Genomic DNA, 144179 nt, shown 5'->3' with positions numbered 1-144179 from the left:
ATTTTCTGGATATCAGTCCTTGGTACAGAGTGAGAGTATGGGATTCCTCAGGTGTCAATCTCTGGTTAAATGTGAATGTATAAATTTTCTTCAATGCATACCAGTCTTTGCACAGCGTGAAAATGAGGGTTTCATTCTGTATCTGTCAGTCTCCGTTACAGTGTGAGAGTGTGGGTTTCATTCTGTATTCGTCAGTCTCTGCTACAGTGTGAGAGTGTGGGTTTCATTGTGTATATGTCAGTCTCTGCTACAGTGTGAGAGTGTTTATTTCATTCTGTATATGTCTGTCAGTCTCTGTGAGAGTGTGGGTTTCATTCTGTATCTGTCAGTCTCTGCTACAGTGTGAGAGTGTGGGTTTCATTCTGTATCCATCAGTCTCCGCTACAGTGTGAGAGTGTGGGTTTCATTGTGTATGTGTCTGTCAGTCTCTGCTACAGTGTGAGAGTGTGGGTTTCATTCTGTACCTGTCAGTTACTGTTACAGTGCGACAGTGTGGGTATCTTTCCTTATCTGTCAGTTTCAGGTACGATGAGAGAGTGTAGGGTTAATTGTGTATCTTTCAGTCTCTGCTACAGTGTGAGAGTGTGGGTTTCATTCTGTATCCATCAGTCTCCGCTACAGTGTGAGAGTGTGGGTTTCATTCTGTATGTGTCTGTCAGTCTCTGTTACAGTGTGAGAGTGAGGGTTTCATTATGTATCCGTCCGTCACTGTTACAGTGTGAGAATGTGGGTTTCATTGTGTATGTGTCAGTCTCTGTTACAGTGTGAGAGTGTTGTTTTCATTCCGTATCTGTCAGTCTCTATTACAGTGTGAGAGTGTGGGTTTCGTTCTGTATGTGTCAGTCTCTGTTACAGTGTGAGAGTGTGGGTTTCATTCTGTATGTGTTTGTCAGTCTCTGTTACAGTGTGAGAGTGTGGGTTTCATTCTGTATCTGCCCGTCTCTGCTACAGTGTGAGAGTGTGGGTTTCATTCTATATGTGTCTGTCAGTCTCTGTTACAGTGTGAGAGTGTGGGTTTCATTCTGTATCCGTCCGTCACTGTTACAGTGTGAGAATGTGCGTTTCATTGTGTATCTGTCAGTCTCTGTTACAGTGTGAGAGTGTTGGTTTCATTCTGTATCTGTCAGTCTGTGCTGCAGTGTGAGAGTGTGAAGAAAGGAATCAATCAGGGTAAACACATCAGGAAGCGATTTCTTCAAGCAAGTAATCCAGTTTTCAGTAAGTGACAATATCAGAACAGTAGGGACCTGACAGAATAATAGAATCGTAGCGACTACCATTCAATTAAAATTAAACAGTTTTGCAAATCTGTGTGCCCTCAATGCCGTCTGTTGGACCGAATATAAGTAAAGAAACAGAGAGCAGAGATTTCAGATAAATCTCTGTGCCCTCAATGCCGTCTGTTGGGCCGACTATCAGTAAATAAACAGAGAGCGGAGATTTCAGGTAACCATGTCTGACGATTGGTGGATTTCGTACTTCTTGAGGCAAAAGCACTGAATGGCGCAATAAATCTGCGGCATCTCAACTGTCGTGAACTAAGTGTCCCATTAGATAAAAAGCAGGTTCCCGTCGCTGCGCGTCACCCAGGTCACCGGCATTGGCAAATGGAGTAGCAACCCAATACCCAATGATTGCACCTAACTTCCAGTGTCCTGACCTTTTGGAACTGAACATTTCCTTCAAATTATTCCGCGAGTTACAGTCTCAGTTACGCTTTCCTTTCTCCGCAACAATGGAGTTGATTTGTCACCATAACAATACGTCATCATCAATATTTCAAGAAATTCCAGTGGTCTATCATCTGTTACTTGGGCTTTAAAAACCGTCAAATGCAACTGGTGTGAAAGTATACAGTAATGATCTTCGCATTTTATAATTTTTAGGATCCCAAATAGAAAATGTAGTTTTAAGAACACAGTGGGGAGGAAGATGGTCAGATGTAGAAGAGGGAACTCCTGATTACATTCGCGGAGAGAATGCTTCCTTTGCTTCAGTGGAAACGCAGGCTGACTTGAAAGCTGGAAAGTTATAAACGATTTTATTCAGTTAGTATTCCGACCGATGTTGGTTCAAACGACCAGGGAGAAATGGAGGAGGAGTGTTCACGATGAGGTTTCTTTCCTACGAGGAGACAGATAATAAGATATACTGTTGTGGTAAACCTGCTCTGGATCATCGCAACTGTCAGCACGTATTTCCTGAGACAGGAGTCCTGGATTCAGTAAGTTATCAAAGCGCAGGCATCAAAGATTTGCTTAATTATCAATTGGGATGCGTGCCAGCAGCATTAATTATTATTATGAGAGATACACGTCAGAAGGAAAATGTGTGGTTAACTGTTGTTTTATAAATTATCTTTAGAAGGGACTCACCGGGAAGAGCAATGATAGCGAGGACTGGGTAGAAAATCACCTGAATGGCGATTAAAGCATTCGTGACTCGAACATCTGCCGTTATCCGTTCATCATCTGCAAAAACATATGGAACCATCCAGAAGATATTTTTCCCATTTCCTGTTATATTCCAAGCTGTCCTTCCAGAATTCTGATCCATGACAGAACGAGCTAGTCTGTCGTTACTTTCCCTCGTTGTGCAGCTCCGGATCTCTGTCCCAGGCAGGAGAGGCTGCTCCCACTGAAAGTGGGGAACTGAGAGAAAGGGACTCTTATTAATAAGAGAGAGAAACCCTCCGGTGACGTCAACCGTATAACTTGAAAAGATGTTATTTATTTTCCATGAAATGACAGAAAGAGTTAACCCTTGGTTTACCGAGTAGCTGCTATACGTCTATTACATATATCGGAATTACCAAATTAATTAAAAAATAACTAAAAAGATTTCGGTCGACTTAACTGAATACAAAGTGGAAAAATGGTCCTTAAATAATAAACAAATGTATGCATTTACTTTTAAAATCCCGTGAAAGGAATGAGGTAAATTAGTCAAAAATCACATTTGATTCTTTCGTGATGTGTGTAAAATGAGAAATGCAAACAGCGGTTCTGAAACAGCGGCATTAGCTCAGGATATGTCAATTTTATAAGAGAGAAAGACTATCAGCCTTTCTCGAAAAAGGAGTTATCTTGGTAGCCGGGAGTAGAGACGAGGCAAGAACGTCAGACATGCGGAGGAGAGGAAGGCAGGAGGTGAGAGAGGGAAAGGCAGAATGAGAGACAAAGAATGATGGAATTAACTGTCGGCAACAGGGTTCCGTCCGGCACAATGTAGATCGTATCTCCGAGTGGTCGATAAGTACTCTTCGCACGCAGTCTTTGCACTTGTGCCTTCACAAGTGGCTGATTAGTATTTCTCATGTCATCCTGATATAGTAGTAGCTTAATAATATTCGACATGTGCACTCTGCCTCATGCTGTTAAATCAGAAAGAAACAAGGAAAAATGGTCCTCTTACTGTCCATACCCGTACCCGTGTCCCACACAAGAGGCCAGGCCGCAGTCATATAGACTTTACCACTGTACGGCAGCTGTTGCTTTCCCGCTGGATGTAAAAAGTCGATATGATAGAAAACGCTTTAATCCAGGGGCATCATCACCTTTTTGTGAAGTGACTTCGTATTTATTGGTGATACTCTACGTTTGTACAATTTGCCCTCGATTGAAGCTCTCACAAAAACCAGCAGCCACCAGTGCTCCTAATCGGTTATTCAGATTATTTTACTATGCCTTTTTCCCCCTTTGTGTGCCGTCTTGGAATGTTTCGTGTTTTTGAACAGTATCCACCTTCATATATTATTTGCAAATCTTTGGAAACGGATGTTATTTTCCTTTCCCCCTGAATAATAACATGGCATATTTGTAAGACTTCAAAGGGCGAACGAGAACTAAGAAGCACGTCTCTTCTTGAATGTTATTAATCTCTGCTGTGGTTTCCAATGAGCTTCTCTTAAAGCTTAGAAATGTAGAAACAGCAGAGAGGACTTGTTGATTCACATTGAACATTTGACAGAAATGTGTTCAAACCTGGAGACGGTTTCATTAACAGGTTACAATAAAACAGATTTCTTCGTCAGACAAAACATCAGGCAAGCACAGTTTTTCTACAGTAGGTGTCGAAGTAAAGATAGTATTAGATTATTCGGTTGTCACCATTACGACCAGCCACTGAATACAGGCTGCACATGTGATTTTCTTTTTCATCTGCTGATCAACTGGACAGTGATCAGATTTAGATTTGAGCGTATAAATCATGAATTTCTTCGGTGTAATTTCAACAAATTAATTTTACGGATGTGTAGCTCCGTGCAATAAACACTCCCTTTCCCCGTTCTGCTCGGAGTGCAACCACAGTCTGATGTAATGACAATGATAAAACACAGCGAGCGTTCTTCCCCAACAGCTAGTGTTTACTGATATCCTTGTGTAAGATCAATACATCATTTGATCTTAACTTTTTGTGTGCTAGGAATCCCATTAATGATAGGAGATGAATTATTAACTACAAACGTTGTGCATAATCACTCAAAGAGTTGACCTGCACGTAACGAGAGCTGTACAATTCATCTGCTTCTAACTCAGGCCACGAACATATCAATCAGCCCTCGTATAAATGAGACAATCTTGAGTTTCGTCACGTACCCAAATGCACGGACAGTCTGCAAGATCGTGCGCAGTCACCTATTCGACGATACACCCTAAATCAGCATGCTTCCCTGCTCAAACCCTCATATGCACATATGATTATACCAGCGAAAATATATTTAAACAGCTCATCAAGTAATCGCCTCCACCTGAAAAAGTTGCAAGAACAAAATGAAAAAAAAATTGAAATCAGTCACACGCCCAAATCTGCCGACATCAACAAATCCATGTGCATCCATACACCCCTAAATCTGTGCCCAATCCCGCACACACTCACACATCTGTGTGCCCAGAAATCTTTACACAGCATCAAACTCACCACATGCATAATTGATTATACCATTTCAAATCTTTCAAACAGATCAGAAAATAGCTGGATCCACATGAAAATGTACAGTGAAAATAGAGTTTATCATTCAAATGCATTTATTATGAAGGTATCTACAAATGAAACATGCTTGAGATTGTCACAGCTCCAAAATAGCCGTTATATTCTTTACGTTTGAACCCATTTTCACCACAACACCCTGAAATCTGCGTACATTGCCAAATCCACACGCAGCCAGATATCATGTCCTCTGCCCCAAATCCATGTACTCCACACAGTACACATGCAATGCAGAAAGTAGTGTGCGCCTCCTAATACACGGACACCAGTCGGCATATTCGCCGGCAGACGCAAATCTGAGCACATCCCCAAGTTCACGAGCAACCCCATATTCGCCGAGGCACCGCCTAATCTCTGCACATCCCGATATCTGTGCACAAGCCGAAATCTGCTGGCCCGCCACTTGCACATTAGATTATCCCAGAGCAAGAACAGTTAGAAAAATTGGTGTCTCCATTTTAAAGAATAGCAAGAGCAAAGCTCAAACTTCAATGAGTTTTGGGATTTATCATACCCGCAGATCGACAGACTCGCTGAAATCCGTGCGCTGCCTTAAACCCGGCGATACGCCCGAATCTGTGCGCACACCTAATTCCAGTCCACCAAAATATACTACGAGAGAAACGTAAATCTGTGCACACCCCAAATCTCGGGCGTACCCTGTTTGGCATACAGACCCTTAAATCGTTTAGCATCTCGAAATTATGATGCATATTTGACGACAAATGCTTTAAAAAAACGCTTCCTGGTGTGTTTACCCTTATTGCGTTTTGGAACGCTGGCCTTTATAAATCAAAGCATTGAGTACAGAAGTTGGGATGTAATGCTAAAGTTGTACAAGGCATTGGTAAGGCCAAATTTGGAATATTGTGTGCAGTTCTGGTCACCGAATTATAGGAATGATATCAATAAATTAGAGAGAGTGCAGAGACGATTTACTAGGATGTTACCTGGGTTTCAGCAATTAAGTTACAGAGAAATGTTGAACAAGTTAGGTCTCTATTCATTGGAGCGTAGAAGGTTGAGGGGGGATTTGATCGAGGTATTTAAAATTTTGAGAGGGATAGATAGAGTTGACGTGAACAGGCTGTTTCCATTGAGAGTAGGGGAGATTCAAACTAGAGGACATGAGTTGAGAGTTAGGGGGCAGAAGTGTAAGGAATACACGAGGGGGTATTTCTTTACTCAGAGTGATAGCTGTGTGGAATGAGTTTCCTGTAGAAGTAGTAGACGACAGTTCAGTTGTGTCATTTAAGGTAAAATAGGTATATGGACAGGAAAGGAGTGGAGGGTTATGGGCTGAGTGCGGGTAGGTGGGACTAGGTGAGATTAAGGGTTCGGCACGGACTAGGAGGGCCAAGATGGCCTGTTTCCGTGCTGTGATTGTTATATGGTTATATGGTAATATATTGATTCCTTTCTCGGGGAAAGTGCGGACTCTGCAGAGTTGCAAAACACAATAACAGGGATCAAAATTCAAGTTAAAGTTATTATTGGCGTATCTATAAATGATGCAACTTTCACCTCCAAATGGTTAGACACACCAGATCAACGATAACCCCGAAATATGTTCGCACTCACAGATCCATATCATGACACCAGGCTTTGACCCAAGCCCCGAAGGGTCAGTGCTAATTCTGTGATGGATGTGTCTCATAGAAACATTGAAAACCCACAGCACAATATAGCTCTGTCGCCCACAAGGTTTTGGCTAACATGTCCCTACTCTAAGCTCCATGTACCTATCTAAAAGTTTTTTATTTTAAAGACTCTAGAATATCCGCCTCCACCACCGTTGCCGGCAACTCATTCCTCACACTCTCCACCCTCTGTGTAAAAAACTTACAGCTGACAACTCCACTGTACCTATTCCCCAGCACTTAAAACCTGTGTCCTCTTGTGGCAACCATTTCAGACCTGGGTTGGGAGTGGGGAACCTCTGACTATACACACGATCAATGCCTCTCATCATCTTATACTCCTATCAGGTCACCTCTCATCCTCCGTCACTCCAAAGGGAACTGGCCGAATTCACGCAATCTGATTTCATAAGGCATGTCCCAAATCGAGGGAAAATGCTTGTAAATCTCCTCTGCACCCTTTCAATGGTTTCCACATCCTTCCTGTAGTCTCAAACGTCGACTCTATTCCTCCTCATATATGCTGAATACTCCGAGAGCTTGACAGAAAGCCGTGAATAGCATGCTAAAGTATATTGGTAACGGCTTTCTATATTGAAGGCTGATGACCAGTTGTAGAGCGTAGAGTAGAATTTAAAACATATTGTGGCAAGTAGAAGGGGAGCGATCCAAGTTACAGCAGATATCCGGTGACAAGACTGCGATGGCGTGGTAGACTGAGAAAGGGCACTCACCCCCAGTCAGAATATTCAGTGAATACAAATCAGCTGGGCCCTTTCTGCGTTTGGGTCAACGATCGACTGGACAGTTCGGAACGGTGTACGGAAGGGAGGTTTTCGCAGTCATTCTTATTGAGACCACCCCCAGCCCTGTACTGTACATCCACTTAGCTTACTGCTGACCATGGAGGAGTTTAGAACCAGAGTGCAAAGCATCAGAAATGAGGGCGTCCTTTTAGAACGAAGATAAGGAGCAATATCTTTAACAAGAGGATGGTCAATCTGTGGAATTCATTGCCTCAATAAGCTGTGGAGGTCAATTCGCTCTGCGTACTTAAGGCAGAGATTTACGGGGAGAAGGCAGAAGATCGAGGCTGAGAGGGAAAATAGATCATGCATGATCTAAACACGGAACAGAATCGGTGAGCCAAATGACCTAATTTTGCTCCGTTAGAATTTTTCGCATGGTCGAAGTTGATTAAGTTAATGAAACAGGAACAAGTACAAAAAAAAGATGCTGTTTTGTTAGGAATATGAAGGCATGCGCTAAGTACTAGAATGGCTGCTGTTGATGGTCTAATCACGGGAAAAAAATCCAAAGCCAATTACTTTAAAATACACTTAATCTACTGTGTAAATGAGAAATAAAGTATAATAAAACTACATATTTACAATACACTCTAATAATGAAATATTATAGACTCAACAGAACATATTGGCGAAGAAATGATAGATAACATTTAAGCTGCTCAAATACGAAACCTTAACCTTTGAGAGATGAAGTACAAACACAACAATGAGAAAGGCTGGGAGAGTATTGATATGCAGAAGGATCTTGGGACGGGGTTCGATCGAGGACAATAAGATTATAGCGATAATAGTCAGCGTAGATGACTATTCCCCGCAGTGGATCTGCCGAATACCAGAAGGTTACTTTATTTGTGATAGGGCGAAAGAACCGCAAGGTTAAAAACAAAACACTGCTGGGAATTGTGTACAGACCCCGAAACAGCAGTAATGATGTGGCCTGCAAATTACAACGGGAAGTGGAAGATGCATTCTGGAAAGGCCATGTTTCAATTGTCATGGAGAACTTCAATATGCATGTAGTTTGGTGGATATCTGGTGGGTGCTTCATTACGGGATACATAGTTTCTAGAATATCTACTAGATGGCTTATCAGAGCCCCTCGTGTTTGAGCTCAATGGATCGGCTCTTCTGTACTGGGTGATGCACAATGAACCAAAATTGTTCAGAGAGCTCCAGCTATCAGAATCCTTAGGAGAAAGTGATCATAACATGATCGAATTCCCCCTGAAATTTGAGAAGAAGCTAGAGCCAAACGTATCAGTACATCAGTGGAGTAGTCGGAATTACAGAGGGTGAGTGAGGAGTTGGCCAGAACTGATTGAGAAAGAAAAGAAAAAAAAACTGGCAGGGATGACAGCTGAACTGTAATGTCTGGAATACGCGGAAACAATCTGGAAGGCACAAGAAATATACATCTCAAACAGAAAGAAAATCATTTTAAAGAAATGATGACACAACCATGGCTAACGCCACGGTAGAGGATCTGAATGCGCATTTTGCAACAGTCTTCACAATGGAAGACGTCTGCAGTAAACTGGACATTCAAGAGTGTCCTGGAAGTAAAATTTGTGCAGGGAAAATTACGACTGAGAAGGTGCTCAGGAGGCTTCCTCGTCTGTGGGTGGATAAATCTCCTGACCTGATGGAAAGCACCCTCTGGATCTGAAGGGAGTAGCTGGAGAGATTGCAGAAGCATTAACGATGATCTTTCAAGAATTGATGAATTCTGGCATTGTACCGGAAGTCTGGAAAATTTCAACTTGCAAATGTTACTCCCCTATTTAAGAATGGTGGGAGGCAGCAGAACGGAAACTAGAAACCAGTTAGTCTGATATCGGTGTTTGGAAAGTTGTTGGAATCGATTGAAAGGGATGAGATTACCGAGTATCTAGAGGCACATAGCAAGGTAGGCTAAAGCCTGAAAGGAAAATCCTGCCTGACAAACCAGTTGCAATTTTATTGGGAAATTAGAAGCAGGGTAGTCAAAGGAGATGCAGTAGAAGTGGTGTACTTGGATTTTCAGAAAGCCTTTGACAAGGTGCTATACGTGAGGCTGCTTAACAAGATAAGAGCCCATGGAATTACAGGGAAGTTGGTGAAGCCAGGGAAGCATAGGTTGGCCAAGAGGGCACGACTTCAGGATTGATGAATGTCCATCTAGATTTGAGATGAGGACAAATTAGCTTAGTCAGAGGGTGGTAAATCAGTGGAAATTGTTGCCACGAGCGTCTGCGGAGGCCAGGACATTCGATGTATTTAATTCAAGAATAGATAGGTTCTTGATTAACTAGGTCATCAAAGAGTATGTGGTGAAGAGACAGGGAAGTGAGGATGACTGGAAGATTTGGATCAACACATGATTGACTGGTGTAGCAGACTCAACAGGCCGAATGGAATACTTTCACTTATATCTTATGGCTATCTGGTCTTAATACGGGATTTCAAAATGAAAATAAAAAGCAAAAGAGAGGGTGAACTATTGAGCAAGATTAGTTGGAGGTTGGAGCACTGGAAAGTGATTATGAAGGGAAAGATCGAGTACGAAAGTATGATAGCGAATAATATTAGTAAGGACATCAATCTCTTCTTCATATATAAAAAGTAAGAAAAATAGCAAGACTGGACATCAGATCGCTGAACAACGATGCTGGAGATGTAGCAATGTGGGACCATCAAATACCGGAAGAACTAAAAAAATATTTTGCATCAGTCTTCGTTGTGGAAGACACTAGCAGTGTGTTGGAAATTTGAGGTGTCATGGGTATGAGGTGTGTGAAGTAGGTTAGTGAGTAACTCAAATATCTGAAGGTAGATCAGATGGACCATACGGTGTACACGCCATAGTTGTGAAAGAGTTGGCTGAAGACATGGTTGAAGTATTATAAATGATCTTGCAACAACCACTCGGTCTGCAATGTTTCCGGAAGACTTGAATATTGTAAATCTCACTTCACTCTTCAAGCAGGGAGAGACAGAAGAAAGGAAAATCTAAGCCATTTTGTTTGACCACAGGGGTTGGGAAGATGTCCGAGTTAATTATTACTGATGATGTCTCAGTGTACTTGGAGACACATGATAAACTAGGCCGGAGTCAACATGGCTTCATCCAGGGAAAATCTTGCCTGAGAAATCTAATGGAATTCTTTCAAGGGGGAACAAGCCAGACAAATGAGATCTACCGAATGCTTTTGAGAAGGTGCCACACAATGAGGCTGCTTGACAAGCTACATGGTAATACAGTGAAGGTTCTAGCATGGACAAAGCAGTGGCTGATGACTGGGGGGGGGGGGGGGTAACTAGAGCGTTGTACATGTACAGATATTTGGCTCATTTCTGAACGCGTCCCACTTACCAGAAAACGTCCGTCTCCAATCGACACTTGTTAAGTGTTTTTGATAGCGTCAAAATTGACCTTTCTCCAATGAAAATTCTCAACGCACGAACATCAACGAGCAAAAAGCTCGTTTACATATTTACATTGAAACCAATGTCATTGTGATCACCAGTTACGAGTTCGTTAGATCAAGCTTTTATCTCTTGCCCCGACTCATTAATTTCATAATAGTATATAAAGTATCGCAAACGCTCTCTGCAGCTAGTAAAAATCCTGAACACATTGGACGATCTCCTAACGCGGGACCGAATGGTCTACGTCTGCACCTATTGTCTATTGTCATATAGTCCTTTAAAAGTGTGGAATTAACAATCAACGTGCGGAAAGTTAAAAACACCTACTCTAACAACCGTAATGGTTTGCAATAAACAGCGATATCTCCTCAGCATTGGCCGTCAAGGTACTATTGACTATTGGGTGGGTAGTAAACTATCACCATTAACGTGATCATACCTTTCCTCTTTTTCAGTTTCACTCATAAAACCACAATAGTTTAATTCTGCATCTGTCCTGACTGAAGTCAGCCGTGACATTTTCGCTGACTATTAACGCTACTTTTCCTGCTTTAGTCCATCCCGCTCTATCACTCTGAAACAAAGGAACTCAGGGATACTGAAATGCCAGACCAGACTCTTCTGCAACCAAGTCTCATAAACGGCTAAGTTACCATGATACCAGGTTTTGATCCTAGCCCAAAGTTCATCGACTTATTCTCCGATACTTCTGCGACTGAAGTATACGCAGTGCAGAGCACTAGTCGTACCTTCCTGCCTTTGTGTGAGATCTTATCAAAATGTCGGTACAATCTCTCCACTAACTGTTCTGGCACGCTCGTTCCCACCTCCCTACAAATGTTGTTTAAACTTAATCATGCAGCGCCAGCTAACCTTCGGCAGGATATTATCATTTCTAGTTCACGTGCAAATCGTCTTTATCAATGGGTCTCAGGTTCCCTGGAAGAGAGATCAATGATCCAAAAAATCGTATGGCCTCCCTCCTGCACCAGACCATTAGCCACGTGTTAATCTGCATCATATTTCCTGTACTGGCCTGATAAGGACGCGGCACGAGTCGCTGTCAGAACCCCGAAGATCCTGCCCTACACCTCAGCACCTAAATCTCTGAATTTCCATTGCAGGAATTCGTCACTATTCCTACCGATGTCATTGGCACCGAGCTGGAGCCAACCCTGCCGGCTCACGCTCCTACTGGAGAATGTTCAAGACTTAATCCAAGTTGTCCCTGACCCTGGCACACGGGGGGCAACATACCATCCAGGAATCTGTTCTTCCCTTACCAGTCTGAGTCACAGACCATACTCAGAGCCAAAGATCAGACCTCTATGTCTTTCCCCGTCCAGGTCATCCAACCAGAAACGGCATCCAGGTGTTGCTGACGGTGATGGCCTTAGAGATAGTCTGCACTGGGTCTTTAAAACCTTTTTCCTCCTGATTGTCACCCAGTTTTCTGTGTCCTATCACTCTATATGTTCCGGTCCATCACGTCCGTGGCTCTGAATGAACCGGAGTTCATCCAGCTTCAACACCAGCACCCCAGGGCGGATTGTTACACGCTGCAGGTGTGAGCACTTCCCGCAGGTGTCATCATCAGGAACTCTGGAGGCCTCCCCGTCTTCCACATCCCGCGAGGAGCCTTTTACTGAGTCGATGGCGTCCAGAGCCTGTTCCTGCCTTATTTTAATGTGTTCAGTGCCGTTAACACTGGATCAGAGAACCTGAGCGAATTACGTTCTCTAAAGCGTCTCATCTCTCAGAAAGGCCGCTGCTCTAACGTCCAAAACACCCTGCTTCTGTTTCCTCTCCGTCAGATTAAACATTGATCTACAAGCCCGAACAACATTCTGACTGTAATAACTCATCCATGACGGAATGATGAAACAAACACAGGAGACCAAACGGCCTTTCTGCACGATGTCTTATGTTCTTGCGGAACTTGTCACATCTTCGCTTTATTCCACAATCATCAGATTATTGGGCCTTGTAGTCTACTTAACAGCATCCATCTGTAAAGCAGCGCTGCTCGGTATCATTGAACAACCTGTATTCAGTTTCTTTTGACATTGTTGCGATCAACTCCCACCCAGTTTTCAGATTCAGTCCTGTCTATAAACGTTTATTTCTCTGCTTCCCTAAATGTAAAATTATTGAGTCTTCCAAGCGTTCTCATCCATCTCAGCAAACATCCTTCACAGATTCTTGCCGAGACGCGTCTCACGAGTCTTCGATTTGGAATTGTTTTACAGCTTCACTTTCCACAGAAGTTGCCTAACCTGAGAAAATTGTAACACTCTCGCTTTCATTTCCGATTGGCAGGTCGATATGCGTGATTGTGTGTATATAACTTTGCTTACAAGTCAGGCATTCTTTCCGTTCTCAAACACACATCAAAAGTTGTCAGGATGGCCGAGTGGTCTAAGGCGCCAGACTCAAGGAATGAAAGTCCTTCCACCAAACGGGAGTGTTCTGGTCTCCATCTGGGGTCGTGGGTTCGAATCCCACTCCTGACATAATTTGTCTTTAAGTATTCAATCGAGGCGACGTTATTTCTGCAAACAAACCTTGGGTTGTTTGAGGTGGATTAGAAAAACTGTTGGAGGATAAGATTATGTTCTTGACACTGTTCATCGCATTACAATAGATCACTCGACACCGAACTGTGGGTAAATGATTTATTCAGAAACAATTTCACGGTGAAGGATCTCGTCCCGAAACGCCGACTGCTTACGTCTGTCCATAGATGCAGCCTGGTCTGCTGAGCTCCTCCTGGCATACTCAGCTGATCAATATAGTTTCTAAAGTGAAATGATTGGTCGTCGGAATATTCAATGGATGGGCATGTAGTGTACACTATCACCTTTTGATCAAAAGTCCGGTGTCGGATGGGTAGTAACTGTTCTTGAACGTGGTGGTGTGAGTCCTGAGGCTCTTGTACCATCTACTCAATGGCAGCAGCGAAAAAGGAGCATGGCAGGATGGTGACGACCTCTGACATTGGATGCTGTTTTTCTATGACAGCGTTTTACGTGGATGTGCCTAATGTTTGGCAGAGCTTTTCCCGTGATAGACTGGGCAGAATTCAATAAACTTTTTAAAGATTTTCCTTCAAAGGTACGGTATTTCCGTACCACGTCTCAATGCAGACAGACAATATACTCTCTACGAAACATCTATAGAAGCTCATCAAGGTTTTTGTTCTCACGCTGAATCTCCGCAGTCTCCTAAGAAAGCAGAGGAAATCGTAATGTCAACAAATTAAAGATACAGACGCGCCCCGCCTCTGATCGTCCAAGGAGAACTGGCTCAAGAACCTCAGGTTTTCCCTCTGCTGAAGACAACAATGGTTTTGCCGACATAAAGTTATGGGGTGTTGGCAAATCGTGTTTATAACATCCCCTCTTAGTTGAAATGTATGCCCTAAGAGAGGATCGTTTAAAGACTTGTAAACCCTGGAATGGAGATAACTTTTGCATGCACTACCAATATCTATGCCTGAAAATCTAAGAAACGACTGTCGGATTGCCCCTCACCTCCGATGCTCCAGAGAAAAAGAACAAGTTTGACTAAACTCTCGTTATTGCACAAACCGTCTATTTCAGGCAGCATCTTGGTGATGCTCTTCCGCACACTCTCCGAATCCTCGTCATCCTCTCTCTGGAGGATGGCCTGAACGGGGTGCAGCACAATTCCAGTGCTGTGATGCTGTACGCTCTGATTCCGCACATGTTCGGCAACCTGAGAAAATGCATCACGTCCATGTTCATTTAAAATCCCAGGATATAGAGTGTGTTTGTATGTATACCCTCTCATCAAAGCAGTCATTCAGACTATTCCGAAATTCAGCTGTTTATCTGGCATGTGGAGAGAGTACTGCAGAGCGGTCAGGGTGGCCGAGTGGTCTAAGGCGCCATACTTAAAGCGAGTAAGTCGCATCCTAGTAAACGTGAGTGTTCTGATCTCCAACCGGAGGCGTGGGTTCGAATCCCACTCACGACAAATACTCTGTTTTCCATGTGCTGTTTTTTTATAATGTAATCACTGTAATTTTACTGCAGCGATCAAAGCGTGGTATGTTTGGGAGTATGAGAAAGACACAATTAACATAAAGATTTTGTTTTAGTCACAACAGAGAGCAGAACAGGTTACATGGGATTCGGGCTGCGGTGTTTGATGAGAAAGAGGCCTCGGTGAGGAGTGTCTGCATCACCTTCTCATTCAGACACGTTGCTGGTCTCTGTATTGAAAAGGCATTTTACATCGTCGTTCTCAAACGTACATCTGCCGCGGAGCTCAGTAACGTGTGTTTAACACCTTTCTGGATTTGGGAATATCGGATTGATCATTCCGGACTGGATTATATACACTTTGCATTGTTTAACAGGCCACTTTTCCTTGTTTTGCAATGCAGATACTTTAAGTCGTACAGCATGGAAAATAGCCTTCGGCCCAATTGGTGCAAAGTTCAAAGCCGAAAGTAAATTTTGCATCACAGCATATCTGTATGCATATATCACCATTTGCAGCAATGAGATTGACATTCCTGCGGGCATCCGAGAAACACAATAAAATCCATGAAGGACCGCACTAACAGGACGGTCAAAACACTCAACGAGTACAACACAGCAATCTGTGCAAAGTCAAGTGAGAGAATAATGGTGATAGCAATATTAATTGTTATTTTACGCAATAATCCAGGGCGACTATGAAGCTCACTGGAGTTTGTTTAGATTTAACCTCTCTCAGAGACAACCAGATGAATTACACATTGACAGAGGATCGAATATGCACGATTTGGAATTATTCATGTAAAGCTGAAACACAATAGATAGTAAATATGATTTCAAAAGCTATAAGAACACAATCTGGACAAAATAAGCGTGTTAGATTAAACATAAAGAGAGTTGCAATTGAGGTAGCGTAATATATAACGGAACTGCAGGATACAGTACAGCTGATGGATGAATACTCTTATTTTATGTGTTAATGATTTGGATGCTGGAATTGATGATCATACGGACAGGTTTGTGGTCCAGATGATGATAGGAGGAGGTGCAGGAAATCTGGAGGAAGTAGAAAGTCTACAAAAGGACAGAGGAAGATGAGGAGAATGGGCAAAGAAGTGGCAGACATAAAACACTGCCACAAAATGTATGGTGCTGCACTTGAGCAGAAGAAATAAAATGGAAGGCTATTTTCTAATCGCAGAGAAAATTGGAAAATCTGAGGTGCAAAAGGACTCAACGTTGTTCGTCCAGCATTCCCTGAGGTGAATATGCAGGTTGCGATAGTGGTGAGGAAGGCCAATGCGATGTTCGCGATCATTTCCAGAGGAATGGAGTATGGATGCAGCGATGGAATTTTCAGGTTTTAAAATGCACTGTTGAGGCCTTACCTCGAGTATTGTGAGCAGTTTGGAGCCCCTTGTCTGAGACAGGTTGTGCTGTCACTGGAGACGGTTCAGAGGTGGTTTAGAAAATTATTCCAGGGTTGAAAGCTTTGTCATGCATGTGACGGTTCTGGGTCTCTACTCAGGGGAATTCAGGAGAGTGAGTGGTTCGCGCATCAAATCACCCCTTGGAGAGTCTCTATCACTCGTGTCACCCAGCTGACTACTGGACCGTCTCTCCCGGTGTCTGTCACTTGTGTCTCCCGGCGGCTTAGGCGCTCCTGCTCCATGACAAAACTTAGCTTCCCTCTGTTTTATCAGCTGCGGATGAATGTCAGGAACCCCCGCTGGAACCAATCAGCGAGACCTCTCTCGGAAATAGATGCCCTCGGTTCCTCTAATACTGTGGCAAGTACTCTTGGAGAAATCAAACTCAGAACTGCAAGTGGAAAAGGCGTCTTCACGTTCCAACACGTTATCAGTTAATCTCCATTTCCCTTCCTCGAACATTTCAGCAAATCTAGGTTTTCCGGTCGCTCTAGCTGCTCCCAGAATGTAACATGACAGGTTTCGACGGGATGCACCTCACAGTTCCTCCTTTCCGCTCATAATCCTACTTAGCAGGAACTTGCACCGCCTTAAAAGCAGCTCTGAACACATGGTGAATGGACAAATTGCTCAAAAAGTTCTCTCTACTTCTCTCTTTGCTTGCTCCTTGGAACCTTCTCACAAGAATAAAAAAGTTCCATCCGTTTCCATAGTCTCAGTTACTCCAACATCTGCTTCCATAAATGCCAGCTTCAACGAAAAGTAGCCATTGTATGGGTACTTATCAGTACTAAGCCCCAGAATTCCAAGGGCACTAACAGGCACCAGTGGACACGGTTTGAAAATGACACTAGAAGACACTAGACAACAGGATATGATAGCACAATACAGACCCTTCGGCGCTCGATTTTGAGCCAACCCATAAATGTATTTCATCCATTTGCCTGTGCAAGAGGCTCTTAAATACCCCTAATGTTTTAGACTCCACCACAATCCCTGGCAAGTCATTCCAGGCACTCACAACCGTCTGTGTAAAAAAATGTCTCCATAAACTTCTAGCCCTTAAATTAACTGTGTATGCATGCCCTCTGGTGTTTGTTATTCGTGCCCTGGGAAACAGGTACTGGCTAGCACCTTATCTATGCCTCTCATAATCATGTAGACCTCTATAAAGACCCCTCTCATCCTTCTATGCTCCAAAGAAAAAAGTCCCAGCTCTGCTAATCATGCCTCATAACACTTGTTTTCCAATCCAGCCAATTTCCCTGTAAATCTCCTCTGCACCCTCTCCATAGCTTCCACATCCTTCCTATAATGAGGTGACCAGAATGGAATACAATACCCTAAGTGTAGTCTCACCAAAGTTTAGTAGAGTTGCAACATGACCTCTCTACTCTTGAACTTAATCCCCCTATTAAAGAAGCCTAGCATCCCACAGGCCTTCTTAACTATTCTATTAATCTGTGCAGCGACCGTGAGGGATGAATAGATTTGAACCCCAATGATCCTCTGTTCATACACACTCTTAAGTAACCATTAACCCTGTGCTCAGCCTTCTGGTTTGTCCTTCTAAAATGCATCATCGGACACTTAATCGGATTGAACTCCATCTGCCACTATTCTGGCCAACTCTGCTTCCTGTACATACCCTCTTGTAACCTTCGACAATCTACATCTCCATCCACAACTCCTCCAAACTTCGTGTCATCCGCAAACTTACACACCCATCCTCCTGCGTCTTCATCCAGGTCATTTATAAACATCACAAAGAGCAGGGGTCCCAGGACTGATCCTTGCAGCACTCCACTAGTCACCGACCTCCAGGCGGCATACTTTCCTTCCACAACTCCAGTAACCATTTTTTAATCCAAACAGCAAGGATCCACTGATCCCATGCCTCATTAATTTCTGGATGAGTCTCTCGCGGGGTCAAATGCCTTGTTAAAATCGATGTCGACGACATCTACCGCCCTACCCTCCTCAATTTATTTTGTTATCTCTTCAAAAAACTCAATTGGGCCCGTGAGGCACGATCTTCCCTTCATAAAGCCAGGTCGACTATACTTGAGGAGTCTGTACTTCTCCAAATGCTCGTAGATCCTATCCTTAAGAATCCTTACCAATGGTTTGCAGACCACCGACGTAAGACTCACTGGTCTATACCAGGTCTCACCAGGTTTCTCTGTTACCTTTTTTAACAAGGAAACTACATTAGCCGTTTTCCAATCCTCCGACACCTCCCCTGCAGCCAAAGAGGATTCAAAGATCATAGCTACTGCTCCAGCGATCTCTTCTCTCAATGCCACAGCAACCTGGGGTATATCTCGTCCGGACCTGGGGATTTGTGGTTTTTAAAAAGATCCAACACTTCTTCTTCCTTAATCTCCACATTCTCCAGCATATAGGCCTGTTCTATTTCGACCTCACCCTGATCAAGATCCTTTTCACTTATGAATACTGAAGCAAAGTATCCATTTAGTAACTGTCCAACCTCCAGGCACATGTTGACCTCTTTATCCTATTGCGGGCCCATCTTCATTCTTGTCATCGTTGCTCTTCACATATGCATAGAACACCTTGGGGTTTTCCTTAATCCTAAACGCCAAGGCCTTCGTATGCCCCCTTCAAGCTCTCCTAAATCCTTTCTTAAGCTCCTTCCTGGCTACCCAATATTTCTCATGAGCCTCTCCTGCTTCCTGCTTCTTATATCGAACATATGCTTTCTTCTTTCTCTTGACGAGTTGCCTCGTTTTGTCAGCCACGGTTCCCTTTTTCTCCCACTTTTTCCTTGCCTCAGTGGGATAAACCTATCCTGAACCCAGCCCAAGTGTTCCCTAAACTTCCTTCACATTACTTCTGTGCTTTCACCTTTGAACATCTGTTTCCAATTTACTCCCGCTAGTTCCTGCCTCATCCCTTCAGTTAGCCATTCCACAGTTAAGCACTTTCCCATTGGCTGTTTATCCTTTTCCATAGCAATACTGAAGCTAAGGGAGTTGAGGTCACTCTCACCAAAATGATCTGCCACCTGATCCGGTTCATTACCTAGAACTAGATCCAGTATGGTTTCTCCTCTCATCAGCCAGTCCACATACTGTATCAGGAATCCTTCTTGAACACACCTGACAAATTCAGCTCCATCTATCCCCCTTGCAGTCAGGTGGTGTCAGTCAATGAGGGAAGTTGAAATCACCCATAAGTACAACCCTGTATTTCCTGCACCATTCTAAAATCTGCCTGCTTATCTGCTCCTCGGTGTCCGAAGGGCTAGTTGGGGGCAGATAGTCTACTCCCAGTCACGTGATTGTTCCCTTCCTATTTCTGACTGCCACCCACACCGACTCAGTGGACACTCCCTCTGCAGCGTCCTCCCTTTTCTATAGATGTGCAACTATCCCTGACCAGTACTGCTACTCCCCCCCCCCCGCCCTTTCTACCTCCCATCTTATTCCTTTTAAAACACCTCAACCTCGGTACCTCCATCAGCCAATGCTGTCCTTCCTTCAGCCAGGTTTCAGTAACGGCCAGTGTCATAACTCCACATACTGATCCATGCTCTAAATTCATCCACTTTATTCCTAACACTCTTAGCATTGAAATAGACACATTTCAACCCCTCTGTGGCTACATTTATGTTTTATCGCCTGCCTGTCCTTCCTCACCAACTCAGAACACATAGTATCATGCCCTTGTCCTTGTACCCTAATCTCTGCACTCACATTCTGATTCCCACCCCCTGCCAAACTAGGTTAAACCCTCTCCAACAGCTCTAACAAACCTGGCCGCCAGGATATTGGTCCCTTTCCTTTTCATGTGCAGCCGGTCCACTTTGTACAGGTCAGACCTTTCCCAGAAGAGATCCCAATGTTCCAGAAGTCTGAACCCCTGTCCCCTGTACCAACTCTTCAGCCACCCATTCAACTGCCATGACTTCCAGTTCCTACTCTCTCTGCCTGAGATTACCCCCCTTGCTTTTTACCTTTTATATTAACTCTCTATATTCCTTCTTCAGGACCTCATCCTTACTCCTATCTATGTCATTGGTCCCCACTCGGACCACAGCTGACTGCTCACCCTCTTTCCTGAGAATACCGAGAACTCGATCCAAGATATCACGGACCCTGGCACCAGGGAGGCAACACACCATCCAGGATTCTCGATCTTTCCCACAGAACCTTCTATCAGTCCCCCTAAATATCGAATCCCCAATCACTACTGCTCTCCTCTTTTCCCTCCTTCCTTTCTCAGCAAAGGGGCCAGTCACTGTGCCGGAGACACGACCACTACAACTTGTCCCTGGTAGGTCATCCTCACCAACAATCTCCAAAACATAAAACTTAATGTTGATGGGAACGGCCACAGGGGTACTCTGCTCTCTCTGTCTATTCCCCCTCCCTCTCCGGATAGTCACCCAGTTAGTTACCTGTCTCCTGACTTTTAGGGGAGACTGTCTCCCCAAAACTTCGATCTATTACTGCCTCTGCCTCCCGAATGATCCGAAGTTCATCCAGCTCCAGTTCCCTAACTCAGTTTGACAAGAGCTGAAGCTGGATGCTTCTCTTGCTGGTATAGTCATCAGAGACAATTGTGCTGTCCCTGACTCCTACATCCTACAATCGGAGCACTGGACTACCCTATCTTCTGCCTCCATCACCAACTCCTAAGTTAATTAAATTAATTAAAGAACCTTACCCGGCCTTACCCACTGGGAGCAAGTTCGTCCTCCGCCTCTGCTCGCCAAAACCTCTCGAGTCAAAGCCTCAAAGCTCCACTGCTGCTCAGGCCCCACTCATTCACTGGCCGCTCCAGTTGATCTACCCCTCTTTTTATTTGTTTGTTGAGCTATTCAATTTATGATTACCCAATCAGACTGCTTGGTCACATGACCTCGATTGCCCAATCAGCTGCTTTCTGCTGAGTCTGAACTACTCAAATCTTTTCATTATTATTGTCCAAAATAACAAGAGTACATCAAAGTAAATAACACTTACAATGTGTCAAGGAAAAAAAAAACATTGTTTTAAAGATTGAAAAATATGGTGACACAAAAAAAGGAAAGAAAAAAAAAACACTAAAGCAAAGAAAAGTGAGGAAAAAAATACTAAGAACTCAACCCCGGAGCCATGCGTTATAAAAAAATGCTTCTAAAGATAACCAGCAAACAGCCAGCAAGAAAAAAAACATACAATTAGATCATGGAGAAAATTATCAATTAACTCAAATGGTAATAACGAGAAAATGAACACCTCCTTTTCTCAAATTCAAACACAGGTTCAAAGGTTCAACTTCTAATTTTCTCCAAACTAAGATATAGCATCACTTGGAAGAACCATTGTAACAGAGTGGGAGCCGACATATCTTTCCTCTTCAACAGAATGGCCCTCCTATCTATCAGTGTAACAAGCACAATAACATGTTGGTCAGACAAAAAAAATAGCTTGGATATTTTGAGGAATTATTCCAAAAAGTACAATTAATTTGCTAGGTTGTAAACTAATTTCAAGTGCTTTAGAAATTGTAGAAAAAAACTGACTTCCAGAACTGTTCCAGTGTAGAACAAGACCAAAACATGTGTGTCAGTGTAGCTGTCTCAGTTTTACATCTATCACAATAACTATCAACATCAGGAAACATTTCAGACAATCTCTCCTTCGTCAAATAGTAATGATGTACAACTTTAAATTGAATCAGTGCATTACTAGCACAAATTGAAAAAGAGTTAACCAACTTCAGAATCCGTGTCCAGTCCTCCGTCATAAAAGTCAAATTAAGTTCCAGTTTTGTTTAATCTTAAATAAAGGACACTTATCCCATTGTGATAGTAATTTATAAATTCTTCCAATGGAAACCTTCATCAAAGGGTTCATACTCGTAATAGTACCTAACAAGCCGGCATTCAATATGTAAGGAAAATTAGTTAAATGTTTTTGTAAGAAATGTCTAACTTGAAGTTATTGTAAAAAGTGTGAGTACGAAACAGAACAGTTATCAACTAATTGTTCAAAAGGCATCAGTCTATCTTCTTTAAATAGATCCAAAAAAGAATTAATACCTTTATTTTCCAAAGTAAAAAAATTGGATCACTCAAAGAATGCTTTAAAAAATTATAATAAATTAAACTATAAAGTATAATTTTTTTTAGATTAAAAAATTACAGAACTGGAGACAAATTTGTAAAGAATACTTAATCAAAGGGTCTAAATTTAAATTAGCTACTTTAGCCAATTGTAAAGCAGCTCCCAATACCGAGGTTAAATAAAACAGTTTCACAGCTTTCAATTCCAGATCAACCCAAATTGGCCGTTCATTCTTATCAACCCAGTGTGACCAAAAGGACATACAATGCACATTAACAGCCCAGTAATACATTCTTAAATTAGGCCAAGTAAGACCTCCATCCTTTTTCAATTTTTGTAAGTAACATTTACTAATTCTTGTTCTGTTATCATTTCATATAAAAGATGAGATAATAGAATCAATCCGATCAAAAACACATCATCAAAAAAACAGGGATATTCAGAAAATATAAAAATTTTGGTAAAATCAGCATTTTGACTATAAGGATGTGACCAACAAGTGGAAATGTAAGTGGGTTCCATCCACTAAATAAATACTTCATAGAATCTACTCAGGGAACAAAATTAGCTTTTAAAGATCCTTATTTTTTTTTTGAGATTATAACACATAAATATCTAAAAAAATCCATAATGTTGAAAGGAGTATTATCATATTCAGAAACAGATTCATTAAGGAAATAGTTCATTTTTATTAAAATTTATTTTATATCCTGAAAAATCTCCAAATTCATGAAATAAATTTAGCAAGGCAGGGAGATTCCTCTGGATTAGATACATAAACCAGAAAATCGTCAGCGTAAACAGAAATCTCCTTCACAAGAATCCCATGAATATCTTTAGCTTCACGAAGAGTGATACCAAGGGATTCTAATTTTAAATTAAATAACAAAGGACTTAATAGACAACCTTGTCTTGTCCTCCGTGAAAGTTGAAAAAAGAAATCTACAATTATTAGTAATAACAGAGGCAATAGGAGTTTTATATATCATTCTAATCCAATTATTTAAATTAACACCAAAACCAAATTCCTCGAAAACATTAAATAAATATTTCCATGCAACTCGATTGAATGCTTTTTCAGCATCGAAAGAGATGACACATTACTGAGTTTTAACAGAAGATGGGTATCTAATGTTAAATAATCTCCAAACATTTGAAAAGGAATAACGGCCGTTTATAAAGCCTGTTTGATCTTTAAAAATAACTTTACCCTAAAAGTTTCCAACCAATTGGCCATTATCTTTGACAGGATCTGAGCGTCAACATTCAATAATGAAATAGGTCTATATGAGGCACAATCAGAAGGACCTTTATCCTTTCTAAGAATTAAAGCAATAGAAGTGTCATAAAAAACAAAGTGTAAATCGCCTTTCACAAAAGAGTCCTTAAACATTTCCTACATATACGGAGAGAGCAATTTTCCAATTTTTTAATAAAATTCTACAGGATACGAATCAAGTCCAGGGGCCTTACCAGATGGCATTGAAAAAATAGCTTTATGAATTTTGGCTTTGGTAATTTGGGCATCAAGAGGTTTTTGATTCTTAACAGAAATTCGAGGAAAAACAATCTTTCGTAAAAAATAATTCATTTTAGAAGAATCGACTGGAAATTTAGATTTATAAAGTTCAGTATAAAAATCTTATTAATGTCTTCATATTCCCAAGCAAGGGTACCAACTTCCTTACAGATTTTCAAAATTTGCCTTTTGGCTCTGGCCGTTTTTAATTGACACGCAGTTTATTATTTTTATCTCAAACATATAATATTGACTTTTTAGCTTAAGCAAATAGCCTTCAATAGGATGAGTTAATAATAAATTATATTGTGATTTAAGTTCCATCCTTTGTTTAAATAAGTCAATATTACGGGAAATTGCATAAGTATTATCGGACTTTAACTTGTTTTGTAATCATATCTAATTCTAATTTAGTCTGTTTTTTTCAGGTTAGAATAAGAAATGATCTGACCACCTTAAAATGCTCTAAATATATCCCATATGATTAATTTAGATGTACTGCTAAAACATCAAAAAGAAAAAAAATATTTTACCTGTTTCTCAATGAAACTAACAAAGTCTGAATTCTGCAATGATGTCTGAGACAGGTGCCAAAGTGGGTGGGCAAGGATGGCATCATCGAATTCGAAAGACAAACTGAAAGCTGCATGAGCAGAAACAGCGAGAGTGTCATATTCACAATTCTTAACAGTAGGCAAGAAGTAAGGGTCAACTGTAATATAATCGATCCTTGAATATTTTCTATAAACATGTGACAAAAAAGAATATTCTCTGTCATCAGGCTGTAAATATCTGCATAATTCAATCAATCCAAAAATCGGTCAAAAAGGAATTAATAAGTAATGCGGAGTGATTTGGAAGTTGCTGGTTGGTTCAGCTCTTGTCAAAGGATTTAAACAACAGTTAAAATCCCCGCCCATTATTAACATATATTCATTTAAATGAGGCAGTAAAGCAAATACATTTTTTAAAAAAAGATCATCTAAGTTAGGACCATACAAATTGGCCAAAACAGCTTTTCTGTTACAAATTACTCCTTTAACAATTAAAAATCGACAAAAAAATCTGACTTAATGTCCTCTTGAATGAACAAAATATTGGATTTAATAAAAATAGACACTCCCTTAGTTTTACTTTGAGAAGTGGAGTGAAATTGCAAACTCTTCCACGATCCAAAAAACCTATTTTGATCTCCCGCCTTTATATGCGTCTCCTAGGCAAAAAATTGTACCAGGTTGAAATCGATTGATGATTTTAAAAGTCTTTTTTCATTTGATAGGATGATTCCAACCACATACATTCCAACATATTACATTAATGAGTTTAGATTCCAAACTATAATTTTATTCTACTTTACACATGTGCCGAGCACATACCAATAAGGGATGATCAAAAATGGTGGCGATGGACAGTACAACCACACAGAAAACACACATGCTCCGGAACCACCCAATGGGACAAACACCCTAATTCTAACCCCATCCCACTCCCCCCACAGCCCAGAAAAATGAGGCACCCTATGATAGAAAACGCAACCAAGACTGCTCTGTCTGTCTGAAAAAAAAAGATTAAAAAAGGTTCTCTATCCCTTTGAATGACAGTCTCAACAAAGGAAAATGTTTACATTCCAGCATCTACAAACTATCCCATGTTTATATTTAGTCTTTTTTTAAAACAAAGAGGAAACTAAAAAATTGTTATCTCTTAAAAAGAAAAAAAACAGCTCCTTCTTAAACTTAACATTAAATCCCCTAAAAAGGCTTTAAATTCAGTTATAAGATGCAATAATATTCATTATATAAAAAACATATTAATATGTTGAAAAGAATTTAAAAAATAAGCAGTTATTAAAATCTAAAACATATTACCTAGAGAAACCAAGCATAGTGTTTAATAACAGATCAACACAATCTTGAAAACTAATAATATTATGCAAGTAATTGAAACCTCCGCTAAGTATATATAAGAGAAGGAAATTGCCCCATTAGAAGGAAAAACTGCCAGTTAGTTAATTAAGAAAAAAACACAAAAAAAAATCAAACCAGATATTAGGTTAAAGGAACAAGTCCTTTTATGTTCTTTTCCTCCGTCGAATGTCCAAATAACCATTTAAACAGTCATACTTGAACCATCAATCCTCTTACCAAAAAAAAATGATATGCAATAATAAATGTCCCCTAATCTTCTTTTAATAGTCTCTCAATGAAATGTCCAAGTAGTCTTCATAAATCTTCTTTCCAAAATGCTATTATGCAGATAATATGCCAGACAGTTCAATCGGCAGTCGCAGCAGATATAGTTTAAACAAACGCCAGTGCAACTTTCTGATCACAAAATGTACGAGGAGGAGAATCAGGAGGAAAAACTTTAATTCGAATTGGGTGACGCAAGGAAGGAAACAATTTCTTATCATATGCCTGTTTCATTACCAAAGCAAATTTTGATCTTTGTTCCATTACCTCCTTTGAATAATCTTCATAAAAACCAAGCTCAGACGTCTCAAATCTAAAAACTCTTGTTTTCTTGCCTGTCACATTATTTGACCTTTAATCTTAAAATAATGAAAACAAACCAGAAAAGCCCTTGCTTTATCTGGATCTTGAGATCTCAAAGTAAAAGTTCTGTCTGCTCTTTCTATAGTAGGCGGCTGTGATAATATAGAAGGAAATAAGGGTATGAGAAAGCTTACCAATGTAAGCAGTTAAATCTCCATTTTCAACTCCTTCCTGCAGCCCAACAATTTGTATATTCCTTCGGCAAGACCTAGTTTCGAGGTCTATAATCTTATTTAGATATCTTTCCAAATGAGTTTTACTTCATTTTACTTTCAAGCAATTTTTGCTTAATTATCTTCAATTCCTCTTTGTGTGTAGTGACTTGAGCTTCCAGATCCTTAAGTTTTCCCAGAAATGACATCATTTCATTACTATTCTTTTCAAGTTAGTCTTTAAATGAACTGTTTCAAAGCCATATCTTCTGCCCACAATGGCATTTCATCAGATCCTTCCTGTTGCATCTTTCCTTTCCCGTTGCCTTTATCACTAGGTTCAGACAAGTATTTCCCACTCCTCAAAGACACATTGTTCCCCTTCAAGAATCAGCAACTCAAGATATTAAATTTGGTTTAAACTAGGGGGAAAGGGACAAAACTAGCAGCTCAGAAACTGATGTTACTCCATTCACAGACAGGCGTAGCCTCCAGGAGCTATTCACATCTTGATTGACTTGATTGCACAATCCATCTGCCAAAACTACTTGAGCCAAAGCCTCAAAGCTCCACTTCTTTACTGGCCACACTCCACCCCCGTCAATATTAAACTCCAGTCCCATTAAAGGTGAATATGCAGTAGAAGAAACTCCTCCTGTGCCCAGAACTGAATGCGGTGAGCAGCAGCAATAATTGCAGAGTTCAGCACTGATAGTCACTCTCAAAATAGCTTTAGCAACAGTGATGGACAAATATCCAGCATGCAACTTATTGAAACTTTTTCCGCTGTGTGAAGCCGGTAGTGTGTCACAAATGTAACAGGCTGTGAGATTTCACTGCTAATGTAATGGTCTCTGTGTTATATTTCACTGCTGAACTAATGATTTCTCTGCAGCAGCAATGTTTAGCTTATGACTAGAAATAACAGGTTTTGGGGTGCCTAGCTATCCAATGATAGAGATATTGTCCTTTCCTGTGAGTCTGGAAGGTAGATTTTCACGGTCTTTTGCCAGGGAGAGATGAGAAGACACAAATGGAGAGAAAGGGCCCTTTTACCTTTATTTGTTTCCTTTACTAATCCCATAGTCAAAGTAAGAATTAAATAGCTCAATTGTTTAATCGCATATTGTGTACCATTTGTTATTTTTGGGGTACTGATTTGTAACAGGGGACACATAATGCAGCATTCACACAAACAAGATTTCTTAGGTTTGGCCAAGCTCAGGGGCTATCACCCCCTATATTAAGTTGCTAGCTGAAGCAAGAGTTACATAAGGTTAAATGACCTGAGTGAATCGCTCCCCACATTCACAGCAGGTGAACGGCCTCTCCCCACTGTGAACTCAATGATGCACATTTGGTTGATTTTGCTGATAGAATTACTTCCCAAAGTCTCAGCAGCTGATCGGCCTCTCTCCTGTGTGAACTCGACTGTGTGTCTGTAGATGAGATGACTGAGTCAATACCTTCCCACACACTGAGCAGGTGAACGGCCTCTCCCAGTGTGAACTCGCTGATGTACCTTCAGTTGGGATGAGCAACTGAATCCCTTCCCACAGTCTGAGCAGGCCGCTCGCCAGTGTGAACTGACTGGTGGCTCAGGAGGTTAGATGATTTAGTGAATCCCTTCCCACACTCTGAGCACGTGAACGGCCTCTCCCCAGTGTGAACTCGCTGATGTACCTTCAGTTCAGATGTGCAAGTGAATCCCTTCCCTAAGTCTGAGCAGGTGAATGGCCTCTCTCCAGTGTGAACTCGCTGATGTACCTTCAGTTCAGATGTGCAAGTGAATCCCTACCCTAAGTCTGAGCAGGTGAATGGCCTCTCTCCAGTGTGAACTCGCTGATGTACCTTCAATTGGGGTGAAGAAGTGAATCCTTTCCCACAGTCTGAGCAGGTGAACGGCCAGACCCCGGTGTGAACTCTCTGATGTTCCTTCAGTTTAGATGAGCAAGTGAATCCCTTCCCACAGTCTGAGCAGGTGAACGGCCGCTCGCCACTGTGAAGTGACTGGTGTCTCAGTACGTGAGATGATTTAGTGAATCCCTTCCCACAGTCTGAGCAGGTGAACGGCCTCTCCCCGGTGTGAACAGACCTGTGCAACTGTAGGTGGGATGATTTAATGAATCCCTTCCCACATTCAGAGCAGGTGAATGGCCACTCCCCAGTGTGAACTCTCTGATGTTCCTTCAGTTTAGATGACTGAGTGAATCCCTTCCCACAGTCTGAGCAGGCGAACGGCCTCTCCCCAGTGTGAACCCGCTGGTGTGCCATTAGGGTGGATGACCGAGTGAATCCCTTCCCACAGACTGAGCAGGTGAACGGCCAGTCCCCGGTGTGAACTCGCTGATGTACCTTCAGTTGGGACGAAGAAGTGAATCCCTTCCCACAGTCCGAGCAAGTGAACGGCCTCTCCCCAGTGTGAACTCGCTGATGTACCTTCAGTTGGGACGAAGAAGTGAATCTCTTCCCACAGTCTGAGCAGGTGAACGGCCAGTCCCCGGTGTGAACTCTCTGATGTACCTTCAGTTTAGATGAGCAAGTGAATCCCTTCCCACATTCTGAGCAGGTGAACGGCCTCTCCCCAGTGTGAACTCGCTGATGTACCTTCAGTTGGGACGAAGAAGTGAATCCCTTCCCACAGTCTGAGCAAGTGAACAGCCTCTCTCCAGTGTGAACTCGCTGATGTACCTTCAGATGGGACGAAGAAGTGAATCCCTTCCCACAGTCTGAGCAGGTGAATGGCCTCTCTCCAGTGTGAACTCGCTGATGTTCCTTCAGGTTAGATGAGCAAGTGAATCCCTTCCCACAGTCTGAGCAGGTGAATGGCCTCTCTCCAGTGTGATCTCTCTGATGTTCCTTCAGGTTAGATGAGCAAGTGAATCCCTTCCCACAGACTGAGCAGGTGAACGGCCATTCGCCAGTGTGAACTGACTGGTGTCTCAGTAGGTGAGATGATATAGTGAATGCCTTCCCACAGTCTGAGCAGGTGAACGGCCTCTCTCCAGTGTGAACTTGCTGGTGTGCCATTTGGTTAGATGATCGAGTGAATCATTCCCCACAAATTCAGCAAATGACCAGCCTCAGCCCAGTGTGAACTGACTGGTGTCTCAGTAGTTGAGATGATTTTGTGAATCCCTTCCCACAGTCTGAGCAGGTGAACGTCATTTCTCCAGTGTGAACATGCTGGTGTGCCATTCGGTTAGATGATCGACTGAACCATTCCCCACAAATTCAGCAAATGACCAGCCTCTGCCCAGTGTGACCTGACTGGTGTGTCCACAAGTGGGATAACTGACTGGATCCCTTCTCACACTTACAACAGGTGAATGGCCTTGTCCAGTGTGAACTTGCTGATGTACCTTCAGTTGAAATGACCGAGTGAATCCCTTGCTCCTCTTCTTAAATATCTGGACAGAGACAGCAAAACTGGCGTGTTGTGTTCGAGATTCCCATAGACAAATTCCTTGTCATATTTAACCTGTAAAAACATATACAAAATCGATCAATGGGTGTGGAACAACATCTCAGATGAGATCACTTGAGTTGGCAAGGTGTGAGCTGACATCACACTGTTACAGTAAAGTTCAATCCAAGTTGGAGAGAGGAATCATCTTCTAACTGGGCACAGTGCTGGTATCTGGAATGACCATCAAACTCTCTGATGCTCTTCCTGAATCTATAACATAGGGGCAGTTCTGCCATTTCCAACCTGTGATCTGGCTCAGTTGTCTCTCTCCATTGGTTTTATTCCCTGTTCCCAATGAGCCGCATCGGTGCTCATTGCCTGGTCCCACAGGAACTGAAACACTGTAAAAAACCTTACCCCTGACATCCCCTCGGTATCTATTTCAAAGCACCTTAAAACTATGCCCCCTTGTGTTAGCCATTTCAGCCCTGGGAAAGAAACCTCTGACTATCCACACGATCAATGCCCCTCATCATCTTATCCACCTAAAAAAAAGACTCTAAACATAAACAAGGAAATTATACATTGCTTTGAGGATTTATTAGAAGTCTACAAAACTATGAGGAAAACGATAGGTTAAATGCCAGCAGCTCTTTCCACTGAGGTTGGGTGGGATGACAACCAGAGGTAGTGGGTCAGTGGGGAAGGTGAAAATTTAACAGGAACATGTGGAAAAGCCCTTCACTGAAATGGTCGCGAGAGTGTGGAATGAGATGCCAGCACAAGTGATGAATGTGAGCTCGGTTTCACCATTTAAAAGAAGTTTGGATGGGAGCCTGGATGGTAGGGGTATGGAGGTAGATGCAGGTAGATGCATTCGACAGTTTAAATGTTTTTTTGGCATTGACTATATGGGCCAAATAGCCTGTTTTTGTGCTGAACTTCTCCATGTTTCCATGATGTCTAACTTGCTTCAAAGGGAAAACAAGTAGGAGTGACAATGGAACAGCAATGGCTGGAGTTTTTGGCAGAAACTCGGGAGTTGAGTGATCGATACTTATGAAAGAAGTGGAAGCATTGGAAAGGCAGGAGGATACAACCATGGCTGAAATGAGAAGCCAAACAGAGGGCAAACAAAAGAGCAAAAACTATTGGGAATCTTTTAGGAACCAACAGAAGACGACAAAAAAAAAGTCAGATGAGCTCAGGAATTGGAATGATGATTAATGAGTCAGTCGTTAAGGAGTCTTGGCAGCACCCAACAGTCTGAGGCATTTAGAGGAACAAAATATCTGGGGCCTCAATATCTCTTGAGAACCAAGGTTCTCTGCACCATTTACCTTTCAACTTCTATTTTGACAGGCACATACAAACTCCACACCCTCAAAATTTCACTTCTGAAGGCCTCCCACTTACAAGTACTCCTTTGCCAGAAAACAGCCTGTCCCAAACCACACTTGTCAGATCCTTTCTGATACCATCAAAATTGACCTTTCCCCAGTTTAGAATCTCAACCCATGGTCCAGACCTCTTTTTCCATATTTACTTTCAAATTCATGGCATTATGATCACTAGTTTCTGTCAACAGCCCTGGGTCATTTCCTAACAGCTTATTGCACAATTTACGTCGGGAATTCTACGTCCTGATTAAGGGCACATTTGACATACTCTGCCCCATCTAGTCCTTTCACAGTATGGGAATCCCAGTCAATATCTGGGAAGTTAAAATCACCAACTGAATCAACCTTTGTTTCTTGGCATGGTCTGCGATCTCTCTACAAATTTGTTGCTCTAAATATCTCAGACTGTTGGGTGTAACCAAGTCCCAGTAATGGCTACAATATCATATTTCCCTGTCCTGAGCTCATCTGGTTTTCCTACGATGCTTCTTGCATTGTGATATACACAGCTCAGCACATTCATCGCACCATGCTCAACCATTTGATTGCTGACTCTGTCTGAGGTCTGAACAACATCTGACTGGTGTCAAGAAAACAACCTCTCAATCATTGTCACAAACCCAAAGGAGCTAATTGTGGATGACAAAAGGAATGGAGACAGGCTAACTCCTATTGGCATCAATGGATCTGGGGTTGAGAGGGTCACCAAGGATCTGACATGGTCTGTATTTACTAGCTGTGTTGTGATAAAAACACAACAGCACCTCTTTCACCTCAGACGGTTGAAGTTTGGGATGGGGACCCAAATCCTAAGGAGTTTCTACAGGAACACAAATGAGGGTATCCTGACTGGCTGAATGACAGCCTGGTAAACTGCACTTTCCTTAATTGCAAGAACCTACAGAGAGGGGTACGCACAGCCCAGCACATCTCTAGATGTGAACTTCCCACTATTCAGGACATTTGCAGAGGCAGGTGTGATAAAAGGATATTGAGGACCCAATTCACCACAACCACAAACTGATCCTGTTGCTACCATCCAGGAAACGGTACCACAGCAAAAGGACCAACGGGCTCTGGGAGAACATCTTCCACCAGGCCATCAGACTGATTAATTGATTTCTATGTCATATTGACTGCCCTATCTACATACTATTTTTTATAAATTACTATAAATGACACATTTTCAACAGAGACGTAATGTGAAGATTTCTACTACTCATGTAGATGCAGAATGTATGCAATAAATTCAATTCGATTAACCCCTCTCCACTATCTGTTCTGTCATTCTGGTTACCGTTCCCACTACAACTTACTTTAATCACATCAACCCTCCACCCACACTAGCATTAGAAAGCCTTACCACGAGGATATTCATTCCTTCTTGTTCTGTTCCCCTAACTAACGAATCCCCTATCACCCCATTGACTTTCCTCTGCTAATAATCCCCAACAGTTTCTGAAGTGGTCCACCTGTTGTTGTGTGGGATGGTCACAAGAATATTTTGTGAGGAATGTTTAACCTCATCCCTTTCCTCACTTTCACCCAGTTTCCTGTGTCCTGTACCTTGAGTGTAACTCATCTCACTTCACGTCATATCTATCTCCCCCTCCAACTCCTGGATGATCCGGAATTCATCCGTTTCAAGTTCCAACTCCTTAAAGTGCAGGATTACAGGCTGCAGCAGGATGCACATCTTGTAGGTGAGGGCATCAAGGACACTGGAGGACTCCCCACCTTCCCACCAATGTCCCCTCTAACTTGCAATGACCAGTGGGCACATAAATCTCATAATGTGCATTTCTTTACCCAGTGATAACATGTGCACAGTGTATTTTATATAGAGAGGTATTTATTTTAACAGCGAGCAAAGCATTGTCCATAAGAACTTTGATCTCTGAGTTAGATCAAGTTCATCTGCACTCTCACACAACCTATGTAGCAGGCTTGTAACGGGTAATGAAAACTTTTCTCACCAGAGCTTTTGCACTTTGTCTATATGCGATTTGCTTGCTAAATTACACTTTAAAATGTCAGATTTCCAAATATCACTTCGCACTTGTAAATTCTCCAGCAACTTCTGCATCGCCACAATAACCACAGGTAACATGAGTATTTCCCCTGAGCACTCCTGAGGAATTGAGGATATATAACAAAATCATTTTGAACCTTTGTAACCTCTGGCTAAAAGAATAATTGGGACTGAATAGGAATTTTGGAACTTAAGTAAACTCTGTTTTCAGCGGTTAACTAAGACAGGCACATTCCCAGTTCTCTCTGGCTTGCAGAGAGACACACTGAGAGCTGATAACATTATACATTGTACCCTTATTAGTTGATAACATTATACATTATATCCTTGTTAGTTGATAACATTATACATTGTACCCTTATTTGAGTAAAGGGAGGAGGACTCGCTGAAAAGGACAGGAATGAACATCTGTCTGTTACTAAGTCAGGGCCTTGCAAAGGGAATAACTGATAAGGACAGAACAGCACGTGCATCTGCAATTAAAACCTTCATTTTATGAACTCTCTTATCTAAGTAATTAAGTTTTGCACCAACAGACTTGGTGAGCATACCAGTTCAAATAACATCTTGCAAATAGTAACGTATGGGGCTTAGTATGTATAAATACACGACTGTAACCTGACTGCTTACGTGCCTTCCCTTTGACAACTGGGTCTCAAACTCCTACAGGAGAATGCGCAATAAACTGTGGTGACGATAGCTGGTCTCTCGTGTTTTATTCAGATTCAACTTTAACATTTGTTGTCACGAACAGGATCCCAATATAGGGAGTGCCAAGCAGACGGGCTGAGTAAGTGGCTGGACCACTCTGGGGACTGCGGAGACCGACCAGGCGCCCAATAGGTATTTTGTCATTCTCCGTTAAGTTCCTTTCGAGGTACGGTCCCTCTCCCAAGCTGATCACATACCTTGACGGGACCGGGAAAGAATCTGTTGGGAGACTCATATAAGGTGGGCAAAATTTTACTGAGGAGGCAGATGGGCCGGGTAAATTTTAGTAAGTGGGCAGGAGGTGGTCCCAGGTAAATTTATCAATTTCACAGGAGTTGCCAGCCGTGTAAATTTATCTGATTGTTAATTGAGCAGAAGGCTTTGTGCCGGGTAAAGAACAGAGGTCAATTGCGGTCGAGTGATATGAGTGGGACAAGAGCAGCCAAACACAATATGTGTGAGAGTTTTCCAGACAAGGGAAAAGATTTGTGAATGTTGAGTGCAGCGCTGAGTAAGAAATTGGGAAACAAAATCTGGCCACTGGGGGGGGAGCCTGGGATATTACCTCATGAGAACAAGCAGTAAATTTGATATGGAAAAAGAACTGTGGAAAGAAGTGGAAATTACTGAAAAGGGAATGGAAGGATAAGGCCGATGCAAAGTGGAACAGTATAGTATTAGCAAGTTGGTGGAATAATGCATGTGACAAAGCGTTAGAGGTATGCACTGCAGAAGGAACGCCAAAGGTTGGGAGAGGCTGAAAGCGGAGCATGAATGGGTGGATGGGCGCCGAAAACGAGAGTATGGAAAACAACGTAAGCAAATCAAGGCCGGCCTGGATAGGAGAGCAGGGCAAGAACATCAGTTTGAAGTTCTAAGTGATAAGTGAAACAAGGGATCCCGAACCCATGTCTGGCATACCGACCTTGTTTGAGGACAGTGACTGTGATGCTGAGTGCATAATGCGACTCCGCAAGATTTATTCGCTCTGCTGCATGATTTTCTCAGCTGATGAGGGGTGGAAACGGAAGGCAGAACTGAGATACCAAACCTATCCGGAGTTACAGACAGGAATCCATGATGAGAATGAACAGACAGACCGGATTATTCAAGCCTTGGAAAGGGCTCTCCAGCAACATGCAAACATCACTAAAGTACGTCAAAGCAAACCTAAGCCTGGAGAATCGGGACCAGTCTATTGGGAGCGATTTATGGCCTGCTGAGCACTTTCACAGGAGACCGAGTCTTTAAAGATGGGAATCCGTCCCTCCCGTTTAATGCCTAACTGCTCCAATGCTTACCAACTAAGTTAGCCAACATGATTAAAACAAATGATATGGATTGGCCTGACAAAGACTGAAATGGAACATGACAAGCTTTGACCCGACTTTCGAATCCCGATCGACCCCGAAGGGAACTAATATAACAGGTAAATAGGCTCAGCGGGACGAAGGACATGAGCGGGCTATATCTGGGGATCAGAAATGGGAACAAAAACATACCAAGGAACCGGTGGGGGCAACAGCCCGTTTAGAAATTGACAAACAAGGATGCTTCCAACCATGAGTATCACCCCTCAGGAAGAGCCCAATGTAATATTGCAAGTGGCTGGAATTCCATTTATTATTGATATGGGGGCAACCACATCCACTCTCGATCAGGAAATGGTTTCAGAAAATGGAAAACAGCTATCAGAAAAATGGACTGTCTGGGTTCAAAGGCAGGGCACGTATGTATTCATGTACCCAGCCACTGCAGGTGGAATTCCAGGGCACCCAGTGTGAGGCTTCATTTACAGTCACCACCAGTCGGGGTGTAATCTAGCAGAGAGAGACTTGTTCTGTCCGTTGGAAATCGAGATTCTCTGCATGGACGAGGATATCACCCTGGGACTAGTGAACAAGGACATCTTCCCCAGTTACTGACACCCCCCCCCCCCTCCCCCCAGTGCTGGGCACTTTATCTGCGTTTGAACCCCTTCTGCCAGCGGCCGACCCTCATGTGACTCTGTGCTTTGACCCTCCGAGGTGCTGAACTGAGGAAAGCCAATATTATGCACCCCTCGAGGGACAGAAGTTCCCAGTCATGGTGATTGGAGAGGTTAAAGGAAAAGAGGTCAGCGCATTACTGCCTGAAGTTCCGGATTTCCTTTGGTGACAGACAGAACTGGTGCTTCCCCATATCACTGTCTGGGTTTGCCCTGGGTGAAAGCCAAAGAGCCCAGAGTTCAATTCAGAAGGTTCAAAGGAACATCTAAACAAGCCTGATGCATTTTGGAAACGTCCTGTGGACTGATGAAGTTACAATAGAACTTTTTGACTGCAATGAGCAAAGATATCTTTGGAGAAAAAAGGGTGTAGAATTTCATGAGAAGATCACCTCTCCAACTGTTAAGCACGGGGGTGGATCGATCATGCTTTTGGCTTGTGTTGCAGCCAGTGGCACAGGGACTTTTACTGGTAGAGGGAATAATGAATTCAATTAAATACCAGCAAATTCTGGAAGCAAACATCACACTGTCTGTAAAAAAGCCAAAAAATGAAAAGAGGATGGCTTCTACAACAGGATAATGATCCTAAAAACACTTCAAAATCCACAATGGACGACCTCAAGAGGTGCAAGCTGAAGGTTTTACCAAGGCCCTCAGAGTTCCCCGGCCTAAGCATCATTGAGAATCGGATAGACCTCAAAAGAGCAGTGCATGCAAGATGGCTCAAGAGTCTCACAGAACTAGAAGCCTTTTGCAAGGAAGAATGGGCAAAACTCCCCCAAACAAGAATTGAAAGACCCTTAGCTGGCTACAAAAAGCATTTACAAGCTGTGATACTTGCCAAAGGGGGTGTTACTAGGTGTTGATAATGGAGGGTGCCCAAACTTTTGCTTCAGGCCCTTTGCCTTTTTTGTTATTTTGGAACTGTAAAAGATGGAAATTAAAAAAAAAAGTTTCCTTGCTTAAAATATTACAGAAATGTGTGATCTTTAACTTATGTCTTTTGGAAATCAGTTCAACTTTTACTTGTTTAACAGTAGCAGAAATTTTGAACGGGGTACGCAAGCTTTTGCATGCCATTGTAATTGAGCAGGCCTCTTTTAAATCAGCTGTCTCTACCCAGAAGGCTGAGCTGTTTGCTCTGCCTCCTGCCTGTGTCCTAGCAACAAACTAAAGTGTGGACTTTTACATGGACTCCCGTTAGGAACTGACTACGGGGCTTTAGGGATTCCTGACTTCCTCTGGCCACCCCATTAGTAATGCTAACTTTGTAAACAACTTACTCACCGCTCGACAGCTACCTCGAGTTTTCACTATTATTAAATGTGCAGCCCATACTGGGGAGTTTGATGAGATGTTCCAGGGTAACGTTAGGGCTGATGCAGCGGCCAAACAGACAGCCTTGAATCTCACACTTTTAGTCCCCTGGGGAACCCAGCAAGCTCCTATTAGTCAAAATCTAAGCACGGGTATGCCAGACATGGGGGAAATACGTAACTAACAGGGGGACCCCCCTGAAGGAGAGCGCAAACTATGGTCCCAAATGGGTTTCCACCTGGAACCTCAGACCAATTTATGGGTGACCCCTGCGGGACAGCTCTGTGTTCCCTCTGTGTTCTTACCTATTTTGATAGATTATATACATAATTGTACACACTTGTGCAAGGAGGGAATGGTTAATACATTATTACAATCTTGACTTCCAGAGAGCAGCTGAAAAACCAGCCAAAGCATGCTTAAATTGTAAAAAAAAACAGATGCTGGGAAGGGGATGCCTTGTGGTTCGGGAACTACCCCTTGCCTGGTGGACCTTTTCCTTGCTTGTAACTTCAGTTTATAGAATCACCTGAGTACATTGTTATAGGTGTTGCTCAGTGATAGTAGATGCATTTAGCAGATGGATTGAAGCTGTTCCTACAACTAATGATACCACTATGACTGTTGTGAACATATTGCTAAAAGAAATAACTCCTCGCTATTGTTATATACTTGTGCCATGACAGTGGTACCCTTGTCACGTGACTGGGGTTGAAGCTATACTGGAGGTAATGGTCTTGTGACGGTGGAGTGATGTCATTTTCCCGCCAGTAGAGATCATGTGACAGGTTTTTTTTTATTAACAGGTTATAAAAGGAAGACCCCACCCTGTGAGGAGGGGCAGTTCGTGGCTGGATTTGCCAAGTTGACTTCATGCCACTGCGTGATTTAATGTGATGACGCAGTTTAGTTGAAGGATGAAGTTTTTATCTAATGCCTAAAGTTTAAAAGGTCATTGCCAGCTGTTTCTTTACAATACTACTAGTTGAGAATCAGTGGAGAGTGAGGATCGGAGTTCGGGAGTTAAAGATCGAGGAGAATCTATTTCGACGGTGAAACAGGTTCGACCTTATTTAATCCTTATTTGGAAGGAATTCATTGACTGTTCTCGTGTTAATCTCTGCGAGATAGCAGAAGATTGTGATAAAGGAAAGGTCAGTGCCTTTAAGCCGTTTCATTTCGTAAACTCTTTGTGGGAAAAGTTTGACGTCGGGGATCGAAGCAGAACAACGTGAAAGAGAATTTAAATCGTCTTATAAAGTCTCTCCTTTTAATTGGACTGTGAGCATTTCTGAACTTTTGGCAATACTACTTTAAAGAACTGTTTTTGCAACATCGCTTTAAGAACTGTTTAAGCTGCCGCACAGCAGCTGTTTCCGGTTACGTTAGTGTTTGTTTACTTTTGGGGGGTTTGTTTACAGTGTTTAATAAAAGTGTTGTTTGTTATATAATCCGTTGCCTAACTCATATATTTATTGTTGCCTGAATACGTAACATAAATATGGGGGCTGCGTCCGAATTGGATCGTTCGAGTTTAGATGGTTGCTAACTTTTGAATCGGTGTTTTGGAAAAGGAGAATACTAGATTCTTTTGTTTGATTGGCTTGTGAGTGGTATTCGGCAACAATGAATATTGATGAGTTTCTGGTTTCGCCAGTCGCGGGGTTCTTAGTGAAGGCAAAAAAAACTGAGGTCTCTGAGATAGCTCGTAGATTGCAACTTAAAAGTATTTTGACGACTACATCTATGGCTGTCATACAGAGAAAAATCGCGTCACACTATGTGGATTCGGGTGTTTTTAATGTATCTATTTTAGAGTCGTTTCCAATAAGTGCTCTGGAGATGCAGTTACAAATCGAACAAATGATGTTAGAGCGTTGTAAATTAGAGGCTGAACAAAAGCAGAGAGCATTTGCATATGCAATGGAGGAATTAAGGTCTGGGAAACAGTCTTCTGCTTCTAGAAAACCATTTGTTGCTAGTCAAGAAATTAAATTGGTCCCTCCATTTAGTGAAACAGAAGTGGAAAGATATTTTCAACATTTTGAAACTCTTGCTCGGATGTCAGAGTGGCCGAGAGATAAACGGTCAGTGTTGTTACAGAGTGTAATTAAAGGCAAAGCACAACAAGTTTACACAGCTTTAACTGCTGCACAAGAACTTGATTATGATATTGTGAAAATGCATATTCTAAAAGCATATGAATTAGTCCCAGAAGCTTATAGGGAAAGATTCAGAACTCTGAAAAAGTCTGGGGATAAAACCTATGTGGAATTTGCCTACGATAAAGCTATGTGTTTTGAGAGATGGGTTTCTTCTATAAATGTAAATGGGGACTATGATAAATTGAGAGAGCTGTTTTTAATGGAGGAATTTAAAAGAAGCATTCCCGTTGAAGTAAGGACCTACTTAAATGAGAGGGATACTGATAAATTGCAAGACTGTACTAGATTAGCTGATGAGTATGTTTTAATCCATACGAATAAATTTCCTCAGGGCTTAATTTTTAAGAGGAAAAATAACATGGAGACTCAAGGTAAATCAGAAATTAAATCAGAAGTTAATGAGAAAGGTAAGGAGGAAGGAAAACCAGTTTGTTTCTGGAACACCAGAAAGTCAGTTTGGTTTTAATTGTAACTAGTGTAAGAAGCCTGGCCATGTCATAGCTAACTGTTTCAGCTTGAAAAAGAAAGAGAAGGAAGCAGTTCCAGATGCTTGTGTGCAACATACTGAAGCACCTGTAAAGTTACAGGGTTTGATAAACACAAATGAGGTTTTGTTACAGGCTGACCAAGTTAGGAAGGGATATGATCATTTTATAACTGAAGCTTTTGTATCTTTGAAAGAAGGATCTACTCTGGTGCCAATAAGAATCCTTAGGGATACTGGAGCTTCTCAATCACTGATGTTAGACAGTGTGTTTAAGTTTAAAGAGTCTGATACTCGTGAGGTAAATTAAATAAAGTAAATTTAAAGTCAGGGTTCGTTACAGGATTTGTTAAAGTACGATTACAGCATAGCTTACCTGTGAAGGGTATTTCTTTATTGTTAGGTAATGACTTGGCAGGTGGACAAGTTTTTCCTGAAGTGCATTTGACAATGGAGTCAGAGGAACCAGAGTTGAATTCCAACACAGATTCTTCCTGTATTGTGACTAGAGCTATGGCTAAAAAGATTGACGTGCAAAATGAGGTTGTTACTCAGGACTGTTCAACTTAGGATTCGAGTTTTGCGGATGTGTCAGAGACTTTCTTATCTTCGTTAATTGATCAAGATTCTTGGGGGAAATCTGACTATGAAGATTTATCTCTGTCTCGGAAGGAGATGATAGCAGAGCAGAATAGACACTCTGAGATTATAAAATTAAGAGAGCAAGCTTTACTAGGTAGTGAAATTGAGAAGGTGCCATTAGGATATTACTTGGAAAAAGGGGGGTTGATGAGGAAGTGGAGATCGCCTACAATTCCTGCAAGTGAGGATTGGAGTGTTGTTTACCAGGTAGTTGTACCCAAAGATTATTGAAATGAGATTTTGACTTTAGCTCATAGTGTGCCTTTCGGTGGACATCAAGGGGTAAGGAAAACTGTGGACAACATTTTAAAACATTTTTACTGGCCTGGTCTAAGAAAAGATGTGGCGATGTTTTGCAAAATGTGCCATACTTGTCAAATTGTGGGTAAACCAAATCAGGTTACACCAGTAGCTCCATTACAACCTATTCCAGCACTTGGTGAACCATTTTCTTAAGTTATTATAGATTGTGTTGGTCCATTACCAAAGACAAAAACTGGTTATCAGTATTTGTTGACTATTATGTGTACTTTGTCTAGGTTTCCAGAGGCAGTACCACTTAGCCAATATAAGCCACTTAGCCAGTACCACTTAGCCACTTAAGTTAGTACCACTTACCAATATAAAAGCTAAAACAATGACAAATTGAAAAATATAAATTATAAGAATTATAAAATTCTTCACTTATTTTGGATTACCTAAGGAGATACAAACTCATCAAGTTTGTTTACTTTTGGGGGGTTTGTTTTCAGTGTTAAATAAAAGTTTTGTTTGTTATATAATCCCTTGCTGAACTCACATATATATTGTTGCCTGAATACGTAACACTATGGACTTTCAGAAATGATAAGTTCGGACAATGGGCCAAAATAAATGAGGAAATCTGTAAAGAACTTGCTATAAAACAGCAGTTCCACTGCACCCATCATCTGTACGCAGCGACATTGGAACGAACCAATGGTACTTTGAAAGATAAGTTGGCAAAACTTACACAAGAAACTGGATTGACCTGATTGAAGGTTTTACCCTTAGTCCTATTCCAGATGAGAATCACGCCATCAAGTTAGACAGGGCTATCACTGGCAGAAATTATCTACAGGAAGCCCATGAGAACCCCATGGGGACCCCGACCTTGTCTGCCGCTCCTCCCTGAGAGCTTACCCGCAACATTGGATATTCATACCTTGGGGGAGGAGATGGGAAAATACTTATGGAAATTAACTAACACTCTCCAAAGCTTGCATTCACAGGTACGACAAGCCTATCGAGAGGATGAACCCCAAACTACAGGTGACTACTCCACCATCCAGCCTAGAGAATTGTCCTGCTCAAGAACTGGGATGATAAGAAGTTGGGACCGAGGTGGAGAGGACTGTACCAAGTGCTACTGACAACACCTCCTGCAGTGATGGTGGAAGGGCAGCTCCGGCGGATACATCGAACGGACTGTAAACAAGTTACTGGCAGAACTGATAAGACTGAATAATGTACTGGTTAATGCTGATTTTAATGACCCTAAGGGAACCTGCCCCTGTCTTGGGAGGCCCCCAGTTTAACAGTTTCCTGTCCCTCTACCACATCTATGCTAAGCAAGTTGAGCGGGGAGCATGTTGGGTATGTGCCAGAATTCTCCAACAGGGTAAGACTATGTCAGTGGTGCCCCTGAATACTAGCGCAGTCAATTCAGTTCCGGTGTTTTCTGATAGCCGTAATGGTAGCATTGTCAATGGCACCATATCCAGGTCTGGAAGGCGAGACTGGGGATGGTGTTGCTTTGAGTGTTGGAGTCGTAGACCTCCTCCACAAGACCCCTCCAAGCTATGGCCGGGGGTAGGAGTTACGTCTCCAGCAGTGGCTAGTGTTAAGTGCTTGTGACACATGACAGTGGTACACTTGTCACATGACTGGGGTTGAAGCTATACTGGACTTGAGGTATGGTCTTGTGATGGTGGAATGACATAATTTTCCCGCCAGTAGAGATCATGTGACAGGTTTTTTTTTTTTTTTACAGGTTATAAAAGGAAGACCCCACCCTGTGAGGAGGGGCAGTTCGTGGCTGGATTTGCCAAGTTGACTTCATGCCACTGCGTGTTTTAGGTGATGACGCAGTTTAGTTGAAGGATGAAGCTTTTATCTAATGCCTAAAGTTTAAAAGGTCATTGCCAACAGGTTCTTTACGATTCTGCTAGAGACAGTGGAGAGTGAAGATCGAAGTTCGAGAGTTAAAGGTCGAGGAGAATCGCTTTCTACGGTGAAACGGGTTTCAACGTTTGTTTGATCCTTATACGGAAGGATTTTGTTGACTATCTTCGTGTTAATCCCTGGGTTTTACCAGAAAGGATTGAAGGTAGTGAAGAAGGAAAGGTCAGTGCCTTTAAGCCGTTTCGTTTCGTAAATTCTTCATGGGAAGTTCGACGTCGGGGATCGAAGCCAAGCGACGTGAAAGAGAATTTAAATCGTCTTATAAAGTCTCTCCTTTTAAATGGACTGTGAGCATATCGAACTTTTGGCAATACCACTTTAAAGAACTGTTTTTGCAATATCACTTTAAGAACTGTTTGGGCTGCCGCACAGCAGCTGTTTCCGGTTACGGTAGTGTTCGTTTACTTTTGGGGGGGTTTGTTTTCTGTGCTTAATAAACGTGTTGTTTGTTATAAGATACCCTTGCCAAACTCATATATTTATTGTTGCCTGAATACGTAACACTAGTACTGCTTGCTGGTGTAACCAGAATGAGAGTTCACCCTATCAAGTGGGAAGTAGTAACTGTACCAAGAGTCAAACTAATGATACCCCTGGACCACTAAATGGAGCTTATTGGCTTTGTGGAAATAGGGCCTACCCCTGGCTGCCGGGAGAAAGAACAGGGCAGCGGCATGGAACCACACCCAAATTCGCCAAACAGTGCGACAGAATCGGGTGGTCCATGACTTTATATTAGCAGAAAAAGGAGGGACCTGTGCTATCACAGGTAATAAATGCTGTTCTTAAATCCATGATAGATCTTCCAATATTACTGACTTGTCTAAACACATAACCCAAGAGATTCAGAAAATTCAAGATGTTGGCAGTAAGCTACATAATTTTGGGACCAGTAAGGCAGGGGGGTGGCCCTGGCCCTTCAACATATTCGAGGGCTTCTGGAGGTTGTTTTTGCATTTCGGAAGTCTGATTGTATTAATTTTGATTATTGTCTGTGTCCTACAGTGCCTTTGGCCATGTTTTGTATCATGTTGTAGAAGCAGAACCCCATAACCATATGCCCTCTGCTTTGCTTTTACTTTGGCTTTGACTTCTCTTGTCAGCCACTGACGCATCCTTTTTCCATTCAAAAATGTCTTCTTCTTTGCAAAATATCTGTCTTGCACCTTCCTCACTTCTCGCATAAACTCCAGCCACTGCTACTCTGCCGTCCTTCCCGCTAGTGTCTCTTTCCAGTCAACCTTGGCCAGTTCCTGTCCAATGCCACTGTAATTTCCTTTACTCCACTGAAATACCGACACATCGGATTTTGGCTTCTCCTTCTCAAATTTCACAGTGAACTCAATCATGTTGTTATCACTACCTTCACTTCCATCTCTCAAATCACCTCTGGTTCATTACACAATACCCAATCCGGTACAGCCGATTTCCTGTTGTAATTTGCAGTCCACATCACTGCAGCTGTTTAGAGGCCTGTAGATAACTGCCATCATGGTCCTTTTACCCCTGCGATTTCTTAGCTCAACCCATAAAGATTTCAGAAATGTCACTCCACTCTTCAAGAAGGGAGAGAGGCAGAAGAAAGGAAACTATAGGCTACTTAGTCTGAGAGTGGTATGAAAGATGTTGGAGTCGATTGTTAAGGATGTGAGTTTGGGACACTTGGAGGCACAAGATAAAATAGGCTGGACTGAACATTGTTTCTGCAAGGGAAAATCTTGCCTGATGAATTTGTTGGAATGCTTTGAGAAATAATAAGCAGAGTAGACAAAGGAGAATTGGTTGATGTTGTGTACTTGGATTTTCAGACCTTTGACAAGGTGCCACACATGAGGCTCCTTAACAAGTTCTGAGCCTGGTTGGGCAGCGATGAGGAAGGATCTGATTTCAAGTTTGTATAAATCGAAAGGCGATTGCAGTGGGAAAGGGCCGGGACCCACCCAGACGGCTGGACAGTCTGGGCCAGGAATGTAGGATCAGTTAGTTCTGGTTCCCCAAGCAGTGAGAGTGGATGTCGGTAACGAGGATCTGTTTACGTGTATGGGTGTGGGGTAAATGGTGGGAAAGTTGTGGGGTAAATGGTGGGAAAGTTGTGGGGTTACTGGCAGGGTGGAGGGAGGTTGGGGATGTGGGTTATCGGACACAGTGTGACCCGGGAGGAAGAGTCCTAGGGCAGATCATGTTGTGAGCAAAGGAGGATCAGGTCCATTGCATCAGACAGCTTTCAGGAAGCAACAAATATCTCTTTATATTACTCACAGTCTAATCTTTCTACTAACATTGTGTTTGTCACAGAGCCCAGAGTCTGGGAACAGCTCGATGGTAGGAAGCAGATGGTGATGATGGGAGGCTGTTTATTGGAGTCAAGGCCCGTGCCTCCTGGAGCTCCCCAGGGTGACACCCATTGCTACTTGTCATCTATGTCAATAATCTGGTTGAGAATGTACAGGGTATGGGTAGTGAGTCTGCAGCAGGTAATTGCAAACAATTACCTCCTTTTGCAGGATAGTAAATATAAACACCCCTCTTTCCCTCCCCACACTCAGAACCGACCAAAAGCTACTTCAGAAGATACAAGTTCTTCAAATGAGCAAACACTGAGGGAATGTGAGAGACTTTAAAGAGCTGGGATACTGATAGCACATTACCAGACCTGGAATGATTGCAACTGGTCTGATAGTATTTCTGGTCACATTCAGCTCACTCCAACTATTCCCTACCTTCCTTTTATAAGTATGTAATGTCTAAAGGACCAGTGTTTGAGTAAATGAGACTCACCAGACTTGCTCCTGACTGAATCAATGGAAACCCTGAGTCAGAAGGGTTTCTCTCCAGTCGGTGCTCTCAGTCCTCGGGCTGGTTCGCTTGCTGCTGTTCCCTCGTCTTCAGTCGTGGTTTGCTTCCAGTTGTGGGTTTTTCTTCCAATAAATCTCTCACCGCAGGTCTAACTTTAACATGAAAGATAATGAAGCATGTTAACAATACAAAGGACAACAAAATATTTCTGCTCACTGAAATCTAAATATTGAAGACAAATATAATGAACTCAGTGAACAAATCTGTAATTGTCCCTGACACATCACAAAACCTGATGTGGGATAGGAAGGAGTCATCGTTCTGTCATGGTAAGATGTAAGATGCAGGAACAGAATTAGGTGATTCCATCCATCAAGTCTGCTCCACCACTCAACCATGGCTGAGATTTATTCCAACACCATATCCCTGACTTCCTGCTGTAACCCTGAACCTACTTAGCAATCATGAGTATATTAATCTCTGCCATAAATATACCCAAATGGCAGCCTCAACCAACCTCTGCAGCAACAAATTCCACAGTTCAGTCATCTTTTGGATGAAGAAATTTTTCTCAACTCAATTTTAAAGGTAAGCATCTTTATTCTGAGCCTGTGCTGTCAGGTCACAGATTCTCTGTCTAATGGAAACATCCTCTCCATGTCCACTGTATCCAGGCTTTCCAGCATTCGGTAGGTTTACTTAACCATACATCCCTCCACCAACCCCACCGTTCCTCTGAACCCCATTGAGCACAGGTCCACAACCATCAAATGCTCCTCAAACATAAAGCCGATCATCCCTGAGATTATTCAGGTGAATCTTGTTAGTAACAACTGCACTGAACACATTCCCAAGTATAACAGACCATCAGGAAATTTAAACCATTCCCGAGTGAATGGAATTAAAAGAAACCGGAATCACCAGAATCGCTCAAAAGGTAAGGAACTGCTGTGGGGAGAGCAACAAATTTAACGATTCAGGTTCACAATCTTTTGTCAGAATGGATTCAGAACTTTTCATTTTTAGTGCAGATTTCCAGCAACATGAGTTCCTGTTTGATTCCTACTGTCTGACAGACAGGTAACAGCGAGGAGGAATTCCCAAACACAGTTCGAACACTGAACCCCCCAGGTCTATTTCTACTGGTTCAAACACAGAACAGCTCATTTACTCACAGCCTGTCCTTGTGAGGGATGGAATACAAACTCATTCTCTCCTCAGATTAGCAGCATTGCTTCCAAAGGAACTCCAGAAGCAAACATTTGATCCCAGACCAGAAATACTCACTCAACACCTCATGAACCCGGGCAGCTTGATCTCTGGGTCCATTTTACTTGGATCTAAACAGGGGTGCAGAGCACTTCCGGAGCTCACCGGAGCACCACTCCAGCACCTCTGTAAAAAACACTAGATCCCAGACCAGAAATACTCGCTCAACACCTCATAAACCGGGGCAGCTTGATCCCCGGGTCCAGTTTACTTGGATCTAAACAGGGGTGCAGAGCACCTCCGGACCTCACCGGAGCACCACTCCAGCACTTCCGTTAGAAAATAAGTAAAAAAATAAACAAGCAGGGAATTTAACAGCGGCCGCATATTAAATAGAGGGAATTTTAAGGAAACTGGGGTTAGGGAGAGGGGTTGGTGGCTGGTGAGGAAAATACTACCAATAACATTAAGATAAGATATTTGATAGCTTTTGGTGAACTCCTGGAGCTGTGACTGTGGTGGTCCGTGGATTACTCACTAATACAAAAGTAAATTTTTCTCACTAACAACCTTATGGCTTCTAAGCAAACAACCTTATTTCACTTGGTTGATCATTATATTTTATGATAATTAGTGAATGCAACTGTGCAATATTTGTATTATTATTAAATTAAGTGTTATATGCTTTATTGTACCAGTTACATACTGAAATGCAGTGATTGGTTATAAGCATGTTAATGTTTTATTTATCACTGTATTTCTGTGGAGCTCTGGAAATCATATATATTTCTTTCACCTTGGTTTAGAGTTTGACATTATAAAAAGCTCAATTCATATACACACACACACACACACACACACAAGCACCCCCCCCCCCCCCCCCCAATTTGTGTAACTGCTCATCACATGAATGGGACAGGGAAGTTGCCCAGTATATGAAATGAGCAGGTACACAAATTGGGTGTGACATAGAGGGGTGACTGACAGGTTCGTGGCCTAAGGTGGAACGAGTCGATTTTAGAAAACCTTGCAATTTTCAATTATCTGAAACAGAAATATGGCAAAAGTGATTAATTTCAAACTTTCATAATCACTCAAATAGTTGAACATCACATACATGTACCGAGATCTGTATAACTAGACCTCCTAACATAGGCCATAAACTTATCAATCATCCCTCGTACAGCTCCGGCAGCTTTCCACACGCACACACACACACATATATATACACATATACACACCCCCAATTTGGGTACCTGCTCATCAAATGAATGGGACAAGGAAGTTGCCCAATACACGAAAGGAGCAGGTACACAAATTGGGTGTGACATACTAGGGGTGACTGATAAGTTCATGGCCTAAGATGAAAGGAGTCAATTTTACAAAACCTAGCAATTTTCAGTTATCTGCAACGGAAACAGCACAAAACTGATTAACTTCAAACTTTCTGCAAAATGACTCAAAGAGTGCAGGTACCAAGAGCTGTATTACATTAGGCCACGAACTTATCAATTACCCCTCGTACAGCTCTGACAGCTAAAAGACTGGCACTGCACCCCTGCTCCAGCCGTCCAGCAGAGCTCGGGCCCGGCCCTTTCCCAATGCAACCGGCCCGGATTTACACAAACCCGCCGGGATCAAACTCCACTCACCCCAACGACAGCTGCTTTCGGCAGTGCGCATGCGTTTATCAGGATGTTCTCCGCAGCACCACCAGCGGTCGGAGGTACACATGGCCACCAGTGGTCGGAGGTCCATACAGCGCCCCCAGTGCTCGGAGGCGTGTGGGACAACGGAGCGGCAAATCACAAACGTGACAAAGTCTGCACATGCAGGAAATCCAGCTCAGCACAAACAAAAGGCTGGTGGAACTCAGCAGACCCGGCAGCATCGATCGAAAAGGGTCGACAGTCGACGTTTCCAGCTGAACCCTCCTTCAAGATTGAGATGGAATGGGGGAAATATCTAAATAAAATCGGGGCGGGCGAGAAAATGCCTGCCGGGATGGTGATAGGTTGAAGCCAGGTGGATGGGAAAGCTCAAGAGCTGAAGAAAATAGAATCCAGAGGGAAGTGATAAGCACGTGAGAGGACGTGAAAAATCAGAGAGGAAGAGGGGGAGTGTTCACTGGAAGGAGAAATTGATATTCATGCCATCAGGTTAGGGGGAGGAGCTACCCAGACGGAATATAAGGTGCAGATCCTGGACCCTGAGGGTGGCCTTAACTTGGCACAAGAGGAGGCAATGGGTTGACACGTCGGAACGGGAATGGGAATGGGAATGAGAATGAAAATGTTTGGACACTGGGAAGTCCCGCCGGGAGCGGATAGTTCAAAGGTCAGTTTATTATTAAAGCAGGTATCCATAAACAACTCGCGTTTTATTTTTCTCCAGAGAACCACAAAACAACGAAAGAGCATGAAAGTCTTTCAGGGAGAAAAATCAAACTCCCACCCCACCCCCCACATCAACAAGAACGGCATCCCGATCATCAACCCCCAAAACCCACCCCTCCCGCACAAAACGGAACAATAACATCGATCCGCCCCCCAAAAAAACAACCCTACCCCGCACAACTGCGGAGGAGCTGGTGTCACCAGTGTAGAGGCGGCCGCATCGGGAGCAGCGGACACAACGGGCGTCCCCGGAAGATTCACAGGTGAAGTGTCGCCTCACCTGGAAAGATGTTTGTACAACGGAGAGAGATCGGCCGTCCGGCCCTTTCACTGTGACACCCCGAACTCCACATCAAATCCGTCCAAACGAATCTGGGCGAACTTTAATGACCAATAAATATAATTCCTCCCAGCGATCAGCTCTCTGAATGATTCCCTGACTCTGAGAGGAAGGGGTGTTTATGGTCCACAGTGTCAGGGTGTTGAGTTTACCAGGAGACAAAGACTGCAGGGACGAGAGGTTTTCTGTTGACTAATACACTGTGTGTGGACCCCGCTGGCAATTCTGGTGTTGTGACCCGAATCGAGACAAACACCACGCTGCCCACTCCACCAACAACACGGCACAGCCGGACACATATCAGGGGACTTTACATCTCACAACACTGGATTCAGTGATGAAACCCGAGATTAATGTTGTTGTCCCACTGGAATGATCAGAAACGTCCATTCAGGTGTTTTAATTACAAGCGCTCCCACACAGGTGACGTCACACACGCGAATTCACGCGCCTGACGTCACACATGGGCTGCCCACACCAGGACCTGCCCTCGCGTGCGTGGTGTCTTACATCACCCACCCGCTGGTGAGCTCGAGCTTTATCGGTTTAACGGCTGAGCCACCAATCGCGTGACCGTCCCCACCCCCACCGCTGTAAACCAAAGCTTCAGGGGCTGCGCTACTCCCGTTGATGCGAAGCAATGTCAATCACTGGTTACAACCAGTAATGGAGGCAGACAAGCCAAGTGGACATTGCCTCGCGGAAACTTTCCCACTAAAGTGTCAATCTCCCGTCAGGGCGGAACAAATCCCAAAGTAAATGTCCGCTTTCTGATTTATTTCCATTTCCGTCCAAGGGAAGTTGGGGCGTTTGTGAAGCATCTCCTGAGGCCGGAGTCTGATGTATCACTGAGAGGTAGGAGGAGACCGCTCGGCCCATCGGCGATTCCGGGAGAGAGGAGGATGATTTTACTGAAAGGATGAAGATGGTGTGAGGGGGGCGGACAGGATGTTTGTCCCGGTGGGGACAGGAGGGGCTCATCTGTGGAAATGACTGAACCCACGGTGGTGGCGAGCAGACGGATTCACCACATTGGGGGGCAAACACCGGCACACAGTTGCCCTGCAATTGGAGCCAATGGTCTGCGCAAAGTGACAGTTATTTGGGTTTTGTTGAGACTGTACCTGGAATATGGTGTAAAATCCCGCTCCCCATACTAACACGGGTTATACAGACCAAAGAAGAAACTGCCGGAGGAACTCAGTGGGTCGGGCAGCATCTGTGGAGGGAAATGGACCGTCAACATTTCCGGCCGAGACCCTCGCTCTGGACTGAGAGTGGTTGGGAAATAGTCAGAGAAAGGAGGTGAGGGATGGGGATGGGGCAAGAGCTGGGGAGTGAGAGGTGGATTCAGGTGAGGGGCGAGGTGGGAAGGTGGAAATAGTGACAGGGGTGGGAGTTGAGTGGTTGGGGCAACACGGGGCTGCAGAAGATGGAAAATAATTCCGTAGAGGATTAACAAAGAGGTTAGAGAGTATTTGTTATAGAGAGTGCAATGAAGATTCACCAGACTGATCCCTGGAGTGGTGAGGTCATCATATGGAGAAAGATCAAATGCGATAACCCTTTCATTTAGGACTGAGAGGTGAACACATTGATATGCACAACATCATTACCAGTTGAACCAGGGATCCCAGTCTATGAAAAAGGGGATGGACTGTTCCGGACTGAGATGAGGGGAAATGTCTCCACTCTGAGGGTGGGGAATATCCCTAAAAACACACCACAGTGGGCAGTGAAGACTCTGTGATCGTCCTCACATAAAACAGAGGCCGGCAGAAATGTGGAGACCGAAGGGATCGAGGAAATGTGCATCGTGCAGAAACATGTGAGATGAGAGAGCAGCCGCCATTTTATTGATGGTTAGAGGGGCTGAATGGCCTCCTCTTGTTGTCTCTCACTTGATGTTTCAGTGTTCCTGTCCAGTGAGGCCGGAGGAATATGAATAGAAATTAGTGTTTATAAACATAGACTGATTTAAATGAACACTGAACATTTCCTGTTTGCGTCTGAATTGTGTGTTGTATTGGGATGGGAATTGAGCCCAAGACTCTGTGACCTGGGGTTGGAGGGAAAGGGACAGGGAAGATATGGAGAGAAAAACTAAACATGTATCTGGTGTAAGTATGGAATAATGTGAGGAATGCAACAGATGGGTCGGGCAGCGTGTGAAGTGTGAGGAGCAGAGACACTGGTTCAGGTGTGAGACTCTCCACCCGTCACCTGATCCCGTTTCCTGTTCACGTTTCTCTGCAGATCTGCAGCATCAGCGGGTCACTGCTCTACATGTACGTGTAGCTTCACCTTTCACCCATTCAGTCAAGGCAGTGAGATCCGGATCTGTCGCTTCCTCTCATTGTGGGTGGACAATGTTCTCTTCCTGCAATATTTTCAGCATATTTCATTGAAATGTTTTTACCTGCTGAAGTGCAGCCAATGTTTCTGGATGTGTGACCCCTTTATGTGAGAATTTAGCCTTTTGATTTATCTGAGCTTCTCATAAATGTGTACAGTTCAGCTAAGCTTCACTCCAGAATTTCCAAAGCAACAACCCAGTCAGTCAAATAATTCCACACAATTAAAATAGTTTATTACATTTGTATTATTTTAAATTTTGTACTACTTATTTAATTTAACTATAGAATGTGTATATTTTCTTAACTCATAGCTGTTAAAATCTATTGTTATGAGTTAGGTTCTACCGCTGCCGCAGAGACAACAAATTTCATGACATATGCTGGTGCAATTAAACTTGATTCTGATATTGATATGGGAGACCCACCACCGGTCACCTGATCCCAGTTACCGTAATGTGAGATTGAAGCCTTTTCTATTTATTGGTATTCCTCAGAAAAGGCAACAGTTAAGTTTCCTTCTGTGGTTCCAAAGCGGAAGCTCTGTCTGTCTAATATTTCCCGACAATTAAAATGGGGATATTGTTTATTATCATCATGTACTGAGCTACAGTGAAACTCTTGCCTGACGTACCATCCACACAGATCAATACATTATGACAGTACATTCAGTTGATATACAACAAGACAATAACTGTAACAAAGCATTATGGCTGCAGAGAAAGTGCAGTGCAGATAGACATATGGTGCAGTGTCACGTCGAGTTACATTGTGAGGCCGAGTCCATTTTATCATTCATTTTGCTTATAACCGCAGACAGGAAGTCGACCTTGAGCCGGGTGGTACGCGCTTTAGCGCCTTTGTATCGCTTACTTGAAGAGAGAGCGGATTTGCAGCAAGAATGTCCAGGTTGTGAGGATCATTGAGTACATGGCCTGCTTTTCCGAGGCAGGGGAAGTGTAGGAAGAGTCCATTGAGGGGAGGCTTGTTTCTCTGATGTTCTCTGCACACCAAAGTTCTCTGCAGTTCCTTGCGGTCATGGGCAGAGCAGTAGCCATACGAAGGCGTGACGTATCGACAAGAAGCTCAGAGACCTCGGCCTTCACCCTGTCTTGTGCAGCTGGATCCTGGACTTCCTGTCAGATTGCGAGAGTGGGCTCCCTCACTCTGTCTCTCTGACCCTCAGCACATATACCCCACATGGTTGTCTCCCTGGCCCCCTCCTTTACTCTCTGTGCACTCACAACTTGTGTCGCCACTCACAGCTCCAATCTGTGAATTTAATTTGTTGACGACACTACATTGATAGGCCTAATCTCAAATAATAATTTTCAATCAATCTCCTGACAAGACTTGGTCCAAACAAACTTGTCACCCTTCTTCAGGAGATTAGTCAGCGGAAGAGCGATACCAGCAAAGCTCTTACAAAGTTCTTACGATAATATCCAACCATTCCCAGAAACCTTCCAAGAGCCTTGTTACCAGTCGGAATAGAAACTTCAGAAAATTACCTGGACTTTTGCCTGAACAGAAGCCAACTTGACTTGACCTACAACATAGCCATCATAGGTCACAGTGGCATGGCCAAGTTCACTCTTAGCTAAGTTAACTGTAAGGCTGGCCTGGGAAAGCCTGTCAAACAGCTTTTCTACTGCAGAGATATGCTCTTCCGAAGTGTCACTCCCAGTGACTACGTCAGTAGAACAGGTATCTGTGTGTTCCAACTCTCGAATTACAGAATCAATCATTCTCTGGAATGTTCCTGGGGCATTTTTCATTCCAAACAGCAAAACATTGTATTCGTACAACCCAGATGGTGTCACAAACACAGAAATTTCTCTACCTCCGTCCGTCAACGGAACACATCGATAATCTCTCAACAGATCAATCTTTGTTAGAAATATAGCTTTTCCAACCTTACGATGCAATCATTCAACTGAGGGATAGGATAGACATCTGTTATTGTTACTGCATTTACCTTTCCATAATCAGTGCAAAATCTAGCAGTGTTATGCATATATAGTTTTAAATATATATGTCCCAAACTTAGGCGGTAAATGATACAGTCTTACGCTGGTGTGGTAAGGATATTCAGTTCAGTTCACAGGATTGAAGTGAGTGAGAAATTTGGCATTCAAGTAAACAGGTGTCGATGTTCTCCGAATCTTCCAATTTAGTCAAATGCGACCAACTAAAGAGCTTCATCTTCAAGTGAAATCTACCAACCCAGGCAAAGGTTTTCAGCAGATTTCACAGGGTTGCTCTCACATGCACTAATAGTCACAGACCGATTCATCATAACCGATCCTCAACCCCACACGCGAGGGCATTTAAAACTTCAGTGACAACTCTTCCCACTAGCCTTTGTGTGTCTGCCTGTCCTATGAAACAAACAGCAACGCTCCTTTAAATACCATTGTGCTGAACACCAGCTGTCCATCATGCAGGCCCTCCGCTCTATCTGTCTCTGTAACAAGCTGCTTGTGCTCGTCTCTCTCTCTCTCTCTCTCTTTTACAGACATGGTTCTTAGAGGCACAGTCCATAATCACAGGCCTAATAATACCATTGTTCAGCATATATTCAATTTCTTGCTCAGCCAATTTACACTTTTCTACATTCATGCAATATGTGTGTGGTTTAATTGGGTTGGATTGACCAATATCTACGTCATATACTGTGACCGTAGTTTGCTTGGGAACGATAGGAAATAAATCTTTATACTTCAGAATTAATTCCTTCAGCAGTTGTTGTTGCTTTGGCTGCAGATGAGCCAATTTGTTATCAATGATTTCTTGAACAACCGAGTTCATTAGCTTAACTGGGACAGTGTTTGGCTTGTGAAAAGTCTCGGACGAGTCAACTGTTTCATTCTCAGGGTTGCCAGGTTCATATGTTTTGACAACACTCACAGATGGTGCCTGCTTGTCAACATAAGGGTTTATCTTATTGATGTGTACTACCTGTGTTAATTTACGTTGGTCTGGTCTTTTAATAACATAATTCACATAGTTAACGAGAGATTATTTCTTGCGGTCCATTGAGTTTCGCCTTAAGTGGATTCACCCACATTGGAAATAAAGCAAGCACCTTATCCCCCACCTGGTATTTTCTTTCACAAGCCCGCTAATCAAACCAAAACTTCATTGTGTTTTGAGAAATCTTTAAATTTTGTCTTGCTAGACTACAGGACTGGTGTAGTTTGATTTTGAATTTCAAAACATAGTCTGACAGGTTAACATGTACATCTCCATCAATCCACTGTTCCTGTAACAAGGTCAAAGCTCCCTCACTCTCTGACCAAATGCAAGTTCAAATTGAACAATTGGTCATCATATGAGCAGCTTTCTTACAATAGTAACAAGTAAGACCAGAATATTTCTCCTTCAGCTGCTTCCCTTCATCCTTACTCGTGTCACTAGTCCCAGCTTTAATTTCTGGTTTACCCTGGTGATCCCTGCTACTCTTTTGGAAACTCGTATTCTGGGTAACTTTAACATTATGAGTTAAAGCAAACTCATCTGCTGATCTAGCAGACTCCTGCAAAGTGGCAGCATCCTTTTCATCTAAATATGCCTTTATGTCATCAGAGACGCATCTTTCAAATTGTTCAATTAAAACCAACTCTTTCAAGCTGTTAAGATCATCACTTATATTCTTATATGTGCACCAGTGGTCAAAACACACATACTTCTCATAAGCAAATTCCATATAAGTCTGCCTCACAGATTTCAAAATGTCTAAACTTTTGCCTGTATGCTTCAGGGACCAACCCATAAGCTTAGAGCACACCCTGTTTCACTATGTCAAAATCAGCTGCTTCATCAACTGTCAAAACAGAATATGCTTGCTGAGCCTTCCCCTTAATTACACTTTGTAAGAGAATATGCCAGTCCTCTTTTGGCCACTTTAAACTCTGAGCAACCTTCTCAAACAGCTGAAAGTATTCATCAAACTCTGCCTCGTAAAAAGGAGGTTCCAATTTAACTAACACACACAAAATGCTGGAGGAACACAGCAGTCCAGGCAGCATCTATAGGGAGAACCACAGTCGAACCACTTTCCTCATGTTTGTTCTACCAATTTAACTTACTGACTGGCCTCAAACTTATCACCAGAGTCTAATGCCAGATCCCTTTGCTGCAATCTCTCTATATTTTCCAGCTCTAACACCCTCTGTCTTTCTGCTTCCTCCCTCTGTTTTTCTGCCTCTCTAGCCTCAAACTGCCTCTGCCTTTCTGCAGCCTCCATCTTTAATTTTTCTATCTTGTACTGGACCTCCAGCTCGCTAAGATTGCTTTCAGAAAACACCTCCAACTCCTCCACTTTAAACACACCCTCAGATAAATAATGTTCTGCTATTATCTTCTTCATATGTGCTCTCTTCATTGTCAATTTCACCTTTTACCAATACTCAACAACTCAATCCTACTGGCATCCTCTAATGCCTCAGAGGTTGAGGCTTCCGGAAATCTATCAACATCTATTGATGCTGATATTCCACACACAAATAAATCAAAAGGGATTTCCCCAATGAAATCAATAATTAATCAATCAATATGCTCCCAAATCTGTTCATATCCAGGACACACCCCCAATTTTGTTATGAATCGTAACGCTTTAGAAACAAACCAGCAGCAATAGACGACACCTGAAGACTGTTTTTGATGATAAAAGGATCTTTATTAGAATCTAGTTATAATACAGTAACTTAAGCAAGAAAATCAGAAGTTATGTGTATATATGTGTGTAAATATAACTTCCAAACTATTAAGCTTGGGGGAAACAAGGCTTCAAGTCTTGATGTGTTAGAGTATGAAAGTTCAGTATAACCACAGAATAGGTGATGAGAGAGATATTTGTAATCCAGGGTAAATGGCGAGAGAAGGCAATTATGTCGAATTCCACAGGCTCCACTGTGGTAAAACGAGACAACAGTCGCTGTAGATTTTATGCTTCATCGTTCCAAATCCACATACAAATTATCACTGAAAGTGACTTGTCACAAGGGGTATCATCTTCAAGTGAATTATCACATCAAACCCAGACAAGGGTTAACACATAAGTGGTCTTCACAGGATACGCCAAATCCGATCCACACCTATGGATCAAACGAGGTGATAACCACACATTCGATATATGGTGAATCGATAATTAACCCACCCTTGTGGTCACAGGAAAGTTCCAAACAGTGACCCTCAGCCACTAGTTCCCCGGTTCCGATCCTTCCACTTTTCCTCCTTCCTCTCCGTCTGAGTGTCTCTGTCCTCAGTTAAAACTAAACAAGCTGTGAGCAAATTAAACAACCTGCAAGTCAGACTGACTCACCATCCTAATTTCTGTCTCTCTCTCTTAAAATGACAGTCCACAGCAAGCAAAACCTAGGGATTCATAATAACGACCACTCCCCATTGTGAACTGACTGGTGTGCCAGTAGTTGGGATGACTGAGTGAATCCTTTCCCAAATAATGAACAGATGAACGGCTTCTCCCCGGTGTGAACTTGCTGATGTCTCTGTAGGGTGGAAGAGCGAGTGAATCTCTTCCCGCATTCTGAGCAGGTAAACGGCTTCTCCCCAGTGTGAACTCGCTGATGAGTCTGTAGGTTGGATGACTGAGTGAATCTCTTCCCACAGACTGAGCAGGTGAACGGCCTCTCTCCAGTGTGAACTCGCTGGTGACTCTGTAGTGTGGATGACTTAGTGAATCCCTTCCCACAGAATGAACAAGTGAACGGCTTCTCCCTAATGTGAACTCGTTGGTGACTCTGTAGTTCGGATGACCGAGTGAATCTCTTCCCACAGACTGAGCAGATGAACGGCCTCTCCCCAGTGTGAACTCGCTGATGACTCAGTACGGTGGATGAATGAGTGAATCTCTTCCCACAGTCTGAGCAGGCGAATGGCCTCTCTCCAGTGTGAACTCGCTGATGACTCAGTAGGTTGGATAACTGAGTGAATCCCTTCCCACATTCTGAGCAGGTGAATGGCCTCTCCCCAGTGTGAACTCGCTGATGTCTCTGTAGGCTGGATGAATCAATGAATCCCTTCCCACAGTCTGAGCAGGTGAACGGCCTCTCCCCAGTGTGAACTCGCTGGTGACTCAGTAGGGTGGATGAATGAGTGAATCTCTTCCCACAGTCTGAGCAGGTGAATGGCCTCTCTCCAGTGTGAACTCGCTGATGACTCAGTAGGGTGGATGACTGTGTGAATCTCTTCCCACAGATTGTGCAGGTGAATGGCCTCACACTAGTGTGAACTCGCTGATGATTCTGTAGGTGGAATAACTGAATGAATCCCTTCCCACATTCTGAGCAGGTGAATGGCCTCTCTCCAGTGTGAACTCTCTGATGTCTCCGTAGGCTGGATGAATCAATGAATCCCTTCCCACATTCTGAGCAGGTGAACGGCTTCTCCCCAGTGTGAATTCGCTGGTGTCTCTGTAGGCTGGATGAATCAATGAATCCCTTCCCACATTCTGAGCAGGTAAACGGCCTCTCCCCCGTGTGAACTTGCTTGTGACTCAGTAGGGTGGATGAATGAGTGAATCTCTTCCCACAGTCTAAGCAGGTGAATGGCCTCTCTCCAGTGTGAACACGCTGGTGACTCAGTAGGGTGGATGACTGGGTGAATCTCTTCCCACAGATTGTGCAGGTGAATGGCTTCTCCCCAGTGTGAACTCGCTGGTGATTCTGTAGGGTGGATGACTGAGTGAATCTCTTCCCACATTCTGAGCAGGTGAACGGCTTCTCCCCAGTGTGAACTCGCTGATGTCTCTGTAGGCTGGATGAATCAGTGAATCCCTTCCCACATTCTGAGCAGATGAACGGCTTCTCCCCAGTGTGAACTCGCTGATGTCTCTGTAGGCTGGATGAATGAATGAATCTCTTCCCACAATCTGAGCAGGTGAACGGCTTATCCCCAGTGTGAACTCGCTGATGAGCCATTAGGTTAGATGACTGAGTGGATCCTTTCCCAGAAGTTCAGCAGATGACCAGCCTCTGCCTGGTGTGTTATGAACTGACTGGTGTGTGCACAGGTGGGAAGACTGACTGAATCCCTTCCCACACACGGAACAGGTGAATGGCCTTACCCAGTGTGAACTTGCTGATGTACCTTCAATCGAGATAACCGAGTCAATCCGTTCCCACTGTCTGAGCAGGTGAACAGCCTTTCCCCTGCGTAAAATGACAGACATGCCAGTTGGCCAAAGGACCGAGTGAATTCCTCCCCACAGTCTGTGAAGGACAGATGGTCTATTGAATCTCTTGCTCCACTTCTTAAGTATCTAGTCAGAGACAGCAAAACTGGTGTGCCGTGTTTGAGAGTCTTGGAGATAAATTCCTTCTCATTCTCAACCTGTAACAAGATTTACAAAATCCATCAATGGGTGTAGGACAACATTTCAGATGAGATCACTTGAGTTGCCAAGGTTTGAACTGGTATCACACTGTTACAGTGAGGTTCAACCCAAGTTGGAGAGAGAAATTATCTCCTGACTGGGCACAGTGCTGGTATCTGGAATGACCATCAATTTCCTCATGCTCTTGTGTCTCTATAGGAATGGGCATTTCTGCCATCTCCAATTTGTACCTTGGCTCAGTTTGACTCTATGCATTGGTATTATTCCCGGTTCCTGCTGAGCAGCATTGGTGCCTGGCCCCACAGTAACTGAAACAGTTTCATGCAAATAGTCTTTCTTGATGTGCAACTGGGATTTTCCTTAACTTAACGTGCCACAGTTTTAATGCCATATATAAAAAAAAATTCCTGCTGAGATGAATGGTTGGTCTTCACAGCTGTTAAAAGGATTTAGAATGAATTTTTGTATTATTTCAGGTTCTTGTTACAGTAATAGAAAATTACAACACAGAAACAGGCCCTTTTGGCCATCTAGTTAGTGCTGAACTACTTCAACTGCACACTCCCATACCCTTACCATTTAGGTACCTATACAAAGATCTTAAAAGCTGAAATTGCACCACTTGTGCTGGCTGCTCATTCCACACCCAGATGACCGTCTGTGTGAAGAAGTTTCCCCTCATGTTTCCCTTAACGTTTCACCTTTCACCCTTAACCCATGGTCGCTGGTTGTAGTCCCACCCCATCTCAGTGGTAAAAGCCAGCTTGCATTTACCCGAGCTATGCCCCTCTATCACAATCAAATCTCCCCTCAGTCTTTTATGTTCCAAGGAATAAAATCCTGACCTGTACAATCTTCCCTTATAACCCAAGTGCTCCAGACCTGGCAACATCCTTGTGAATTTTCAATGAACTCTTTCAACCTCTTTTACATCTTTCATGTAGGTAGGTGACCAAAACTGCACACAATACTCCAAATTAGGCCTCACCAATGTCTTGTACAAAGTCAACATAACATCCATCTCCTGTACTCAGTACTTTGGTTTATTAAGGCCAATGTGACGAAATCTTTCTTTCCGTCCCTATCAAACTGTGACACCACTTGCAGTGAATTCCCAGTGAATCTGTATTCCCAGATCCCTTTCTTCAACAGTGTTCCTCAGTGCCCTCCCATTCACTGTGTAAGACCTAGGTCCTACCAAAATGCAACTTGTCTCAATTAAATTCCATTTTGCATTACATAACCCATTTTTCCAGCGGGTCCAGATCACACTGCAAGCCGTGATAGTCTTCCTTGCTGTTCACTACACCCAAATCTTGGTTTCATCCACAGAGTTGCTGATCCAGCGAACCATGTTAACATCCAGATTACTGATATAGATGACAAACACCAACAGATCCAGCAGTGATCCCTGTGGCACACCACTATGCGCAGGCCTCCGGTCAGTGAGGCAACCATCTGCTACCACACTCTGGCTTTTCCCAATCTACTCATCCAATTTACTATCTCATCCTGAATGCTGAGTGACTGAACCTTCTTGACCAACATCCCATATGAGACTTCGTCAAGTGCCTTGCTGAAGTCCACGTAGATATCCTCTGCCTTATCTTCATCCACTTTCCTGATAACTTCTTCGAGAGACTCTGTAAGATCGGTTAGACAGGACCAAGCCATGCTGCCTATCCTGAATCAGTCCACATTGATCCAAATACTTGTATATCCAGCTCCTATATGTTTTGGTCATGTTCTGTACTGAAACATTTTTGGAAGTTTATTTTCTCTACAATTTCTAAAGTTTTAAAAATTAATTTACAACCTAATAAATTGACTGTTTTATTTGGCATAATCCCTCAATATTTTCATGGTATTTCTCCATCAGACCAACATGTAATTGCATTTGTCACATTATCGGCCAGAAGGGCTATTTTGTTGAAATGGAAAGATGCTTCTGCTCCTACGTTGATACAATGGTTTTCTCAGGTGATGTTATGTCTTAGTTTGGCGAAAATCAGAAGTCAAACTTTTGATTCTCAATTTGATTTTGAGAAAAGGTGGAGTTCATTTGCCCACCTCTATCATCTGATTTGAGTTAATTAATATGGTTTCATTCTGATTTTTCTTTAAATGGATTTGAGTTAGTGGATTGATGTTTATTTTTTATGCAAGCGTGTATGATGTATAGCTCCGGGGTTCTGCTGCTAATGCTTTTTTTTGTTTTTTTCTTTCAGGGTTTTTTTTAGTTAACAGGGTATTTTTTTGCTTCTTTTTCTTTCAAAAAATATTCTTATAAATTTATTTTTTCTTATTATTACTGATATATTGCTTAGCTTTGTTAATCAGTTATTTGCTAATTTAATTTTTTATTGTACATAATGACATATCGACTTAATGTATCTTTTTTGTTAATCATCAATAATAATTTATTTAAAAAAAGATTTTAAAATGAAATATCTGCAACCTGCACACACTTTCCAATAACTTTCCCACTAGTGATATCAGGCTCACCAATGTATAATTTCCTAGTTTATTTTTAGAGTCTTTCTTGAACAGTGGAACAACACTGGCTGTCCTCCAATCCTCCAGTTCCTCACCTGTCACTAACGGGGATTTAAATATCTGTGCTTTGACCCCAACAATTTCTGCACTTGTCGTCCACAGGGTCCAAGGGAACAACTTGACAGGCCCTGGGAACTTATCCATGGTAATTTCCCTTAAGACAGCAAACACCTCCACCTCTGTAATCTGTACAGGGTCCATGGAGTTGATGCTGCTTTACCTCACTTCTATATACTGTGTCCATCTTCTGTGTAAATACGGAAGCAGAAAAATATCTCCCCCATCTATTTTGTCTCCTCATATTCTGATCTTTCAGATGATTTTTTTTTTTCGCTTGCAATCTTTTTGCTCTCAACGCATCTGCAGAATCTCTGAGGATTTCCCTTCACCTTGTCTGCTGGGACAATCTCATGCCTTCTTTTATTTCTTTCATAAGTATTCACTTGAATTTCTTGTACCCCATTTCTTCCTATTTACCTGTAGCTGGTATGCACCTCCTTTTTATAGATCTGGGAGAGGAAAGCCAAAGGGCTGATAGACCTGCATAGTGGGACGTGGGGGTAAGGGGGGGGGGTTAATCTAAAGTTGCAGGGGGAATGGGAGCCTGAATAACAGAACAGATATTGGAGGGGTGGTGGAGACAGATGTTGTTCTGTCCTCAAAGTCAGGAATGAAAAAGTTGAGCATTGTGCTGTGAATATGCTGAGCCCGGTATATTTCAATACAAGTAACAGTGTAGGACAGGTGGATGTGTTAAGGGCGTGGATCAACACCTGGAATTAAGATATCACTGTCATATTAAGAAGTTAGCATCTCGTAGGCCACTTGTGACCCTGGCTATTTTTTTTAAAGGTCATAGCATCCATGAGCTTGAGAATAAGAGTAGAAAGGCACAATTGCTTTCCCATGAGATAAGCTGAGCGGGTGAGCAGCCTTGGTGTGAGAAGCACATTGTGCCTTGTGTTTCTCATGGCTCCTGCAAGATAAGCAATTAGAGCGAGTGACTATTTACAAGGGCAGCAGACTTTGGGTGGTGGGCCTGTGTCTGTCTGCATCCAGACATAGTAGCAAATAAAACTGTTATACAAACAATTTATGACTGATAAAGTTAACAATACCCATCTGTAGAGAAACTAAGGGGGGTGAACCCACAGGTATCTGTGTACATGACTGCATGATATAAAGAGAACTGTATTTGCTTCAGGAGAGAGAGACCCTCGAAGCAGCCTCCAAGAGAGAGTGCAACCCACGTGTGGAACCAAAGCAGATGGCCGAGATCTTAAATAATTTTTCATCTCTATTTACTCAGGAGATGGACAAAGGGTCTATGGGAGTGTGGGAAAGTGGCATTAAAATCCTAGACATGTACAGTTTAAAGAAGAGAAGTTACTTTGCTGTTCAACTTCAAACATAGAAGTCTACAGCATATTCCAGATTTTTCAGCCTAAAATGTGCCAACCATGTAACTTACTCTGGTAACTGCCCAGAATTTCCCCAGCGCATAGCCCTCTATTTTCCTAAGCTCCATGTACCTATCTAAGAGGCTGTTAAAAGACCCTACTGTACCTGCCTCGACCACCGCTACCGTCACCCACAACTCTCTGTGTATAAAAAACTTATGGCTGACATCCCCATGGTAGCTATTTCCAAGCACCTTGAAACTATGCCCCCTCAAGTTAGCCATTTCAACCCTGAGAAAAAAACCTCTGGCTATCCACACGATCACTACCCCTCATCATTTTATACACCTAAAAAAGGCTCTAAATATAAACAAGGAAATTAAACCTTGCTTTGAGGATTTGTGAGAAGTATAGAAAATTATGAGGGTATGGATCAGGTAAATGCAGACAGCTTTTTCCACTGAGGTTGGGTGGGATGATAACCAGAGGTCATGGGTAAGTGGAAGGTGACCATTTAACGGGATAGTGTGGAAAAGCTCTTTACTGAAATGGTTGGGAGAGTGTGGAATGAGATGCCAGCGCAAGTGGTGAATATGACCTCAAATTCACGATTAAGAGAAGTTTGATAGGTACCTGGATTGTAGGGTTATGGAGGGTGATGATCCCGGAGCAGGTAGTTGTATTAGACAGCTTAAATGTTTTTTTGGCATTGACTAGATGGGCCAAATAGCCTGTTTCTGTACAGAACTTCTCCATATTTCTATGGCAGAGAAGTTGTCCAAACTTGTTTGGAAGGGAAAATGTAGGAGGGACAATGGAGCTGCAATGGCTAGAGTTTCTGGGAACAATTCGGGAGCCGAGTGATTGATACATCCCAAAGAAGTGGAAGTATTGGAAAGGCAGGAGGACACAACGTTGGCTGAAATGAGAAGCTTTTGGAAACTAACAGATAATGAGTAAAAAAAAAGTCAGATGAGCTCAAGGCTTGGAATTATGATTTGTAGTCATTAATGAGTCTTGGTAGCACCCAACAGTCTGAGGCATTCAGAGGAACAAAATGATCCGGGCCTCAATATCTCCTGAAAAGCACGGCTCCCCACACCAGGTACCTTTCAGCTTTTTTTTTGGCAGGCACATTCAAACTCCACACGCTCAAAATTTCATTTCTGAAGGCCTCCCACTTACCATTGCCAGAAAACAGCCTGTCCCAAACCACACGTCAGATCCTTTCTGATACCATCCAAATTGACCTTTCTCCAATCTAGAATCTCAACCCGTGGTCCAGACCTCTCTTTTTCCATATTTACTTTGAATCTCATGGCATTATGATCACTAATGTCTGTCACCAGCCCTGGATCATTTCCTAACAGCTTATTGCATACTTCTGCATCGGGAATTCTACTTACTGAATAAGGGCACATTTGACAAACTCTACCCCATCTAGTCCTTTTACATTATGGGAGTCCTAGTCAAAATATGGAAAGCTAAAATCAGTTATTGAATCAACCTTTGTTTCTTGGCATGGTCTGTGATACCCAAGGACATAGGGTGACAGAGGAAATGAAACACATTTACATTAGGAAGGAAATGGTGTTGAGAAGACTGATGGGACTGAAGGCTGACAAATCCCCAGGTCCAGATGGTCTGCATCCTAGGGTATTAAAGGAGGTGGCCCTGGAAATTGCGGATGCATTGGTAATTATTCTCCAATGTTCCTTAGATTCAGGATCAGTTCCTGAGGATTGGAGAATGGCTAATGTTATCTTTCTTTTTAAGAAAGTAGGGAGGGAGAAAACAGAGAACTATCGACCTGTCAGCCTGACATCGGTGGTGGGGAAGATGCTAGAGTCCATTATTAAGGATGAAATAGTGGCATATCTAGATAGCAGTGATAGGATTGGGCTGAGCCAGCATGGATTTACCAAGGGTAAATCATGCTTGACTAATCTGTTGGAGTTTTTCGAGGATGTAACCAGGAAGTTAGACGGGGGAGATCTAGTGGATATAGTGTACCTCGATTTTCAGAAGGCATTTGATAAGGTCCCACATAGGAGATTGGTGGGTAAAATCAAAGCTCATGGCATCGGGGGGAAGGCATTGACATGGATAGAAAACTGGCTGGCAGATAGAAAGTAAAGGGTAGTGGTGAATGGGTGTTTCTCGGAATGGTAGGTGGTGACTAGTGGGGTGCCACAGGGCTCGGTATTGGGACCACAGCTGTTTACAATTTATGTCAACGATTTGGATGAAGGCATTGAAAATAACATCAGCAAATTTGCTGATGATACTAAGTTGGGTGGTATGTTGGGTGACATGTGATGAGGATGTTAGGAGAATTCAGGGTGACTTGGATAGGCTGGGTGAGTGGGCAGATACTTGGCAGATGACGTTTAATGTGAATAAGTGTAAGGTTATCCACTTTGGGAGTAAGAACAGGAAGGCAGACTATTATCTGAATGGTGTAGAGTTAGGTAAGAGATCTAGGAGCCCTTGTTCATCAGTCACTGAATGTGAATGAGCAAATGCAGCAGGCAGTGAAGAAGGCTAATGGAATATTGGCCTTTATTACAAAGGGAATTTCAGTACAAGCGCAAGGAAATCCTCTTGCATTTGTACAGAGCCCTAGTGAGACTACACCTGGAGTATTGTGTACAGTTTTGGTCTCCAGGGTTAAGGAAGGACATCCTGGCTGTCGAGGAAGTGCAGCGTAGATTCACGAGGTTAATTCCTGGGATGTCTGGACTGTCTTACGCAGAGAGGTTATAGAGACTGGGCTTTTACACGCTGGAATTAAGGAGATTGAGAGGGGATCTGATTGAAACATATAAGATCATTAAGGGATTGGACAAGATAAAGGCAGGAAATATGTTCCAGAGTCCAGTACCAGAGGGTATGGTTTGAGAATAAGTGATTGGTCAATTTGGACAGAGTTAAGGAAAAACTAAGGAGTTAAGGAGAGTTGTGGGGGCCTGGAATGCACTGTCTTGGAAGGTTGTGGAGGCCAATTCTCTGGATGCTTTCAAGAAGGAGCTAGATAAGTATCTTATGGATAGGGGAATCAAGGGATATGGGGACAAGGCAGGAACCGGGTATTGATAGTAGTTGATCAGCCATGATCTCAGAATGGTGGTGCAGGCTCGAGGGGTCGAATGGTCTACTTCTGCACCTATTGTCTATTGTGATCTCCCGACAAATCTGTTCCTCCAAACACCACAGACTGTTGGGTGGAAACAAGTCCTAGTAATTGATTCAATATCATAATTCCCTGTCCTGAGCTCATCTGGCTTTCCTACGATGCTTCTTGCATTGTGATATGCACAGCTCAGCACATTCATCGCACCATGCTCAGCCATTTGATTGCTGACTCTGTCTGAGGTCTGAACAACATCTGACTGGTGTCAGAAAACAAACTCTCCCTCATTATCACAAAAACAAAGGAGCTGATTGTAGACGACAGGAGGAATGGAGACAGACTAACCTACATTGACACCAATGGATCTGGGGTTCAGAGGGTGAACAGCTTTAAGTTCTTTGGTATAAAAATCACCAAGATTTCACTTTGTCTGCACATACTGGCTATGTTGTGAGAAAAGCAAAACAGCACCTCTTTCACTTCAGACGGCTGAAGAAGTTTGCGATGGGGCCCCAAATCCTAATAACTTTCTGCAGGGACACAATTGAAAGCATCCTGACCAGCTGCATCACTGCCTGTTATGGGAACTGTACTTCCTTTAATCGCAGGAACCTACAGAGAGTGGTGTGGACAGCCCGGCATATCTGCAGATGTGAACTTCCCACTATTCAGGACATTTAAAAAGCCAGCTGTGTAAAAGGGGCCCAAAGGATTTTGGGGACCCAATTCACCACAAACACCAACTGTTCCTGCTGCTACCATCCAGGAAACAGTACCAAAGCAAAAGGAGCAACAGGCTCCGGTCATCATCTTCCACCAGGTCATCAGACTGATTAATTCATGCTGATACAATTGCACTTTCATGTTGTATTGACAGTCCTATTTATTATTAATTACTATAAATTACACATTGCACATTTAGATGGAGATGTAATATAAAGGTTTCTACTGTTCATGTATATGAAGGATGCGCATAATAAAGTCAATTCAATTCAATCTCTCCACTATCTGTTCTGTCATTCTGCCTCCTATTCCCCTTACAATTTACATCACCCTCCCCCACACTAGCTCTAGCAAGCCTCACTGCTAGAATATTAGACCCCTTCCTGTTCTGCTCCCCTAACTCACCAATCCCCTCTCACCCCTTTGACTTTCCTCTGCCAGGCAACTCCCCTCAACAGTTTCTAAAGTGGTCCACCTGTTGTTATGGGGGATGGCCACAAGAGTACTCTGCGATGGCTATTTAACCTCATTTCCCTTCCTGACTCTCACCCAATTTCCTGTGTCCTGCACCTTCTGTGTAACTCACCTTTCTTCATGTAATATCTATCACGCCCTCCAACTGCTGGATGATCCAGAATTCATCCATTTCAAGTTCCAACTCCTTCAAGTGCAGGGTTACAAGCTGCAGCTGGATGCACATCTTGTAGGTGAGGGCCTCAAGGACACTGGAGGTCTCCTCACCTACCCACCAATGTCCCCCCTAATTTGTAATGACCAGTGTGCACATAAATCTTGTACTGTGCATTTTTAGCCAGTGACAAGATGTGCACAGTGAATTTTATATGGAGAGGCATTCATTTTAATAGCTAGCAAATCACTGTCGATAGGAACTTTGATCTCCTCTGGGTTCAATCGAGTTCATCTGCACTCTCACGCAACTGGTTTAACAGGCCTGGAACAGGTTGTTACAAAGGATGAACAGCTCTGATGGGCAGAAGGGTGCAGGGTTGCCCATGTCCCCCTCCCCTGGGAGAATTACAAACCGTTACTGTTGCCAGCCTGTTAATGAGAGAGAAAGAGATGGAGCAAAACATATTGGAATGGAACATTTGCTTCAGACAGGGGCTAGATAACACCGGGGGAGAGAGACCAGATTATGACTCCTGTAAGACTCACGGCTCCGGAGAGGGCTGTTTACTTGGTACTATTCTGTTCATAAAAATTCCTCAGTGGACAGCCCGAGTGGGCTGGTTTGATGGGCTCAGCCATTGAAAACTGATTGACACCTGAGAGCCTGTGAGTAGGGATAAAAGTGAGGTCTGGGGATACACCTCTCAGACGCACCAAGCGACACACTAGTGAGCACTGTTTAAGTGTTGGAACCCACGAGAAAAGTTGGTGACATCAGAGACCGAATGAAGAATTTTAACTCACAGTGTTTATAGCGAGGCCGGTGGGGGCTTGTGGGTGTGTCCACCCTTGCCTGGGTGACGAGTCCACCATGGAAGAACGGTCTAGCTAAAGGTGAGAGGGGTCATACCTGAATGGCCACAACAACACATCAATAGATCAAGATCGTAAAGGAAGGTTTGCAAGACAATAGCTGTTACTGTTTGCTCACTCTCTCTCTCTCCAACAATTACAACACATCAACCAACAACTACCTCAGCCTGTATGAACTGAACTTTATACTCACATATGACAATTCATTATCCCCTAGACAACGATAGCTTGTTTATTATTGATTATTATTATACCCACACTTTTAAGTTTAGTATTGCTAACGTGTATTATCTGTATATTTGCATTGTTGATATTGATTTGTATATTTTACTAATAAACACTGTTTTGAAAATAAACGGATACTTCTATTTTTGCTGGTAAGACACCCAGTTACGGGGTACGTAACAGGGTAATGAAGGATTTTCTCACCAGAGCTTTTGCACTTTGTTCATATGTGGTTTGCTTGCTAAATTACACTTTAAAAAGTCAGATTTCCAAATATCACTCCACTTCTTCCCACTTGCAAATTCTCCAGCAACTTTTGCATCACCACAATCCACACAGGTAACAACAGTTTCTATATTGGACATAAATATTTCCCCTGAGCCCACCCCCAAATGACTGACAGTGGTGAACTCAGTGATGGCAATGCCAATGAATATGAAGGGAAGGGCAGTAGTCTGTCTCATTGTAGTCTGGCACATCTGTGATGTGAATGCTACTTGTTGCCAGGGCAAAGGTGTTTGATATCATTATGTACCCAGACAGAATGAGATAAAACATGTTCTCACTGGTAGAAAAGTCCAGAGCAAGAGGAGTTAGAACAAGCAACACACACAAAAGGCAGGAGGAACTCAGCAAGCCAGGCAGAATCTATGGAAAAAAGTGCTAATGTTGAATTCCGCCGGCATTTTGTGTGCGTTGCTTGCATTTCCAGCATCTGCAGATTTTCTCTTGCTTGCGTTTGGAGGTAGAACAAAGGTGATTTTCTCAACTGGTGATGTAAAAGATATTGTGCCCTTTCTCTGAGTTCCCAAGCTGGAGCTCAGCTCTGTCTGAGAACCATCGGTTCCCATTCCCTGGGGCCCGTGTACGGATCGGGGGCTGAGAGAGAGGGAAGAGAGCAGGACTCTCCTGGGATTGCGGGTCACAGGAATTGCCCCGAAATCGGTGTTTAAAGTAAAGAGAGAGAATCGCTCTTACCTGCACTCGATATTTCAAAGGCCTTCTGAGTACAGTGCGCATGCGTCATACTCGGAGACGCCACAGCCCTGACGCCTGCGCATTTCATCTGTGCTTCAGTGCCGGCCAAAAACTATAACGCAGGGACTTATGGGTAGTCACGGTGCCATTAAACATTTCTGCAAGCACTGCTTTAATGTCCGTACCTCATTTTTTTTTCGTGTGTATAGAAAAATCTGCCGCTGTTTTAACGCAGAAAGCAGCTCCCATAAACAATATACTCAGTATCAACGTGTATCTCATGCCAAAGTAAAATGCAGATCTGAAACACAGGAGATTCTGCATTTGTTGGAAATTCAGAGACGCACACACAGAAAATGCAGAAGGAACTCTGCAATTCAGGGAGCAACTAATTAGCGGAATACACAATCGAGCTGAAGCGGCTCGGCCTAAACGTTGTCTATTTATTCCTCTCCACATTTACTGCCTGATCTGTTAATTTCCACTAGTATTTTGCAGAAACTAACGACCTTTTTTTTCCTGGCAACCTGTTTCCAAATGTTTCCGATCTTTATTTTGTAGCCACAGCCTGCTGGTTTGATTCCACCTCCTCCTCGTGAACTCCAGGCCCCATCTCTCTGTGGAGCCCCAAAACCCTGACTCAGGCTGGCAACTCTTTGGTTTCCGACTGTACCATGGCAGATTCACTCGCTAGTCTACTATCAGACTTTAGAGATGCATTGTGTTGCGAGACCGCAGGTTCGTTTACTGTGAGTGCCGCTTTAAGTGTCCTGTCACTGTCACCTGGTGATAGTTCGAAGTGGATTTTGGAACTAATCGACGGATAAGATCTTCGGCGACTGTTATTTCGTTTACCCAGCGTGGAATGTGTGTGGAATTCTTCGTAATTGCCCTCTCTCTACATGTTCGGGTGGATTTACAAATCTCTCCCCTTTCTCATGTATTCCGTGGATTACTGAACTTTTCTACTTTATCATTTTAGGACTTTAAGCATTGTTTCCCAAGCTTGATAGTTTGGAAGCTCTACATACATATATATATATACGATAACGCTGTTAACTTCTGTTTATTTCGTTTAATCTTTTACATTTGAAGTAGATACTGATAAAGATAGTGGATTTAACATCGAAACCAGACTCCATTAGTGATCTATTGCTGCAATTGTTACAATTGCAACAACCCAGCTGTCTGAGGCACAGTCCTTTAAAATTGGTGAAAATGACACAAAACGTTGAAAAGAGCGGGGAAGAATGAGTTTAACCAACTTCGTCCAGAGCCCTGAAGAACGTCACAACCACATTGAGCTCATCGTCTTGTTCAGCCCGGAGAAAATCATGCAGGTGTGTAAGATGATGAGAGGCATTGGTCGTGTGGATAGCCAGAGGCTTTTTTCCCAGGGCTGAAACGGCTAACACGAGGGGGGATAGGTTTAAGCTGCTTGGAAGTACCTACAGAGGAGATGCCAGAGCTAAGTTTTTTAAACAAAGAGTGGTGTGTGTGCGTGTGGAATGCACTGCCAGCGCCGGTGGTAGAGGCGGATACAATAGGGTATTTTAAGAGACTCTTAGAGAGGTAAATGGAACTCAGGAAAATAGCTGTCTATGCGGTAGGGAAATTCTAGACAGTTACCAGAGTAATTTACATGGTCGGCACAGCTGTAATATGCTGTAGACTTCTATGATTCTATGAAATTCAACGGAAATCTCCTATCCCACTGTGTGTGACTAGTTGAAACCTATCATCTCAGGGAGAGTGATAGGGGAATGGCACGGATAGGTTTTGATGTACTGATATGGAACAGAAACATGGGCAGGGGTAAGATAGGCCGAGTGGCCTTTCTAGCGTACATTGTGAGTGTGGTAAAGTCAGTAACTACCTGAGACAGTGGAGTGAATACAGAACTGATTTATCTTTCACGGATCCACAATATTAAACACCAGTCTAGTTCAAGGCTAACATCAGCAGAACAGAAACCTCCAATGCTCAGTGACCAGGGTTCAATCCTGGGTGCGATGAGCAGTCGCAGGAACTGCAGAATCTCACAGTAACAGTCCCTCATGAACCTGCAGCTGCCTTCTGTCACCGTGATGGTTAAACATTTAACACGGAGCTGATTTGAACTTCCTCCCTATGTGAAGTTGTTGGCGTTGCAGCAGCCGGGATGATTGAGTAAAACTCTTTGCTCACTCCGGACAGAAATGTGGCTTCTATTTATTGTGAACTCACCGGAGCATGACAAGGTGGGTTAACTGAATGAGTCTCTTCACACACACGGAGCAGGTGAACGGCCGCTTCCCAGTGCGAAGCTGCTGGTGTATCTGCGATGGCCGACTGAATCCCTTCCAAAATGAGAGCCAGTGAATGACATCAACAGGTACAAACAAGCTGGATGAACTCAGCAGGTCGGGCAGCATCCGTTGAAACGAGCAGTCAACGTTCGGGCCGAGACCTTTCGTCAGTGAATGACGTCACACTGCTATCAAGTCATGGCAATGTATCAAATCAGATCGCGGACATGGACACGTGTTCGGGCTCTCCTTGCAGCGAGTGGGGTGCTGTCTTCCCCAACATCTCTGCCTCCACATTCAAGGATCGGTGGCATTCAAGTACTGGCGAACTGACAGATACAGCGGAACTAACGTGCTTTTGTGTTTGAGATTCCCATACACAAATCCTTTGACTTCTCTACACTGTTAAAACGTTACAAAGCACGTCATTGGGTGAAGGACATTTCAACTCAGATAATTTTAGTCTCCATGGTGTCTTCTGATAAAAAAAAAACTCTGTCACAGCTCAAAACAATTTGGAGGAACAAGATTTCATCTTCTAACTGGCTACAGTTCCGGCATCAGGAACAATATCAAACTCTCCGCTTCCCTCTGTATCAAAATGGATCATTCCTCCCCTTCATCAGTCTGTGACTTTGCTCAGGTTGTCTATCTCCTTCACATTCTTAGAAGGATGAGAAGGGATCTGATTGGAACAGATAAAATTATTTACGGATTGGACACACTGGAGGCAGGAAACATGTTCCCAATGTTGGGGGAGTCCGGAACCAAAGGCCACAGTTTAAGAATAAGGGGTAGGCCATTTAGAATGGAGTTCAGGAAATTTTCACCCACAGGGATGAGGATCTATGGAATACTCTGCTGCAGAAGGCAGTGAAGGCCAATTCCCTGGATGTCTTCAAGAAAGAGTTAAGTAGAGCTTTTAAAGATAGCGGAGTCAAGGGATACGGGGATAAGGTATGAACGGGGTACTGATTGTGGATAATCAGCCATGGTCACATTGACTGGCGGTGCAGGCTCGAAGGGCCGAATGGCCTACTCCGGCACCTATTGTGTATTGTCATGCACCACACACCTACTGATATCACATTTTATTTATACGGCTGCGACTAGGGACTTTCTGATTATTATGTCCCCCCGGCATCTGTCGGTGGTAAACTGATCACCGGTCACCTGATCCCAGTTACCGCAGATCGTAATGCGAGATTGAAGCCTTTTCTATTTATTGGCATTCCTCAGAAATGACAACAGTTCAGTTAAGTTTCCTCCTGAGGTTCCAAAGCAGACGCTCAGTCTGTCTAATATTTCCACACAATTAAAATGGGGAATTCGTTTTTTTCTTATCACGTACTGAGCTACTGTGAAAATCTTGCCTGCCGTACCATCCACACAGATCAATATATTACGACAGTACATTGAGCTGATATACGACAAAACAATAACTGTAACAAAGCATTATGGCTGCAGAGAAAGTGCAGTGTAGATAGACATCTGGTGCAGGGTCACGTCGAGTTACATTGTGAGGTTAAGTCCATTTTATCGGACTGAAGACCATTCATTTGGATTATAACCACAGACAGGGAGCCGGCATTGAGCCTGGTGGTACAGGCTTTAAGGCTTTTGTATCTCTTCCCCGATGGGGGAGCGGGTTTGCAGCAAGAATGTCCAGGTTGTGAGGATCATTGAGTACATGGCCTGCTTTTCCGAGGCAGGGGAAGTGTAGGAAGAGTCCATTGAGGGGAGGCTTGTTTCTCTGATGTTCTCTGCGCACCAAAGTTCTCTGCAGTTCCTTGCAGTCATGGGCAGAGCAGTAGCCATACGAAGGCGTGACGTATCGACAAGAAGCTCAGAGACCTCGGCCTTCACCCTGTCTTGTGCAGCTGGATCCTGGACTTCCTGTCAGATCGCGAGAATGGGCTCCCTCAACTCTGTCTCTCTGACCCTCAGCACACATACCCCACAGGGGTGTCTCCTTGCCCCCTCCTTTACACTCTGTATATCCATGACTTGTGTCGCCACCCACAGCTCCAATCAGTTTATTAAATATGTGAGGACACTGCACTGACTGGCCTAATCTCAAATAATAACGAGACAGCCCACAGAGAAGAAGTCATCACCCCGACACAGTGGTGTCAAGATAACAATCTCTCCCTCATTGTGACAAAAACAAAGGAGCTGGTGGTGGATTACAGGAGGAATGGAAACAGGGACCAAATTCAACATTTCCAAGTCCGTTATTGTACATTTTAATATTGAATATGACAGAACGTATTGTATTTAAAATACGGATAATGACATATTTATAGATAATAGATTGTTACTGACAGAGAATCGTATCATTGTTTGTTCCGTGTGTTATCTGAATGTTCTTGCCTGTGATGCTGCCACAAGTCAGTGATTCCCTGTACCTGTACCTTCCCGTACTTGTGCACCTGGCAATAAATTCAACAGGACCTGAGAAATCTCAGTGAGATTTGATTAGTGATGATAATCTCGGAAGCTCGGTAGGTGGAATGTATGAGACAATGAGTACACTGTTAAATGCAAAATCCTGAACTCTGTTGATGATCAGAGGGATCTTAGACTCCAAGTTCAACGCTCCCTGAAAGAGACTGCACAGATTGATCGGGTGGTTCAGAAGGCAAATGGCGTGGTTGTCATTAGTTGAAGCATTGAGTTCAAAAGTCGGGAAGTTGTGTTGCAGCCGTTACGAGTCTGCGGTCGTTCTGTGACTGTTTCTTTAAGAGCGCCAGCGTGAGGAGGCGGGACTATGACGTCAGTCACAGGCTGACAGCGCTGACTGTGGATTAACCATGAGAGAGAGAGAGAGAGATCTGCAGACAGGCAGTCGGCCAGTCTAAAGAGAGAAGGAGAGACTGGAAAAGCTGATAGCTTCAGTTTGTTGCAGCTGTGGCTTGGAACTCTCCTATGCCCAGAAGAGTGGGTTGATCATTGGTGCACAGAACCACAACGAACGTGTGTGGTTGTCCCTTGTGTTAACCCTTGCCTGGGTATGTTGTGCGGTAACCCCTGGTAGACGGTATTCCTGTGACAGGTCACTTTCGCTGATAACTCGTATATGGACAGATTCAACGGATAAAATTTTCGACGACGGTTATGTCGAAGTAACGGCCTTTTCTCTGCGTTTCACCGTGGAACACAAATATCTCTCTGCCATCATTTATTCCGGGGATGACTGAACTTTCCTACTTTACCATCTCAAGACTCTGAGCTTTGTTCCCTCAGGCTCGATAGTTTAGGAGTTATAGTTACACATATACACACATAACACTGTTACCTTTCCTTTATTTCGTTGTTACTATAAGTAGATACTAATAAAGAGAGTGGTTTTAACATCAAAACCAGACTCCAGTGTGAACTCTATTGCTGCTGGTTCGTCTCTAAAACGTAACAGTTCGTAACACAGTTTTAAGACCACATCTGAAGTATTTCATACAGTTCTGGTCGCCCCCATTCTCACAAGGATGTCGGGGCTTTGGAGAGGGCGCAGAAGCGGGTTACCAGGATATTGCCTGGATTAGAGGGCATGAGCTGTAACGAGAGGTTGCACAAACTTGTGTTGTTTACTCCAGAGCGGCGCAGACTGGGGTGAGACTGGATGGACATTTATAGGAATACGAGAGGAATAAATAGAGTGGACAGACGATATATTTTTCCTGGGGGTGAAATGTCTAATACATTTAGGGTGAGAGGAGATGTGAGTGGCATGTTTGCTTCTTTCCAAAGAGTAATGGACAGCTGGAGTCACTGCCCCGGGAAGGGGGGGGGGGGGGTGGGTGGAGAGAGAGAGAGAGAGAGAGCGCGCGCGCGCGAGGAGGAGTCACGTGATCCGATTTGCCCCTCCCATTTAACCACAGATGAGCTGCAACTCTGCGTCGCTTCCGAGGCCCCGCCCTCCGGATGATGCGCCTATATCTTTGCACATGCTCACAGTCTCCAGGTGGGTTGCGTTCTGCGGATTTGGGATCACTGTCTGGGGGCAGAAGAATCGGTGAGTATTGAGACCGATCCCGGGCGGGGAGATCCGATGTTGGCCTTGAGCCCCGAAATGAGGGCCGATTACTCATTTAGTACCCAGTTATCTGGGCTCGTCAGAAATGTATCGGCTTCACGGAATCTGCATTAAGCGATCCAAACCAGGAGCCCAGGCTGTCTATTTTCTCAGCACTGAAAGGGGAGTCCCGCCAACAGGTCACGTGAGACTGTGCGCCGCAGATCGGCCCCGCCCTCCGCTTTGTGACGCACGATCACGTGGTGTGTTGCAAACAAGGTTTACAAGAATAATCTCAGGAATGATCGGCTTTATGTTTGAGGAGCATTTGATGGTTGTGGACCTGTGCTCAATGGAGTTCAGAGGGACAGTGGGGTTGGTGGAGGGATGTATGGTTAAGTAACCCTACCGAATGCTGGAAAGCCTGGATACAGTGGACATGGAGGATGTTTCCATTAGACAGAGAATCTGTGATCTTACAGCAAAGTCTCGGAATAAAGATGTTTCTCTTTAAAATTGAGGTGAGAAAATTTCTTCAGCCAAAGGATGTCTGATCTGTGGAATTTGTTGCCGCAGAGGGTGGCTGAGGCTGCCATTTGGCTATGTTTATGACAGAGATTAATATATTGCTGATTGCTAAGTAGCTTCAGGGTTACAGGAGGAAGGCAGGAATATGGTGTTGGAATGAAAATCAGCCATGGTTGAATGGTGGGCAAACCAGATTGATCGAATCACCTAATTTTGTTCCTGTGTCTTATGTCTTACCATGACTGAATGATGGCTGCTTCTAATCCCATATCGTTTTGTGACGTGTGAGGGACAATAAAAGATTGTTCACTGAGATCATTATATTCAACATTTAAATTTCAGTGAGTTTTAAGCATTAAGCAGAAATGTTTGGTTCTCCTATTTATTGTTAATGTGCTTCATTATATTTCCTGTTAAAGTCAGACCTGCGGAGAGAGATTTATTGGAATAAAAACCCCAACTGGAAGCATACCACAACTGAAGACAGGGGAACATCAACAAGTTAACCAGCCCGAGGATTGAGAGCATCAACTGAAGAGAATCCATCTGACTCGGAGATTCCAGTGATTCAGTCAGGAGAAAGTTTGGTGAGACTCATTTACTCAAACACTGGTCCTTTAGACATTACATACCTGTACAAAGGAAGGTGAGAAATAGTTGGAGGGAGACTGAATGTGCCCAGAAGAACCAGTTCTGCCTCTGTCAGATCCAGTTGCAATCACTCCAGGTCTGGTAATGTGCTTCCAGCAGCCCAGCCCTTTAAAACCACTCCCATTCTGTGGAAGTCGAATCTGGAAAAAGTCACTCAAAGACCATATAAATACAAACTCTTTACTCCAAGCACTGGGGACTTACTCAGTTAGTCGTTTAAACAGGAAGAGTCTGTGACTGTTCCCGCCCAATCCACTAACTGACTAACAATTCCCCTTACACCACAGGTATATCTGTCCAGATAACCACCACACAAGGCAGGCTGGAACCAAAGTTATTTACTATATTACAGCCCCTTAAGATAAATTACAAAATAGTCATAACGGCTTACACACACAGGACAGACTGAAGCTGTCCTATCTCTACGCATGAGTGCACAATTCAGATAAACATCCAGAAACCCTAGCTAGCTACCCTCAAGAAGAAATATTGCTCAGCATGGCTTAGTACATTGGCTGATCATCAGCAATTTCTTTCAGAAGAACAGGCGGCTATTGTTTAAGGAAGTGTTAACCCTTTTACATAGTTCACCACTCCCTCCTTTTGATCATTACATGATCAAGCAGTAATTTTTTCACAGAGAAAGCAACCGTGTACAACATTGACTTATCAATGGATAAAAACAGTGCACAACAGTAAATATAACAATGATGTGCACAACTATTAAGCCATAATGCAATATCATGCCTCACATCAGGCCTTCAAATACTAACATTTCGACCCTTCGGTGAACCTGTGTAAATCCTGCCCTACTTTCTTGATGCTATCAATCTCCCTGGCAGTGTGCTCGGAAAGGGATGTAATGTTGGTAGACTCATCAGGGATATGGGTGCAGCATTCTGTCACTAATAGCACAGGTTCCCCCTTTCTCAGTGAGGATAAAATCTAAAGCCAAATGATTCTGTACGACTGTTTGCTGGATTGCACTCGTTTCAGTGGAATTGTCTGTTTTCTTGGGCCTGTGTTTCTGTCAGAGCCCCTGCAGTATTGTGGCCAGCTCCTCAAGTGCTGTAGCCAAATTGATTATCTTTGGTGGATTCCTGGCTACTCCATAGGAGAGAAAAGTGATCATCCAAAATCATTCAGTCTCAGTTGTTCCTCTCCGCTGCTGGGCACCTGCAAGTATGGTCAGGATGCATGTTTCCCAGTCTAGGAAGTTGCGTTTGGTGGGAGCCTGAGATACCATCCCTCAGAATACTGACAGCCACAGTCATCTCTGACTGGACCCCAGTTCCTCATCTCTCTTCCCCTGGTGTTATTTGTGAAAGCCCAGGCTGAGAGTTCCTCACTCTGGTTGAGCAGGATTACTGACATTGGAGTCATAGTTTTACTATGCTGCAGAATTTCGGCACAAACCCAGCAGGCCCCTAGTACTACCTGTTCGGCATCGGTGTGACAGAGATACAGAAATGTGTTAACATGGGGACCCTAGATGCTGGGGTGATCCCTCTCAAAGACATAAACACGAATACCAGTGTTACATACCTGTAACAATTTAATTGAACCAGCAGCTATAGACCAGACATGGAGTCTGGTTTTGATATTAATACCACTATCTTTATTTGTATCTACTTATACTATAACAACTTCATCAAAACAATCAAAAGGGACCTTTGGGTTCAAATCCATACATCCCTCAAGGTTGCTGCACAGGTTGATACGGTGGTTAAGAAGACCTATGGTATGCTAGGCTTCATTAACAGGGGGATTGAGTTCAAGAGTAGAGAGGTCATGTTGCAACTCTACAAATCTCTGGTGAGACTGCACTTTAAGAGTATTACGTTCAGTTCTGGTCACCTCATTATAGGAAGGAAGTGGACGCTATGGAGAGGGTGCAGAGGAGATTTACCAGGATGTTGCCTGGTTTGGAGAACAAGTCATATGAATCAAGGTTAGCAGAGCTGGGACTTTTCACTTTGGAGAGTAGAAGAATGAGAGGGGACTTGATAGAGGTCTACAAGATTATGAGAAGCATAGACAGGGTGGATAGTCAGTCTCTGTTTCCCAGGGCAGCAACAGCAAACACCAGAGGGCATATGTACAAAATTAAGGGAGGGAAGTCTAGGGGAGACATCAGTGGTAAGTTTTTTTACACAGAGGGTTGTGGGTGCCTGGAATGACTTGCCAGGGATGGTGTTGGAGGCTATAACATTAGGGCTATTTAAGAGCCTCTTGGACAGGCACATGGATGAAAGAAAAATAGAGGGTTATATGGTAGTGTGGATTTAGTACATTTTTTTTAAGGGTTATATGGGTCGGCACAACATGAAGGGCTGAAGGGGCTGTACTGTGCTGTAGTGTTCTATGGTTAACAGTGTTATGTGTATACATATGTGTAAATATAACTCCCAAACCATTGAGCTCAGGGAATACCAAGCTTAGAGTCTGAAGATGGTAAAGTATGAAAGTTCAGCTCATCCCCCGAATAAATGATGAGAGAGAGATATTTGTAATCCAAGGTGAATGTCGAGAGTAGGCAATTGCTTCCAATTCCACAAGTTCCACGGTGATAAAACAGGATAACAGTCGCCGAAGATCTTATCCGTCTTCGTTCCAAATCCACATTTGAATTATCACCAAAACTAGCTGATAACAGGGGTACCGTCTTCAAAGGGAACTACCACCCAGGCAAGGGTTAACACACAGGTAGATTCCACAAGGTACTCTCAATCCAGATCCAACACACAAAGTATTACCGACAGTGATTTCCACAGAATAACTTTCTCACAAGTGGTCACCAGATAACGCACCCAAATCCAGTTAAGGGTTAACAAAAGTTGTAGCCACGGGGTACTCCATCAAAATCCCCATATGGATTATAGGAATTATCACCAACAGTGATTTGTCACGGGGTACCCTGTACCAGTGAGTTACCACCCCCAGGCAAGGGTTGGCACAAGTGGTCTTCACAGGACACTGCCAAACATAAAGATCCACTCCAGTGGATCAAACAAAGTGACAATCACACATTCAGTATTGTTCTGTGGGCACAGGAGAGTTCAAACAGCGAACTTCGGCCACTAGGTCCTTTGTTTCGAACCTTCCATCCTCTTTCTTTCTCTCCGTCTGACTGTCCGTCTCTGACTGTCCTTGCTTAAATAAAGCAAACTGCAAGCTATGTAAACACAAGCTGTGAGCAAGTGTAAACACGCTGCAGAGTCAAATAGTTCCACCCCTCCCTCTCTCTCAGTAAGAATAAAACAGCAGCCGAGAAAGCTGGCGGATGACGTCACTCAGGCACTCTCTCTTAAAATGACAGTCCATGGCAAGAAACCTCGAGGTTCGACACACCACTATCAACCAATACATTTTCCTTTATTCCGAGAGAGCCCTTCTACTCAGTTCCTTCAGTAACACGTTTGTAGTCTGTTCGATATATCCACCGAGATTGCCCCTTCAGTCTCAGAGCCGTGGAGTGGTCAGTAACACCTAATATGCTCCTCTCCACCGAGTTCTGAGTTTCCCTCAATCCCAGTTATTGGTCAGGTCAAAATTCCCAGGTTCTTGGGTGGGATAGTCACTGTAACGTTCTCCTTCGGGTGTAACGAAACGCCGGATTTAACGTCCGGATAAACCACAGCCAATGCAAACCAGATCGCAGTAAGATTAACCATTTACTGTTCACTCTTCACATTAACATATGGTGAAAACTGTTGATAAAACAATACAAGATTGATACAGTATTTGTTCCTTCCTTAATATCACATTTCAAGTGTAAATACTTGCAAAGGTGACTATAACTACATTACACTAAGGTGCAGTATACAGGGAGAGTTTACCTGCTCCATTGACTACTTTAAATACACTTCCATGCAAACTATCCGCGACTCTTTAACTAACGAAAGCATAAACATTATCTACCGTCGTTACCTCTAACAGGATCAGCATTAACATCTTAGTTCAATATATCGATTATCTATTAACTTACAGCGTTGCTCTCACTGTGATTTCTCATGCCTGCAAAACTGCTTGTGCTCAGGTGAGCCTCGTGGAAAGCCCCCCACCCTCGCGCTAATTTCAAACCGGTGTTTTCCCACAAGACGCGGCGAAACCGGATGTGACGTCATCGCATGCCGATATATTTTACATGCAATGAATACACTTTAAACACTTCTAATTCTAACTAGAAAATACTATTGAATGAATTACTAAGCGAAAATATTATAAACTAAATAACTGTCGTAAAGACAGCACAGTCACTCCTCTCTGCGTGGTAGTTCTCTTCCTTGTAAGCCAATCGTACCTGTGAATGGAATGCTTGGAAAAGTTTGTTTAGTTGGCATATGCATTTCCCCATCTCTTCCCCTAGGGTATGCATATCCAATTTACCTGGTAGACTTTCTGAGAACAATGGTGCACAAGGTCTTGGTCCACAGGGTGTCCTCATGGGCCGTCCATAAATGATTTCAGCTGGTGACAACACTGATTTCCCCTGTGGGGTGACCCTCATGTGGAATAGGTCTAACAGTAGGACCTTCAACCAAGTGAGTCCAGTCTCCGCTGTTAGTTTGGCCAACTTACTCTTCAGAGCGCCATTGACACTTTACAATAAGCCAGCAGCCCGTGGGTGGTGTACAGAGTGGAATTGTTGCTTGATAGCTAGTTTGTTACACACCCCTTCGCTTGCTTTCGCCACGAAGTGTGGGCGATTGTCAGAGCTCAGCATCTCTGGCAGGCCGTACCTGGGAATTATATCCCGTAATAATACCTTCACAACAGTCATAACAGTATTATTGGTAGTTGGAATAGCTTCAATCCATCTATTAAATACTTCTGTAATAACTAAGCAGTATCTACAGCAATGTATTCTAGGCAATTCAGTAACATCAACTTGTAGACACAAAAATGGTCAAGGGAGTCGTACCCGGTGTGCAGGGTGCAGGTTAGCAACCATTCCCTCCTTTTCCAGGTGTGTACATAATTGACCAATATAGGTAAAAACTGTGTAGGAACACAAACCTGTCCCACTGTGGTGTTCCAAAAACCTGGGTCGGGGTCTTTCTGGCACCCCATCTGGGACCACAGCTTGCACTCCTCCTCACAGGTGTCCCCCTAAGAAGTACGTAACTCTCGCATGTCTGGCAAACTTGTTCTGCCTGAGTCATGGAGGATTGCTTGATGGGAACCCGAGGAGACTACAACTATCGAGGATTGTGCAGCACTTTTTGCTGTCTAATCTGCTAAAGCATTGGGTTTAGTGACCTGTTTGGACATGCGGGTGTGGGCCGCACATTAATAATGGCCAGAACTCAAGGTAGCTGTGGAGCAGTGAGTAAGTTGTTTACAAAGGTGGCATTACTAATGGGGTGGCCAGAGGAAGTCAGGAATCCCCATGTTCCCAGAGAGCCCCGTAGTCATGTACAACTCCAAATGCATAACGGGAGTCCGTGTAATTGTTCTCACTTTTATCTGTTGCTCGGATACAGGCACAAGTCAGAGCAAACAGCTCAGGCTTCTGGATGAGACAGCTGCTTCAAAAGAATCCCGCTCAATTACTTCACTGTCAGTTACTATCGCATCACCAGAATATTGTTTCCCTGCTGGATCGACAAAAGGGCTTCCATTCTCATAAAACATTGCCTCGGGCTTGAGGGGATATAGCAGAATGGATGGGAATCTCTGTCCTCTTTTCATGGTGATCCAGATGGGGGGCAGTTTTAGAAATTAACAAGCAAGGCCAATTTCATGGCCTGAAATTGCGCAAAGATGGGGTACAGCCTCTTGGGTTCGGTCAATATTAAAAGAGAGTCTTACCAGATGTCCTGTCTTCACCTGAGTCCTTCCAGTATCAGAGTTGGCTTGCGGCCAAGTCTGGCCAGCCTCCCTCGGTGCTGGAGGCTTGTTTCATCAGGGTGTAGGCAAGGAACCCTAGGCTCTTTGGCTTGAACCCAAGGCAAACCCTCACGGTGTATGGGGAACCACCTGTCCTGTTTGTCACCAAAGGAAATCCGGAACTTCGGCCAGTAGTACACTGTTCTCTCTTCCTTTAACTGCTCTAATGTGACTGGGAACTTTGTCCCTAGAGGGGTGCATAATACTGGCTTTTCTCAATCCCCCTGGAATTCCACCTGCAGTGGCTGTGTATGTGAATACGTGCGTTCCGTGCCTTCGAACCCAGACAGTGATTGTAGTGTTTGATAGCTGGAATCCATTTTCCGATATTACTTCCTGATTGAGAGTGGCTGTGGTTGCCGGCATATCAATCATAAACGGAATTGGAATTCCAGCAACTTGCAATGTTCCGTTGGGCTCTTCCTGAGGGATGGTACTCACGGCAGGAAGCATCCTAGCTTGTTAATTTGAAAACGGGTTGTTGTCCCCACCTGTCTCTTGGTAGGTTTTTCTTCCCATTTCTGATCCCCAGATATCGCCCTCTTGTGTCCTTCTTCCCACTGAACATCTTCACCGTTAATATTAGTTCCCTTCAGGGTTGATTGGGATTTGAAAGTCAGGTCCCAACAATATGTTAAAGCTCGTCACATTCGATTTTGGTCATTGTCAGGCCATCCATGTTATTTGTTTTAATCATGTTGGCTAACTTAGTTGGTAAGTATTGGAGCAGTAGGGAGTTAAACTGGGGGGACAGATTCCCGCCTTTAAAGGCTTGGTCAGAAGTTGTTCAGTCCTCAGATGGAATCAGCAATCAAATGGCTGAGCATGGTGCGATGAATGTGCTGAACTGTGTATATCACAAAGCAAGAAGCATCGTAGGAAAGCCAGATGAGCTCAGGGCAGGGAATTAAGATATTGTAGCCATGATTGGGACTTTGTTGCACCCAATAGTCTGAGGGATTTAGAGGAACAAGATTTAGAGAGATTGCAGACCATGACAAGAAACAAAGGTTGATGCAGTAAGTGATTTTAACTTTCCATATATTGACTAGGACTCCCATAATGTAAAAGGACTAGATGGAGTAAAGTTTGTCAAATGTGCCCTTAATCAGTGCGTAGGATTCCCAACATAGAAGTGTGCAATAAGCTGTTAGGAAATGATCCAGGGCTGATGACAGAAATTAGTGATCGTAATGCCATGAGATTCAAAAGTAAATATGGAAAAAGAGAGGTTTGGACCATGGATTGATGTTCTAAATTGGAGAAAGGTCAATTTTGATGGTATCAGAAAGGATCTGATAAGTGTGGTTTGTGACTGGCTGTTTTCTGGCAAAGGAGTACTTGGTAAGTGTGAGGCCTTCAGAAGTGAAATTTTGAGTGTGTTGAGTTTGTATGTGTCTGTCAAAATAAAAGTTGAAAGGTAACTGATGCAGGGAACCTTGGTTTTCAAGAGATATTGAGGCCACGGATATTTTATTCTTCTGAATGCCTCAGACTGTTGGGTGCTACCAAGACTCATTAATGACTACAAATCATAAATCCATGCAAGCTCATCTGACTTTTTTTTTAGTCATCTTCTGTTGGTTTCTAAAAGCTTCCCAATAGTTTTTGCTCTTGGTTGTTTGCTCTCTCTTTGGTTTTTATGTTGCTTTGGCTTCTCATTTTAGCCATGGTTGTGTTCTCCTGCCTTTCCTATGCTTCCACTTCATTGGGCTGCATCGATCACTCAGCTGCCGAATTGCTCCCAGAAACTCCAGCCATTGCTGCTCTGTTGTCACTGCTACCTTTCCCCTTACAAGTTTGGCCAGCTTCTCTGTCATAGAAACATGGAGAAGTTCAGTAGAGAAACAGGCTATTTGGCCCACCTATTCAATGCCGAGAACACATTTAAGCTGTCTAATTCAACTACCTACACTGGGACAATCACCCTTTATGCCCCTACCATCGAAGTACCTATCAAACTTCTCTTATTGTTGAAACCGGGCTTATATTCACCACTTTTGCTGGCATCTCATTCCACACTCTCACGACCATTTCATTAGAGAGCTTTCCCAAATGGTTCCATTAAATTTTCACCTTCCCCACTTACCCATGACCTCTGGTTGTCATCCTACCCAACCTCAGCGGAAAAAGCTGTTTGCATTTACCCTATCATAATTCTAACAGATCCTCAAAGCAAACTTACTTTCTAATGCTCAGAGCCTTTTTTAGGTTTATAAAGTGATGAAGGGCATTGATCGTGTGGATAGTCAGAGGTTTTTCCCCCAGGGTTGAAATGGCTAACACGAGAGGGCATAGCTTTAAGGTACTTGGAAATAGCTACCGAGGGGATGGCAAGGGTAAGTTTTTTACCTAGAAAATAGTGCGTGCGTGTAATCCACTGCCAGCAGCGATGGTTGAGGCAGATACAATAGGGTGTTTTAACAGCCTCTTAGATAGGCACATGGAGCTTAGAAAAATAGAGGGCTATTTGCTAGGGAAATTCTAGGCAGTTTCTAGAGTAAGTTACGTGGTTGGCCAGATCCTTGTGTCTTAATTCCAGGTGTTGATCCATTCCCTGAACACATCCACCTTTCCTATCATGCACCTTGCATTGAGATATACAGGGCTCAGCATATTCACTGCATCATGCTCAACGTTTTTCATTCCTGACTTTGTCCGAGGTCTGAACAACACCTGTCTTCAAAACCCCTCCACTTTCTGTTCTGTTATTCAGGCATCCATTCCCCCTGCAACCTTAGTTTAACCCCACTTACCCCCACCCCCCAACATGCAGCTGTATCATCCCTTTGTTTTGATAGTGTTTTGATCACTCCCAGATCAATAAAAAGGAGGTGCATACAGGCAGATAGGAACAAATGGGCTACTTATGAGATACAGGAAATTCAAGTGAACACTGATGAAAGAAGGCATGGATTCTGCAGATATGTTAAGTGCAAAAAATTGCAAGGGAAAAAATTAATCCTTTGCAAGATCAGAATGGTAATCCATATGAGGAGACAAAATAGATGGGGGAGATTTTTTCTGCATTCGTATTTACTCAGGAGATTGACACAGAGTCTGTAGAAGTGAGGCAAAGTAGCATCAATTTCATGGACACTGTACAGATTACAGAGGTAATCTTGTTGCCGTATGAAGGAAAATTACCAGGAATATATCCCCAGTGCCTGACAAATTGTTCCCTCGGACCCTGTGGAAGACAAGTGCAGAAGTTGTAGGGGCCCAAGCACAGATATTTAAATCATCCTTAGTGACAGTTGAGGTACTGGAAGATTGGAGGACAGCCAATGTTGTTCTGCTGTTCAAGAAGGGCTCTAAAAATAAACTAAGAAATTGTACCTTGGTAAGCTTGACATCAGTAGGGGGAAAGTTATTCTAACATATGTGCAGGAACTGGATATATAAGTATTTGGATCGATGTGGACTGATTAAGGATGGATAGCATAGCTTTGTTCATGGTAGGTCATGTCTAACCAATCTTATAGCGTCTCGAGGAAGTTATCAGGGAAGTGGATGAAGGCAAGGCAGTGGATGTTGTCTACATGGACTTCGGCAAGGCACTTGACAAAGTCTTATATGGGAGGTTGGTCAAGAAGGTTCAGTCACTCAACATTCAAGATGAGATAGTAAATTGGATGAGACACTGTCTTTGGGAGAAGCCAGAGTATGGTAGCAGATGGTTACCTCTCTGACTGGAACCCTTTGACCAGTGGTGTGTCATAGGGATCAGTGCTGGATCTGATGTTGTTTGTCATCTATATCAGTAATCTGGATTACTGGATTACTGTGGTTAACTGCATCAGTAAATTTGTTGATGACAACAAGATTGGGGTGTAGTGGACAGCAAGGAAGATGATCATGGCTTATAGTGCGACCTGGACCAGCTGGAAAAATGGTTTGAGAAATGGAAAATGAAATTCAATGCAGACAAGAGTGAGGTGTTGTATTTGACTGGTTGGGCACTGAGGAGTGTTGTAGAAGAAAGGGACCTGGGAATACAAGTCCGTAATTCACTGAAAGTGGTGTCACAGTTATATAGAGATGGAAAGAAAGATTTCGGCCCATTGGCCTTCATGAACCAAAGCACTGTCAACAGTAGGTAGATGTTATGTTGACTTGTAGAAGGTATTGGTGAGGCCTAATTTGGAATATTTTGTGCTGTGTTGGTCACCTACCTACATGAAAGTTGTAAAAGAGGTTCGGAGAGTTCAGAGAAAATTCACAAGGATGTTGCCAGGTCTGGGCGACTTTGGTTACAAGGAAAGATTGAACAGGATAGGATTTTATTCCTTGGAATGTAGAAGATTGAGGGGAGATTTGATTGTGATAGAGGGGCATAGATAGACTAAATGCAAGCTGGCTTTTACCACGGAGATGGTGTGCGACTACAACCAGAAGCCATGGGTTAAGGGTGAAAGGTGAAATGTTAAGGGGAAATGTGAGGGGAAACTTCTTCTCACAGATGGTTATCTGGGTGTGGAATGAGCAGCCAACACAAGTGGAGAATTCGAGCTGAATTTCAACATTTAAGGAGGTTTGTGTAGGTACCTGAATGGTAGGGTTGTGGGAGTGGGCAGTTTAAATAGTTTAGCACAAACTAGATTGTCCAAAGGGCCTGTTTCTGTGTTGGTACTTTTCTGCAAGGGCCTGAAATAATTCAAAGATTCACTCTGTGTCCATTGAACAGCTGTGTGGACCAACTATTCATCTCAGCAGGAAATTTTTATAAGGCATTAAAACTGTGGCACTTTAAGTTAATAATACATATGGGAAAATTCCAGCTGCCCATTAAGAAAGACTATTTGTGTGAGAATGTTTCAGTTACTGTGTGGCCAGGCACCCATGCAGCTCAGCAGGAACAGGGAATAATACCAATGGACTGAGCCAAACTGAGCCAGGTCACAGATTTGAGATGGCAGAAATGCCCCATTCCTATAGAAACAAGAAGAGCATCAGGGAATTGATGGTTATTCCAGATACCAGCACTGTGCCCAGTTAGAAGTTGATTTCTCTGTCCAACTTGGGTGGAACCTCACTATAACAGTGCGATGCTGGATCAAACCTTGGCAACTCTAGTAATCTCATCTGAAGTGTTGTCCTACTCCCGTTGATGTATTTTGTAAATCTTTTTACAAGTTAAAAACAAGAAGGAATTTGTCTCCCAGAAGCTCAAACATGGCACAACAGTTTTGCTGTCTCTGTCTAGATATTTAAGAGGTGAAGCAAGGGATTCAATCAACCTTCCTATCTGATTAGACTACGGAGCAGGATTCACTCAGTCATTTGACCAACTGGCACCTCCATTATTTTACACAGGGGAGAGCCCATTCTTCTGCTCAGGCTGTGGGAATGGATTCAGTCAGTCATCTCAACTGAAGGTACATCAGTAAGTTCACATTGGGCAAGGTCATTCACCTGTTCTGTGTGTAAAAAAGTATTTAGTCTGTCATCCCACCTGTGGACCCACCAGTCAGAAGCTGGTCATCTGCTGAATTTCTGGGGAAGAATTCACTCGGTCATCTGACCTAATGGCTCACCAGTCAGTTCACACAAGGGAGAAGCCATTCACCTGCTCGGACTGCGGTAAGGGATTTACTCGGTCATCTGACCTAAAGGTACACCAGCGAGTTCACACTGGGGAGAAGCCATTCACCTGCTCAGTCTGTGGGAAGGGATTCACTCGGTCATCCTACCTGCAGAATCATAAGCAAGTTCACACTGGGGAGAAGCCATTCATCTGCCTAAAATGCGGGAAAAAATTCATTTCGTCATCCAGCCTGCTGAGTCATCAGCAAGTTCACACTGGGGAGAAACCGTTCACCTGCTCAGAATGTGGGAAGGGATTCACTCATTCATCCACCCTACAGAGACACCAGCAAGCTCACACTGGAGAGAAGTCGTTCACCTGCTCAGTCTGTGGGAAGGAATTCACTCGGTTATCCAACCTGCAGAGTCATCAGCGAGTTCACACTGGGGAGAAGCCATTCACCTGCTCAGAATGCGGGAAGGGATTCACTTTCTCATCTAACCTGAAGGTACATCAGGTGGTTCACACTGGGGAGTGGCCGTTCACCTGTTCAGTCTGTGGGAAGGGATTCATTAACTCAACTGAACTGATAGTTCATCAGCGAGTTCACACTGGGGAGTGGCCATTCACCTGCTCAGACTGTGGGAAGGGATTCATTAAGTCATCTGAACTGAAGGTACATCAGCGAGTTCACACTGGGGAGAGGCTGTTTACCTGCTCAGACTGTGGGAAGGGATTCACTTCCTCATCTAACCTGATGGCACACCAGCGAATTCACACCGGGGAGCGGCCGTTCACTTGCTCGAACTATGGGATGAGATTCGCACGGTTATTCACCCTACAGTGTCACCAGCGAGTTCACACTGGGGAGAAGCCATTCACCTGCTCAGACTGTGGGAAGAGATTCACTCAGTCATCTGACCTAAAGGCTCACCAGCGATTTCACACCAAGGAGTGTCCATTCACCTGCTCGGACTGTGGGAAGGGATTCACTTTGGAATCGACTCTAGTGAAACACCAGCGAGTTCACACTGGGAGGAAGCCGTTCACTTGCTCAGTCTGTGGGAAGGGATTCACTATGTCATCTCACCTACTGATACACCAGCGAGTTCACACTGGGGAGAAGCCGTTCACTTGCTCAGAATGTGGGCAGGGATTCACTATGTCATCTCACCTACTGATACACCAGCGAGTTCACACTGGGGAGAAGCCATTCACTTGCTCAGAATGTGGGAAGGGATTCACTATGTCATCTCACCTACTGATACACCAGCGAGTTCACACTGGGGAGAAGCCGTTCATCTGCTCAGACTGTGGGAAGGGATTCACTTGCTCATCCCAACTGAAGGTACATCAGCGAGTTCACACTGGGGAGAAGCCATTCACCTGCTCAGAATGTGGGAAGGGATTCAGTCGGTCATCCAGCCTACAGAGACATCAGCGAGTTCACACTGGGGAGAAGCCATTCACCTGCTCAGAATGTGGGAAGGGATTCAGTCGGTCATCCAGCCTACAGAGTCATCAGCGAGTTCACACTGGGGAGAAGCCATTCACCTGCTCAGAATGTGGGAAGAGATTCACTCGGTCATCCCACCTACTGAAACATCAGCGAGTTCACACTGGGGAGAAGCCGTTCACCTGCTCAGACTGTGGGCAGGGATTCACACTGTCATCCCACCTACTGAGACATCAGCGAGTTCACACTGGGGAGAAGTCGTTCACCTGCTTAGACTGCGGGAAGGGTTTCACTCGGATATCCAACCTGCAGAGTCATCAGCGAGTTCACACTGGGGTGAAGCCATTCACCTGCTCAGAATGCGGGAAGGCATTCACTCGGTCATCGCACCTACTGAGACATCAGCGAGTTCACACTAGGGAGAAGCCATTCATCTGCTCAGATTGAGGGAAGAGATTCACTGATTCATCCACCCTACAGAGACACCAGAAAGTTCACACTGGGAAGAAGCCATTCACCTGCTCAGTCTGTGGGAAGGGATTCACTCAGTCCTCCACCCTACAGAAACACCAGTCAGTTCACACATTCTGAGCTATTCACCTGCTCAGAATGTTGGAAAGGATTCATTCAGTCATCCCAACTACTGGCACACCAGTCAGTTCTCATTGTTATTAATCCCTTGCTTTTGCTTGCTGAGGACATTAATTTTAAGAGAGAGAGTGATTAAGAAGGCAAATCAGTCTGGCTTGCAGCTTGTTTACATCACTCACAGCTTGTTTAGTTTTAACCGAGGACTCAGACACTCAGAGTCAGACCGAGATAAAGGAGGAAAAATGGAAGGATCGAAACCAGGGAACTAGTGGCCAAGAGTCACTGTTTAGAGCTTTCCTATGCCCACAAGTGTGGGTTAAGTATTGATTCACCATGCATCGAATGTGTGGTTGTCACCTTGTTTGATCCATAGGTGTGGATCGGATTTAAGGTATCCTGTGAAGACTACTTTTGTGTTAACGCTTGGCGGGGTGTGGTGTGATAATACACTTGAAGATGATACCCCTTGTGACAAGTCACTTTCGGTGATAATTCGTATGTGGATTTGGAACGATGAAGCATAAAATCTACAGCAACTGTTCTCTCATTTTACTACAATGGAACCTTTGGAATTCGACGTAATTGCCTTCTCTCGACATTTACCCTGGATTACAAATATCTCTCTCTTGTTACCTATTCCGTGGATGAACTGAACTTCCATACTTTACCATCTCAAGACTCTCAAGCCTTGTTTCCCCCAAGCTCAATAGTTTGGGAGTTATATTTTGTTACGCCCCAACCTCTGAGGGGCCGAAGGGTACAAAGTAGCCCCCTCCTTTTTGAGAATCGCAAGATCGCTATGAATTCAGGTCAGGAGACCCAGGAAATGAGAGAAAGACACGCAGAATCCACATGGGGTTTTTAATGTCCCAGCCCCTCAGCGATACAAAGCCACGGGAAATGGTCATTGTCACTTGGAGATGGAATAGTGTATTGAGTTCCGTACTATTTATTTGAAGCCCTCAGGGAATGAGCCGAGGGGGCTGGCTGAGAGATTGCATCATTCCAACCTGATTGACATCTGAGAACCTGTGAGTAACGATAAAAGAGGGTCTGGGGAACAACCCCTTTAGACGCACCAGGGAAACGATAGAAATCCCGACTGTCCATCCTTGCCCGGATGACGAGTTTTCCACGGAACGGCTTAGCTAAAGGACCGACTACAAAAACAGAACTCTCGAAGGATTGACATCATAAAAAGGAAAGCCGGCAAGTTTAAAACATCTCTCTCTCTTGACTCCAACAAAAGGCTGCAGCCTGCACAAACTTGAGTGACTTTTATATTTCCATCGGACAATACATTATCTCCTAGACAACGATAGAATTTTTTCTTATTGATTATTATTATACCCGCGCTTTTAGAATTAGTATTGACGACGTATATTATCTGTATGTTCGCATTGAACTTATTTTTGTGTATTTTTTTTCAATAAATACTGTTAAAAATGGTACCATCAGACTTCAACGGACCTCTCTATCTTTGCTGGTAAGTAACCCAGTTATGGGGTACGTAACAACTTGGGGTTCTCGTCTTGAGATTTGACATCAAATTGGGAGGCCAGTGAATCGGGAAAAGGAGTCCAAACTTGCATCTGGTACACGGGTAGCCAGACGGGAAACCAGCAAAGATGGACGTGGATGAATTTATAGAAAACCCGACTCTGGAACCGCTAGAGGCGGCCAGCAAATCGGACTTGATAAATATGGCGAAGGGGCTAAACCTCGCAGAGGTGAGGTTGTCAATGAAAAAGCCAGAGGTGCGAATGGCCATAACTCAGTATTGTATTGTGAAGAATGTGTTTACAGCTGAGGTATTGGAAAATATCCCTGAAAAGGTACCAGCTAGTGGGACGGCTCAATTATAGTTTGAGAAATTAAGGTTGGAATATGAAATTAAATTAAAGCAGCTGAGAAGGAGAAAGGCAGAGCTGAGAAGGAGAAAGAAAGAGCCGAAAAACAAAGGGAGCATGCGCTCCAGCTACAGGAGTTAGAGGTGAAACGGGAGCATGAGCTCCAGCTAAAGGGGTTAGAGGTGAAAAAAGAGCAGGACAGAGCCGAGAAGCAAAGAGAGCATGAAATTCAGTTAAAACAGCTGGAGGCAGCTAAAAAGGAAAAGGAGAGAGCCGAGAAGGAGAGAGAGAATGAGGAGGCAGAGAAAGAGGCAAAATGACTTGGATATGGAAAAGTTAAGGCAAGAGCGAAGAGCTCAAGGGTCAGACCGAGAGGAGCGGTTTAATGTTAGTCGGGAGTTGAGGTTAGTACCTTCATTCGAGGAAAGGGATGTTGAAAGTTATTTCTTGCTTTTTGAAAAGGTGGCAGTGTATCAGAAGTGGCCCAAAGAGCAGTGGGTGGCGTTGTTACAAAGTGTGTTAAAAGGGAAAGCACAACGGGCATATGTGGCGTTGTCTATGGAGGAGGACGAGGCGGAGAATTATGACTAAGTAAAAGCGGCCATTCTCCGTACTTACGAATTGGTACCTGAAGCGTATAGACAAACGTTCAGAAATATAAAGGAAGGGTGGAATCAGATGTATACCGAGTTTACCTATGAGAAGGGTGTGCTCTTGGATTGTTGGTGTACAGCAGAAATAGTGGAAGAGGATTTTTGGCGTCTCGGGGAGGTAATTCTGATTGAAGAATTTAAAAGTGGTTTTTCGGAGGATATCCGGATGTATTTGATTGAGAAGCCTAATACGTCCATCTCCAAATTTGCTAGGTTCGCAGATGAATATGCCCTAACCCACAAGACAAAGTTTACCTCGAATAAAAGTTCCCAGAGAGATCGTGGGAACGATAGAGAAAGCCCGCTGGCTGAGGCAGAGGTCCCGCCGGCAGTTACTGGTAAGATTGGGGAGGAGAGGCAAGACAGCCAGAGATTTCCAGGCTTGACCTATTTTAATTATGGAAAGGGGGGACATATTGCATCTAGCTGCTTTGCTCCGAGGAAGGAGATAGGAAAGGGGAAAGCAGCAGTCCCTATTGGATGTGCCGTGATAATCAGTAAATCGACAAGAGAGCCCTGGGTAGACAGAGTACGAGAAGGGTCTGAGACTTGTATGTCAAATGGAACCGGGTCTGTGAGAGAGGGACACCTGGCGAATCTGGAGAGAGACGGGGGCTGAACTGTCATTGATTAGCCATAAGGTACTGGATTTTGGTCGCAAGATGGGAATGGTAGCTGTGAAAGGAATAGGAAAAGGGAAGGAAGTGGTGCCCTTGCATAGGTTCATTATGAATTGTGAGCTAGTCTCTGGACCAGTTGAAATGGGTGTGCGATCAGAATTCCCGAGAACTGACACGGACGTCCTTCTGGGTAATGATTTCGCCGATGGTAGGGTTTGGTCAGCAATGAAGCTGACGAGACAGCCGGTGGAGGACCCGCCCCAGATTCCAAGATCTATCCCGCATACGCGATCACTCGCAGCATGTCGAGAAAGGCAGCTGAGAACGAGAGCACTTTAAATCCAGACAGTATCGAGTTGGCCGAGACGTTATTCCCAACCCTGTACCACGAGGGTTTAGAGGGTGGTAAAACTAAGAGTAGTAAAGTGAAAGAGAGTAAGAGAGAGGAGGTAGACCTGCCCTTAGCGAGGAGAAAAGTTCTAGAGGCACGAAATAAAGATGAGAAACAGACAGAGCTGTTAAAATGTCTAGGGTTGGACATGGATGATCTGTCTGGTTTGGCAGAACTGTTTGAAGAAGTGGAAAGTTCTAACGGTGTTCCCGATGATGAAATGAGGGCAGTCCTAGATGAAAAGGGTACCCTTACCTTGAAGGAGTCTGGTGAGTTGGCAGATGAGGTTGTTTCAACCCATGGGGTTGAGTTTACTCCGGAAGGGAATTGCCCAGAGAGCAGCTGGGAGGAACAGGGGAATTTAGAATTTGGACCGGGTACGCGTATTGAAAGCCTGGAAGAGGCAACTGTCTCGTGTCTGTGTGTCCAAGATGTGGATGCACGTGGTACTGAACCTAGTAATGGAGATCAGAAAAAGTCTGAGGTATTTGATTCAGTTGAAAAGGAATGCAGTTCTTGTGGGTCAGATGGACTTGGTTCAGTGAATAAAGGGTTAACCTTGATAATAGTGGGAAGTGAGAATTCCCAGGTGTTTGTGCTCGAAGGTGTGTTTCAAGTTAATGAGGAGATCAAAGCTGGTGAGTTGAATATTATTATTGAAGGTAAAGGGAAATGTGTAGTTCCCATATTGAATGAAGAGAATTTAAAGGCTGTACTGATAACAGAAGCAGCAACCAAGCTACAGAGACAATGGCTTGGTACCACAAAGCCTGTGAATCAATTACAGGTTGAGTTGGAAGGTAAAGGAGCCCCACACGCTATTGTTATTCCAGAGTGTGGTGTGAAAAGGCAGAAATTGAAATGTTGTTTGAACAAAGAGTTTAAACTGAAAACTAATAGCCTGAAGGGTCCTGAAGAGGAAACTAGCAACTTGCGTAAAATTAAGGCATTGGGTGGAAATTCGGAAGATGGTCTAAGTTTGGAACACATTGTTGATAAAATAACTCCTATGAAAGGAGCGGGCGAAAGCCTATTTCACCAGGGTGCCCAAGATCACCACGAGGAAATTAACCGGAGAAGAGGCGAGGGTTAATGGGGACACCATTTTTAAATAGCAGAAGCCGGTTTTAAGGGATTTCGCCAAAGTATGTGAATAATAAAGACAACCCCCATGGAAGCTTGACTGTTAATTTTGAAAGTAACATAAAGATTAGTATTTTGCATGAACTTTTGTAGTACACACATAAGCTAAGATCACAACTCTTTAGTTTTGTTTGCTGAAGGAAATAAATAAAAATAGGTGGTGTAACGTTCTCCTTCGGGTGTAACGGAACGCCGAATTCAACGTCGAGATAAACCACAGTCAATGAAACCAGTTTGCAGTAAGATTAACCATTTACTGTTCACTCTTCATATTAACATATGGTGAAAAAGCGTTGCTCTCACTGTGATTTCTAATGCCTGTAAAACAACTTCTGCTCAGGTGTGCCTCGTGGTGAGCCCCCACCCTCGCGTTAATTTCAAACCGGTACTTTCCCACAAGAAGCGGCGAAACCGGATGTGACGTCAGCGCATGCCGATATATTTTACATGCAATATAATTCTAACTAGAAAACACTATCGAATGAATTACTAAGCGAAAATACTATAAACTAAATAACTGTCGTAAAGACAGCACACTCCCCGCTTGAACTTCGTAAGGTCATAATGAACAAAGTACAAAACTTAGTCTCTTAATCAGTCATTGGGTAGAAGTAGAATAACTTCTGTAACTGGCCTTTGGTAAATTTTCACATCGCCTTGGTCGGTAGTCTTCAATTCGATCTTCCTGACATGTCCATCCCCGCTAGGGAATCTGGCAGTGATTCTGGCCATTGGCCAGCGGTTGCGGGCGATTTGCTTGTCCCTGAGCAGGACTAAGTCTCCAACTTGAAGATTCCTGCGGGGTTCTGTCCACTTTTGTCTCTGTTGCAACAAAGGTAGATATTCCTGTCTCCAGCGAGACCAGAACTGATTTGCCAGAGCCTGGACTTGTCTCCATTGCTTTGTGTACAAATCCTTGTCTGAGAAGTCTCCTGGTGGAGGAGGTGCTCCTGCCTTCTGTGTAAGGAGCATTGATGGCGAAAGTATGAAGGGGTTTTCTGGGTCAGAGGACACAGGCTGGAGTGGTCGTGCGTTTATAATGGCTGTGACCTCTGCCATTAGGGTGCACAGTACCTCGTGGATCAATCGGGTGCGTTGGTGCATCTCAGGTTTCCCTTTCCGGGTTTTCCGTAAGGACGTGAACCGTTTGACTGCCTGCTCTTTGTTATCTGGTGAGCGCTGGCGTGGTTCTCTGAAAGGCAATGGGGCAACCCCATTATTAGCTTCATCTCTGAAGACCTTGGTGTCCTTTGTTTTTAAAGAAATGGCATCTTGAGCTGATTGTGCAAGTTTATTTCCGTGCTCGGTTTGAACAAAAACTGACTGACCTAGCGTCTCGTCAGTTACTTTACGCTTGTTAACGTCTTGTTGTGCTTCCTTAATGCACGGGACACTCGGGCAGGGTTGGAAAGATTGAATGGCGGCCACCCTCTAGCACATTGGTCTTGAGTGTGTTAACCATCGGTTTGTGTACGTCTTCAGGGCACACCGCCCCTATCACCACCCAGCCTAGATCCAGGCGTTGTGCAAAGGGGGCGTCGTGTGGTCCATTGACCAGCTGCCTAACCTTGTGTACCCGGATTACATCTGTTCCTAATAGCAGGAGTATTTCCGCTTTTGGATCCAGTTCTGGGATGTGTTTGGCGATGTGGTGGAGATGTGGCTGGTGTAGCGCCGCACTTGGTGTCGGGATCTCAGTGCGGTTATTCATGATTCCATCGCACTCTAAGAGCGGAGGGAGACAGATGACGACTTTACCATCCAGGGACTCGATCTGGATGCCTTCTGCCTTCCTTCCTTGGGTTTCCATGTTGCCTGAGCAAGTTTTGAGGCAGTATGGGAACTGTTCACTCTCAATGTTAAACAATTTAAAGAAATCTGGACTGACTCGTGAGCGATTGCTCTGATCGTTCTGAATCACATAGGCTTTGATGGCCTTGTCTTTGGCTCCTTTAGGGTACACCTTCGTGAGGCAGATCTTGGAACAAGAACGGCTTGACTGAGCTTGACCGCAAACTTCTGTACAGTTCGAGCTGACAATTGTTGTCCTGGAGTGAGCCTCTCCCTCCCCGCCGTCCTGTTGTGGGGGTGAAAGAACGTCGTCGGTTTGCGGTGGACAATCCTTGCTAGGGTCGTTGTTAGTTGTAAGGGCTTCAGACTTGAGCACTGACACGGGTTTATCAATGTGAAAACATTCGAAGAGGATCTACCTGGCTTGGTGTAAATCGAACTGCTTCCTGGACCCACGAGGCTAGGGTCGTTTCGCATCTTCGCCTCCTTGCACACAAACTCAGTGAGGTGCCTAAAGGGAGGAAATCGACCACCGTGGCCTTCCTTGTACTCTGAGGCAACAGTCAGCCACCTGTCCTGCAGCCCAAATGGAAGTTTGTCCACGATTTGTCTAATCCCGGATGGAGTATCTAGGTATACTAGACCAGCTGAGTAGCCATCTTCTTTGGCGCCTTGGATCTCCATGAGTAAATCTCCGAATTCTCTTAACTTAAAGTGATCTTTGGCTGACACCTTAGGAAAGCTTTCCAGACGTCGATATAGCGCCGCTTCAATAATTTCGGGGGGCCCCATATCTCTCCTGAAGTCTCTCCCACGCTTCGCTTAAGGCTAGCTCGGGTTTGTTGATGTACACTGAACGTATGCGTCTCACCTGGTCGCGTGATTCTTTCCCCAGCCATTTCCCCATAAGCTCCAACTTTTGGGTTACACTGAGCTGGACTCCGTTGATCGCGTTGGTGAATGTGGAGTACCATGCACGGTAATTTTCAGGTTTATCGTCAAACTGGTACAGTCCCGAAGTGACGAGATCCCGTCGTGCTAAATACTGCATCGTGGGATCAGCTGTAAGCGGCATGCGGGCTGGAGAAGTACGTTGGCGCCTATATGACTGAGAGCGTACGTTTCTTATGGAATTTGCCGTCCTGGATTCGACCTCTGCATCTCTTCGCATCAAACCTTGTAAGTTTGGTGTCGAGAAGTATTGGTTGTCAGCTCTTTCATTCTTGACTTCATCACGGAGTCGCGAGGGTAAATTGTCTTCCTCGTATGGATGTGATGCAATCGTGACTCTCTGAGGTTCCTCGTAGCTGGGGAAGTTATCGAATACGTATGGAGAGGGGAGACGAGCCTGCCAGTCTGTTTGATATTGTACGTAGTCGCTTGTGCGTTCCAATCTGGTCCTTTCTAAAGTAGATCTTACTTCGGTCAGATCATGCGTCCCTTCAGCTTCTTCTATGTACTCTGCTTCCGCCTTGGCAGCTTCTTCTTCTCTTTCTAGCTGCAGCACTTGCAACTCTGTCGATATTTTTGCCATTTCCAACTGGGTTTCGGCTTCTCTGGCGGCCCTTTCCTTCTGGATTTCGGCTTCTCCGGCAGCCTTTTCCTTCCGGATTTCGGCTTCTCTGGCGGCCCTTTCCTTCTGGATTTCGGCTTCTCTGGCGGCCCTTTCCTTCTGGATTTCGGCTTCTCCGACAGCCTTTTCCTTCCGGATTTCGGCTTCTCCGGCAGCCTTTTCCTTCCGGATTTCGGCTTCTCTGGCGGCCCTTTCCTTTTGGATTTTGGCTTCTCTGGCAGCCTTTTACTTCTGGATTTCGGCTTCTCTGGTGGCCTGTTCCATTTTCAAAACTGCTTCTTGTCTGGCGTAACGCAGTCGCATCCTGGTGGCTTCTGCCTTGGCTCTTGCCTGGGTGGACTTACTTGATGCCGCTCTACTGTCCTTGTCGCTGGGCGCCATCGACTTGATGCTGGATCGAGCTGACATTGCAGCACTTGAAACACCTGATAATGCCGCTTTTTCACTGTAACGTTCTCCTTCGGGTGTAACGGAACGCCGAATTCAACGTCGAGATAAACCACAGTCAATGAAACCAGTTTGCAGTAAGATTAACCATTTACTGTTCACTCTTCACATTAACATATGGTGAAAAGGCGTTGCTCTCACTGTGATTTCTAATGCCTGCAAAACAACTTCTGCTCAGGTGTGCCTTGTGGTGAGCACCCTCGCGTTAATTTCAAACCGGTACTCTCCCACAAGTCGCGGCGAAACCGGATGTGACGTCATCGCATGCCGCTATATTTTACATGCTATGAATATTCTTTAAACACTTCTAATTCTAACTAGAAAATACTATCGAATGAATTACGAAGCGAAAATACTATAAACTAAATAACTGTCGTAAAGACAGCACAGGTGGTTATTAAATTGAAGTCTGATGCTACAAGACTTTAGTAAGTTATAAGACTTTGAGTTATTAAAGGAAGTGAAAATGTAATCGTTAACAGTTTAGATGCCGAATTGAATGTATAACCTTATTACTCTGTAATGCAAAAAAAAGCTTTGTTAGATTCTAGAATCCTGTAAGACTCTGTATTACTAAAACGGTTTGAAACAAGAGGGTGTTACGCCTGTGCCCCAACTCTGAGCAGCAGAAGTGTACAAAGTAGCCCCCTCCTTTTTGAGAATCGCAGGATCGCTATTAATTCATGTCAGGAGACCCAGGATATGAGAGAAAGACACGCAGAATCCACATGGGGTTTGGAATGTCCTGGCCCCGGGAAACGGCCATTGTCTCTTGGAGACCTAACTGTGTATTCAGTACCATACTATTTATTTGAAGCCCTCAGGGAATGAGCCGAGTGGGCTGGCTGAGGGATTGCATCATCCCAACCTGATTGACATCTGAGACCCCGTGAGTAAGGATAAAAGAGGGTCTGGGGAACAACCCCTTTAGACGCACCAGGAGAAACGATAGAAATCCCGTGACAGCGTTTAATAGTGACAGCCGGTGGTGACTCGTGTGTGTGTGTGTGTGTGTGTGTCCATCCTTGCCCGGATGACGAGTTTTCCACGGAAAGGCTTAGCTAAAGGACCGACTTCAAAAACGGAACTCTCGAAGGATCGACATCATAAAAAGGAAAGCCGGCAAGTTTAAAACATCTCTCTCTCTCTCCTGACTCCAACAAAAGGCTGCAGCCTGCATGAATTTGAATAAGTTTTACATTTGCATCGGACAATACATTATCCCCTACACAACAATAGAGTTATTTCTTATTGATTATTATTATACCCGCGCTTTTAGATTTAGTATTGATGACGTATATTATCTGTATGTTTGCATTGATATTATTTTTCTGTATTTTTATCAATAAATACTGTTAAAAATGGTACCATCAGACTTCAACGGACCTCTATCTTTGCTGGTAAGTGACCCTGTTACGGGGTACGTAACAATTTACACACATATATACACATAACAATGTTAACTTTTGTTTATCTTGCTTAAATTACTTTATTATAAGTAGATACTAATAAAGATAGTGGTTTTAACATCAAAACTAGACTCCAGGAGTAGTCTATTGCTGCTGGTTCATTTCTAAAGCTTTAGATTCTAAATTTTTGTTCATTACAAAATTGGGGCCTGCATCTGGGATATGAACAAATTTGAGGGCGTGTTGATTAATTAATTATTGATTTCATTGGGGAAATCCCTTTTGATTTATTTGTGCGTGCAAAAACAGCAGCAATGGATGTTGATAAATGTCTGGAAGCACCAACTTCTGAGGCATTAGAGGACACCAGAAGGATCGTGTTGTTGTGTATTGTGAAAAGGTTTAAACTTGCTAAGGTGAAATTGACAATGAGAAAGGCACAGATGCAGAGGATTATAGCTGAACATTATGTATCTGAGGTGTGTTTAAAGTGGAGGAGTTGGAGGTGTTTCCTGAAAGTAAACCGAGTGAACTTGAGCTCCAATACAACTTAGAAAAGTTAAAGATGGAGGCTGCGGAAAGGCAGAGGCAGTTTGAGGCTAGAGAGGCAGAAAAACAGGGAGGAAGCATAAAGACAGAGGGTGTTCGGCTGGAGAAGATAGACAGATTACAGCAAAGGGGTCTGGTGTTAGACTCTGGTGATAAGTTTGAGCACAGTCGGGAAGTTAAATTGGTACCTCCAATTGACGAGGCAGAGGTTGATAAATACTTTCAGCATTTTGAGAAGGTTGCTCATAGTTTAAAGTGGCCAGAAAAGGGTTGGCCTATTCTCTTACAATGTGTAATTAAGGGGAAGGCTCAGCAAGCATATTCTGCCTTGACAGTTGATGAAGCAGCTGATTATGACCTAGTGAAACAGGCTGTGCTCAAAGCTTATGAGTTGGCCCCAGAATTATACAGGCAAAAATTTAGAAATTCAAGGAAATCTGTGAACCAGACTTATATGGAATTTTCTTGTGAGAAGTTTGTGTTTTGGCTGGTGCACATATAAAAATATAAATGATGATTTTAACCGCTTGAAAGAGTTGGTTGTAATTGAAGAATTCAAAAGGTGTGTCCCTGATGACATAAAGACATATGTAGATGAAAAGGATGCTGCTACATTGCAGGAGTCTGCTAGATTAGCAGATGAGTTTGTTTTAACTTATAATGTTAAATTTACCCAGAATAAGAGTTTCCAAAAGAGTAGCAGGGATCACCAGGGTAAACCAGAAATTAAAGCTGGGACTAGTGACACGAGTAAGGATGAAGGGAAGCAGCTGAAGGAGAAATATTCTGGTCTTACTTGTTGCTATTGTAAGAAGCTGCTCATATGATGGCTAACTGTTCTATCCTGAATAAGAAAAAGAAAAAAGGAGGCAGTCCCAAATGTTGAAGCACCTATAAACCGACAGGCTTCTGAACATTCTGTTGAAGGTCAGTTAAGAACTGAGAGGTCTGACCGAGTTAAGAACGGATTCGATCATTTTATGTCAGATGGGTTTGTATCTGAAGTAAAGGTACGGTCAACCCCTGTACCAGTGAAAATTCTTTGAGATACTGGGGCTTCTCAGTCACTTACATTAGACAGTGTTCTAACGTTTGGTGATGAGACTAACACTGGTGAGGTAAATCGTATTAAAGGCATTGGGAGCAGCATTTTATTAAAGGCATTGGGGCTTCTGTGCCATTGCACAAGGTAACTTTACAGTCACGGTTGGTTTCCAGACTTGTTAAGATTGGATTATACTCCAGTTTACCGGTGGAAGATGTTACTTTGCTGTTAGGGAATGACCTGGCAGATGATAAAGTTGTTCCTGCAGTGCAGTTGACAACTAAGCCAACCACTGATGACCGACAGATGGATTTTAACATTTATTCTTCCTGTGTAGTAACTCCCAAGTATGGCTAAAAAGTCTGCCGACGCAGACGGTTCTGTGCAGCATGATTCTGATACCCATGATAGCCAAAATCGGGATTCAGGTAATGCTGACCTGTCGGACTTTTCTGCCTTCAGTGTTTCAACAGGATTCAGGTAGTAAGTCTGATGAGAAAGACTTATCCCTGTCTAGAAAGGAGTTTATAGCAGAACAGAACCGAGACCCTGAGATTGAAGTTTTAAAAGAAACCGCTCTCTCAGATGATGATAATAAGAAAATGCAAGTAGGGTATTATCTCAAGGATGGACTGTTAATCAGGAAGTGGTGCCACCTGCTATACCTGTGAGTGAGGAATGGGCAATTGTTCACCAAGTTGTAGTTCCTAAAGTCCATAGGATAAAAATGTTAACTTTGGCCCACAGTATGCCCTTAGGTGGCCATTTTGGAGTGAATAAAACTGTAAACAGGATTATGAAGGAATTTTACGGCCTAATTTGAGGAAAGATGTTATGACCTTTTGCAGAACCTATCATACTTGTCAAGTTGTGGATAAGCCTAATCAGGTCACACCAATGGCCCCACTCCAGCCTATACCTGCATTCGGTGAACCCTTTTCCAGTTATAGTGGATTGTGTTGGCCCATTGCCAAAGACTAAAGCTGGCCATCAGTATTTGCTCACTATTATGAGTACCTCATCCAGATTCCCAGAGGCACTACCTCTCAGGAATATTAAAGCTCAAACTGTGACGAAGGCTCTTGCCAAGTTTTTTTTTTACTCTGTTTGGTTTGCCTAAAGCAATCCAGTCTGATCAAGGAAGTAATTTTACATCTGGTTTATTCCAGCAGGTGGTTTATGAACTGGGAGCTAAAGGGATTACATCATCTGTGTACCATCCGGAATCACAATGGGCTTTAGATAGATTTCATTCCACCCTCAAAACAATGAATAGTACATACTTTGTTGAAAATGGAAAATAATGAGATGAAGGAATATAATTGCTTTTGTTCACAGTGAGAGAGTCAGTACAGGAATTAATGGGCTTTAGTCCATTTGAACTTGTACTTGGTCAGAGAGTGAGGGACCTTTGACCTTGTTAAAGGAACAGTGGATTGATGGGATGTACATGTTAATTTGTTAGACTATGTTTTGAAGTTCAAAAACAAACTACACCAGTCCTGTAGCCTAGCAAGACAAAACGTATAGATTTCTCAAAGCAAAATGAAGTTTTGGTTTCATAAACAGGCTTGTGAAAGAAAATACCAGGTGGGGGGGGGGGGGGGGGGTAAGGTGCTTGCTTTATTTCCAACGTGGATGAATCCACTTAAGGCGAAACTCAATGGACCGTATGAAATAGTCTCTCAAGTTAATGACGTGAATTATGTTATTGAGACACCCGACCGATGCAAACCAACACAGGTGGTACACATAAATATGATACAGACTTATTTTGACAAGCAGACACCATCTGTGGGTGTTGTTATCAAAACATATGAATCTGGCAACCCTGACAATGAAACAATTGACCCATCTGAGACATTTCACACGCCAAACGTGGTCCCAGTTAGGCTAATGAACTCGGTTGTTCAAGAAAGCATTGATAACAAGTTGGCTCATCTGCAGCCAAAACAACAACAACAGCTGAAGAAATTAATTCTGAAGTTTAAAGGTTTATTTCCCAATGTTCCCAAGCAAACCACGGTCGCAGTACACGACGTAGATTTCGGTCCAGCCAAACTGATTAAACAACACCCATATTGCACAAAGGTAGAAAAGTGTAAATTGGCTGAGCAAGAAATTGAATATATGCTGAACAATGGTATTATTAGGCCTGTGATTATGGACTGTGCCTCTAAGAACCATGTCTGTAAAAGAGAGAGAGAGAGACGAGAACAAGCAGCTTGTTACAGAGACAGATAGAGCGGAGGGCCTGCATGATGGACAGCTGGTGTTCAGCACAATGGTATTTAAAGGAGTGTTGCTGTTTGTTTCATAGGACACGCAGACACACAACGGCTAGTGGGAAGAGTTGTCACTGATGTTTTAAATGCCCACGGGGGGGTGGGGTGGGGTTGAGGATAAGTTAGGAGGAATCAGTCTGTGACTATTAGTGCATGTAAGAGCAACCCTGTGAAATCTGCTAGAAACCCTTGCCTGGGTTGGTATATAGTCACTTGAAGACGGTGCTCTTAAGTTGGTCATGTTTGGCTAACTTGGAAGATTTGGAGGACATTGGAAGAGGGTCGACAACACCTGTTTGGATGCAAAATCTCTCACTCACTTCAATCCCGTGAACTGAATATCCTTACCACACCAGCGTAAGACTGCATCATTTACCAGCTAAGTTTGTGAAATATATCTTTACACCTATATATGCATAACACTGCTAGATTTTGCACTGATTATGGAAAGGTAAATACAGTAACAAAAACAGATGCATATCCTATCCCTAGGTTGGATGATTACATTGATAAGGCTGGAAAGGCTAAATTTCTTACAAAGATTGATCTGTTGAAAGGGTATCGGTGTGTTCCATTGACCGACAGAGGTAGAGAAATTTCCGTGTTTGTGACACGTTCTGGGTTGTACGAATACAATGTTTTGCCGTTTGGAATGAAAAATGCTCTAGGAACATTCCAGAGAATGATTGATTCTGTAATTCGAGGGTTGGAACACACAGATACTTGTACTAATGACGTTGTCACAGGGAGAGACACTTGGAATGACCGTATCTCTGCAGTAGAAAAGCTGTTTGACAGGCTTTCCCAGGCCAACCTTACAGTTAACTCACCTAAGAGTGAATATGGCTATGCCATTGTGACCTATCTTGGCAATGTTGTAGGTCAAAGCAAATTGGTTCCTGTTCAGGCAAAAGTCCAGGCAATTTTCTGAAGTTTCTATTCCAACTGGTAACAAGGCTCTTGGAAGGTTTCTGGGAATGGTTGGATATTATTGTAAGTTCCGTAAGAACTTTGCTGGTATCGCTCTTCCGCTGACTGATCTCCTGAAGAAGGGTGGCAAGTTTGTTTGGACCAAGTCTTGTCAGGAGATTGATTGAAAATTATTATTTGAGATTAGGCCAATCAATGTAGTGTCGTCAACAAGTTTAATTTGCAGATTGGAGCTGTGAGTGGCGACACTAGTCGTGGGTGCACAGAGAGTAAAGAAGGGGGCCAGGGAGACAACCCTATGGGGTATGTGTGCTGAGGGTCAGAGAGACAGAAGTGAGGGAGGCCACTCTTAGCACCTGCCGGCGATCTGACAGGAAGACCAGGATCCAGCTGCACAAGGCAGGCTGTGGTCTCTGAGCTTCTTGTCGACACTTCACGCCTTGGTATGGCTACTGCTCTGCCCTTTACTGCAAGGAACTGTAGAGAACTTTGGAGAGCCGAGAACATCAGAGAAACAAGCCTCCCCTCCATTGACTCTTCCTACACTCCCCCTACCTCAGAAAAGCAGGATATGAACTCAAAGTTCCTCACAACCTGGACATTCTTGCTGCAAACCTGCTCTCCCTTCAAGGAAGCTATACAAAAGCCTTAAAGTGCGTAACACCAGGCTCAAGGTCGGCTTCCTGTCTGTGGCTATAAGCCAAATGAATGATAAAATGGACTCGACGTGACACTGCACCATATGTCTATCTGCACTGCACTTTCTCTGCAGCCATAATGCTTTGTTACGGTTATTGTCTTGTCGTATATCAACTCAATGTACTGTCATAATGTATTGATCTGTGTGGATGGTACGTCAGGCAAGATTTTCACTGTAGCTCAGTACGTGATGATAATAAACAATATCCCAATTTTAATTGTGTGGAAACATTAGACAGACTGAGCTTCTGCTTTGGAACCACAGAAGGAAACTTAACTGTTGCCTTTTCTGAGGAATGCAAATAAATAAAAAAGGCTTCAACCTCACATTACGATCTGCGGTAACTGGGATCGTGACCGGTGGAGGGTCTCCCATATCAATATCAGAATCAGGTTTAATAGCACCGGCATATGTCATGAAATTTGTTGCCTCTGCGGCAGCAGTAGAACCTGATTCATATTAAATAGATAAATTATATATGTAGTACAAAGAATGTAATAAACTTTTAATTGTGTGGAACTATTTGACTGACTGGGTTGTTGCTTTGTAAATTCTGCAGTGAAGCTTAGCTGAACTGTACACATTTATGAGAAGCTCAGATAAATCAAAAGGCGAAATTCTCACATAAATGGGTCACATATCCAGAAACATCGGCTGCACTTCAGCAGGTGAAACAGTGGGATGAAACATGCTGAACGTATTGCAGGAAGAGAACATTGTCCACCCACAACGAGAGGAAGCGACAGATCCGGATCTCACTGCCTTGGCTGAATGGGTGAAAGATGAAGCTACACGTACATGTAGAGCAGTGACCCGCTGATGCTGCAGATCTGCAGAGAAACGTGAACAGGAAACGGGATCAGGTGACGGGTGGAGGGTGTCCCACCTGAACCAGTGTCTCCGCTCCTCACCCTCACATACTGCCCGCCCCATCCGCCGCATTTCCCACATTGTTTAATATTTACATCAGAAACATCCCATTCCCTCCACCGCTATGGTCACGAAGTCATGGGCTCGATTGACATCACGGTACAACACACAAATCAGACCCAAACAGGAAGTGCGCAGGTTTCATTTAAATCAGTCTATTCACATTCCTCCAGCCTCACTGGACAGGAACACTGAGACATCAAGTGAGAAACAGCAGGAGGAGGCCATTCAGCCCCTCTAATCATCAACAAGATGGCGGCTGCTCTGCCATCTCAGATACATGTTTCTGCCCGATCCTCATTTCCTCGATCCCTTCGATCCCCACACATCTGCCGGACTCTGTTTTATGTGAGGACGATCACTGAGTCTTCACCGCCCTCTGTGGTGGGAATTTACAGACATTTACCACCCTCAAAGTGGAGACATTCCCCCTCCGCTCAGTCTGGGACAGTCCATCCCCTTTTTCAATGACTGGGATCCCTGGTTCAACTGGTTATGATGTTGTGCATTTCAAAGTGTTCACCTCAGTCCTGGATTCTCTAAGTGAAAGGATTATCACATTTAGTCTTTCTCCATATGATGACCCACCACTCCAGGGATCAGTCTGGTGAATCTTCATTGCACTCTCTATAACAAATACGCTCTAACCTCTTTGTTAATCCTCTGTGGAATTAATTACCATCTTCTGCAGCCCCGTGTTACACCAAACACTCACCTCCCCCCCTGTCACTGTTTCCACCTTCCCACCTCCCCCCTCACCTGGATCCACCTCTCACTCCCCAGCTCATGCCCCATCCCCAACCCTCACCTCTTTTCTCTGACCATTTCCCGTCCACTCTCAGTCCAGAGGGAGGGTCCCGGCCCGAAATGTCGACCGTGCTTCTCCATATAGATGCTGTCTGGCCTGCTGTGTCCCACCAGCATTTTGTGTGTATTATCTGCAGACTTGGCCTCTCCGTTGTCCCTCCCGCCTCCGATCACAGGAGGCGCTGTAGGGACCTCCGGCCACTGGCGACGATGTGTAGACCTCCGGCCACCGGTGGTGCTGCGGAAAACCTCTCGTTAAACGCATGCGCAGTGCCGACTCCGGCTGTTGGGAGTTCTCCGACTAGAGCGGGGGTGAATGGGGTCTGACCTCGGCGGATTTCTGTACATTGGGGGCCACTTGCTTTGGGAAAGGGCCGGACCCGAGCTCTGCCGGACGGCTGCAGCAGGGGTGCAATGCCAATCTTTTAGCTGTACGAGCGGTGATTGATTAGTTTGTGGCCTCTGTTAGAACGGCTAAAGTTATACAGCTCATGGTACATGCACTTGCAGTTTAACTCTTTGAGTGATTATACAGAAAGTTTGAAGTCAGTAACTTTTGTTGTATTTCTGTTTCAGATAATGGAAAATTGCTAGTTTTTCTGAAATCGACCTTCCGCCTGGGCCACGAATTTATCAATCACCCCTTGTATGTCACACCTAATTTGTGTACCTGCTCCTTTCATGTACTGGGTAACTTCCTTGCACCATTCATGTGATGAGCACGTACACAAATTGGGCTTTTTATAATATCAAACTCTAAACAAAGAAATATATATGAATTCCAGAGCTCCACAGAAATACGGTGATAGTTAAGACATTAACAAGATTATAGCCAATCACTGCATTTCAGTATATAACTGGTACAATAAAACAAATAACACTTAATTTAATAATATGACAAAGTATTGCACAGTTGCATTCACTAATAATCATAAAATATAATTACCAAGCAAGTGGAGTAACGTCGTTTGCTTAGAAGCCATAGGGTTATAAGTGAGAAAAAATTACTTTTGTATTAGCGAGTAATCCACGGACCACCACAGTCACGGCTCCAGGATTTCACCAAAAACTATCGAACATCTTATCTTAATGTTATTAGTGGCATTCCCCACCCCCCCATCCACCAACCCCTGTCCCCAACCCCCACTTCTGTAAAATGCCCTCTATTTAATATGCGGCCGCTGTTAAATTCCCCGCTTGTTTAATTTGACTTTTTTTTACAGAGGTGCTGGAGTGGTGCTCCGGTGAGCTCCGGCAGCACTGCACCCCTGTTTCGATCCAAGTAACATGGCCCCGGGGATCAAGCTGCCCGGGTTTATGAGGTGTTGAGCGAGTATTTCTGGTCTGGGATCTAGTGTTTTTTTACAGAGGTGCTGGAGTGGTGCTCCGGTGAGGTCCGGAGGTGCTCTGCACCCCTGTTTAGATCCAAGTAACATGGCCCCGGGGATCAAGCTGCCCGGGTTTATGAGGTGTTGAGCGAGTATTTCTGGTCTGGGATCTAGTGTTTTTTACAGAGGTGCTGGAGTGTTGCTCCGGTGAGGTCCGGAGGTGCACTGCACCCCTGTTTAGATCCAAGTAAACTGGACCCGGGGATCAAGCTGCCCCGGTTTATGAGGTGTTGAGCGAGTGTTTCTGGTCTGGGATCTAGTGTTTTTTTTTCTGGAGTTTCTTTGGACGCAATGCAGCTAATCTGAGGAGAAAATGAGTTTGTATTCCATCCCTCACAAGGACAGGCTGTGAGTAAATGGGCTGTTCTGTGTTTGAACAAGTGGAAATAGATCTGGGGGGGGGGGGGTTCAGTGTTTGAACTGTGTTTGCAAATTCCTCCTTGCTGTCACCTGTCTGTCAGACAGTGGAAATCAAACAGACACTCAGGTTACTGGAGATCTGCACAAAAATGATAAATTTTGAATCCATTCTGACAAATGATTGTGAACCTGAATCTTTAAATTTGTTGCTATCCCCACAGCAGTTCCTTACTTTTGAGGGATTTTGGTGAATCCAGTTTCTTTTTATTGCTTTCACTCTGGAATGGTTTAAATCTCCTGATTGTCTGTTATGATTGGGATTGTGTTCAGTGCAGTTGTTGCTAACAAGGTACACGTGAATAATCTCAGGGATGATGGGCTTTATGTATGAGGAGCATTTGATGGTTCTGGGCCTGTGCTCAATGGAGTTCAGAGGGACGGTGGGAGTTGCGGAGGGATGTGTGGTTAAGTAAACCTACCGAATGCTGGAAAGCCTGGATACAGTGGACATGGAAAGGATGTTTCCATTAGACAGAGAGTCTGTGATCTGACAGCACAGGCTCAGAATAAAGATACTTCCCTTCAAAACTGTGATGAGAAAAACAATTTCAGCCAAAAGATGACTGATCTGTGGAATTTGTTGTCATAGAGGTTGGTTGAGGCTGCTATTTGGGTATATTTATGACAGAGATTAATATATTGATGATTGCTAAGTAGGTTCAGGGTTACAGAAGGAAGGCAGGAATATGGTGTTGGAATAAATCTCCGCCATGGTTGAGTGGTGGAGCAGACTCGATAGATCGAATCATCTAATTCTGTCCCGACATCTCATATCTTACCATGACTGAACAATGACTCCTTCCTATCCCATATCAGGTTCGGTGACGTGTCAGGGACAATTACAGATTTGTTCACTGAGACCGTTATATTTGTCTTCAATGTTTAGATTTCAGCAAGCAGAAATATTTTGTTCTCATTTGTATTGTTAACATGCTTCATTATCGTTCGTGTTAAAGTTAGACCTGCGGTGAGAGATTTATTGGAAGAAATACCCACAACTGGAAGCAAACCAAGAATGAAGATGAGGGAGCAGCAGCAAGCGAACCAGCACGAGGACTGAGAGCACCGACTAGAGAGAAACCCTTTTGACTCAGGGTTTCCATTGATTCAGTCGGGAACAAGTCTGGTGAGTCTCATTTACTCAAACACTGGTCCTTTAGACGTCACATGCCGTATATTCCGGAGTATAAGCCGACCCCCATTTTCAAGGTTAAAAAAGGGACTTTTTCATGTTACCTTTGTATAAGCTGTCCCCTTTTATAAAGGTTTTTGATTTAACCAGAAACAATGCCTGTACTCAGCTTTGCAGGATCCGGAACCTGAAATTTTTGTGAACCGGTACCTGCTAAGAAAACAGGCTTACACAGTGAAGAGCGTTATCAGCAAATTCTTAATAAATAAATCAGGGAGGAAACTTTTGGATTAGGTCACCAATGGTGAAGAAGCCTCTGAAATATTACCCCCACAAAACCATTTTGCACCGATCGTAATCTCGTTAAAACATAACACGGGGTGGCGGGATCAGTACATGTATTCAGTATTGAGTTTGCGACCGCCATGTACAAAAGATTAAAACGAGTGCGATATGGTGCTGGCTTCAAGCTGAAGGTTGTTGATTTTGCCAAAGGAACAAATAATTCTGCAGCTGCTAAGAAGTTTAGTGTAAACGAGAGAGAGTGAGAGAGTGGAGAAAGGCAGAGGACACGCTGAGGGAAATGCCAAAGATGAAATGTGCAAACCACGGGAAAACACGCCAGTGGCCAGAACTGGAAGAAAATGTCTTAGAGTGGGTGAATCACCAGCGATCATCCGGATACATTGTTACCAGAGAAATGATACGAGTTCAATGGGACGAAAAACACCATGAGGTCAGTGAAAATTTCAAAGCTACGCGAATTTGGTGCACCCGATTTATGAATAGACTCGATCTTGAGACAAAAAACAAAGATTACTCAGAAAATTCCTGCGAGGTGTTGTTGTTTACGTTCAAAATCGCTGCTGGATGGACAAAGTGGGTTAAAGAGGTGTGGCGTTGACATTCGGAAGGTTTTGGGAAGGAAAAGTCGCTACTTGTCTGGGACGTGTTCAAAGCGCACTTGTCAGGTGAGACAAAAGCAGCACTGAAAGCTGAAAACACAGAGATTGCAGTCATCCCCAGTGGTTTGATCTCCGTGCGCCAGCCACTAGATGTGATTTTAAACAAACCAAAGTTGAGAGTGGAATGAATTTGACTCAAAAACAACCAATAAATCCGACCTGTCTTCCCTGTATTCGTTTTTCCAAAGTTGGCACCCTCTGTAACAGCCGACCTCCTAATTTTAGGACCAAAATTTGGGGCCTAATTCTCGGCTTATACACTGGAATTTATGGTATCTGTACAAAATAAAGTAGGGAATAGTTGAGGTGAGAATGAATGTATCAGTTAAGTCTCTCAGACCCAGTTGCAATAATGTACTGTCAGTGTCCGAGCTCTTTTAAGTCACTCACATTCCCTCAGTGTTTGCTCATTTGAAGAACTTGTATCTTCTGAAGTAGCTTTTGGTCAGTTCTGAGTGTGGAGAGGGAAAGAGGGGTGTTTATATTTACTATCCTGCAAAAGGAGGTAATTGTTTGCAATTACCTGCTGCAGACTCACTGCCCATACCCTGTACATTCTCAACCAGATTATTGACATAGATGACAAGTAGCAATGGGTGTCACCCTGGGGAGCTCCAGGAGGCACGGGCCTTGACTCCAATAAACAGCCTCCCATCATCATCATCTGCTTCCTACCATCGAGCTGTTCCCAGACTCTGGGCTCTGTGACAAACACAATGTTAGTAGAAAGATTAGACAGTGAGTAATATAAAGAGATATTTGTTGCTTCCTGAAAGCTGTCTGATGCAATGGACCTGATCCTCCTTTGCTCACAACGTGATCTGCCCTAGGACTCTTCCTCCCGGGTCACACTGTGTCCGATAACCCACATCCACAACCTCCCTCCACCCCGCCAGTAACCCCACAACTTTCCCACCATTTACCCCACACCCATACACATAAACAGATCCTCGTTACCGACATCCACTCTCATTGCTTGGGGAACCAGAACTAACTGATCCTCCATTCCCGGAACAGACTGTGCAGCCGTCAGGCTCGGTCCTGACTCTTTCCCACTGCATCCGCCCTTCGATTTACACAAACTCGAGACCAGCTCCTTCCTCATCGCCGCCCAACCAGGCTCAAAGCTCGATAAGGAGCCTCATGTGTGGCACCTTATCAAAGATCTGAAAATCCAAGTCCACAATATCAACCAATTCTCCTTTGTCTACCCTGCTTATTATTTCTCAAAGCATTCCAACAAATTTATCAGGCAAGATTTTCCCTTGCAGAAACAATGCTGACTCCGTCCCATTTTATCTTGTGCCCAAACTCACATCCTTAACAATCGACTCCAACATCTTTCAAACCACTGTCAGACTAAGTGACCTATAGTTTCCTTTCTTCTGCCTCTCTCCCTTCTTGAAGAGTGGAGTGACATTTCTGAAATCTTTATGGGTTGAGCTCAGAAATCGCAGGGGTAAAAGGACCCTGATGGCAGTTATCTACAGGCCTCTAAACAGCTGCAGTGATGTGGACTACAAATTACAGCAGGAAATAGAAAAGGCTTGCCAGAAGGGCAGTGTTTTGATCATTGTAGGGGATTTTAACATACGAGTGGATTGGGAAAATCAGCTCGGCACTGCATCTCAAGAGAGAGTATTTGCAGAATGTCTACGAGATGGCTTTTTAAAACACCAGAACTGAATTGACTGCGCTAGTATTCAGGGGCACCACTGACATAGTCTTACCCTGTTGGAGAATTCGGGCACATTCCCAATGTGCTCCCCACTCATCTTGCTTAGCATAGGTGTGGCAGAGGGACAGGAAAGTGTTAAACTGGGGGCCTCCCGAGACAGGGGCAGGTTCCCTTAGGGTCAATAAAATTAGCATTAACCAGTACATTTTCCAGTCCTTATCAGTTCCGCCAGTAACGTGTTTACAGTCCGTTTGATGTGTCCGCCAGAGCTGCCCTTCCACCATCACTGCAGGAGGTGTTGTCAGTAGCACTTGGTACAGTCCTCTCCACCTCGGTCCCAACTTCTTATCATCCCAGTTCTTGAGCAGGACAATTCTCTAGGCTGGATGGTGGAGTAGTCACCTTTAGTTTAGGGTTCATCCTCTCGATAGGCTTGTCGTACCTGTGAATGCAAGCTTTGGAGAGTGTTAGTTAATTTCCATAAGTATTTTCCCATCTCCTCCCCCAAGGTATGCATATCCAATGTTGCAGGTAAGCCCTCAGGGAGGAGTGGCAGACAAGGTCGGGGTCCCCATGGGGTTCTCATGGGCTTCCTGTAGATAATTTCCGCAGGTGATAACCCCGTCTTACTTGATAGCGTGATTCTCATATGGGATAGGACTAAGGGTAAAACCTTCAATCAGGTCAATCCAGTTTCTTGTGTAAGTTTTGCCAACTTATCTTTCAAAGTACAAAGTTCCACTGTGTCGCTACGTTCAAATGATGGGTGCAGTGGAACTGCTGTTTTATAGCAAGTTCTTTACAGATTTCCTCATTTATTTTGGCCCATTGTCCGAGCTTATCACTTCTGGAAGTCCATAGTGAGGAGTTATTTCTTTTAGCAATATGTTCACAACAGTCATAGTGGTATCATTAGTTGTAGGAACAGCTTCAATCCATCTGCTAAATGCATCTACTATCACTGAGCAACACCTATAACAATGTACTCAGGAGATTCTATAAACTCAAGTTACAAACAAGAAAAAGTTCCACCAGGCAAGGGGGTAGTTCCCGAACCACAAGGCATCCCCTTCCCAGCATCTGTTTTTTTTTACAATTTAAGCATGCTTTGGCTGGTTTTTCAGCTGCTTTCTGGAAGTCAAGATTGTAATAGTGTATTAACCATTCCCTCCTTGCGCAAGCGTGTACAATTATGTACATGATCTATAAAAATAGGTACGAACACAGAGGGAACACAGAGCTGTCCCGCAGGCGTCACCCATAAATTGGTCTGAGGTTCCAGGTGGCAACCCATTTGGGACCATAGTTTGTGCTCTCCTTCAGGGGGGTCCCCCTGTTAGTTACGTATTTCCCCCATGTCTGGCATACCCGTGCTTAGATTTTGACTAATAGGAGCTTGCTGGGTTCCCCAGGGGACTAAAAGTGTGGGATTCAAGGCTGTCTGTTTGGCCGCTGCATCAGCCCTAACGTTACCCTGGAACATCTCATCACACTCCCCAGTATGGGCTGCACATTTAATAATAGTGAAAACTCGAGGTAGCTGTAGAGCAGTGAGTAAGTTGTTTACAATGTTAGCATTACTTATGGGGTGGCCAGAGGAAGTCAGGAATCCCTAAAGCCCCGTAGTCAGTTCCTAACGGGAGTCCATGTAAAAGTCCACACTTTAGTTTGTTGCTAGGACACAGGCAGGAGTCAGAGCAAACAGCTCAGCCTTCTGGGTAGAGACAGCTGATTCAAAAGAGGCCTGCTCAATTACAATGGCATGCAAAAGCTTGGGTACCCCGGTCAAAATTTCTGTTACTGTTAAACAAGTAAAAGTTGTACTGATTTCCAAAAGACATAAGTTAAAGATCACACATTTCTGTAATATTTTAAGCAAGGAAACTTTTTTTTTAATTTCCATCTTTTACAGTTCCAAAATAACAAAAAAGGCAAAGGGCCTGAAGCAAAAGTTTGGGCACCCTCCATTGTCAACACCTAGTAACACCCCCTTTGGCAAGTATCACAGCTTGTAAATGCTTTTTGTAGCCAGCTAAGGGTCTTTCAATTCTTGTTTGGGGGAGTTTTGCCTATTCTTCCTTGCAAAAGGCTTCTAGTTCTGTGAGACTCTTGAGCCATCTTGCATGCACTGCTCTTTTGAGGTCTATCCACCGATTCTCAATGATGCTTAGGCCGGGGAACTCTGAGGGCCTTGGTAAAACCTTCAGCTTGCACCTCTTGAGGTCATCCATTGTGGATTTTGAGGTGTTTTTAGGATCATTATCCTGTTGTAGAAGCCATCCTCTTTTCATTTTTGGCTTTTTTACAGACAGTGTGATGTCTGCTTCCAGAATTTGCTGGTATTTAATTGAATTCATTATTCCCTCTACCAGTAAAAGTCCCTGTGCCACTGGCTGCAACACAAGCCAAAAGCATGATCGATCCACTCCCCGTGCTTAACAGTTGGAGAGGTGTTCTTCTCATGAAATTCTACACCCTTTTTTCTCCAAAGATATCTTTGCTCATTGCAGTCAAAAAGTTCTATTGTAACTTCATCAGTCCACAGGACTTGTTTCCAAAATGCATCAGGCTTGTTTAGATGTTCCTTTGAACCTTCTGAATTGAACTCTGGGCTCTTTGGCTTTCACCCAGGGCAAACCCAGACAGTGATATGGGGAAGCACCAGTTCTGTCTGTCGCCAAAGGAAATCCGGAACTTCAGGCAGTAATGCGCTGACCTCTTTTCCTTTAACCTCTCCAATCACCGTGACTGGGAACTTCTGTCCCTCGAGGGGTGCATAATATTGGCTTTCCTCAGTTCAGCACCTCGGAGGGTCAAAGCACAGAGTCACATGAGGGTCGGCCGCTGGCAGAAGGGGTTCAAACGCAGATAAAGTGCCCAGCACTGGGGGGGAGGGGGGTTGTCAGTAACTGGGGAAGATGTCCTTGTTCACTAGTCCCAGGGTGATATCCTCGTCCACGCAGAGAATCTCGATTTCCAACGGACAGAACAAGTCTCTCTCTGCTAGATTACACCCCGACTGGTGGTGACTGTAAATGAAGCCTCACACTGGGTGCCCTGGAATTCCACCTGCAGTGGCTGGGTACATGAATACATACGTGCCCTGCCTTTGAACCCAGACAGTCCATTTTTCTGATAGCTGTTTTCCATTTTCTGAAACCATTTCCTGATTGAGAGTGGATGTGGTTGCCGCCATATCAATAATAAATGGAATTCCAGCCACTTGCAATATTACATTGGGCTCTTCCTGAGGGGTGATACTCATGGTTGGAAGCATCCTTGTTTGTCAATTTCTAAACGGGCTGTTGCCCCCACCGGTTCCTTGGTATGTTTTTGTTCCCATTTCTGTTCCCCAGATATAGCCCGCTCATGTCCTTCGTCCCGCTGAGCCCATTTACCTGTTATATTAGTTCCCTTCGGGGTCGATCGGGATTCGAAAGTCGGGTCAAAGCTTGTCACGTTCCATTTCAGTCTTTGTCAGGCCAATCCATATCATTTGTTTTAATCATGTTGGCTAACTTAGTTGGTAAGCATTGGAGCAGTTAGGCATTAAACGGGAGGGACGGATTCCCATCTTTAAAGACTCGGTCTCCTGTGAAAGTGCTCAGCAGGCCATAAATCGCTCCCAATAGACTGGTCCCGATTCTCCAGGCTTAGGTTTTCTTTGACGTACTTTAGTGATGTTTGCAGGTTGCTGGAGAGCCCTTTCCAAGGCTTGAATGATCCGGTCTGTCTGTTCATTCTCATCATGGATTCCTGCCTGTAACTCCGGATAGGTTTGGTATCTCAGTTCTGCCTTCCGTTTCCACCCCTCATCAGCTGAGAGAATCATGCAGCAGAGCGAATAAATCTTGCGGAGTCGCATTATGCACTCAGCATCACAGTCACTGTCCTCAAACAGGGTCGGTATGCCAGACATGGGTTCGGGATCCCTTGTTTCACTTATCACTTAGAACTTCAAACTGATGTTCTTGCCCTGCTCTCCTATCCAGGCCGGCCTTGATTTGCTTACGTTGTTTTCCATACTCTCGTTTTCGGCGCCCATCCACCCATTCATGCTCCGCTTTCAGCCTCTCCCAACCATTGGCGTTCCTTCGGCAGTGCATACCTCTAATGCTTTGTCACATGCATTATTCCACCAACTTGCTAATACTATACTGTTCTACTTTGCATCGGCCTTATCCTACCATTCCTTTTTCAGTAATTTCCACTTCTTTCCACTGTTCTTTTTCCATATCAAATTTACTGCTTGTTCTCACGAGGTAATATCCCAGGCTCCCCCCCAGTGGCCAGATTTTGTTTCCCAATTTCTTACTCAGCGCTGCACTCAACATTCACAAATCTTTTCCCTTGTCTGGAAAACTCTCACACATATTGTGTTTGGCTGCTGTTGTCCCACTCATATCACTCAACTGCAATTGACCTCTGTTCTTTACCCGGCACAAAGCCTTCTGCTCAATTAACAATCAGATAAATTTACACGGCTGGCAACTCCTGTGAAATTGATAAATTTACCTGGGACCACCTCCTGCCCACTTACTAAAATTTACCCGGCCCATCTGCCTCCTCAGTAAAATTTTGCCCACCTTATATGAGTCTCCCAACAGATTCTTTCCCAGTCCCGTCAAGGTATGTGATCAGCTTGGGAGAGGGACCGTACCTCGAAAGGAACTTAACGGAGACTGACAAAGTACCTATTGGGCGCCTGGTCGGTCTCCGCAGTCCCCAGAGTGGTCCAGCCACTTACTCAGCCCGTCTGCTTGGCACTCCCTATATTGGGATCCTGTTCGTGACACCAAATGTTAAAGTTGAATCTGAATAAAACACGAGAGACCAGCTATCGTCACCACAGTTTATTGCGCATTCTCCTGTAGGAGTTTGAGACCCAGTTGTCAAAGGGAAGGCACGTAAGCAGTCAGGTTACAGTCGTGTATTTATACATACTAAGCCCCATACATTACTATTTGCAAGATGTTATTTGAACTGGTATGCTCACCAAGTCTGTTGGTGCAAAACTTAATTACTTAGATAAGAGAGTTCATAAAATGAAGGTTTTAATTGCAGATGCACGTGCTGTTCTGTCCTTATCAGTTATTCCCTTTGCAAGGCCCTGACTTAGTTACAGACAGATGTTCATTCCTGTCCTTTTCAGCGAGTCCTCCTCCCTTTACTCAAATATGGGTACAATGTATAATGTTATCAACTAACGAGGATATAATGTATAATGTTATCAACTAATAAGGGTACAATGTATAATGTTATCAGTTCTCAGTGTGTCTCTCTGCAAGCCAGAGAGAACTGGGAATGTGCCTGTCTTAGTTAACCGCTGAAAACAGAGTTTACTTAAGTTCCAAAATTCCTATTCAGTCCCAATTATTCTTTTAGCCAGAGGTTACAAAGGTTCAAAATGATTTTGTTATATATCCTCAATTCCTCAGGAGTGCACAGGGGAAATATTCATGTTACCTGTGGTTATTGTGGCGATGCAGAAGTTGCTGGAGAATTTACAAGTGCGAAGTGATATTTGGAAATCTGACATTTTAAAGTGTAATTTAGCAAGCAAATCGCTTATGGACAAAGTGCAAAAGCTCTGGTGAGAAAAGTTTTCATTACCCGTTACAAGCCTGCTACATAGGTTGTGTGAGAGTGCAGATGAACTTGATCTAACTCAGAGATCAAAGTTCTTATGGACAATGCTTTGCTAGCTGTTAAAATAAATACCTCTCTATATAAAATACACTGTGCACATGTTATCACTGGGTAAAGAAATGCACATTATGAGATTTATGTGCCCACTGGTCATTGCAAGTTAGAGGGGACATTGGTGGGAAGGTGGGGAGTCCTCCAGTGTCCTTGATGCCCTCACCTACAAGATGTGCATCCAGCTGCAGCCTGTAATCCTGCACTTTAAGGAGTTGGAACTTGAAACGGATGAATTCTGGATCATCCAGGAGTTGGAGGGGGAGATAGATATGACGTGAAGTGAGATGAGTTACACTCAAGGTACAAGACACAGGAAACTGGGTGAAAGTGAGGAAAGGGATGAGGTTAAACATTCCTCACAAAATACTCTTGTGACCATCCCACACAACAACAGTTGGACCACTTCAGAAACTGTTGGGGATTATTAGCAGAGGAAAGTCAAAGGGGTGATAGGGGATTCGTTAGTTAGGGGAACAGAACAAGAAGGAATGAATATCCTCGTGGTAAGGCTTTCTAATGCTAGTGTGGGGGGAGGGGTGATGTGATTAAAGTAAGTTGTAGTGGGAACGGTAACCAGAATGACAGAACAGATAGTGGAGAGGGTTAATTGAATTGAATTTATTGCATACATTCTGCATCTACATGAGTAGTAGAAATCTTCACATTACGTCTCTGTTGAAAATGTGTCATTTATAGTAATTTATAAAAAATAGTATGTAGATAGGGCAGTCAATATGACATAGAAATCAATTAATCAGTCTGATGGCCTGGTGGAAGATGTTCTCCCAGAGCCCGTTGGTCCTTTTGCTGTGGTACCGTTTCCTGGATGGTAGCAACAGGATCAGTTTGTGGTTGTGGTGAATTGAGTCCTCAATATCCTTTTATCACACCTGCCTCTGCAAATGTCCTGAATAGTGGGAAGTTCACATCTAGAGATGTGCTGGGCTGTGCGTACCCCTCTCTGTAGGTTCTTGCAATTAAGGAAAGTGCAGTTTACCAGGCAGTCATTCAGCCAGTCAGGATGCTCTCATTTGTGTTCCTGTAGAAACTCCTTAGGATTTGGGTCCCCATCCCAAACTTCAACCGTCTGAGGTGAAAGAGGTGCTGTTGTGTTTTTATCACAACACAGCTAGTATATACAGACCATGTCAGATCCTTGGTGACCCTCTCAACCCCAGATCCATTGGTGCCAATAGAGGTTAGCCTGTCCCCATTCCTTTTGTCATCCACAATTAGCTCCTTTGGGTTTGTGACAATGATTGAGAGGTTGTTTTCTTGACACCAGTCAGATGTTGTTCAGACCTCAGACAGAGTCAGCAATCAAATGGTTGAGCATGGTGCGATGAATGTGCTGAGCTGTGTATATCACAATGCAAGAAGCATCGTAGGAAAACCAGATGAGCTCAGGACAGGGAAATATGATATTGTAGCCATTACTGGGACTTGGTTACACCCAACAGTCTGAGATATTTAGAGCAACAAATTTGTAGAGAGATCGCAGACCATGCCAAGAAACAAAGGTTGATTCAGTTGGTGATTTTAACTTCCCAGATATTGACTGGGATTCCCATACTGTGAAAGGACTAGATGGGGCAGAGTTTGTCAAATGTGCCCTTAATCAGGACGTAGAATTCCCGACGTAAATTGTGCAATAAGCTGTTAGGAAATGACCCAGGGCTGTTGACAGAAACTAGTGATCATAATGCCATGAATTTGAAAGTAAATATGCAAAAAGAGGTCTGGACCATGGGTTGAGATTCTAAACTGGGGAAAGGTCAATTTTGATGGTATCAGAAAGGATCTGACAAGTGTGGTTTGGGACAGGCTGTTTTCTGGCAAAGGAGTACTTGTAAGTGGGAGGCCTTCAGAAGTGAAATTTTGAGGGTGTGGAGTTTGTATGTGCCTGTCAAAATAAAAGTTGAAAGGTAAATGGTGCAGAGAACCTTGGTTCTCAAGAGATATTGAGGCCCCAGATATTTTGTTCCTCTAAATGCCTCAGACTGTTGGGTGCTGTCAAGACTCCTTAACGACTGACTCATTAATCATCATTCCAATTCCTGAGCTCATCTGACTTTTTTTTTGTCGTCTTCTGTTGGTTCCTAAAAGATTCCCAATAGTTTTTGCTCTTTTGTTTGCCCTCTGTTTGGCTTCTCATTTCAGCCATGGTTGTGTCCTCCTGCCTTTCCAATGCTTCCACTTCTTTCATAAGTATCGATCACTCAACTCCCGAGTTTCTGCCAGAAACTCCAGCCATTGCTGTTCCATTGTCACTCCTACTTGTTTTCCCTTTGAAGCAAGTTAGACATCATGGAAACATGGAGAAGTTCAGCACAAAAACAGGCTATTTGGCCCATATAGTCAATGCCAAAAAAACATTTAAGCTGTCGAATGCATCTACCTGCATCTACCTCCATACCCCTACCATCCAGGCTCCCATCCAAACTTCTTTTAAATGGTGAAACCGAGCTCACATTCATCACTTGTGCTGGCATCTCATTCCACACTCTCGCGACCATTTCAATGAAGGGCTTTTCCACATGTTCCTGTTAAATTTTCACCTTCCCCACTGACCCACTACCTCTGGTTGTCATCCCACCCAACCTCAGTGGAAAGAGCTGCTGGCATTTAACCTATCATTTTCCTCATAGTTTTGTAGACTTCTAATAAATCCTCAAAGCAATGTATAATTTCCTTGTTTATGTTTAGAGCCTTTTTTTTAGGTTGATAAGATGATGAGGGGCATTGATCGTGTGGATAGTCAGAGGTTTCTTTCCCAGGGCTGAAATGGCTAACACAAGGGGGCATAGTTTGAAGGTGCTTTGAAATAGATACCGAGGGGATGTCGGGGGTAAGTTTTTTTTTTACACAGAGAGTGGTGGGTTGCATACAGAATGTTTCAGTTCCTGTGGGACCAGGCAATGAGCACCGATGCGGCTCATTGGGAACAGGGAATAAAACCAATGGAGAGAGACAACTGAGCCCGATCACAGGTTGGAGATGGCAGAACTGCCCCTATGTTATAGATTCAGGAAGAGCATCAGAGAGTGTGATGGTCATTCCAGATACCAGCACTGTGCCCAGTTAGAAGATGATTCCTCTCTCCAACTTGGGTTGAACTTTACTGTAACAGTGTGATGTCAGCTCACACCTCGCCAACTCAAGTGATCTCATCTGAAATGTTGTCCCACACCCATTGATCGATTTTGTATATGTTTTTACAGGTTAAATATGACAAGGAATTTGTCTATGGGAATCTCAAACACAACACGCCAGTTTTGCTGTCTCTGTCCAGATATTTAAGAAGAGGAGCAAGGGATTCACTCGGTCATTTCAACTGAAGGTACATCAGCAAGTTCACACTGGACAAGGCCATTCACCTGTTGTAAGTGTGAGAAGGGATCCAGTCAGTTATCCCACTTGTGGACACACCAGTCAGGTCACACTGGGCAGAGGCTGGTCATTTGCTGAATTTGTGGGGAATGGTTCACTCGATCATCTAACCGAATGGCACACCAGCATGTTCACACTGGAGAAATGCCGTTCACCTGCTCAGACTGTGGGAAGGGATTCACAAAATCATCTCAACTACTGAGACACCAGTCAGTTCACACTGGGCTGAGGCTGGTCATTTGCTGAATTTGTGGGGAATGATTCACTCGATCATCTAACCAAATGGCACACCAGCATGTTCACACTGGCGAGCGGCCGTTCACCTGCTCAGACTGTGGGAAGGCATTCACTATATCATCTCACCTACTGAGACACCAGTCAGTTCACACTGGCGAGCGGCCGTTCACCTGCTCAGACTGTGGGAAGGGATTCACTTGCTCATCTAACCTGAAGGAACACCAGAGAGTTCACACTGGAGAGAGGCCATTCACCTGCTCAGACTGTGGGAAGGGATTCACTTCTTTGTCCCAACTGAAGGTACATCAGCGAGTTCACAGTGGAGAGAGGCCGTTCACCTGCTCAGACTGTGGGAAGGGATTCACTTCTTCATCCCATCTGAAGGTACATCAGCGAGTTCACACTGGAGAGAGGCCGTTCACCTGCTCAGACTGTGGGAAGGGATTCACTTGCTCATCTAAACTGAAGATACATCAGCGTGTTCACACCGGGGAGAGGCCGTTCACCTGCTCAGAATGTGGGAAGGGATTCACTTGCTCATCTAAACTGAAGGTACATCAGAGAGTTCACACCGGGGACTGGCCGTTCACCTGCTCAGACTGTGGGAAGGTATTCACTTCTTCGTCCCAACTGAAGGTACATCAGCGAGTTCACACTGGGGAGAGGCCGTTCACCTGCTCGGACTGTGGGAAGGGATTCACTTACTCGTCCCAACTGAAGGTACATCAGCGAGTTCACACTGGAGACAGGCCATTCACCTGCTCAGTCTGTGGGAAGGGATTCACTCGGTCATCCACCCTAATGGCACACCAGCGGGTTCACACAGGGGAGCAGCCGTTCACCTGCTCAGAATGTGGGAAGGGATTCACTTGCTCATCTAAACTGAATGAACATCAGCGAGTTCACACTGGAGAGAGGCCATTCACCTGCTCAGTGTGTGGGAAGGGATTCACTAAATCATCCTACCTACTGATCCACCAGTCAGTTCACAATGGCGAGTGGCCGTTCACCTGCTCAGACTGTGGGAAGGGATTCACTCAGTCATCTAACCTGAAGGAACATCAGAGAGTTCACACTGGGGAGTGGCCATTCACCTGCTCTGAATGTGGGAAGGGATTCATTAAATCATCCCACCTACAGTTGCACAGGTCTGTTCACACCGGGGCGAGGCCGTTCACCTGCTCAGACTGTGGGAAGGGATTCACTTGCTCATCTAAACTGAAGATACATCAGCGTGTTCACACCGGGGAGAGGCCATTCACCTGCTCAGTGTGTGGGAAGGGATTCACTCGGTCATCTGAACTGAAGGTACATCGGCGAGTTCACACTGGGGAGAGGCCATTCACCTGCTCAGAGTGTGGGAAGGGATTCACTAAATCATCTCACCTACTGAGACACCAGTCAGTTCACAGTGGCGAGCGGCCGTTCACCTGCTCAGACTGTGGGAAGGGATTCACTTGCTCATCTAAACTGAAGGAACATCAGAGAGTTCACACCGGGGTCTGGCCGTTCACCTGCTCAGACTGTGGGAACGGATTCACTTCTTCGTCCCAACTGAAGGTACATCAGCGAGTTCACACTGGAGAGAGGCCATTCACCTGCTCAGACTTAGGGAAGGGATTCACTTGCTCATCTGAACTGAAGGTACATCAGCGAGTTCACACTGGGGAGAGGCCGTTCACCTGCTCAAACTGTGGGAAGGGATTCACTAAATCATCTAACCTCCTGAGCCACCAGTCAGTTCACACTGGCGAGCGGCCTGCTCAGACTGTGGGAAGGGATTCAGTTGCTCATCCCAACTGAAGGTACATCAGCGAGTTCACACTGGGAGAGGCCGTTCACCTGCTCAGTGTGTGGGAAGGTATTGACTCAGTCATCTCATCTACAGACACACAGGCGAGTTCACACAGGAGAGAGGCCGATCAGCTGCTGAGACTTTGGGAAGTAATTCTATCAGCAAAATCAACCAAATGTGCATCATTGAGTTCACAGTGGGGAGAGGCCGTTCACCTGCTGTGAATGTGGGGAGCGATTCACTCAGGTCATTTAACCTTATGTAACTCTTTCTTCAGCTAGCAACTTAATATAGGGGGTGATAGCCCCTGAGCTTGGCCAAACCTAAGAAATCTCGTTTGTGTGAATGCTGCATGATGTGTCCCCTGTTACAAATCAGTACCCCAAAAATAACAAATGGTACACAATATGCGATTAAACAATTGAGCTATTTAATTCTTACTTTGACTATGGGATTAGTAAAGGAAACAAATAAAGGTAAAAGGGCCCTTTCTCTCCATTTGTGTCTTCTCATCTCTCCCTGGCAAAAGACCGTGAAAATCTACCTTCCAGACTCACAGGAAAGGACAATATCTCTATCATTGGATAGCTAGGCACTCCAAAACCCTGTTATTTCTAGTCATAAGCTAAACATTGCTGCTGCAGAGAAATCATTAGCTCAGCAGTGAAATATAACACAGAGACCATTACATTAGCAGTGAAATCTCACAGCCTGTTACATTTGTGACACACTACCGGCTTCACACAGCGGAAAAAGTTTCAATAAGTTGCATGCTGGATATTTGTCCATCACTGTTGCTAAAGCTATTTTGAGAGTGACTATCAGTGCTGAACTCTACAATTATTGCTGCTGCTCACCACATTCAGTTCTGGGCACAGGAGGAGTTTCTTCTACTGCATATTCACCTTTAATGGGACTGGAGTTTAATATTGACGGGGGTGGAGTGTGGCCAGTAAAGAAGTGGAGCTTTGAGGCTTTGGCTCAAGTAGTTTTGGCAGATGGATTGTGCAATCAAGTCAATCAAGATGTGAATAGCTCCTGGAGGCTACGCCTGTCTGTGAATGGAGTAACATCAGTTTCTGAGCTGCTAGTTTTGTCCCTTTCCCCCTAGTTTAAACCAAATTTAATATCTTGAGTTGCTGATTCTTGAAGGGGAACAATATGTCTTTGAGGAGTGGGAAATACTTGTCTGAACCTAGTGATAAAGGCAACGGGAAAGGAAAGATGCAAAAGGAAGGATCTGATGAAATGCCATTGTGGGCTGAAGATATGGCTTTGAAACAGTTCATTTAAAGACTAACTTAAAAAGAATAGTAATGAAATGATGTCATTTCTGGGAAAACTTATGGATCTGGAAGCTCAAGTCACTACACACAAAGAGGAATTGAAGATAATTAAGCAAAAATTGCTTGTAAGTAAAATGAAGTAAAACTAGGTCTTGCCGAAGGAATATACAAATTGTTGGGCTGCAGGAAGGAGTTGAAAATGGAGATTTAACTGCTTTCTCATACCCTTATTTCCTTCTATATTATCACAGCCGCCTACTATAGAAAGAGCAGACAGAACTTTTACTTTGAGATCTCAAGATCCAGATAAAGCAAGGGCTTTTCTGGTTTGTTTTCATTATTTTAAGATTAAAGGTCAAATAATGTGACAGGCAAGAAAACAAGAGTTTTTAGATTTGAGACATCTGAGCTTGGTTTTTATGAAGATTATTCAAAGGAGGTAATGGAACAAAGATCAAAATTTGCTTTGGTAATGAAACAGGCATATGATAAGAAATTGTTTCCTTCCTTGCGTCACCCAACAAGAATTAAAGTTTTTCCTCCTGATTCTCCTCCTCGTACATTTTGTGATCAGAAAGTTGCACTGGCGTTTGTTTAAACTATATCTGCTGCGACTGCCGATTGAACTGTCTGGCATATTATCTGCATAATAGCATTTTGAAAAGAAGATTTATGAAGACTACTTGGACATTTCATTGAGAGACTATTAAAAGAAGATTAGGGGACGTTTATTATTGCATATCATTGTTTTTTTGGTAAGAGGATTGATGGTTCAAGTATGACTGTTTAAATGGTTATTTGGACATTCGACGGAGGAAAAGAACATAAAAGGACTTGTTCCTTTAACCTAATATCTGGTTTGATTTTTTTTGTGTTTTTTTCTTAATTAAATAACTGGCAGTTTTTCCTTCTAATGGGGCAATTTCCTTCTCTTATATATACTTAGCGGAGGTTTCAATTACTTGCATAATATTATTAGTTTTCAAGATTGTGTTGATCTGTTATTAAACACTATGCTTGGTTTCTCTAGGTAATATGTTTTAGATTTTAATAACTGCTTATTTTTTAAATTCTTTTCAACATATTAATATGTTTTTTATATAATGAATATTATTGCATCTTATAACTGAATTTAAAGCCTTTTTAGGGGATTTAATGTTAAGTTTAAGAAGGAGCTGTTTTTTTCTTTTTAAGAGATAACAATTTTTTGGTTTCCTCTTTTTTTTAAAAAAGACTAAATATAAACATGGGATAGTTTGTAGATGCTGGAATGTAAACATTTTCCTTTGTTGAGACTGTCATTCAAAGGGATAGAGAACCTTTTTTAATCTTTTTTTTTCAGACAGACAGAGCAGTCTTGGCTGTGTTTCCTATCATAGGGTGCCTCATTTTTCTGGGCTGTGGGGGGAGTGGGATGGGGTTAGAATTAGGGTTTTTGTCCCATTGGGTGGTTCCGGAGCATGTGTGTTTTCTGTGTGGTTGTATTCTCCATCGCCACCATTTTTGATCATCCCTTATTGGTATGTGCTCGGCACATGTGTAAAGTAGAATAAAATTATAGTTTGGAATCTAAACTCATTAATGTAATACGCTGGAATGTATGTGGTTGGAATCATCCTATCAAATGAAAAAAGACTTTTAAAATCATCAATCGATTTCAACCTGGTACAATTTTTTGCCTAGGAGACGCATATAAAGGCGGGAGATCAAAATAGGTTTTTTGGATCGTGGAAGAGTTTGCAATTTCACTCCACTTCTCAAAGTAAAACTAAGGGAGTGTCTATTTTTATTAAATCCAATATTTTGTTCATTCAAGAGGACATTAAGTCAGATTTTTTTGTCGATTTTTAATTGTTAAAGGAGTAATTTGTAACAGAAAAGCTGTTTTGGCCAATTTGTATGGTCCTAACTTAGATGATCTTTTTTTAAAAAATGTATTTGCTTTACTGCCTCATTTAAATGAATATATGTTAATAATGGGCGGGGATTTTAACAGTTGTTTAAATCCTTTGACAAGAGCTGAACCAACCAGCAACTTCCAAATCACTCCGCATTACTTATTAATTCCTTTTTGACCGATTTTTGGATTGATTGAATTATGCAGATATTTACAGCCTGATGACAGAGAATATTCTTTTTTGTCACATGTTTATAGAAAATATTCAAGGATCGATTATATTACAGTTGACCCTTACTTCTTGCCTACTGTTAAGAATTGTGAATATGACACTATCGCTGTATCTGCTCATGCAGCTTTCAGTTTGTCTTTCGAATTTGATGATGCAATCCTTGCCCACCCACCTTGGCGCCTGTCTCACACATCATTGCAGAATTCAGACTTTGTTAGCTTCATTGAGAAACAGGTAAAATATTTTTTTTCTTTTTGATGTTTGAGGGGGTACATCTAAATTAATCATATGGGATACATTTAGAGCATTTTAAGGTGGTCAGATCATTTCTTATTCTAACCTGAAAAAAAACAGACTAAAGTAGAATTAGATATGATTACAAAACAAGTTAAAGTCCGATAATACTTATGCGATTTCCCGTAATATTGACTTATTTAAACAAAGGATGGAGCTTAAATCACAATATAATTTATTATTAACTCATCCTATTGAAGGCTATTTGCTTAAGCTAAAAAGTCAATATTATATGTTTGAGATAAAAATAACAAACTGCGTGTCAATTAAAAACGGCCAGAGCCTAAAGGCAAATTTTGAAAATCTGTAAGGAAGTTGGTACACTTGCTTGGGAATATGAGGACATTAATAAGATTTTTATACTGAACTTTATAAATTTAAATTTCCAGTCGATTCTTCTAAAATAATTTTTTTTTACGAAAGATTGTTTTTCCTCGAATTTCTGTTAAGGATCAAAAACCTCTTGATGCCCAAATTACCAAAGCCAGAATTCATAAAGCTATTTTTTCAATGCCATCTGGTAAGGCCCCTGGACTTGATTCGTATCCTGTAGAATTTTATTAAAAAATTGGAAAATTGCTCTCTCCGTATATGTAGGAAATGTTTAAGGACTCTTTTGTGAAAGGCGATTTACACTTTGTTTTTTATGACACTTCTATTGCTTTAATTCTTAGAAAGGATAAAGGTCCTTCTGATTGTGCCTCATATAGACCTATTTCATTATTGAATGTTGATGCTCAGATCCTGTCAAAGATAATGGCCAATTGGTTGGAAACTTTTAGGGTAAAGTTATTTTTAAAGATCAAACAGTCTTTATAAACGGCCGTTATTCCTTTTCAAATGTTTGGAGATTATTTAACATTAGATACCCATCTTCTGTTAAAACTCAGTAATGTGTCATCTCTTTCGATGCTGAAAAAGCATTCAATCGAGTTGCATGGAAATATTTATTTAATGTTTTCGAGAAATTTGGTTTTGGTGTTAATTTAAATAATTGGATTAGAATGATATATAAAACTCCTATTGCCTCTGTTATTACTAATAATTGTAGATCTCTTTTTTCAGCTTTCACGGAGGACAAGACAAGGTTGTCTATTAAGTCCTTTGTTATTTAATTTAAAATTAGAATCCCTTGGTATCACTCTTCGTGAAGCTAAAGATATTTATGGGATTCTTGTGAAGGAGATTTCTGTTTACGCTGACGATTTTCTGGTTTATGTATCTAATCCAGAGGAATCTCCCTGCCTTGCTAAATTTATTTCATGAATTTGGAGATTTTTCAGGATATAAAATAAATTTTAATAAAAATGAACTATTTCCTTAATGAATCTGTTTCTGAATATGATAATACTCCTTTCAACATTATGGATTTTTTTTAGATATTTATGTGTTATAGTCACTAAAAAAAATAAGGATCTTTACAAAGCTAATTTTGTTCCCTGAGTAGATTCTATGAAGTATTTATTTAGTGGATGGAACCCACTTACATTTTCACTTGTTGGTCACATCCTTATAGTCAAAATGCTGATTTTACCAAAATTTTTATATTTTCTGAATATCCCTGTTTTTTTGATGATGTGTTTTTGATCGGATTGATTCTATTATCTCATCTTTTATATGAAATGATAACAGAACAAGAATTAGTAAATGTTACTTACAAAAATTGAAAAAGGATGGAGGTCTTACTTGGCCTAATTTAAGAATGTATTACTGGGCTGTTAATGTGCATTGTATGTCCTTTTGGTTACACTGGGTTGATAAGAATGAACGGCCAATTTGGGTTGATCTGGAATTGAAAACTGTGAAACTGTTTTATTTAACCTCGGTATTGGGAGCTGCTTTACAATTGGCTAAAGTTGCTAATTTAAATTTATACCCTCTGATTAAGTATTCTTTACAAATTTGTCTCCAGTTCTGTAATTTTTTAATCTAAAAAAATTATACTTTATAGTTTAATTTATTATAATTTTTTAAAGCATTCTTTGAGTGATCCAATTTTTTTACTTTGGAAAATAAAGGTATTAATTCTTTTTTGGATCTATTTAAAGAAGATAGACTGATGCCTTTTGAACAATTAGTTGATAAATGTTCTGTTTCGTACTCACACTTTTTACAATAACTTCAAGTTAGACATTTCTTACAAAAACATTTAACTAATTTTCCTTACATATTGAATGCCGGCTTGTTAGGTACTATTACGAGTATGAACCCTTTGATGAAGGTTTCCATTGGAAGAATTTATAAATTACTATCACAATGGGATAAGTGTCCTTTATTTAAGATTAAACAAAACTGGAACTTAATTTGACTTTTATGACGGAGGACTGGACACGGATTCTGAAGTTGGTTAACTCTTTTTCGATTTGTGCTAGTAATGCACTGATTCAATTTAAAGTTGTACATCATTACTATTGGATGAAGGAGAGATTGTCTGAAATGTTTCCTGATGTTGATAGTTATTGTGATAGATGTAAAACTGAGACAGCTACACTGACACACATGTTTTGGTCTTGTCCTACACTGGAAGTCAGTTTTTTTCTACAATTTCTAAAGCACTTGAAATTAGTTTACAACCTAACAAATTAATTGTACTTTTTGGAATAATTCCTCAAAATATCCAAGCTATTTTTTTTGTCTGACCAACATGTTATTGTGCTTGTTACACTGATAGCTAGGAGGGCCATTCTGTTGAAGAGGAAAGATATGTCGGCTCCCACTCTGTTACACTGGTTCTTCCAAGTGATGCTATGTCTTAGTTTGGAGAAAATTAGAAGTTGAACCTTTGAACCTTTGAACCTGTGTTTGATTTTGAGAAAAGGAGGTGTTCATTTTCTCGTTATTACCATTTGAGTTAATTGCTAATTTTCTCCATGATCTAATTGTATTTTTTTTTCTTGCTGGCGGTTTGCTGGTTATCTTTAGAAGCATTTTTTTATAACGCATGGCTCCGGGGTTGAGTTCTTAGTATTTTTTTCCTCAATTTTCTTTGCTTTAGTGTTTTTTTTTTCTTTCCTTTTTTTGTGTCACCATATTTTTCAATCTTTAAAACAATGTGTTTTTTTTCTCCTTGACGCATTGTAAGTGTTATTTACTTTGATGTACTCTTGTTATTTTGGACAATAATAATGAAAAGATTTGAGTAGTTCAGACTCAGCAGAAAGCAGCTGATTGGGCAGTCGAGGTCATGTGACCAAGCAGTCTGATTGGGTAATCATAAATTGAATAGCTCAACAAACAAATAAAAAGAGGGGTAGATCAACTGGATGAGTGGGGCCAGAGCAGCAGTGGAGCTTTGAGGCTTTGACTCGAGAGGTTTTGGCGAGCAGAGGTGGAGGACGAACTTGCTCCCAGTGGGTAAGGCCGGGTAAGGTTCTTTAATTAATTTAATTAACTTAGGAGTTGGTGATGGAGGCAGAAGATAGGGTAGTCCAGTGCTCCGATTGTAGGATGTAGGAGTCAGGGACAGCACAATTGTCTCTGATGACTATACCAGCAAGAGAAGCATCCAGCTTCAGCTCTTGTCAAACTGAGTTAGGGAACTGGAGCTGGATGAACTTCGGATCATTCGGGAGGCAGAGGCAGTAATAGATCGAAGTTTTGGGGAGACAGTCTCCCCTAAAAGTCAGGAGACGGGTAACTAACTGGGTGACTATCCGGAGAGGGAGGGGGAATAGACAGAGAGAGCAGAGCACCCCTGTGGCCGTTCCCATCAACATTAAGTTTTATGTTTTGGAGATTGTTGGTGGGGATGACCTACCAGGGACAAGTTGTAGTGGTCGTGTCTCCGGCACAGTGACTGGCCCCTTTGCTGAGAAAGGAAGGAGGGAAAAGAGGAGAGCAGTAGTGATTGGGGATTCGATAGTTAGGGGGACTGATAGAAGGTTCTGTGGGAAAGATCGAGAATCCTGGATGGTGTGTTGCCTCCCTGGTGCCAGGGTCCGTGATATCTTGGATCGAGTTCTCGGTATTCTCAGGAAAGAGGGTGAGCAGTCAGCTGTGGTCCGAGTGGGGACCAATGACATAGATAGGAGTAAGGATGAGGTCCTGAAGAAGGAATATAGAGAGTTAATATAAAAGGTAAAAAGCAAGGGGGGTAATCTCAGGCAGAGAGAGTAGGAACTGGAAGTCATGGCAGTTGAATGGGTGGCTGAAGAGTTGGTACAGGGGACAGGGGTTCAGACTTCTGGAACATTGGGATCTCTTCTGGGAAAGGTCTGACCTGTACAAAGTGGACCGGCTGCACATGAAAAGGAAAGGGACCAATATCCTGGCGGCCAGGTTTGTTAGAGCTGTTGGAGAGGGTTTAACCTAGTTTGGCAGGGGGTGGGAATCAGAATGTGAGTGCAGAGATTAGGGTACAAGGACAAGGGCATGATACTATGTGTTCTGAGTTGGTGAGGAAGGACAGGCAGGCGATAAAACATAAATGTAGCCACAGAGGGGTTGAAATGTGTCTATTTCAATGCTAAGAGTGTTAGGAATAAAGTGGATGAATTTAGAGCATGGATCAGTATGTGGAGTTATGACACTGGCCGTTACTGAAACCTGGCTGAAGGAAGGACAGCATTGGCTGATGGAGGTACCGAGGTTGAGGTGTTTTAAAAGGAATAAGATGGGAGGTAGAAAGGGCGGTGGGGGGGAGTAGCAGTTCTGGTCAGGGATAGTTGCACATCTATAGAAAAGGGAGGACGCTGCAGAGGGAGTGTCCACTGAGTCGGTGTGGGTGGCAGTCAGAAATAGGAAGGGAACAATCACGTGTGCTGGGAGTAGACTATCTGCCCCCAACTAGCCCTTCGGACACCGAGGAGCAGATAAGCAGGCAGATTTTAGAATGGTGCAGGAAATACAGGGTTGTACTTATGGGTGATTTCAACTTCCCTCATTGACTGACACCACCTGACTGCAAGGGGGATAGATGGAGCTGAATTTGTCAGGTGTGTTCAAGAAGGATTCCTGATACAGTATGTGGACTGGCTGATGAGAGGAGAAACCATACTGGATCTAGTTCTAGGTAATGAACCGGATCAGGTGGCAGAGCATTTTGGTGAGAGTGACCTCAACTCCCTTAGCTTCAGTATTGCTATGGAAAAGGATAAACAGCCAATGGGAAAGTGCTTAACTGTGGAATGGCTAACTGAAGGGATGAGGCAGGAACTAGCGGGAGTAAATTGGAAACAGATGTTCAAAGGTGAAAGCACAGAAGTAATGTGAAGGAAGTTTAGGGAACACTTGGGCTGGGTTCAGGATAGGTTTATCCCACTGAGGCAAGGAAAAAGTGGTAGAAAAAGGGAACCGTGGCTGACAAAACGAGGCAACTCGTCAAGAGAAAGAAGAAAGCATATGTTCGATATAAGAAGCAGGAAGCAGGAGAGGCTCATGAGAAATATTGGGTAGCCAGGAAGGAGCTTAAGAAAGGATTTAGGAGAGCTTGAAGGGGGCATACGAAGGCCTTGGCGTTTAGGATTAAGGAAAACCCCAAGGTGTTCTATGCGTATGTGAAGAGCAACGATGACAATAATGAAGATGGGCCCGCAATAGGATAAAGAGGTCAACATGTGCCTGGAGGCGCAGGAGGTTGGACAGTTACTAAATGGATACTTTGCTTCAGTATTCATAAGTGAAAAGGATCTTGATCAGGGTGAGGTCGAAATAGAACAGGCCTATATGCTGGAGAATGTGGAGATTAAGGAAGAAGAAGTGTTGGATCTTTTTAAAAACCACAAATCCCCAGGTCCGGACGAGATATACCCCAGGTTGCTGTGGCATTGAGAGAAGAGATCGCTGGAGCAGTAGCTATGATCTTTGAATCCTCTTTGGCTGCAGGGGAGGTGTCGGAGGATTGGAAAACGGCTAATGTAGTTTCCTTGTTAAAAAAGGTAACAGAGAAACCTGGTGAGACCTGGTATAGACCAGTGAGTCTTACGTCGGTGGTCTGCAAACCATTGGTAAGGATTCTTAAGGATAGGATCTACGAGCATTTGGAGAAGTACAGACTCCTCAAGTATAGTCGACCTGGCTTTATGAAGGGAAGATCGTGCCTCACGGGCCCAATTGAGTTTTTTGAAGAGGTAACAAAATAAATTGATGAGGGTAGGGCGGTAGATGTCGTCGACATCGATTTTATCAAGGCATTTGACCCCGCGAGAGACTCATCCAGAAATTCATGAGGCATGGGATCAGTGGATCCTTGCTGTTTGGATTAAAAAATGGTTACTGGAGTTGTGGAAGGAAAGTATGCCGCCTGGAGGTCGGTGACTAGTGGAGTGCTGCAAGGATCAGTCCTGGGACCCCTGCTCTTTGTGATGTTTATAAATGACCTGGATGAAGACGCAGGAGGATGGGTGTGTAAGTTTGCGGATGACACGAAGTTTGGAGGAGTTGTGGATGGAGATGTAGATTGTCGAAGGTTACAAGAGGGTATGTACAGGAAGCAGAGTTGGCCAGAATAGTGGCAGATGGAGTTCAATCCGATTAAGTGTGCGATGAGGCATTTTAGAAGGACAAACCAGAAGGCTGAGCACAGGGTTAATGGTTACTTAAGAGTGTGTATGAACAGAGGATCATTGGGGTTCAAATCTATTCATCCCTCACGGTCGCTGCACAGATTAATAGAATAGTTAAGAAGGCCTGTGGGATGCTAGGCTTCTTTAATAGGGGGATTAAGTTCAAGAGTAGAGAGGTCATGTTGCAACTCTACTAAACTTTGGTGAGACTACACTTAGGGTATTGTATTCCATTCTGGTCACCTCATTATAGGAAGGATGTGGAAGCTATGGAGAGGGTGCAGAGGAGATTTACAGGGAAATTGGCTGGATTGGAAAACAAGTGTTATGAGGCATGATTAGCAGAGCTGGGACTTTTTTCTTTGGAGCATAGAAGGATGAGAGGGGTCTTTATAGAGGTCTACATGATTATGAGAGGCATAGATAAGGTGCTAGCCAGTACCTGTTTCCCAGGGCACGAATAACAAACACCAGAGGGCATGCATACACAGTTAATTTAAGGGCTAGAAGTTTATGGAGACATTTTTTTACACAGACGGTTGTGAGTGCCTGGAATGACTTGCCAGGGATTGTGGTGGAGTCTAAAACATTAGGGGTATTTAAGAGCCTCTTGCACAGGCAAATGGATGAAATACATTTATGGGTTGGCTCAAAATCGAGCGCCGAAGGGTCTGTATTGTGCTGTCATATCCTGTTGTCTAGTGTCTTCTAGTGTCATTTTCAAACCGTGTCCACTGGTGCCTGTTAGTGCCCTTGGAATTCTGGGGCTTAGTACTGATAAGTACCCATACAATGGCTACTTTTCGTTGAAGCTGGCATTTATGGAAGCAGATGTTGGAGTAACTGAGACTATGGAAACGGATAGAACTTTTTTATTCTTGTGAGAAGGTTCCAAGGAGCAAGCAAAGAGAGAAGTAGAGAGAACTTTTTGAGCAATTTGTCCATTCACCATGTGTTCAGAGCTGCTTTTAAGGCGGTGCAAGTTCCTGCTAAGTAGGATTATGAGCGGAAAGGAGGAACTGTGAGGTGCATCCCGTCGAAACCTGTCATGTTACATTCTGGGAGCAGCTAGAGCGACCGGAAAACCTAGATTTGCTGAAATGTTCGAGGAAGGGAAATGGAGATTAACTGATAACGTGTTGGAACGTGAAGACGCCTTTTCCACTTGCAGTTCTGAGTTTGATTTCTCCAAGAGTACTTGCCACAGTATTAGAGGAACCGAGGGCATCTATTTCCGAGAGAGGTCTCGCTGATTGGTTCCAGCGGGGGCTCCTGACATTCATCCGCAGCTGATGAAACAGAGGGAAGCTAAGTTTAGTCATGGAGCAGGAGCGCCTAAGCCGCCGGGAGACACAAGTGACAGACACCGGGAGAGACGGTCCAGTAGTCAGCTGGGTGACACGAGTGATAGAGACTCTCCAAGGGGTGATTTGATGCGCGAACCACTCACTCTCCTGAATTCCCCTGAGTAGAGACCCAGAACCGTCACATGCATGACAAAGCTTTCAACCCTGGAATAATTTTCTAAACCACCTCTGAACCGTCTCCAGTGACAGCACAACCTGTCTCAGACAAGGGGCTCCAAACTGCTCACAATACTCGAGGTAAGGACTCAACAGTGCATTTTAAAACCTGAAAATTCCATCGCTGCATCCATACTCCATTCCTCTGGAAATGATCGCGAACATCGCATTGGCCTTCCTCACCACTATCGCAACCTGCATATTCACCTCAGGGAATGCTGGACGAACAACGTTGAGTCCTTTTGCACCTCAGATTTTCCAATTTTCTCTGCGATTAGAAAATAGCCTTCCATTTTATTTCTTCTGCTCAAGTGCAGCACCATACATTTTGTGGCAGTGTTTTATGTCTGCCACTTCTTTGCCCATTCTCCTCATCTTCCTCTGTCCTTTTGTAGACTTTCTACTTCCTCCAGATTTCCTGCACCTCCTCCTATCATCATCTGGACCACAAACCTGACCGTATGATCATCAATTCCAGCATCCAAATCATTAACACATAAAATAAGAGTATTCATCCATCAGCTGTATCCTGTATCCTGCAGTTCCGTTATATATTACGCTACCTCAATTGCAACTCTCTTTATGTTTAATCTAACACGCTTATTTTGTCCAGATTGTGTTCTTATAGCTTTTGAAATCATATTTACTATCTATTGTGTTTCAGCTTTACATGAATAATTCCAAATCGTGCTTATTCGATCCTCTGTCAATGTGTAATTCATCTGGTTGTCTCTGAGAGAGGTTAAATCTAAACAAACTCCAGTGAGCTTCATAGTCGCCCTGGATTATTGCGTAAAATAACAATTAATATTGCTATCACCATTATTCTCTCACTTGACTTTGCACAGATTGCTGTGTTGTACTCGTTGAGTGTTTTGACCGTCCTGTTAGTGCGGTCCTTCATGGATTTTATTGTGTTTCTCGGATGCCCGCAGGAATGTCAATCTCATTGCTGCAAATGGTGATATATGCATACAGATATGCTGTGATGCAAAATTTACTTTCGGTTTTGAACTTTGCACCAATTGGGCCGAAGGCTATTTTCCATGATGTACGACTTAAAGTATCTGCATTGCAAAACAAGGAAAAGTGGCCTGTTAAACAACGCAAAGTGTATATAATCCAGTCCGGAATGATCAATCCGATATTCCCAAATCCGGAAAGGTGTTAAGCACACGTTACTGAGCTCCGCGGCAGATGTACGTTTGAGAACGACGATATAAAATGCCTTTTCAATATAGAGACCAGCAACGTGTCTGAATGAGAAGGTGATGCAGACACTCCTCACCGAGGCCTCTTTCTCATCAAACACCGCAGCCCGAATCCCATGTAACCTGTTCTGCTCTCTGTTGTGACTAAAACAAAATCTTTATGTTAATTGTGTCTTTCTCATACTCCCAAACATACCACGCTTTGATCGCTGCAGTAAAATTACAGTGATTACATTATAAAAAAAACTGCACATGGAAAACAGAGTATTTGTCGTGAGTGGGATTCGAACCCACGCCTCTGGTTGGAGATCAGAACACTCACGTTTACTAGGATGCGACTTACTCGCTTTAAGTATGGCGCCTTAGACCACTCGGCCACCCTGACCGCTCTGCAGTACTCTCGCCACATGCCAGATAAACAGCTGAATTTCGGAATAGTCTGAATGACTGCTTTGATGAGAGGGTATACATACAAACACACTCTATATCCTGGGATTTTAAATGAACATGGACGTGATGCATTTTCTCAGGTTGCCGAACATGTGCGGAATCAGAGCGTACAGCATCACAACACTGGAATTGTGCTGCACCCCGTTCAGGCCATCCTCCAGAGAAAGGATGACGAGGATTCGGAGAGTGTGCGGAAGAGCATCACCAAGATGCGACCTGAAATAGACGGTTTGTGCAATAACGAGAGTTTAGTCAAACTTGTTTTTTTTTTCTGGAGCATCGGAGGTGAGGGGGAATCCGACAGACGTTACTTAGATTTTCAGGCATAGATATTGGTAGTGCATGCAAAAGTTATCTCCATTCCAGGGTTTACAAGTCTTTAAACGATCCTCTCTTAGGGCATACATTTCAACTAAGAGGGGATGTTATAAACACGATGTGCCAACACCCCATAACTTTATGTCGGCAAAACCATTGTTGTCTTCAGCAGAGGGAAAACCAGAGGTTCTTGAGCCAGTTCTCCTTGGACGATCAGAGGCGGGGCGCGTCTGTATCTTTAATTTGTTGACATTACGATTTCCTCTGCTTTCTTAGGAGAATGCGGAGATTCAGCATGAGATCAAAAACCTTGATGAGCTTCTATAGATGTTTCGTAGAGAGTATATTGTCTGTCTGCATTGAGACGTGGTACGGAAATACCGTACCTTTGAAGGAAAATCTTTAAAAAGTTTATTGAATTCTGCACAGTCCATCACGGGAAAAGCTCTGCCAAACATTAGGCACATCCACGTAAAACGCTGTCATAGGAAAACAGCATCCAATGTCAGAGGTCGTCACCATCCTGCCATGCTCCTTTTTCGCTGCTGCCATTGGGTAGATGGTACAAGAGCCTCAGGACTCGCACCACCACGGTCAAGAACAGTTACTACCCATCCGACACCGGACTTTTGATCAAAAGGTGATAGTGTACACTACATGCCCATCCATTGAATATTCCGACGACCAATCATTTCACTTTAGAAACTATATTGATCAGCTGAGTATGCCAGGAGGAGCTCAGCAGACCAGGCTGCATCTATGGACAGACGTAAGCAGTCGGCGTTTCGGGACGAGATCCTTCACCGTGAAATTGTTTCTGAATAAATCACTTACCCACAGTTCGGTGTACGGTGATCTATTGTAATGCGATGGACAGTGTCAAAAACATAATCTTATCCTCCAACAGTTTTTCTAATCCACCTCAAACAACCCAAGGTTTGTTTGCAGAAATAACGTCGCCTCGATTGAATACTTAAAGGCAAATTATGTCAGGAGTGGGATTCGAACCCACGACCCCAGATGGAGACCAGAACACTCCCGTTTGGTTGAAGGACTTTCATTCCTTGAGCCTGGCGCCTTAGACCACTCGGCCATCCTGACAACTTTTGATGTGTGTTTGAGAACGGAAAGAATGCCTGACTTGTAAGCAAAGTTATATACACACAATCACGCATATCGACCTGCCAATCGGAAATGAAAGCGAGAGTGTTACAATTTTCTCAGGTTAGGCAACTTCTGTGGAAAGTGAAGCTGTAAAACAATTCCAAATCGAAGACTCGTGAGACGCGTCTCGGCAAGAATTTGTGAAGGATGTTTGCTGAGATGGATGAGAACGCTTGGAAGACTCAATAATTTTACATTTAGGGAAGCAGAGAAATAAACGTTTATAGACAGGACTGAATCTGAAAACTGGGTGGGAGTTGATCGCAACAATGTCAACCGAAACTGAATACAGGTTGTTCAATGATACCGAGCAGCGCTGCTTTACAGATAGATGCTGTTAAGTAGACTACAAGGCCCAATAATCTGATGATTGTGGAATAAAGCGAAGATGTGACAAGTTCCGCAAGAACATAAGACATCGTGCAGAAAGGCCGTTTGGTCTCCTGTGTTTGTTTCATCATTCCGTCATGGATGAGTTATTACAGTCAGAATGTTGTTCGGGCTTGTAGATCAATGTTTAATCTGACGGAGAGGAAACAGAAGCAGGGTGTTTTGGACGTTAGAGCAGCGGCCTTTCTGAGAGATGAGACGCTTTAGAGAACGTAATTCGCTCAGGTTCTCTGATCCAGTGTTAACGGCACTGAACACATTAAAATAAGGCAGGGACAGGCTCTGGACGCCATCGACTCAGTAAAAGGCTTCTCGCGGGATGTGGAAGACGGGGAGGCCTCCAGAGTTCCTGATGACGACACCTGCCGGAAGTGCTCACACCTGCAGCGTGTAACAATCCGCCCTGGGGTGCTGGAGTTGAATCTGGATGAACTCCGGTTCATTCAGAGCCACGGACCTGATGGACCTGAATATATAGAGTGATAGGACAGCCAGGGTGCAGGACACAGAAAACTGGGTGACAATCAGGAGGAAAAGGGTTTTAAAGACCCAGTGCAGAGTATCTCTATGGCCATCACCGTCAGCAACACCTGGATGCCGTTTCTGGTTGGATGACCTGGACGGGGAAAGACATAGAGGTCGGATCTCTGGCACTGAATATGGTCTGTGACTCAGACTGGTAAGGGAAGAACAGATTCCTGGATGGTATGTTGCCCCCCGTGTGCCAGGGTCAGGGACTATTTGGATTAAGTCTTGAACATTCTCCAGTAGGAGCGTGAGCCGGCAGGGGTTGGCTCCAGCTCGGTGCCAATGACATCGGTAGGAACAGTGACGAATTTCTGCAATGGAAATTCAGAGATTTAGGTGCTGAGGTGTAGGGCAGGATCTTCGGGGTTCTGACAGCGACTCGTGCCGCGTCCTTATCAGGCCAGTACAGGAAATATGATCCAGATTAACACGTGGCTAATGGTCTGGTGCAGGAGGGAAGCCATACGATTTTTCGATCATTGATCTCTCTTCCAGGGAACCTGAGACCCATTGATAAAGACGATTTGCACGTGAACTAGAAATGATATTATCCTGCCGAAGGTTAGCTAGCACTGCATGATTAAGTTTAAACAACATTTGTAGCGAGGTGGGAACTAGCGTGCCAGAACAGTTAGTGGAGAGATTGTACCGACATTTTGATAAGATCTCACACAAAAACAGGAAGGTACGACTAGTGCTCTGCACTGCGTATACTTCAGTCGCAGAAGTTTCGGAGAATAAGTCGATGAACTCTGGGCTAGGATCAAAACCTGGTATCGTGGTAACTTAGCCGTTTATAAGACTTGGTTGCAGAAGAGTCTGGTCTGGCATTTCAGTATCACTGAGTGTCTTTGTTTCAGAGTGATAGAGCGGGATGGACTAAAGCATTAAAAGTAGCGTCAATAGTCAGCGAAAATGTCACGGCTGACTTCAGTCAGGACAGATGCAGAATTAAACTATTGTGGTTTTATGAGTGAAACTGAAAAAGAGGAAAGGTGTGATCAGGTTAATGGGGATAGTTTACTGACCACCCAATAGTCAATAGTATTTAGACGGCCAATGTTGAGGAGATATCGCTGTTTATTGCAAATCATTACGGATGTTAGAGTAGGTGTTTTTAACATTCCGCACGTTGATTGTTAATTCCACACTTTTAAAGGACTATATGACAATATACAATAGACAATAGGTGCAGAAGTAGACCATTCGGCCCCGCGTTAGGAGATCATCCAATGTGTTCAGGATTTTTTTTAAAAATGTGCATTTACTAGCTGCAGAGAGCAGCGATACTTTATATACTATTATGAAATTAATGAGTCGGGGCAAGAGATAAAAGCTTGATCTAACGAACTCGTAACTCGTGATCACAATGCCATTGGTTTCAATGTAAATATGTAAACGAGCTTTCGTGCGTTGAGAATTTTCATTGAAGAAAGGTCAATTTTGACAGTATCAAAAACACTTAACAAGTGTCGATTGGGGATGGACGTTTTCTGGTAAGTGGGACGCGTTCAGAAATGAGCCAAATATCTGTACATGTACTCAATGAATGACCACTCTCCTTCGGCTTGCACTGTTCCAAACCGACATTCTTTTACAAACACTAATACACAAAATTCATGCAAACATACAATAGTTTTATTTGAGAAGCAGCCCAATAGCGTATATTATGGAGCTTGGTCCACACACCATAATCGGGAAAAATGGAGTTCTATACAATTGATAAATGATTACAAATATTGAATAAAACATGAATGTTCAAATCAAAACCAGGCTAGAGGCGTTACTGTGTGTGCTAATTATGTTAACAATTATCCCTTATCGCCTACCTAAACACGGGTCTCAGTGTCGACTTATAATCCCATCCTTTGCCAAGACGCTCGCTGATGGGTTGACGTTCAGAGTGAGAATTCACCATCGGGAACACTAGAAGTGGAGGATAGTACGAAGCTTCGGGAAAGCCCAAACAGAAGATTTTTGGCACAGTGTTTGATGTGACCACTGGAATTGCTTCTTACTTTGAGTTCCTATTGACATTAATGGATCTGTTGTTGAGAGGATGAACTGCTTCGAATTCCTCGGCATAAAGATCACCGAGGATCTCGAGTCGTCTGTACACGCCAGCTCTGTGGTGAAAAAGGCACAACAGCGCCTCCTTCACCTGAGACGTTTGAAAAAGTTTGGTATGGGTTTCCAAGTTTTACGGTCTTTCCATTGTGGCACGATTGAGAGCATCCTGACTGGCTGCATCACTGCCTGGTATGCACACTGTACTTCGCTCCATGGCAGGACTCTAACATCCAGGCTCACCTGTACATATGGAATTCCCACTATTCCGGACGTAAACAAAGACAGGTGTGTAAATAGAGTTCTAAGGATCATAAGAGACCCGGGTCACGCTCACCACAAACTGTTCCAGCTGCTACCATCCGGGAAACTGTACCACATTTTAAATGCTGCAAACGAAAGCTACGGGATGTCTTCCACCAGGCCATCAGGCGGTTTAATTAATGCTGACGCAACTGTATTTCTATGTTATAATGACTATCCTGGCGTACATAAATCTGCTTAGAAATTACAACAATTGCAAGTTGCTCATTTATACGAAGACGTATTCAGAAACGTTTTACCGTCATGAAAATGAATGATGTCACTAATCAAGTCAATTTATTTCAAATAAACAATACAAAATAAAGAGGTAGTTATATTAAAAGTGGACGTAATATTAATCATGGACTATAGCATCTGATGGGATTTGCTTGAGGATAGAGAGGCTGAGATGAGATTGCTCGGTCTTAACCAATGTATCAATGCCCCGGATTGCCAAGGACACTGTGGGACAGGGGAATAGCTATGTTGCTCCATCTTGCAGAACGGAAATCTGGATAAAGCGAGTAACTACAGAGTGTGCGTTAATCGGCAGAGCTATAGAAGTCATAGGATTTTTCAATTGTTCCAACAAAACCACCATTTCCATCGCTAAATGAATGACATTTAACGCAAAAAAGAATAGACCCCAACAGAGTCCCCTGTGAAACACTACTGGACTACGCCTACAAGTCAGAAAACGCTCTAGTTACCCCCCCCCAGTCATCAGCCACTGCTTTGTCCATGCTAGAACCTTCACTGTATTACCATGTAGCTTGTCAAGCAGCCTCATGTGTGGCACCTTCTCAAAAGCATTCGGAAGATCTCTTTTGTCTGGCTTGTTCCCCCTTGAAAGAATTCCATTAGATTTCTCAGGCAAGATTTTCCCTGGATGAAGCCATGTTGACTCCGGCCTAGTTTATCATGTGTCTCCAAGTACACTGAGACATCATCAGTAATAATTAACTCGGACATCTTCCCAACCCCTGTGGTCAAACAAAATGGCTTAGATTTTCCTTTCTTCTGTCTCTCCCTGCTTGAAGAATGAAGTGAGATTTACAATATTCAAGTCTTCCGGAAACATTGCAGACCGAGTGGTTGTTGCAAGATCATTTATAATACTTCAACCATGTCTTCAGCCAAATCTTTCACAACTATGGCGTGTACACCATATGGTCCATCTGATCTACCTTCAGATATTTGAGTTACTCACTAACCTACTCTCCCGTCATGGTAAATTCACACACCTCATATCCATGACACCTCAAATTTCCAACACACTGTTAGTGTCTTCCACAGCGAAGACTGATGCAAGATATTTTTTTAGTT

At 43.4% G+C, this 144179-nt stretch overlaps 2 protein-coding genes, 1 long non-coding RNA gene, 2 other non-coding genes and 1 pseudogene across 5 annotated transcripts; 4 read left to right on the top strand and 2 right to left on the bottom strand.

Moving 5' to 3' along the window:
- The first annotated feature begins 13245 nt into the window (after positions 1-13245).
- Positions 13246-13359, top strand: trnal-caa (transfer RNA leucine (anticodon CAA)). Its single transcript has 2 exons — positions 13246-13283; positions 13325-13359. It is a non-coding gene; the product is annotated as a tRNA-Leu (tRNA).
- Positions 13360-56678: 43319 nt separating this feature from the next.
- LOC132390030 (gastrula zinc finger protein XlCGF26.1-like) lies at positions 56679-59244 on the bottom strand. The gene has a single exon (XM_059962620.1). The coding sequence runs from the start codon at positions 58975-58977 to the stop codon at positions 57421-57423; it is 1557 nt and encodes a 518-aa protein (XP_059818603.1). The 5' UTR covers positions 58978-59244; the 3' UTR covers positions 56679-57420.
- Positions 59245-76595: 17351 nt separating this feature from the next.
- On the top strand, positions 76596-110853 carry LOC132390027 (uncharacterized). Its single transcript, XR_009510756.1, has 3 exons — positions 76596-76732; positions 77159-77326; positions 110744-110853. It is a non-coding gene; the product is annotated as an uncharacterized LOC132390027 (long non-coding RNA).
- On the top strand, positions 88562-92758 carry LOC132390031 (zinc finger protein 721-like; annotated as a pseudogene).
- Positions 110854-110861: 8 nt separating the features above from the next.
- Positions 110862-140438, top strand: LOC132390029 (oocyte zinc finger protein XlCOF6-like). The gene is made up of 3 exons (XM_059962619.1): positions 110862-110913; positions 122487-124628; positions 140195-140438. The coding sequence occupies exons 2-3, from the start codon at positions 122938-122940 to the stop codon at positions 140436-140438; spliced, it is 1935 nt and encodes a 644-aa protein (XP_059818602.1). The 5' UTR covers positions 110862-110913; positions 122487-122937.
- Positions 139389-139502, bottom strand: trnal-caa (transfer RNA leucine (anticodon CAA)). The gene is made up of 2 exons: positions 139465-139502; positions 139389-139423 (listed from the first exon to the last, which is right to left on the bottom strand). It is a non-coding gene; the product is annotated as a tRNA-Leu (tRNA).
- Positions 140439-144179: the final 3741 nt, after the last annotated feature.

Source organism: Hypanus sabinus, unplaced genomic scaffold (genome assembly GCF_030144855.1).
Source record: "Hypanus sabinus isolate sHypSab1 unplaced genomic scaffold, sHypSab1.hap1 scaffold_742, whole genome shotgun sequence".
Classification (NCBI taxonomy): domain Eukaryota; kingdom Metazoa; phylum Chordata; class Chondrichthyes; order Myliobatiformes; family Dasyatidae; genus Hypanus; species Hypanus sabinus.
Note: the sequence above shows the minus strand (reverse complement) of the source record. Positions and strands in the feature narration are given on the sequence as shown.

Coding starts and splice junctions, on each gene's coding strand:
- LOC132390030 (XM_059962620.1), bottom strand. CDS start 58,977: ATGGCTCATCAGCGAGTTCACACTGGGGATAAGCCGTTCACCTGCTCA.
- LOC132390029 (XM_059962619.1), top strand. CDS start 122,938: ATGGCACACCAGCATGTTCACACTGGCGAGCGGCCGTTCACCTGCTCA. Junction 124,629..140,194: donor TCTAACCTCCTGAGCCACCA/GTCAGTTCACAC, acceptor TCTCTGATCCAG/TGTTAACGGCACTGAACACA.